Source organism: Cinclus cinclus, chromosome 20 (genome assembly GCF_963662255.1).
Source record: "Cinclus cinclus chromosome 20, bCinCin1.1, whole genome shotgun sequence".
Taxonomy (NCBI): domain Eukaryota; kingdom Metazoa; phylum Chordata; class Aves; order Passeriformes; family Cinclidae; genus Cinclus; species Cinclus cinclus.
In genome coordinates, this window is record NC_085065.1 from 8,317,831 (window position 1) to 8,439,726 (window position 121,896).

Sequence of the window (121,896 nt, forward strand, 5' to 3'; positions counted from 1 at the left end):
GCAGATTGTCTTACTAAGTTCAATACATTTATCTACTGGTACAGTTGAGGAAAATATTTTAGCGGTTTTTCTGGGGCAAAAATGGTGACTCAGTGGCAGCAGAATGTTTTATAGATTCCCATCAGCTGAAAAGTCTGGCCACTTTGAGCTCTTAAAACAATAAACTATTTTTTTTAATAAAATATTTTTGTTCTGATCTTTTCAGGGCAATACCTGTTGAATTTTTAACTTAGTGGGTGTTTTCATTTTAGAAATCCTCATTCAATTCGGTTACAAAAATCCATTCCTTTTTAGCCTGCATAAACTGAAATCCCATTTAAATCAAAACTATACTCAGTAAGATGGAACAGAGCATTTCATGGGCTTCTGAGCCAGTATTTCTTATTTTTCAGCTCACCAAAAATTTTGAAAATGTATTATTTTTTGTTAGCTCAGAGCATATATTTAAATTATTCACCAGAGCTGTGAGGAATGGGAAATTTAGATTGTCTCGGAGTTCAAATCAGATGCCAGATCCATGGCTGCAGTAAATTAGCGTAGCTGTGCTGATGTCAGGTGAGCTGGGTGGTTTTATGCCAGCAAGGAACCCATCTCCATTAAAACACTTGGCTCAGCAGGAATGTGTTGATGGACTGTTCAGGTGACTGTGGCTTGGAGCTGAGATCTTGAGAGGAAAGACTTGCAAGACAAAAGTATTATCTGACTTATCTTATGTGTGATGCCTGTGTTTGAGCACGAAGTGTTGGTATAAATTCTGTGTGCGTGGCCAGCGTTACATGAATTCCCTCCTGCACTCCTTCACTGAGAATATTAAAAGTTGCATAACTTCCAAGTCTTTCTATGTGCTGTTGATTAGCATTCCAGCAGGATCACTAACCTATTGGAGTGTCTGTCACTATTGGTGGAAAAGAGTCTTTTATTTTCTTCTCAAATGATTTTGCTTTTCTTCAATGGTGTCCATAGCAACCCATACTGGTAGTGATGAGTCCCTGATTCTGTTGCAGGCTTTCCACAGCAGTGTCTTGCCAGGAACAACAGCTGACCTGGCATTGTGAGGCTGCTGGGGGACACGAAGCCACACTGGTTCTCCTGAGCAATGGGAGCTGTCTTTCCACACGGAGCAGGTCAGTTCTGGTACACGGCGTGGCTGATTTCTGGTCACACTGACATCTTCCCTTATTCTGAGCACAGTGATGGGAATCTTACCCTGGTCTTTTGCCTGAAATGCCTTTTCTGAATGTGTCAGTGCACAGATGTTTCTCTGCACGTCTGTAAGTATTGCCATGAGTATGAGTTTGCTGCTCCAAGATGAAAGTTAATTCTGGTAGCAAATAGTCTGTGGAAGAGGTTGTCCAGAATATGGCCAGGGGACAAAGAAAACAGTTTGTCCCTTTGTCTTCTCAGTCATCTCTCCTTGTTTTAACCTTTTTGCCTAAGTAAAAGACGTCCCAAGAAATGTGTAATCTGCAATACAGACTATCTCTGCTGCAGACTTCAGATCAGAACCAACAATCTAACGTCATGCTTAAATAAGAATGACTTCATTACCTAGACTGAAGCTGGCAAGGAAGACAAAACGCTCTGTTGTGAGAATGCTCTTGTGCCTTAACCTAACAAGCCTTGGACTTAGTAAGAATTGGCTTTATGTCGTAACGTGCATAAAGCAGGGACCAGATCCAGTGACCTTTCTTCATGCGAGCAGTTCTTGCTCACATATGTAATTAATGGGATGATTTGCTTAGGTAAAGTTTCTCTGCATATGCAAAAGTGGAAAAGACCTGGACAAAATTCCACAGTTTTTTCTTTCTCTGACTCATACTTGTCTCTGGATTTGCTTTGTGTGTGTATTGGCACTGCCACTGCGTCCCAGCCCCAAGTACATCTCTGCAGCTCTCTAGGTTGGATTTTGAGTGCCAAACAGACATCCTGCATTTCTCATGCACCCATTGAAGGATCTGCCTTTTGGAACCAAGAAGTCAGACCAAATGTCTGTTGCATGAAAGGAAAACTATTTGTGCTGTCTGAAATGCCCCTGCCATCTTCATTTGTGCTGGTGGTGTGTCCGTTCTGGTGTTCAGTGTCATTTCTTCCAGGACAGTTTCACCCTGAAGCCCTGGAGCGAGGGTCCCAGCGGAGCTGGGGCCAAGCACAGTGAAGGTTGTATGAACAGATGGACAGGTCTGCAGTCAATAGAGCGTGCCTGAGTGTGAGAGCAGAACTCACAGGTGGGAACGCCAAATGTCTGTCTGTACTGTGGTTAGGGGGACATACCATTGCTAATTCTGCTCTGGGCTGACTTAACTGAAAAAAGGAATTCTTCCCTCACCACATAAGGAGAGGTTTTGGCCTGTTGAAATTGCCTGGGTGGTGCAAAGGAAGGTGGGGTGTAGAGAGACATTCTAATTAAGTCTCTATCCCCTTTTGTTCGTATCTTTTTAGGAAAGCCCCCATGGAATAGACCAAAATAAGCTCCTACCCCTAGCTGAATAAGTTGTCAGGGTGCAGAACTATATTCTGCAGACTTATGCATGTGTAAGGGGTGTGTAACATTTTTTGTCTGAATGGAGCCCTATGTTCTCATAATTTATAGTAAGTAATCTTATTTGCAAAGCATGCCCTTACAGTTTTGAAAAACAGGTTAATTGACTTGCATAAAAATCAAACATGTCAAAGTTTTCCATCTCAACACAAGCACCACATTGAGCAGCACATTGCTACAATAGCCATGATGCAGTCTGAGCTACCTATTGAGATATTTCATAAACCAAAATGGAATCTTAAAAAGTTTGTCAGTTTTGCATACCTCTGAGTTTCTGAATTTAGGAGTCCATTACTCAACTAATTATACAATGTTTTATTTTTTTCCTTGTGTAAATAAACAAACTTGTGTCTGAATTTTGGCAAGGGGCACTAGAAGCCAATTAGAAGGTGTTCCCAATGTATTACAGTATTACAAACAAGATGCCTTTTCTTAGAAAGGTGAACACACCATGTTTCTTTTAATGAGTGTGAAAATATACCAGTTGCTTAATCACTAGCAACTTGTAAGCATAAGTGAGTCCTTTCTCAGGAATGAAAAACATAGTTTAGTTTCTTTACTAACAGATGACATTTTAATTTAAGACTCCAGTTTTTGTCTGGAAGGGCTAAAACATCTGAATTATTTGAGAGAGAAACAGGGGGTAGAGAGGAGGTATGAGAGAGCAGGCAAGATTTTCTTTGAGTAGACTTCACCCCATGCTCCTTTGAGTGGTAAGAGCAGTGAGTGTCCCCTCAGGCTGAGTCTGCAACGCCACCTGAGGCACTGTGCCATATCTAGCATGAAAATGGATCCAAAACTGAAGCACTGTGACTTACTTAAGAGTAAAATATTTCTGCATGTTTTAGGTCTGGGTTGGAGCAGCTTCCTCATCAGAGCGAGCCCAAGAAAGGATGGTGGCTCAACTGTAGTTTCTTCCCATGGTCCTTTTCCATGGTCCTCTTCTGGATGAAAAACAGGAATACAGCCTGGAGTTACTTTGAAAGGATAAAGCATCCTCCTGTGCAGGCCAGGCAAATCACAGTGTGCTCGTTGTGAAGCAACAAAAATATTAAGCTGGATAAGAGGCTGGATAGAACAAATAGCTCCATATAGAGACCCTTTATCCTTGTTTTCCTTGAAATGTTTGTCTAGAAACATAAAGATCGCTTGATTTATGACTTGTTCAACACACTCCAAATCAGATGGTGTTGCATTCAGAGCATTGAATCTGTCAGCCTGGCACTGCTCCACTGCAGCCAGCAGAGTGCTGCAAATTCCACACAACACATCCCCAGGCTGCTGCTCACTGGGGTTATGACAGGAGTGTGGTGCTTGTCAGCAGATAGAAGTGTGGAAGGATCTGGACCATCACGATTTTTAATCCTTCTCATAAAAGTAAAATAAGCCTTGGGAAAGCTCTCTAGTGTTACTTAAAAATAGAAGAAAGAGTGTTAGTGGTTTTATATGGATTATATAAAATTACTAGTTTATTAGAAAAAGGGATAATTTTAAAAAGAGAAAATTTCCCTCGAAGGGAACGTTTAACTTCTTTGCATTACTTTATGGCTATTTTATTTTGCATTTAAAAATAATTAAATCTTTTAAAGCAGATTTTTTTTTTTTTTTTTTTTTTTTGGGTCAAATGATGCTGTCCCTGCTTCAGAGCTCCCCAGCTTCTTGTGAGCCATCCTCAGTGCTGCTCAGCCCTGAGGCATGAGCTGGAGGTCAGTGAATTACTGTGCCTGGCTTTGGCCAGGGTCTGTGCAGGTACTCTTAATTCAAGGCAGGACAATGCTGACTTAGCCAGAAAACCAAGCACAGGAGGTTTAATCCAAAGCCAGCTACAGTGCCCAGCTTTAGCTGTGCCAGGTACATGAGTTAGATTCCTAAGCTAGCAGTTTGTGTCCTGGGTTCCAGTGGAGCATTCAGAGAGGCTGAGCACAGTTCTCAGCCTATTCACTGCCTTATTTGCTCTAAAGCATCATCAGAATTTTCACACAGGCATTATGATAACATCAAAAGCAGCTCAGGAGTCCCTGAATGATAGGGAAGAAGAAGAGGAAGAAAATGCAGAAAAATGCCCCTCATACTGTGATTTTTAATGGAAAGCCTGTCTTGTCAAAAAATTGGGTAATTTTTTTCCTTTTGCTAATGCCTCTCAAGATGTTCAGATTCTGAAAAGAATATGAGGCTTTGATTGTGTAGAAAACCTTCTGTTAAAACCAGGAAAAAATCAAGTTTGCCTGTAAAAATTCTACGGATTTCAGTATCCAAAAGTGGAGGGGAAGAACTTTGTTCAAAACTAAAACATTTCAGCTTTCTGTCACTGAAAACCAAAAAGTTGTCATTGAATTTTTTGTGGTGAAAGTAATAGTTTCTAATCTAGTTCTGAGATTTTCCAGGACATTTAGGGAATAGCAAGCTATGCTCTGGATGGGGACATAGAAGGCCAGTTCTCAGCTTTGTCAGAAGTTTCTGACATTCTCTTTGGGTATTCCACATGCCCTGATAGAGGTGACCCAGGCTCTGCTGGAATCAGTTATGTCTACTTTGGTAGAAAATAGTCACTTAATGATTTTCTGCCTCAGTCCTTCATCTGTAAAGTGGGAATAATGTTCTTGACCTCTTTTCTCTCCTCAAGTGTGTTGGTGCTCTCTGATGGGGTCTGTGTCTCTTGGCAAATGAGGTCTCGTTTGTAGCTGCAGGCACATGGCTGTGTAAGGCTCCTGATAGTACTGCTAAGGAAAGAATATACATCTTAATACTCATTTTATTCAGATTTTTATAAGCATTTTGCTTTACTAGGAAAGATCTTCAACCATTTTAAATTTGGAAGGTGTCCACCAGAGTGAGACCAGCTCTACCAGCTTACACCAACAGAGGAGCTTGGGCCCAAAGTGTGCTTAGGAGGAAAAAAGTAAATTTTTGGTGTAGGAATCCTTTTGTTAATACAGTTAGCATATTTTGTGTTTACAGCATTTTAAAAAGTTCTGTTAAAAATAAATTCCTAAAGTCCTGGATAAATAAATACTGTACAGAAGAGTCCCCTGTAGCCACAAAGGTGCCAAAAATTATCAGCAATCCTCATTCAGATGGAATGTACAGTTGGCAAGGGCATGGCAGGAAAAAGTCCTCACCAGTTCTGCCTCATATTCCCATACAATGAGAGATGCCAAGTTTTTCTGTTAGTGTCTGTGATGCAGTTGAAGATGGGAATGTTTGTCATTACAGAGACCTTGTTTTGGTTAAATAACCAGTGAAAGGCTCAGTTCAGTTGCATATTTTTCCATCCTAGACATCAATTTCATATGAGCTGCTTTATTTTGTTAATGAAATTTGACCTTCATTTCTTCTCCCTCTGCATTTAACTCAGTTTAGGTCAAAACATATACTATGCAAATGAAGAACCACAAGTCCAGCCCACTAGTGATGTGGTTTTAAAGTAATGCATAAAAATTAAAATTATTTACAGGCTAGTCTGAGGCAATATATGCCTTGAAAACTGACATCCAGGATCCTGGTAGCTGACGTATGTATTTACTTAGGCTTTTACACAGTCAGGATTTATAAATGGGGGGGTTGAAGGTGATTTTTTGGAAAGTGACTGGTGATTTTAAAGGCCTTTATCCTGAGTGACGAAATTCAGACAAATGAAACTGGCACGTGCTCCCTGCTGTCTGAAATACAGCTTTGTTTGAGCCCTGTGTAGTAAAGCTTCAAGCTCTTGAGGAACCCCCAATCACTTGTCCTTGCTGTGTATCTTGGCCCCTGGGCACACTGCATCTAAGTGGATAATGGGCCAAGAGCTGTTTTTATTTAAAGCTGTGGAATTCCCGCTTGGTTCAACAGGAATCACACCTGTTCAGCCAAAGGCAAACTTCAGCCCAGGCACTGAAATTTAAAGATGTGGCACAGCCACCCCAACAATCACAGCCTCAACACTGTCTTGTCTCAGAAGTACTGCACCAACACCAGGCACACCACAAAGATGAAATCACAAAGTAGTAAGAAAATGGGAAATGTGCTCAATCAGAGCTTCTCCAGTCAGTTTGACTGGATCCAGCCCTAATAAATACCCTCCCTAAATGTTCCACCATGAGATCTCTGCGATGGCATCTCTCTGTGCCAACAGAGAAGTTAGAAACACTTTGCTGCTTAGAAAAAACATCTGCTGAAAAGTTTAGCAGCTTAATTGCAAAGTGTGTAGAAATGTTTAATAGCCAGAAGAGTAGAGCTGTAGGAGTGACTGTGCCTGCATAGCCCTTGAATCTTTTCAATTAGCCCTGAAGGTAGATGTCTGAGAGCAGAAAAATTAAGAGACTGAAAAGATTTGCCATCAATGCCGTGATTAAGCCCTATTCATACTCAATTTCCCAGTGTTTTCCAGACCCCAAAAGCATAAAGGTAAAGTCTGAACTATTTCAGGACTGATGCAGCTCCAGATTAAATTAATATCTACATTATAGCAGCTTCTACTGTGACTGTCAAAAATTAGTTTTACCCCAGAGAGAAGGTACAAAGGAAACAATGGAAGATCTTCTGCATGAAACCCTGAAATCAGATCCTAACAGGCACACAGAGCTGTGCAGATGTAACACAATCTAACCTTTTCATGTTTAGACTAAAGCACTTTCATTTAACATTACACTTAACGGAACAGCTTTAAACCAGCCACAAAGAAGTGACCTGGCATGTTTTGACTATAATAAGCATTGATTCCATGCCTATAAATTTTATAGTTGAATCAATTATGCTCTTTCTTTATAGGATTAAGGAAAATGTTCCATTTCAAATGGAATTTTTCTTTTTTTATTCTCAGGACAGGGAGGAATTGAAGAGAGAAAAAAGAAAAATGAGTGAGCAATGCTAAAATTATTAAGAAAATGCCTAGACTATTTTCTGCTAGAATAAAAGCTGTCTAGATAGACTATCTCAGCCTGTGGAAAGATCCACAAGCACTGAAAATATTTCTTATTTCCCATAAAATGAGAAAATCACCAGCTGTGGTCTAGCAGTTCCCACAGCAGTTAGGAGCTGACACTCAGATCCCAGTGCAGATGGGCTGTGCTCTCAAACCCAGCACTGATGAGAAGGGACATGCTTTTCCAGCAGAAATAGGATCCTGGGCTTTGGGGAGAACTCAGTAATATTTTCATGTCTGCCACAAGCTTCCTTGGGCAGTTCTTCTTTCATCTGAAGCAGTCAGGCCTGGTACTGTGTTTTCATAAAGTGCCCAGTCAAATGGGACTTTGAGTCTCTGGTGGGATGGAACACAGAGCCTATTGACCACTCACTAATACAATTAAATGATCCCTATGGAATGCAGGGTTCTCAAGACCCGTGGCATGTTGAGTGGTAAAGTTGCAAAGTCAAGTAATAGGGAAAAGCTCTGAAAATCATTGCTTGAAGTTGAATGGACGTTTTGAAGTACTTTTCAAATTCCTGATCGTGTTACAATTATAAAGCAGACATAATTCTAGACATTTGCAGATGATTCACTAAGATACCCAAGCTCTGTTGTTAGTCAGAGGTCACAGAGCAAGGAAAGGCCAGAATAGAAGCTCTTCCCATTGAGCCACATCCCAGTCTGGAGTGAAAATATCCACTTCACCACGCTGAAGAGAGATTATGAAGCAGCTTGTGACAGATATCAACAACATGAACCAGAACTCTTCAGAGTCTCCAAAACTCAGCCAAACTTGTGTCCTGCAACAGTCTTTATTTACAAGGGCTCTGAGTGACGTGCCAGTCCAGAAGTGCTAAGACTACATCACATGTAAGGATTGAAATCGTATCCTTCATTTATTAAAGAGCAACTAGGACACAATTTCTACCCAAAACTTTTGGGTACATGTTACAATATGTGTTCCTATGTATCCACACAAAACTTTGCTGCAAGCCAGTAAAATCTAATGCGTGACCCAAAAAAATCCAGCACAGTGTTGGAGACAGTATAGTGCAGGCATTATTGTAAAGAAGCAGATATTCTATTTAGTCAGTGATTTTTTGTAAATGTATAACCTTTAGGACATGTTGATGCAACCAGCATTTATTTGAAGATGCCCTTCAAAGATTTCCTATACTCAGGTAGGTAGTTCTGAGCAGGTAAGAATGGATTATTTTTGTGTAAGAGTATTATTTCTGAATGAATAGCCTGCCCTGCTTTGCCATCATTGGTAGCCTGATATGGGGAGTGATAATGTAATATTTCCCTGATTATTTGGGGGGTTATTTTTAGAATAGTAGCATTTATATAACAGTCTTGGTAGAGATTTAGGGTACAAAAACCCCCTAACCCAGGCCACAGCTATTAACCTCATGTGTTGTGTTTACAAAAAGCCACTTTAATACAGTGCTGTATAAAGCACGTATAAAAAGAAAAATCCATTACAACCAAGGGGATTTTCAATTAAGTATTAGGCTGGTAAGAGGGTTAACAAGGTTGGTGCTTTTCTTCCCTTCCTTTCGTTTGTTTTTTTTTTTTTAATCAAGGCACAACTTATTATAAGCAGTTAATGTGCAATTTTGGTGCCACAGATTAAATTGTGCAGGCAAAAGTACTGCAGGGTTTTGTAAAGACGTATATTCAGTACATTGATACACATAAATAAGATTATACCCTTTCCCCTGTATTTGCATTAGCCAAGACAAGTATTAAACATCATAATACAGAATGGTTATTCAAAGTCCACTAATTATGGCTTCATATCTTTAAATGAGATTATAATATGGCCAGCTCTGGATCCTGGTACAGCCTGACTGAGTTATGCTGTGACACTTGGAGGCAGCAGAAAAACAGCCTGGAAAAAAAAAAACAGCTTCACAAAATATTTCATATCAAGTTGGTGAAAGTGTGTGTGTGTCTGTGTGTGTGTGTGTGTGTGTGTGTGTGTGTGCAGGGCAGGAGAGAAACTGGACCTTCGCCTCCAGGTTACAAAGGACTGTTCCAGAGCTGGGATTCCTGGTGCTCCATCTGGCTCTGCAGGTGCTTGGGGGAAATCTCAGCAGGCTGCACTAAACCTGTGGTGACCATCAGGGGTGGCTGCCTCCCAAGCACTCCCACACTGCTCCCATAACAAGGAGCTTTCAAGGACTATTCCAGAGATTTCAGATCCAGCTGAAGATGGGGCTGTGCAGTTGTTGTATTGGCTCTGGAGTCAGTAGACCTTTCCCAGTTCTGGCCTTCAGATGTTTGGAAAAGAGGATGCAGGGTGGGTGAATTTATATTTTGTATGGGACTTTCATGATACTGGTATCTATGTTCCATCCTTTTGTTTAAGGATGCCGAGTCACTGCTGCTCTCCCCCTCTTTCCACCTCTTACAGTTTTTTAATCGTCACATCCCTGGCTCTCAGGATGGCAAAGGGAGCAGGTGGCTGAGCTTTCCTTCTGTTCCCTGTTGAGCTACAGCCTAGAATGCTTAGCATGATCTGTAAATCACAAATAACAGCGCAGAATTCCCAGGAACTGCAATAAGAGAGGGAAGAAGAGAATCAGGCTCTGCATGCTCCCAGCTGGAAGCTGCTCTGTGGTGTTGCTCTGGGCTGCTGCTGCTGCTGCTGAACACACTTCACCCCAGGGCTGGCTGCATTTCCATGATGAATGAAGCCACCCAATGTCCAGCGTGCCTGTTTTGTTTTAATTCTTCAGAACTCTTTGGAATCTTCTAGGAAGAAAGGCACTATATAAGTGTGAGATTGTTGTTTTTATTTGAATTGGGAAATAGCCTTTCTGAAAATAGTAAGTTGTAGATTAAATGCCAAACCAGGATGAGGCAATACCTCTTTGTACACAGAGAGGATTATTAGAAATATTTCTTTAGAATGATACCCAGAATTACTCAACTTGCCAGCTTACTTATGAAACAGAAAAAGTTACAGAAGTGCTTATGTAACATTGTTTTTCCAGAAAAAAATAGGTGGTGATTTTTCTCAGCAGTTCCATCTGCTGATGGACTAACATCTTGCAAAACCCCCTCACTGCTTTCTCTCACAGACCTCCTGCAAGGGGACACGCACAAGAGCAGTCTCAGATGGTTTAAGTAGGCAACTGGATACAAGAAAAGCTTGGACTATTTGATGGGTGAGAAAGGTCAGTTTGTTTTTAGCTTGTCTGCATATAAATCATCTAGGAAAAAGTTTGTTTGCAAACGTCTGGAGCAGTACTAACAAGCAATACAAAGTTCAGTGATTTGGGGGTGGGCAGCAAGTTGGCCAAAAAGGTCTCTTGACATGCTTCATCCTTGTCACATCAGCAATCAGTAACACCACTCTGGCACAATCCCAAAGCGTTCCCTTTCTGCCAGCAGTGATTTGCAGAGGGTTGGCATCAATGCAGAGTGACTCTTGCAGCGCTCACCTCTGCTAAGTGCAGCAGTATTTATAGATTAACAACTGCTCCCTGTGCTTTTGGAAAGACTGGCAGGAATGCTTAATATTTGGGGCTGAATTCTTCTAGAAATGTAATTATTGTTTAGCACAGAAGGAAAAAGACTTAGTCAACGGAGAGTATTCCCTTCTAGGCAAATATATGGGAGGTCTCCAGTGATACAAAGTTGTTGTGCTACTGTTCTATCTGCTAATAGCATGTGTAATTTTGAGTACTGAGCTGACAGAGATCCCTTTCAGAGGGTGTATAATGCACCCCTTCAGAACAATGCTTCTTGATGGTTATTTTTAATTGTATTTTGAAACTTACTACAGAACAACATCAACAACAAAGGAACCCTCCTCTGTAGCTCCCCAGTTGAGCACCAAGTGGGTGTTCATGTCACTCCTTTAATAGGCATTTCTATTTTATGCCATATTTTTAAAATGCATTTACAGATTTTTCTAATTAAATTTTATGGATTAATTTACTGCTTATGAAAATGCATGATTAATAATAGTGGCTTGGGTCAGACATAGTGGGGTAGGCATTGTGCAAACTTCCCTGCCAGGGCAGCTCAGTCTGGACCACTTTTACCCTGGAGAGTGGGGCTGGCCAGTTGTGTGATAGTTGGGACACATGGCGTGGCTTTTTCATCACGTGCCACCAAGTAAGAATTTCCCTCTGGAGTATCAGTGGTGGCATGTCCTGTAGTTTCTGCTGCTGCCATCCGTGGTGCTGGCACTGGTAACTACAGGAGAACCCGGCTGGGAGCTTTGTGCTTGGCTCCCATGGAAACACAGAGCAGACCAAAATCCCTGTCCCTTGGAAAGGGGCTGAAACTTCAGGACCTGAATAATTTCAAGGATGTAAATACTGTCGTTAAGAGGAGACTCATCTTTTTGAAGTAAAGCACATGCTGAAGTCATTCCTTGCCTGTGAAGGTCCAAAACCAGCAGAAACTGTTAAGACGGGGGAGTAAGAATGACAAAGGCTTAAGATCAAGTAGTTATAAACTAGAAGTCAGCATATCACTAACCTGCCTATATTAATCCATAACAGAGAAAGGCAGTTAATAAACAAGATTCCCTTGTTAGCCCTTACCTGCAATTCCTTGAGAATCCCATATTTTTGTGTGTGTTCAGGCAAGTACTAGGCATTTATGGCAACACGACCTGAAGTAACTGTAGGAATAGCTAAATTTCCAAAAGCTTGTAATACCCAGCGGGTTTCGCAGAGAATCCTTCCCAGTCCTGAAATGCACATTGATTTTCATGACTGTAATACAATTCTGAGCTCACACTTTGGTGTCTTCATCAGTCTTGTTGATGCTGAAAAAAATGAAGTTCTGAAAGGTACAGGTTTGAGCTTTACTCAGCAGGATTATTGAGAACATAGTCTTGAGTATCACTTGTTCTTTGACACTTGCTGTCTCACATAAATCCCTTTTATTCCTCTGGAAAAAGAATCTTATCTTTACAATGACTGTCACAATGGAGCACTTCTAGAAAGCAGAATTCCCTGTGACAGCTGTTCCAGGCTTTCTCTTCCTATTTTTAGACAGTGTGCACATCCCTCAACTGATGCAATCCCAAGCAGCACTGTGAGTTAAATGTAAATTTTCAGTAGCAAGAGTTTAGTCGCAGTGCTTTAAACATTTCTTTCAAATACACTTTAACTCTGAAAGTCTTTATCATATTCTCTTTACACTTTTATAGACTAGACCCTCCTTTCAGCACATACTTTCAATTAGCAGTATTCCCAGCCCACTTAAAACTCAGTGTTTATAGTGCCTTGGCTTTGGGATTTGCATGAAGACATTAGAATAACAGTTTTCAAGTTTTTTGCTTAAAATTATAACTTTCACTTCTATGTGTATGAAGTTTGGACACTTTTTTTTAGGACAAGAAAGCAAGCAGAGACCAATAAATATTTATAAACTGTCATAAGAGTTTATTTGTTTTCTAAAAAAAACCCCATTATAGTTCTGAGTCTGCTACATCATTTCTTCAAAAACTTTGTCATGTTGTAATAGATATGAATTACCATCTGGAAGCAAAAAGGGCTCTGGACAGAATGAAATGATGCTACAGTTATATGAAGAGCAATTAACTGCAGTGTGTAAATAATGTGTGTGCTGCTTGACCAGAATTATCCAAGCCTCACACAACTCATCTGATAATGCTATTTGTGGTTTTAATTTTTCTCCCAGAGAGAGTTCTGGCAGTCCAGAAGAGTCTAATGAGAAGTCTAATGTAAGACTAATGACAGTCAGTGGAGATTTAAAGTAATGCTGGTTAATGCTGTGTGGTGAGACCAAGGATGGCTGCTGAGAAGGTTTCAGAAAACAGCAGTTGATCCAATAACATTGGAATCATTGATAGGTATTCCCTGGACACCAGAATCAATGCTGATACAGCTGGAGGTTGCACATGGAATCAGCTCCTGCAGGATGATAATGGAATTTGAGGTATGGACTATACCTACACTCCTAAAACTGAGCAGAGGGTCTGGGATTGCAAGACTCCACTGGACCCTGGTACACTCTGGGATGTGCTTCCTGCATTATTTTCAGCACAGATTTTAGGCCATTTCATAAGGAGGTGGCTACTTAGATGTGGAAGATGCAACAATGTCTTCCTGACCGTAAACAGCTAATGTTAGGCCAAGTAAGTATCCACAGTAAGGAGCAAAGTGGCTACCATAAGTGCATATTTTATTAATAAACAAATATATGTACATTGCATGCTCATTTTCTTTCCCCTTTTAAAAATTCATCCTTATAAACCCAGGATACCAAACAGGATTTTTATTTCTAGGACCTTATATAAATGATTTTTATATACTGCTTGAAATAACCTATCTCATTATGATGAAACTTTATTTCAAATTGTCTTTAATTTATTCACACCATGTTCTCCAAGGCTGTCATTATGGAAATTGCTTATGAAGAATGTTCCACTAGCCAAATAAAATGCCAGTTGAATATATTATAGAAAAGTCTGATTAAATTTTTAAAATCTGAAAAAAAAAAAAAGAGAAAAAAGCTTGACTGATCATGGAATGGGGTTTTTCAAAATCATGCTGTTTGCACTGAATTGTAGGTACACTTGTTGCAGAGCTCCATAAAGAACTTTCCATTGCTCCTCCTCCTGCCTTTCACTGCTGTAAATCCAGTCTAAAACCTGGTAAACGAAGAAGGATCTTCACAAAAGAATTTAACACTTGTTCCTTGGGAAAGTATAAAGAGTGACCATCAGATAGGACTTCGCAGAGAAAATATTTACCTGAATTGATGTCTCAGTAACTGTGAAGAGCATTTTCCAATGAATAGTCAATGTTTGGCTTAAACTCAAGTGGCCCAACACCTAATTCAAGCCGTCAGGTTTTGTTGACCTGCAGACCTAATTATTTACACTCTCCAGGTATTGTGGCCTTTAAGAAGCACATTTCAGATTGAAGTGAATGGATTTATGCCAATTTACACCAGCTGTGGAACCAGTCCTTAGTTTTACACCCTGTTCTTAAACATTCTGAGTCAGAACCAAAGTACAAGGCTTCATTTAATTTAAGTAATTTAAGTAATTTTTGGATGTGTTTCTGGATCCATATCCAAGGTACCCTTGTTCTAGCCTTCCCTTCCATCAGTATGAGCTCCAGAAGATGTGTTCAGTACAGTAATTCATGCATCAGAAAGGATTCATTGCTCTTTCAGTAATTCTTGTCTACATACAGCATTTTTTCTCAAGGCCCAGTCTGCTTCTGGTTAACACCAGGAAAAATCAGAAGCAATGTCACCTTCAAAAAAATGAGAATCTTTGCTGAAGATCACACCTAAGGAAGAAAGAGGAGGGAGTAAGGAATGCAGCAGCACAGAGCAAGTAAACTCTAAAGACAGAAATAGCACTTACGTGTTCCAGTGCTCTCTTAGTACCCTGTCCACTGGACTACATGGGTGTGTAATTCAGAGGCTGAATTCAGTTGTAAACTAAATCCATGGAAACCCAGAATAGGAGAAATAGCCAGAACATCAAGAGCAGAACTTTGTTGTTGGAACTGGAAGGGCTCTTTTGCCAAGTTCACAGAGCACTTCTTTGCATGTAGAGCACTTGACTTTGAAGTGAACTGGCTCCAGCATCTAGATATCAACAGACAATTCCTTTTCATCTCTTGAGCAATTGTGCACCTACAGAGAAAAACTCTAGACAAATACATGGCTATTAGTGCAAAGAACTGCAGCTGTCCAGCACACAGCAACTGGAAGTATTAGAGAGTATTTGGTGACTTTGTTGCTGAATGCCACCAGATTCTGGTCAGGAGAATTTAATCCATCTTCTTGCCAGTAATTGTGGTGGGGCAGATGATAGCATTCCAAATCTGCTTATTTTAAAACTAAATTTTGAGAGCTCGGTTCTTAACTTTGCCCAAGCATTGCTGCGATAAGGATCTCTAACTACATTTAAGGTGTTTTAGCTGATAGAAAGGGGCACACCACAAAGTGAGCTACAGTCAGTGGGAAGATTTCAGAGGTTTCTGACTCAGTGTGTGACACTGGTGCTTTGAAAAATAGGCTATTATGAGTACTGCCTGCAACTGTTGTATTATTTTTCCACAGAAAAATACCAGTTTATCAAAAACAGATTTTGAATTTTAATTCAATATTCTGATATTTAGGAAGAAATTTGGATCAAAATCAGAGATAAACAAAGAGTGAAAGGAGCTGTTACTTCCACCCATTTCAAAATAGAGAGGAAGGTGGTAACTGGGACAGTTACTCAGAACATGAGTTGACTGGCTTCTAGTCCCTCTGATTCAGAGATTTAAAGCTTATATAGCATCTGTATTATTTATTTAAAGCTCATACAGCATTTAATTATTACTCTGGAATTGTAACCTTTTTGGCTTCTTCTCTGACTTTTGGACATGAGAATTCAGACGAGTTATTTTTGTTCTTTGTTTGGGAAAGGCTTGAGAGTAAGTGCTATAATTTAGCAATTCCTGCAAAAGTACAGTTCTTATTTCCTAACCTGGATTTATCTCTGAAGCTCTCATATATCTGTCAAGAAGGGTTTCTAAACTCTTCCATCCCAGTTTCAGCTTTGTGTCTGTGTTGAGCCAGGGAGCTCTATTTGCATGGACTGAGATTTCTTAGTAAATAAAGACTTTACACTGTACAGAAAGGACTAGACAATATATAAACGTTCCTATTCTTTCAAAGTCTTATTTTACCTGTTGGCTTTAAACTCACAACCATGTGTATGAGGAATTGGGTGTGCCAATCCCATTAACAATAATGGGAGCAGAGGGCTTAATTCTCCACAGACTATGTTGAAAATGTGCCCCCTAAAGAATACTATGTGTGTAATTGATTTGGGTTATTTGTTTGAACTTGCCAAATGGATTTCTTGAATATTTGTAGATAGTTTTGAAAGCACTCCCATCCTCAACCAGACACACAGGTTATTAAAGGATTTGATTTGACATTTAACAATTTTGTATATTAATATTCCCCACTTTTTCCTAGATCGACATAATCCTTCTAAATCCCAGCATCAACAGTCATTACACTAAAAGAACAAGATGTTGCTGCTGTCGCTGTGTTTCAGTATTGAATTTTGTAGGAGCTTGGTTAATTTGGACAGATTTATATTCTGCCATTGCCTGAACTGTGAGCAGGACCTTGCAGATTCAGCTCTTTGAAAACATTCACATAAACAATCTCACTTCATTTCTTTGAAGGAAATAGATTCAGTGGCATCTGCTAAAGTGGTGATATTCTGTGACATAGAAGATGTCTTTTTGCTCTCAGTCCTGGTTAAATAAGATTAAATCCAAGGTACCAAGAGACTGGTACCTGATGGGGATCTGATCTCAGATCCAGTGAGGATTCATGTAATTTTGAGCTACTCTGGATTTCAGCTGTTTCAGGAGAGAATGACAGCAAGAACCTTATTTTCAATTGATGTAATGATTGATAATTCTTTCTAGAGCCAATGTGAGCTGCAAACCAAAGGATTCAAGGGGGGTTTTACCCAACTTTTCCTAGGACTGTTTCTATGATAGGCCCTCATTCTATCTGTCAACACAAAGTCCTTTTCCTATCATCTTATTCCATGATCTCAAGCTATAAACTGTGTTTTGCCAACTTGCCTCAGACTGGGTATTGTATCACTTAACATAATTCCATTGCAATGAATTGGGCTACTCAGAAAATTTACCCTTCAGCATCAGATCTGGGTGTGATGGGATGAAGAGGATTCACTCATCAAGTGACTTCCTTATTCCAGTAGGTAGAGCAAGGAAGGAATGCTGGCTCTATTTTGAGTGTCAGTAGCCAAAACAGCAAGGTCAGCATAGCAGGAAGATGTAATTTGCAGCTGGTGTAAACCAACAGTAACTTTCTACCCCCAAGAGAAAGTAATAGGAGTAGTGACTCAGAGGTGTGTCTGTGAGTCACAAACAGCCTGGGGTTTATCTTTAAGACGGTGTGATTAACACTCAACCCCTTGTTGGAGGCTGTGTCTAAAGGTACAATATTCCCTACTTGATGAACATGGATCTAAACTGGGATTTGTGCTGGATTGAGTAACCAACATCAGTGCTGATCCCAGAGTCTGGATGGTGAATGTGAGTAGTACAAGGCAGCCTTTAGCAGAGGACACTTTTGAGAAATAAGGATACCTGAAACTTTCTGTGGAAGATGCTTCCTCTTTTATTTTTTTTTTTTTTTAAGCTTCTGTCACTCATACTTCAAACCCATGTTAAGGAGCAATTTAGGTACAGCTGAGTGTTAGTTATGGCAGAAACCCCCAATGAGTGAATGAAGAACTATGTTTAGTGCCATCCATTTATCAGCAGATGTTTGTTCCTATGTATCAGCCTAATGCTGACACTGTAGTGTTTTCCAGGCCTGACTGCATCTCTCCAGGCTGCATCTATGGCAAATGGGAGAGAACAGCTCTCAGTGCAGAGAAGGGCCTGTCTGACAACCCCTTCCCTTGGTCCTACTGCTCCATACACCACCCTGAGCACCTCAGGATATTATTCTGACCCCTTTTGCCTTTAGGTGTTAGTTCTGGATTGGGACATTGGGACCTTCTAAAGTTTATCCATCATATAAACCAACAGTAACTAAAAATACCTCTTCTTTTATATACCTCTTCTTTTTTGTTTTAATATGCTATCCCACTCTTCACATTTCTGTTGTGATTCATGGAAAGACCTTGAGTCTATGATTCATGTACTTTAAAAAGCACCATGTTATGACCTTTACTTCCTAATACTTCTGCTGACAGAAGTTGTGGTCTTGGTTGTATTTTGTAGTTTCCCCCTGGTAAAACATCTTGAGAGAAGTTGTGGTTGATGTTGTTATGCAAAAGAGGACTCTCACAAGGAGGATGATGAAGTGTAGTTTATTTGCTGGGCTCAGCAGGACTGAAGGGCTGCATTAGCAGCACAGGCATTGGCTTTTCTAAGCCTGCTTAGAACATGCAATCCAAGTCTCAGTAGCATCTCCTTAACCTTTTCTGCTTTCAAAGCAAATTAATTAAGTAGCAGAGAGAAATGGGGTGAGAGCTTAAAGTCTTCTCTAGCTATTCAACAACATGTTAGACTTTGGTCAGCAACACGTCCTTTTAACAAAACAGATTTTTTTTTTTTTTTAGTAGAAATACTGTGCCCTTGCTCATAGTGTTGGCTGTTTGCTGTTAGTTATGGAACCTCATGGATCCCTAAAAGAATGAGAGTGGCAATCTGGCCATTGACTGAGCTCTGTGGGCACTGCCTTGCCCATGGTGGAGGGGCTGAAATGGTGCAGTGCCTCCAGCCTTCATCTTCAAGGCACAGTTGCCTAATCCATTTTCTGCCTTCAGCAGCTATGGCTCAGCATAAAAGCCACATTACCAGCTTCAGGAGGAATCCAGAGAATGGCTTCAGTGTTGTGTTTAGGTAGGTCCTTGGCCCTGTTTCTGTCAGCTGTCTCTGGCTCAGTCACTGCTGTGGACAAAAAGGGTTTCTCCTGAAAGCTGCTTCTCCTGAGGAAAAAGCATTTTTTTGACACTGTGAAAGACACAGCAAATAGTATTTGTGCATTGCTGAGAAGACCATTTGGGGGTTCCTGTACTGTAAATGTTGAAGAGACAGAACTTCTGGGGAGGTGACATTCCATGATCTTGTCATATTCCACTCCACCCTCTCCAGGTTAAGATGCAGAATTGCAGTCTGGAAGGAAATTATTTCCCCTCCACAGTCTTAAACTTTTCATCTGGGCTTGCATGTTTGACTTGCAAAATCTTGAATTAGACAGGAAAAGAGAAAATTCTGTAACAAAGGGAGCCCATGCATGTTCCATAAATATGAATCATATAGTGAATTTAAAAAAAAAAGGGGGGTGTGCTGATTTATGCTTATTTACTCTATAAAACTACAAGCACTGTGTAGAAAACAAATATGGAAATATGGACACTGAAGGAAAAACAAACCCACCTCACCCATTTCCTTTCATGCCTTTATTTTGAAGCCCAACAAAGACAAGTCATGTGGTTAACATCTGGAATGTATGTGGGAATTATTCAAATGAGCTTTAATGGTCGTTGCCTTGTGCTAGGCTCCTGAAGTGGCAAGGAATGGCAGCCACCACACTGTGTACATGCCACGGTCTTGTGCACCACATCCACATTCCAGTCATCTTCTGGCTAGGTTTGCCAGTGGTGGCCAACAGGCCTGGTGGAACATGACTCCATCCATGTCATGTCAAGTATATTTTGCATGTGTGTGGCCATGTCTGTTCCAGGATTTGTGTTTCCCAGTGCTCTAGCTTGGGGAGGGAGAGAATGGATGTTGTTGCTGGCTTTAGTTTGGTGGGACAACGTTGATCCACCTGAGCAGGCAGAGGAAGGTCAGTCACATGCTCCGTGCTGGAGCACACAGATCAGTGCTGCTCATGAATTGAGTTTAGTGGATGAGCACCAGGAGAGAACACGGGCCACAGCTCATGGCACAGTGCAGTCACTGCTACAGCTCCCCAGGCAGTGCCCGGGAGACTCTGGCACTGGATGGCCACCAGGTAAAGTCTATGGCCCCTGTGCTTGGGCTCAGGCTCTGCTTGCCTGAAGTGCACAGTCCAGGCTCCAGTTTGCTCTTTACCTGCCCAGCCACGTTTGTAACCACCATGCTCTGATTTGCTTCTCTGAATTTGAATATGTATTTGCGAATACATGGATCTAAAATACCACATTCAGTATCAGGTAGTTTGGGGGTTATTTTTCTTTTCCCTTAACTATCAGCTAGAAGTCATTGCCTATCCTTAGGCAAGACTTTGGCAAAATCTTCTTTGCTGCTCTGTGAAGAATGGTAGAAAACACCCTGGAACTAAGCAGAACTTCCTCTCCTCAGCAGACAAATCTTGTGCCTTTTCTTCCCAAGTATCCAAGCATCTTATAATTCGACGCTGGATCGTGAATGCCTTATTCACATCAGCAGCTCATCACATCAGTCACCCCGGCGCTTACGCTGGTTCCGGGCTAATTCTCTCCATGTTAACTTCGATGGGGACAGGCGTGCGTGAGCAGCCGGGCGCCAGCGGGAGCGCAGCGATTCTTCCGTGAGATCAGCAGTGACCGAAGCACTGCGCTTTCATCAGCGGAGCTGGCGGGGTGGGAAAGAGGCGCTGGGCCCGCATCGCCACCGCGGGAGCAGCGGGAGCGGCTCCGGGAGCGCTCGGGTCTCGCTCCCGCCGCATCCCCGGCGCGGGCCGGACGGGAACGCGCGGTGTCCCCGCGGCGGCGGAACCGTCTGACGGCACCAGGGCTGCACCTGCCCGGGGTCCCGCCGGCCCGGCATCCCTCCGCGGCAGCCCGGGGCCGAGCCGTGCCGTGCCGGGCCGAGTAAACCAGAGCCGAGCCGAGCCGAGCGGATCCGGGCTGTGCCATCCCCTGCTGTGCCGTGCCGAGCCGGGGCAACCGGGTCCCACCCGAGCCGAGCCGGGCCGGGCCGAGCCGAGCCGAGCCGAACCGAGCCGGGCCGAGCCGGGCCGGGCCGGGCCGGGCCGAGCCGAGCCGAGCCGAGCCGAGCCGGGCCGGGCCGGGCCGAGCCGAGCCGAGCCGGGCCGAGCCGGGCCGGGCCGAGCCGGGCCGAGCCCCCGGCCGTGGCCGCTCCGCCGCTGCCCTCTAGCGGTGCCGGCCCCGCTCCGCCGCCCCCCGCCCGGGGTCCCGGAGCTCTCCCGGCCCCGCCGCACCGGCCCCGCGTGTGCGGGGCTTTGTCTCCAGGGCTGTCCGTGGGCATCGCTCGGCGTGGGCGAGCGCAGCACCTTGGAAAGGCGGTATGTCCCACCGCTCGTAGGGCTGGCCACCAATATTTTGACAAAACGGTATTTTAGTGGGAAATGGAACTAAAAAAAGAAAAAAAAAAAAAGGGAGGGGGGAAAAAAAGGAAAAACCCAAACAAACAGAAAAGCAAAATAATCCAAACCATCTTTTTCACAATAGAGATCTGCTTTTGCAGAAGAAATGTGTTTCCCTCGAGAACAATTCAGCCAAAAGTTTAAACTTCTGTCTGCTCTTAGTTTCTGTTGAAATTACTCATATTTAATTTTTTTTTAACACAAAGTTTGCATTTCTGCAGCAGAGGAGGAGTCATTTTCCATACAGGTCTGTGAATTAACTCTCATAAAACCCCAGCCAGCAGCATGAGCATAGTTTTCTTTTTATGGATGAGAAGCTGAGAAGCAAAGAGGTTAAGTGATTTGGCTCCAATTCCTACAGGCACCATTAAAAGCTCCTGGCTCCCAGTTCTGTGCTCAGAATGTTAGATCGCATGAAATATCTTTGTGAGGCTGTTAAATGCTTTCAGACTCCCTTGGATTTCAGCAGGAGGATCAGCCAATCTATAGAGAACAGCAAGAGGGATGGTGCAGCCTCGGCTCACGCAGCGCATCCTCCGCAGGGCTGGAGCGAGGGCTGGGGACTCTCAGTCCCTTGCATGCCACACCACACACCGTGCCTTATACAGAGAACTGGCACTTTCTTCTGGCCTGCCCAGGCAAATCTTGTGTCCTAAGATGGAACGGTGGTGGCTGTTCCATGGACAGTGGTTTTTGTCCCGGGTTTGAAATCTAGTTGAGACCCAGAATTGAAAACCAGAACCATTGAATATTCCTGAGCGGTGATAGCACAGCATTACAGCATCAGCCCCAAAAGGTGGTGGTCAGAAATAAAAGATTAAGTAGCTGAAAGGGGACTGAAGGGGTTATCTCAGCCTTTCTTTGGTTAGAGCCACAGCCTTTCTTTTGGTTGAGCAGATGTGCCTAAGCTTTATTTCCAGTTTGGGTATTTTCATAATGTCTAAAATTGGTTAAATCATAGCATTCCAACTCAAGACATTCTACAACTCCATGTTTTCCTCATACTTCAGTTTTCATGTATGCTTATAAAGCATTTCCAAGCCTTGTGAGGAACCAAGGTCTTACTAAAAGGAATGGTATTTAGCTGGGCAGAAGCTTTGGTCAGCCATGCTGGAGGTTTCATGTATTTTCCATAGTTGCAAGAGGCAAGATAACCTCCCACCTGTGTTCTGAGTGTGCACATGTAACTCCAGAGGCCACACCTAAAGTGAGGTTCCCACTGTGGTGAGGCATCAGAGTCTGGAGTGACCTGTTTTTAGTGATTTCCACTAACACATGTCTTCTCAGATGTTCGGGATACTGAATCACTTTGTATATTGACTGAGCATCTCCCTGAGAGAAGCCAAGATGGAAAATGTTACTTGCATTCTTTTGCACACTGGAAAACACATTTGTTCCAGGGTGGTTCAGATCTTCTCACTCTTCACACTCTGTGTGTGCTGATGTTTTTTATATTGAAACTTTATTATCTTCATTCACAAGTTCTCTCTTTTAGGACTTTTTATTCCTTCCCTTGATGTTCTTCTCTTATTCTGAACCAGTGTCTTGATGAACCAGCTTGAGGAACTGAACTGTAAGTTCAGGACAATTCCCAGTCTTGCAGGAGCTACACAAGAAGCCCCACACCAAGTTCAGAATTCACTGACCAAAGCATGCCTTTATCACAGGAGCCAGTATAACTCTTATCCTATCCCACTTTAGAAAGAGATTGTTTTAAAAATACAGTTTCAGGGATGTTAGCGAATTATTTTTAATTCAGAATACTTGGTTATGGAGTCCTTACAACTTTAATGCCTGGAGGTTTTTATGAGCACGTTGAGATATGTTTTGCTCTTCCTTAGCCACTGGTGGAACTGAAAAGCATCACTGAATATTCTAAATTTTAAGGGGGGAAAAAACCCTACACATTTTTTTTCCCAACACAAAACTTCTAATCTTGTTTTTCCTTGATCTCTAATTTCTGTTTCTATCATTTCAGCAAAAGAAATGATAGATGTTCCATGTTTTAGGGCCCTGTGGGCACTAATAGCCTTAACTGCCCTTCACCTGTGACCTCCCTGCACTGAGCCCTTTGGTCCTTGAGCTCTATTTAAGCTCAGCTCTGCCTCCCAGCTCGTGTTTGCTCAAAGCTGTTGAGGTGCTTCTCTGCAGCTCTGTTGTGGCTCTCTGGCTGTGGCTCCCACACCGTGCCCTTGCCTTGCAGACTGTTTTCTCTGCTTGGTCTTGGACTTACTGCCATGGACGGGGCCATAGCCTGGCCCTGGTTGCTGTCACCAGAGCTGATCTGATGTGACCTCTCAACTCGACCTTGTCACCAGGGTCTTCCCTGATGTGGGTGCTGCTGCCTGGGGCCTGCCCTGCTCTCCTTGCTCAGGCAGGACAAGGGCAATGCCTGCTGAGGTCACAGCCCACATTCCTTGTGGAGCAGCCAGCCCAGTTGTTTCAAACACATGGAAGCTGGACAAGCGTTCATCCGGCTCTTTTACTGCACAGTTCTTTTTTCTTCATAGTGGGGAGATAGAAAGAGTGATCAACTAATGCTAATCTTGTTCTTTTCCTCCTCTGTCTGAAACATAGGCAGTTGGAATGTTCAGAATTGAATTTGTATCAGTGGGAGATTTGGAGACATACAGACAGAATGCAGTAGCCTGACAGGAAGCCTAAAAATTAAATTCACTTATTGAAACAGTGATCAGCTACCCAGTGAACCAACTTTAAAACTTTTTATGCATATTCACTTCATGTGGAAAAGGGAGCTTTTAGTAATTCAGTTTTTATGTCCTTCCTCTACTCTGTTAAGGAGTAGCCAGATAAATGGACTCCTCCTAGTCCCTGGTGCTTATGCTGTTTTGAATCACAGCATTCATGGTGTATGAGTAGGTGCCACCTACTCTGCCCCTCATATGAGAAGTTTGTGAGATTTTATTGTACTGAAATCACTTTAATTATCAAGTGAGTTCAAATTCAGTAATTTCCAGTTCATTTTTTTTCTATTTTGCAACTCAGACAGCAGGTGAACCTCTTGGTCTAGATATACACCTGTAGATGAACCTGAAACTGGTATGTAACTATCCATTTCAGTGATGTTTAGTCAGGATAATATGTATCCTATACATTATGTAACAATTCCTGGAAAAGCCCATGCCCTTCCTTTTATTAATTGTTAAAAATTAACATCATCAGCCAAGAAGCATAGGGTTTCTGCCTGAAACTGAGGAAACACAGGCACCTGGAGTCACAGCAGTGTCAAGTGGTGAGTTGGTAGCTGTTAGTGAAAACTCACACATCATGTACTGGTGTCCATCACTGAAATACTCCACAAGCATTAGTCCTCATAATCCCTCTTTCAAAGGCACACCGAGACAGAGCTGGTTTAAAATAGCCTGTGCTGTGCCTTGTCCAAGAGCCTGTATTAAGTCACTGGCAGATGCAACACAAGGCCAGGCTCTTCAATCCTGTTGCTGTGCACTCAGTTCCCCCTCTGGCATGGTGACCCTGTCCTGTGCTCCTTGTCCTGGGTAGGTGCTACCAGCTTGAGCTGGAAACCTCCATACTGGGAAGAACTGGGGAAAAAACCTAAATTGGGAATTGGCAACCTGGATTTTTCCCATTCTTTGACATATGATTTCTTCAATCCCTGAAAAAATTAGTCTAGACATCTCCCACCAACACAAATGGAAGGAAAATTATGTTCAGTGTATTTGAGAGAGAGGGCAATAAGGAGCACTTCCCCAAAATACTCCAGGAGTTTTGTGGGGGTTTCAGCTCTGGAGTCAGGAAAAGGCAATTCATCTAGGCTTTCAATTTCCCTTTTTTTTTTTTCCAGCATGCTTTATCATAATTTATTATTTCTGAGGTCCAAAAAGAAGTTGTGTAAGTGGCCAAGACTTTCTGTGGTGAAAACTGCTAAAATTCCCTGTAATTTGAGCAGTGCCACATTGATTGGCATGGCCTGGGCATGGTCTCTCTGGAATTCGGTGGACTTACACTGGTATCCGAAGCAATTTTGGTTGGAGATGCACTCTGATTTGTGTATGAGGTGCCTGGCAACATGGTAATGAGCAGCTTTATAAATAACCCTGTATTATTATCTTTATGTCTTAGTACTAGTATTGTTATTCTTATGGTACTGTAATGTTTATTATGGCTATTTTATGGTGTAATTTGATTAGTGTGTTACTGTAATATCACATAGAAAAGGGGAGGGCATTCCTGTCATACTTCTGAACACTACCCCTTCTGTTTCCATCTGAGGAACCCAGAGCCCTTTGGTGATCATTAATTGTCCCACACCATATAAGTGAACTCAAGCACAGAGAACTTAAATAATTCCCCCAAGCCCACACAACAAGTCCGTGGCAAAGCTGGGAGTTAGAACTCAGGAATCCTGACTCCCCGATGTCTGTGTTAACCACTGGAAAACAATCCCATCACAGGAACAGCAGGTATAATAGAATGAAGATTGCCATGATGCAGGGGTTTTTTAGGTCAGTTGTAATTAGAACACTCAAGGTTTTACAAACCCTTTAGGTTTCCTGTTTAGGACTTGATCAAACCATAAACTGCTCGTTTAAATAAGCTCCAAAAACAAAACGTACTAGGAAGCTGAGGAGCAAGGAGACAACATTTAACAGCAAACTTATGTTTATTGCTCATTTGCTTTCCTTGCTGGGATGATGCCGTGTACTCAGATTAAATATGCAGAGCCAAATTTATCCCTAGGGTGTAATTTTTTTGGACTCTGAATGACACCAGGGTGAATTTGGCACATTTACACTTAAAATTATTATGGGTTTTACGAATATTTGGAATGGTGTCAAAATGTTGCGGGTTAAATTCTGTTCTCAGTTCCACCAGTGCTAACACAGGTTAACACCGTTCTGATCTGGCGCTGGATTTACAGCAATGTAATTCCACTGGCCCAGCCTTCAGCTGGTGTGAATTAGTTTATCTGCACTGGAATGCAGGCAGCTCAGCTGCTTTACACCAGCTAAGAATCTGACCCACATTTAAATAGAATTACTCCTAAAATACACAATAGCAAATGCAATGTGAATTAGGTCCCCTGTGCCCCTGATTTGCTGTGGGGAAGCGCAGCTGAAGCTGGTTCTGCTGCTCTGGTGTGCCACAAGCCAAGCTGGTGTCACAAACCTGAACCTGACCCCCACTTGCTCTTGTGATGCTTTGTAAGTTTTAAAATAACACTGCAGTGTTACACATGCTGTGTGTGTGTAAATCATCCCAAACTGCTGCAAATCATCATCCGTTCTCCTGTTTCAAAGCAGAGATTGGGAAGTGCTTGGTGATATTTGGGCTCAGTTCAGATATTCCAAAGCTTGGATGGATGGATTGTTTTGATTCTTTCTTTGAACTCCTTTTCCACCCCTGCTAAAAGAAACAGATCCACTCAGTTCAGCGACAGACAAGTTGGAGACAACGTGCCACTGCCCTCCCCAGTACCACCCCCCACATGCCAAATTTGCAGACATCTGTGAGCTGGAGCACAGCACAGAGGCAGGAAAGAAGTGCTGGTATTCCTGGGATGTACTGCCTTTAGCAGTCACAAATGACTAAAATTAACCTCTCTTCTATGGGCCTTGACTCGCTTTATGGCTGGGAGTCTTTGGTTTTATACCACTCTACAGAGGTGCCTTTGCCATGCTAAAGATTTAACTAAATTATAATGAATGATCCTCACCAGCACTGTGCCCCTAATTAGAACAAGTCGCACAGACATATTGTCTCCTTGATTTCCTCTGTTACATTTCTCTCACTCTCTTTCTCTGCCTGAGACACATGGGTCCCATTAAACATTTAGCATTTAATGTGGTTCCCTTAAATGACTTCTCAAGTTTTCAAGTTCCATTTAGAATTGTATGTTACTCTCCTGACTGTGGTTTTGATTTTGTTATGTTTCGTGCATTTAGCCAAAGCAACTGCTCTTCTCTCCCCTCTAGTGGGGAGCAGCTTGGGTCAGTGGAAGCTTGTGTTTTAGTACATTTTGTAGTCATCCATGCAAATCTTTGTGTTTATATATAAAATAAGGAGACTGGGGAAAGTAGCTGCTCGTGATTGGTAAACACAGGTGTGGTGACTGTGTGTTCTTTCAGTGCAGTGCAGTTGATTTGTCAATGAAAACAAAGCATCTTTTAGTTTACTGTCATATTTCTATCAAGCTCTCTTTGTAAGTGGTTCTGTAATACACAGAGTTGCTTACTAATCTTTATATATTTCCTATCTCATTAGAAATTATTGATTAAAAGCTTTTATAACACATGGCGAGATGTACAATATGTATTATCCCCACTGAGCATCCCTGTTGTACGTCTGGAGTGCTGAAGGACAGAGATTTTGTTGCTGACTGCATCGTCTCTAATATACTTTCTCAGTAGCTGCTACAATTTGAATTCCAAATTGTCCTTTCCAAGAATATTGAGCCAAGGTCTGGACCCTAATCCTCAAGGTATTTTGTGGCCTGTGCCCAAGGTGTTTCATAAATCTTGTCTGTGCTTGTCTTAATGCTTGTCTGTACCACTGTAGTTATCCCGTTTCAGATCTATGCCTGGATAATAATTTTGGAATAAGAATTCCTTATTTTCCCCACTCTTTCCCCATTTAGCTTATGCTCCTCTGAAAATGGGACACACTTATTTGAAGGAAAGGGGCATTCTTAATCCAAGATAAGCATCTCTTTCCAAATAGTGTCATTAACAGTAAAGAATACTGTAATAGCATAACTTTGCAATGGATTCCTGTGCTTCTGGTTACATAAGTGGCACTGTATGAAGGACCCATGTCTGTGAAGCTGTTGACTATTTTCTCCCTGGTTGCTGTGTTAGGATTTTGAATCCAGAAGCATATTCCTTCTTGCTAAAGGCACTGATACCCTAGTCCTGATCACATTGCAGCATTTTAATGGTGGATTGTGACAAGCAGCAACAAAAACATAAGATGTAATTTCAATGACAGTGTCTTGCTGCTTAGAGCCCTCAGATGTGAAATCAGCTAAGATTTAATTATGGTGACTTACCAACACTGCTTGTTCTTTAGGTAATTCTTAAAAGTTTCTGTGATGTATTGGCTTCCAGGGTTAAGCCACAAGAAGCTTGAAATTTATATCTGGTGCTGAGATTTAGCTTTCATTAACAATGAAGCCTCCGTCTGGAGTGCTGATGTGTTCTGCAATGGGGGACTTGGCTTGTTAGTAACATTAGCAGATTTGTGACTCCTCCAACATGTCCATGGATAATTGTGTTTCAGCTTTGTGTTCTTTACTATAATCTGCTGTCTGATAATGGGTGACAGGGGAGATAAGAGGAGGAAACGTGCCAGGAAAATTTCATTCACTCTTGTACACTCTACCTGCAGCTGCTGTTTCCTCTGAAGTGGTGGCTGGCTCAGCATCTTCTGCTTTAAAGCAGAGAAAGCCAGGACTGATGACAGGCTCTTCAAGGACTTTCTTACCAGCCCCTCGTGAAGACTTTGCTGCAAAGAGATATCACAGGTCTAGGAACTGTTTCTGTTTCATTTTCCTTGCCATAATGCAAATAGGCAGCTTTTGTTTCTATCACAACAATGATCACTGTTTATATTAAATAGAGCTCTTTGAAATTCTTTTTCACAGAGCACTTTTCTATTGATAAATGCAGTTTTGCTAAAATTGAAATGTTTTTTTAAGGGAGGGCATCAGTTTTGGAAAAATTTTCCACAGGAAAGTTTAAAAAGAAGCATCTTGGCCTATTTCAGAGGAATCTTATGAAGTTGAAGTATTTTAGTTTGACTCCATAATTTTAATTGATGTCTAGATTTTCATTTTTTTACTAAGGTTACAAAGATAGGTATTCAATACCATAAAGATGAATTTGTAGATTTCATCGTTTCTACATTATTGTAATAAAAAGTTTTAGCTAATTTTGAAAATTGGAAAGTCTTAGAAATGCTGGGTTGTGGGGGAAAACTGAAATTTCAGTTGAGAATGAAAACATATTCTAAATACTGAAATTTCCTTTTATAAAAAAATGCTGGTTTCTGAATAATTTGTTTAGTAAATGCAGACATCAGTTTCTCTAGCTGATTTTTTAATTCCTCATAGCTCTGCAGCCTCTGAAAAAAACTTGTATGAGAGCAGTTCCTCAGAAAATATTATGATAATATAAAACTATATAAAACTACAGAGTCACATTTCTTCATCTTCCCTGGAAGGGATCCCTCTTTCCTATAGGCCTTTTCTCACAATACTGATCCTTTAATTTATATAAATACCTCATGACTGCTGCTACTGCCTTTGCAATATATTGTAATCACAGCTGTGATTATAAGCACTGATGTTGGAGTAGAGATCAATTTTCTTCTATGAATTAAAAAGGTGATAATTTATGAATTAAAAAATATGAGAAGCCAATATCCAGGCTCTCAAAGACTCTTACACTGTTTTGGCTCTGACTTGCTCTATCATGGTCCTCCTGTATGACCTCTGGTGAGGAATTAACAGTCTGAATTTTCCTGAGGTCTTTGTGGTGACCTTCTAGCAGAAGTTCTGTGCCTCTTTCCAACAACAGCCAGTGCTGAAAAATCTTGACACATGTCATTTAAAGGGTTAAAAACCAAGGAGGCAAAGCACAACCAACAAAATGCCATGCCTTTGATTTAATAAAGAGATAATCCTCTTTCTATTAGCTACGATAATAATGACTCACCAGTAGTAAATGAAGGAATACACACAGAATGACATCATGTGAACAGCACAGTGTCTGTGGGACTTAAAATGAAGAGGATTATTCCAATATATCAGTTCTGAGCCTAAAACTGGCAAGGATGGATCTGGAGTAAAATTTAACATAAGAAATGTTTATTGAAGCACTAACATGAGAAAGGAATTATATAACTGAAGTTATTAAAAACAATAAGCTCCTATTTCAAAAGCTTTCATTTTGGTAGAATAATATACACCCAGCTCGACATAAGGCTGTAATTCTATTGAGTCATTCCAATGACATCAGGAACCACAAGAGGGGATGTGCTGTGGCTTATTGATGTCTGCAAACCACACCCCATCCCCTGGATGGAATTACAGCTCCATCTTTCCATCTTATGCTGGAGACCGGAATCTCATCTGGCTCTCTGTGCAGAAGAAAATGCCCTGAAGGCCGTGGAATTGTTCTGGACTGACACTGCTGGAAGGAAGAGGAGCTACAGCACTGGTGGCTCACAGTTCTCAATTTCCAGGCCTCCTGCCTCTAGGCAGCCCATCCATGTGCTTTATCACACAAGAGTTTCCGAGTCCTCCACACAGATCACAGATTATTCAAAACTAATTACAAACTGCAGCAAATTAATGTTTTGTTTATAAGGCCTTCATCTGATTTTTACAGACAAATGTCTTGCTTAACTTGATTTTGTTGGTCTGGATTGTCCTTGATCACCCCAAAGATTGCCTTGCTTGCATGGAGAGGGAGCTGGAGGGTGGCTGAAGTAGCCACTTTGTCTGATTTAGGACTAAAATGGTTGTTTTACTGTTCTCTGAGCAGAGAGAGGTTCCTAAGGAGAACAATATAGACCAAAAGCTGAGTAAAATGCAGATGAGATGTTCTAGCTATGAGGTGCGTAGCAGAAACATATTGAATATAGAAATATTTTGTTACCATTCAAAGAAGTAATTTCTTGGTTTGGATGTTGGCCTTTGGTAATGAGTTTCTAAATGCCTGCTTAAATTTACTCTGCTGCAGATTGCAGGAGAAAGGCAGTTACTAGATGAAGCCACATCAGTAAAAAGGTGGATAAATAAATGGACAGAGAAGACGATGTTTTGGAGCAGAGCTGTAAAACTTCTAAGTAGGGTCATTTTTCTAATTATAGGATGGTGAGACTGAAGACTGCAGTGCCCAGGCAAAGGATGAAAAAAACTATCCAACTGAATAAATAAATCTCTTAAAGAAAAAGATAGCTGTCTGCCAAGAAACCTAATATGAAATGTTGAGAGCGCAGTTCTGAAAAAGATTTAATTGGAGATATACTCCTAAGAATATGTAAATAGTCTTTCCATTTCTTTACTAAAAGGAGAAACAGATGCCAGTTCTAAGATCTGAGATCAAATATGAAAAGTACTGAGGCCTCTAAATGTCACTTTAAAAGTATATAATTAGATTCTTATCTTCCTGAGAGGTTGGCCAGTAGTTTTTCAGTGAAAGGTATAAACTCTTTGGGTATACTTTACAGCAAATGGTTCAGTCGTCTACTCTAAGTGCAGTAAAGTTCAAACATCTAGATTTTAAAATGTAATTTAAAAATTTGAGTGGCCTGACGACAAAACAGTGATGTGTCAGTTTTGACTAGCCAGTGTTCTGGTGCTCTTTAGTTGGGACTTGCTGATTGGGGATCCAGTGTCTTTTTAGTGTTTGGGTGCCTCAACAGTAAAAATTTCAGTGATGGTCTGTGGACTTGATTATGATGTTAGTTGCAGATATATCAGTGAATTTGGGCAAAACAAGTAAATCCATTTTTATTCATTCAAGGGCCCACTACTCAAGAGAATGTTGGCCTTACAAACAATGGACAACAGTTCCATAGGACTGGGGGTCAGTCATTCAATTCCATCTGGTTTTCTCCTCCCTGACTTTGGTAGGGACCACCCAGGAAAACAATGAACTGTAGAGTAGGAATTAATGTAGACAAAGGGGATGGCTCAGTCACTGCCTGACATTGCAATTTTTCATTTGCATGGGGATATTATATATTCCTTTAAAAACTAGTATAGTCCACTATGCCTTCATCAGCCAGCAACAGACTAAGATACAGGGGTTTGTTTTGTTTGTATGGGGCAACCACTCTGACTGCAAGTCTACTGAAAGCCAAGACATAAAATGATTGTGACATTTCTGATCCAGCCGGAATTTGTAAGTACCAGAAAATTCAAGCAACTTTCATTCCACAAGTCACAGGTTCACGTAGGAGGCTTGGTCCTGGGCTGATTTTGTTCAGTTTTGATTACTGCAATAAATCTGAAATTAAACTGAGCTTTCCAACACTGAGTTTCCAGTGATGCCAGGCTAGATTTATGGTTCTGGGAACAAACCATACAGTTTTGCAGAGATTGTGGTGTTGCCATAGAATCATAGACCTAAAGAGTCTGGTTCAGTCCCTCTGCTTGCCCTAAACAAAATGAACTCCACCTAAATCCCTTCTAATCAGTTGCTTGTCTGGCCTGTTTTAGAGACCAGTAATGGTGATTTTCCCTCAATGTTCATAGAAAAACACCTAGAAAATGGAAACTACTCAGACCTGCTGCTTTGGTACACCCAGATGTACCTCATGTTAAGTGTCTGTGGCCCATGCACAATGAAACCAGATCTTTCTTGGATTGAATGTTTCCATTTTGCTGTTCAAAAAAAAACTTAAATGGAACAGTTTATACAAAATGATGGGGGTAAAAAATTGTTTCAATAAGTTCGTTTCCCTTATCTTGGGGAAAATCTTGGTTTAAAGCTTAGAAAAGTCAGTACTTTCTAGTTTTTCCAAAGAAATGTCCTTGTGTTATGAAATTGTGACAAAACGCAGAATTCCTCAAAACTGAAGTTTTCCAAGCATTCCTAGCAGGAGGTCAGCATGGTGCTAGAAGGGGAATTTTATAGTTTCCTGTGCCCATCCCTGTTCTACTGGATGTGCTTTTCTTTCATTCTTCAAAGCTGCTTCAGAAGGACACGGAAAGAAATGGTGAGCGAATGTCGCTGTCGATAAAGCCAACAGGAAACCTTCCCATTGCCTTCTGTTCACTCTGTAGCAGACATGGACAGAAAAATCTAAGAGGATTAGTGGTGCCTCATTCTCCTGGGTTCTCCTCTGTGGTCTTGTTACTCCCAAAGCCAGACTGAAGCCTTGCCCAGAACCATTCCTGCCTCCACTCACCTTCCTCTGTGCTAAACTTCTGTAAATCCTCACCATCATCCCAGCACGGTGCTCCACCGCTGACTGTCCTCTTTGGAATTAGCAACAAATGTTTAGCCTGGCCAGGAGAATATCTGGGATAGGTTTTTATTTCTGTGGGGACGATAGCACTGGCCCTGGTTCCGGCCAGCACAGACACGTTGGCATCCCTGCAAAAGCATCACCTTTGCCTTTGCTGCCTGCCTCCAGACTCAGATCTCCCACACAGTCCTGGAATGTGCCTCTTGTCTGCTACCCGGCTGGCTCGGGAGGTTCTGAAAAGCTTTAATTTAGCTCTCATTTGAGTCCCTTTGCGCTGCCAAAAAATCTGAACTTTGGTTCCAACAGAATTTAGGAATCCTGATTCCCAGGAGAAAAGAGGGGGGAGGACGAGGGGAAGCTGAGCATTTTAAAGGGGAGAGAAAGAGACGGTACCAGATAATTTTATTTTTTCCCCTCCTGTTTAAAGGGACAGGTTTTCTGTGTTCTCATGACTCTGTGACGGGAGGCGAGCGCCCAGCTCCAAAGTTTGGGTAACAGCGACACTTGGTGGGCAGCGGGAGCTCCTGGCTGCCCTGGCCTCGGGGGCTTTTGTCCCTTGTAGGTGACAATTCTCCGGCTTGTCCCTTGTAGGTGACAGTTCTCCGGCTTGTCCCTCTGCCGAGCCGGGATGCGCCGGGCTGCGCTCTGAGCAGCACCGCCTGTGCCAGGCTCACAGCAGCCTCTGCTTGGTGCATCCCCGACAGCTCTGCTGTGGCCAGGGACGCAGGATTTATCCCCAGGTTACTCCCAGGCGCTGGAGTGTCTCTGTTCCACCGCAGACTTGCTCCTGGGAGCACAGGGTGTGACGTGTGGGGGGAGAGCTGGCACAGGTGGGATGCCCAAGGGTCTGAGGACATCAGGAGCATGAGTCTCACTCCAGCGTGCCACAGCAGCTGTGAGCACATTTATACAGAGCAGCTGTGAGCAGTGTCTGTTCTACACAACTGCAGAGCAGAACCCAATTTACAGCTTCACCAACGAAGCAGGGACCACTGTTTGGCCTGGTGTAAATCATCATCACTCAGCTGAAATCCATACAGTGCTGGGATGTCTTGTGGTGTTATTGGAATTCTGGTAATATTTGCTGCATTGCTTAGAGGCCCAAGTCCTGTCTCATGTGGATGCATCAAAATCTCAGCTTTCCTCTCCAAAAGGCTTTGTACTTGTAGGGAAGAGATTGATAATGTGAACCAAGCACTCTGTGAGGACTTAAATATCTGGAGGCAGATGGAACCACAACAACAGCAAAAAAATAGAATATAAAAAGGGGAAGAAATCCGCATGAGTTGTCTGCTACACTTTCAAACTTTCAAAATAGTCTCATTATCCTGGAGGCCCTGGTGGCTTCTCTATTAGCTGGGTTGCAATGAAATTTAACCATCTTCCAGTGTCTTAGGATTTGACTTAAATTTCCTTAATACAATAGCATGGGTATGGCAATAAATTCTTCCCCTTTCCTATTAATCATCCCTTTTTAGACCCCTTTTCAGTGATTTTTGTGTATTTCCAACTAAAACACAGCAGCTGTGATCTCACTAGCTCAGAAAGAGTCAAGGTTTGTAGGTTTGTAGCTATTGATAGTTTTCCATGGCATCCCAATAATTAGAAAAACAAGACAGTTCACGTGCATGTGTAAGGAACACTTACACAAAGTAGCAGTCACAGGAACCACATTTTTGGGAAGATATTTCTTCCCTGTTTATGGCATCTGCAGCAGGTACTTTAGAGAGAACTCCGAGGATCCTCAGAAGATCAACAGTGGGACATTTCCAGTGATCTTATTGACCTTACATGTCAAACATAATCAGGCTAACACACCAAGCAGTGAGCTGCATGGAGCTGGCAGCTTGTTCCAAACTAACAGCCACAGGGTGAGTTCTGCAGCCTGTTCAGCAGCCAGTGGGGCTACTGAGACAGGAGTGGCAGCTGGGGAGGATGCACAGGAGGATTTCTCCTCACCGAGTTCTGTATTGCTGCTCACGAGTCTACTCATGGCTGCAGGCCAAGTTATGGTGGAAAGAGCAAGAATAAAGGCATTTGTGTTCTAGGGAGAAGTAGTTTCACTGTGAAAGTTATTCATGCACTGTGGCAAGGGACACTATTGGCCATGGACTATCAGGTTTTCAGCTGACTGCAGTGAAGGATGTGAAGGTGCCACTCATGCTTACACTGGAGATATCAAGAGGTCTTGGGCAGCTGAGGACCTAAATGTCAGGCACATCTGAATGGTGGTTGAGTGGAAAATACAAAAATCTCAACTTGCCCCAGAGAGGTGTTAATCATCATGAAGATCTCTCCACCATGGAATGTAGATTGCAAGGATCCAATTTACAGATGGATATTGGAACTGTACTTCAAACTTTTAGACTGTCTGATATAAACCATGCTATGCAAAAATTAGGTTTATACTTTGCTGAGAATTGTGTCCCTGTTACTCACCACTTCCAGATGTGAGAAATGTTACTGATTTTTGCAAGTGGTATAAACCCAGACTATGTGACATAGACTGTAGGAAGGTGAAGTGCTGCAACAATCTGCATGAAAAAGGGAGCAGAACAAATATCTGGGGAGGAAGGGAAAAGAGGTGGGTGTGTGGAATAACCAGCTGAGGAAACACCCTGTAGGTTTAAGCTAAAATTGAGCTATCCTCAAAGATCTTTACTTGGTTTGGAAATGAGGATACCTCAGCCTGAATCTGTTCCATTACAACAATGTAAATAATTACTTTGGAGACTCGTAGTGACATAAGGTGGAAGTAATTAAAGGGAGAATTGGACCTGCTTGATGGATAATGAAGAGAGTTTCAAAGGAGCAGGCAATAATTCTTTGTGTTTCCATGTCACTCTTCATTTGAAATTCTTGTGTGCTCATAAATAGTAATTAAGCTTCAGAATAGCTACTTTACAGATTACCAGAATAAGGTGTAAAGAGATTAAATAATTTGTCTACATTGACAGAGTGGGTGAAAGCAGAAATGCAGGAAGGCATCCTGCTTTCCTTTGCAGGAATGCAGTGACCAAAGTGCTGCCCAACAGTGAAAATCCATTACTTGTTGAAGCAGCATCCCCATGGGTTTGACAGACTGGTGCTATTTCTGCGTCTGTCTTATGCATTAAATTAGTTATAGATTTCATCTTCCAGGACTATATTAAGATTGGCAAATAGGTCATCAGAGACTTGAAATGCTGGTATTGGTACACTCAGCTATTGCACATCCCCAGCAGTTCTCAACAGCACTCAGTGCCTCCAGCTGGGTGACCTCAACTCATGTTTTTTGAAGAAAAGAGTAGGAAAAGAGTACTCTAAGAAGGGGGCAAAGCTATCACAGTTTTAGCTCCATAGCCCAGATGCTGAGTAAATACCACTCGCAGCTCATGCTTCATTATCTTCTTTTGTAGATTAATCCAGGTTTGTGTGGAATGCTTTAAACCTGTCTGCACTGATGCCAGGATTCCCCACACACCGTGCAGCTGAGGGCTGGATGATCCCACCCCATCAGCAGTTCTGGGAGCCATAGGATGGGAACTGGCCAGCAGCTACATGCACATGGATGTGGAAAAGGCAGAGACATGTGACTTCCCTGTTGCCTTATTCATGAGAGATCCATTTCTGCAAAGTCATTGTAAATAACCATCATTCTGCTCTGGTTTGATATCCCACTTCATTCCCACTGCCCTGAACACCCTGAATTTGAGTGCTGTCACACCTAATTAAAGCTAGGTGGGTAAAAGAAGGTTGGACTTCAAGAGTAGCTAAACATCTTAAATTCATGCTGGTGCCAGAACTTGAGCTGCTGTATTTCAGCAAGGATGTTATTCTATATCTGCTGAAGACATAGCTTCTGGTTTTTGATTAGCCGGAAAATAGCTTCCAAAAAAAGCCTGGGAATATAATATGCTGGGAATTCTTCACAGACTGTTTTTCCATTAGAACTGGCTGCCAGCCTGCTTAGAAGGCTGTCTGACATCAGGTATATCTTTCCTAGGAAGTCTCTATTATCTGATACTGGTATTATTTTTGTGCCAATGATTGAATTAAACTTTTCTGTTCTTATTTCAGAATGAAACCATTCTAATGTAAAAGCCCTGGGTGGATAATACCCTTTAATTCAGCTGGCCAAAGACACTTCTTTTGTTTTAAACAAATTAACCTAAATCAAATTGAAAGTTTTGAGAGTCAAGAAAGTGTAGTCCAAAACAGCTCACAGGTTACAGAGAGCTAATCAGGCAGATGTCTGAGACAGTGGAAGTAAATATTGATCTCATTCACACTGCTCTGAGCTGAGAGCTACATGATGAAAGTCCTAGGAACCCCTTCGATCAGCTCCAGGCTGAGCTCACAATCACCAGCTATGGAACAGCAGCAATTGGCTGCAAATTAAATCTCACATCTTCCCTGTAAGAAAGCACCCTGTCCAACTGCAGCAGGGACTTCAGCAGCAAGGAGTATTTAGGGACTGTTTTTTGTCACTGACCAAAGCTGAGGAGAGACTGATGAGGTGTTAGGTTGAGACACCTCAAAGGAACTGATTTTTGGAAATCCTCAAACTATCAGGCTGTTCTCAGGCTCAAGTTAGGCACCCCAGAACAGGCATGCAAAATCACTAGTCCCTTTTGAAAAACATCAGTCTTCATCTGCCTAGCAGGCATATTGGAAAATCAGGCTAATGTAGAAATATTAACTGTGAAAAGCCTTGAAAGTTCTACAAATCTAAAAAAGGTCCTTATTAGCCCCTGTAAAATCTTCATGTATAGTGCAGGATTTCTTCCTCCACCAAGCAGTAGAACATGCTGTCCTTAGCTCCCATGCCCATTAAACTGTTAATTTGCTGTATTTATGAATAGCCATTAGAAAAAGAGAACTGTCTTTGCAGTTTTGGTGCTCAGCCAACCTGTCTACTTGCCCTTATTCTCCTAAAACTGCTACTGACTGTGCTGTATTGCTCTTGAGGATGAATTAAGGCAGAGAAGGAAATATTTCTGATAATGATGCAAACTGAAAAGGTCTTGGTTTGCTTTAGAACTCTGGTCTAGGTTGTTTGGGAACCAGCCCAAATGGGCTTGAGCCACTCACACAGATCAGTTTACACACATTGCTCTCAGTGGCACCTCCTAACAGGCCTAATTAACATCAGAGAGATAATTTATTAGATATTTGACTTCACTTTGCAGTTACAGACCATGTAAATAAGAGTTACCCTGGAAACATGTTAAGAATGACTGTGGCACGTTAATACAACCCCACTGTACTTTCAGATGAATTCTAGGAACACGTAAAAAGGTGTTGGAAAATCCACTGCTAGAACTGAATACACTGTGATACATTTATTCAGGAGTTGGATTTTGTTCATTTCAGGCTCTTTTACCTCCTCCCACTCATTCTACCTGAGACTCTCATCCTGGCATTCTGATGAGCACTGTAAAAATTGTGTTGGCTTTGAAAAGCAAAAGGATTCTACCCGTCTGTGATGATATTAACATCTACTAAAAACTAATGAAACGGGTGGCATTATGATGTCAGGAGGAGCAGAGCCAAAGGTGGTTTTCTGAATGGAGACTCTGCATGAATCTCCCCAGACTGCCCAGCAGTCAAGGAGATTATATTCTCAACTGTTAATGCTGTTTACACATACCAACCGGCACTGACTGCCTCTTTGTGGCAAGTTGTTTACATGAATTTATTTTGGGAAAATTCCATTAGACGGGACCAAGATTTCTTCATAAATCATTGAATTTAGCTTGTGTACTGATAAAATCTGGTTAGTCATTTATTCTTCTGAGCAGCATTTAGTTATGAGTATTCATTATTTGTAAGGAGCAGCTTACATGGGTAATATAGAAATAATGGATTGCCTATGGCTGCTTTCACTGGTGGATATTTTACTCTGCTGGGAAAGATGTATTAGAAAATCACCCTCCTTACCAATTCAGCTAGTAAAACAAAGGACTCATTAACTGGAGACACAGACCTAATGTATGCTCTGCATTTTGCTAATTTAGCCAGCAAAAATCTCCCAGTGAGACACTGAAACTGCTTTGAAAGTGGTCCTGCAGATCTGTTTGCTGTAGTCTGTGGCTGTGTCCTCTGGAGCAGTGGGGATCTGGCTGGGATATTGCTGCTGCTGCAGTGCTTTGAGTCAAAGGAATCAGTGATGCTGGATGGGGCTGCAGCACTCTGATTTCATGCACCAGCACAGAGCTTTCACAAAGTACCATTTACCACATTGCAGGCATATACAAAGTTTGGGAGGACACAAAATTCATTCCTTAGTTTTGAGCAGAAACTTACTCTTGCTCTGCAATTTCAGGTGAATCCACAAAATGTCTGAAAAAAAAACCTCTCAAAATTCTGTAATTTATAAAGCATCTTTTTTGCTGATTTAAAACTTCTTTACTAGCATTTGCTGCTTATATAGCAATAGATCATCATTATGCATTTTTAAAAGCCCCCCAAAAAAGCAAAGCTAGGATCTAGACATCAGTTTTCATACAAACTTCTGTCAGGACCAGGATTCTGATTTCTTCATTTCAAGCAAATGGACCAAGGTCAGATTCTTTGTCAGTACAACTGGAATAACTTCTTTATAACTGTCTGCATAAAGTTTACACTAACATGGAATTTGACACATTGCCATCAAATGGAAGGTGACTTTTCATCCTCTAAATTCACACAGACATATTAATCCAACACTGAGGTTTGGCATCATCTTTAATTTCATATAGCACATTTCTTCTCCAAGTGCCTCACAAATATCACCCAAACACAGCCATGTCTGGTAGGGAAGTTAGAAACATTCCTCACTGCTCACCAAAGAAGGCAACTTAACGCCTCCTTTTATTAAAAATAACATTAATCCAGAGAACCACACTTTCAATTGTGTTGGAAATATTCAGTCACTCAGACTGAATGGCATGAAGCTCAGTTAATGAGGTGTTCAGCTGCTCCTTCCAGAGCAGCTCCTTCTGTACCGCTGCTTCAGGCAGTCTCTGTGTCTCTTGGATGATTCTAGATCTTTACCTTGAGTTAATAATTTGCATGTCATCTTCAGAAGTTTGCTTATTGTAATGTCCAGTTTCCATAAGGACAAAGGGATTACACGTCCTGAAGACAAGGCTGTTGCCACTAAATGACAGTAAACTGTTGGCAGTAATGCTCAAGGGCAAGCAATGTTTTGTTATGGAAGAAATACTTCTGGTGAATGTTAGATATTTTCTACCTCATCTAGTGAATTTCTTCTTCCACAAGTTTGTATCTTTACCTTCACCAGGAAACTCAATAGGCAAGTTATTGTGTCTGCTTGCATGTCTGAGTCCTAAAGCGGAACCTCTGAGATCTTTCTGTATGCAAGTAACTCAGATGGAGATTCAAATAATTCTCCTGAGACAGAGGGATACACACAAAATCCTGTTTTCTAGACAAAAGGAAAAGGTTAGGACAACACAGATGGATTATAAATTAGTCTCTGGATTAATTCAGTCAAAGAAGAGGATTTAAGACACACTAGAAGAATTGGAGTCTGGGTGTTTGTTGCCTGTGCAGGTGAGGGGGAAATGCATGAACAACCCTTGAGTTCCCATAAGCTCCTTCCTCACACATTAGGCTGTGGATGCTGATTTAAGGGCTGCTCTTTACCTTTGCAGAGGCAGTGGCATCAGTGGGTATTAGGAAATGGAAAATGAGTTCCACTTGTGCAGGTCCAAGTGGAGACATTCCCCTTGCTGGACTGCAAGCTGCCACATGCTGCTGATGTTCAGAAGGGCTTCCCTTTGCAAGCAACAGCTTTATTTCCTAACCTGAGGTCCTGGAGGGCTCTCTTAGCGACCTTTCCCTGAACAATACACTGGATCAGTGTATCTCCCAGCCAGCTCAGCCCTAAACTCTGCTTGTTTGGCCCAGCCAACTTTTGGAGCTCACCAGCCACACATAAACATTGGAGCATCTCTGGAAAAGCAGATGTGGCTGAGGATGAGCTTGGGTGTGAATTGGACTCCAAAAGAGAAACTTCTCACTTAGCACAGTGTGGGAAGTCCTTGAGCAGCAACAAGTTTCAGGCCAAGCAGTTACTTATTTTTTAAAAAAATCCCCATATAAATTCTTTGCTTTTAAAAAAAGATTCTCAGACCCAGTCCTCCTGAAAGCACTGGAGGGATCCAGGGCAGTGTGGGCAGGATTTACATGAGTGCCTCCACAGAGCTTTGCCAATGCACTTTTGTCCTGGCCAATGCCTTCTCTTCCAACCCTGGACCTCTCCAAGGCAGACACTACCAAGTCAGGAGGAACTGAAAGGTATTATTAAGTGGTTTGGAGCTGTGGATCCTTGCCTGCAGGAAATGCCGTGCTTGCCTTCTCCCTGACCTGAGGCAGTGCTTCCTGCTGGGCTTCCAGAGGCAGAAAGTGCAGTGAGGTTAAGTGTGACTAATAGGGAAAGGAAATGGTGAAGAAGGGCCACGTTCACACCACTCACCAAAATACACCCTGTGGCAAGGATCCTGCCTGGCACTTCCAAGGGATGTTCTGCTTTCTACAGAGTTAAGAAATTATGTGGCTCCAGCCTGTCCTGGGGATAAGGATTCCCCTTGCTTGCTGAATGTGGAGAGCTGTGTCTTTATTTCAGTTGCTGTGCTGTGGTCCACAGTGTCCAAACCCATCCCAAAGAGCACTGTGGCCTTCCTTAGGGCTGGGAGGTCAAGGAGATCCTGGCTGTTCTTCCCCTGACAACACACATGTTCAGGGACCTGCTCTCTCCAGTGCTGGGCAGGGGCTCCGAGGTGGCCAGTGACCCCAAGTACAGAGAACCTTGGGTTCTGCCTGGTTTTCTGTACAACTTTGGGAAAACTCCATGGCATGTCCACTTCTCTTCACTGTTTTTGCCTTTTACACAATCCTTAGGAATATAATTCTTTGTACTAGAGAGGGGCTACAGTGTTAGGAATGCTGAAGCATTAAAGGTCATGTTCTTCAAGCTGGAAAATCTCACACTGAAATGAGTAAATCCGGAAACTGGGACAGTTTGATGTTTCACCCAATAGATAATTTTAAACTGCTTAAAATTACAAGATTAGGAGAAACTTTAGCTTCCTATAAAAAAACCAGAGTAAAGATAAGTAGAGAAAGGCTATCTATCCAAAAAACACCCAAAAAATAGAACTCAGAAAACTGTTTCCCCTATTACTAAAGGCACAAGCTATAAAATAGATTTTTTTCCCCCCTTCACAAATCATTTAAACACAAGTAAGAAATCAGTAGCTCCCTCTTCAGAGGCACCCTAAGGAATAAAAATGCAGTGAATCATGGGTATTTTATTACTACTCTGTGTGTCTATCTGATGGCAAGCATCAATGGCTTCCCTTACACAGGGTGCCCAGGGGGATAGAAGAATGCAGGGAATAGCTTACTAGTTTCTGTGTCTGTCTGGTGGCAGAAATCCATGTTTTCTTATAGAAGACACTGTGGTAATGCACGGGCAGCCTTCAGTGTGTGTGTGTGTGCCTGGCTTTCTGGTGGGCAGGCACAAAGTGGGATTGAAACGTTGCCACTCAGTCATGGCTGCTGTGCCAGCAAGGCACAATTTTGGTCTCAGCCCCTTGCAGCAGAGGCAGAAATGTTTGCCAGGCAGGTCTGTAAGGGGAGCCAAGAGCAAGCATTACAAGACTGAGAATGCTGGGGGGAATATCCAGAGCTTAATAATAGACACAGATATTGATACAGGAGTTTGCTCTCATGCATGGGATGGGAATATGGTAAAAGAATCTTCTCAGGCACTGGCTGATGCTCTGGTTTTGAGTGGCAGTGCAATAAAGCACCCAACACTGGTGTTAGTGCAGCTTACTGGTTTCTAAGCTGCTTCTGGGTGAATGCTGACAGCATTGCAAACCAGCAGGTCCCAATATTCGACTCCCCATGTAGCCTGAACCTCACAGACAAGGATAGGGGGTCAGAGAGGGCCAGAGCCAGCCAATCCCAGAGGAAGAAATTTTTTATCTATAATGCTGAGTGGTCTCTTAAAGGGCTTACCTCTGGAAATTGTTTTTTTTTACCTGCACACATCAAGAGGGGCTGTCTGGCAGGCCATGAGCATCATTCAGGGATCTCTCCATAAATTCCATCTGAGCTTTAATACTTTGTACAGAAAGTTAACCATGTTATATCTACACTGAGATGTAGATATACACACCTGAGTATCTACCCAGGGAAGAGTAAAGATGTACAGGGTAATTTTAAGTAGCTGGTGGGGACAGAAATCAGTCCAGCTGCACTCAGCACGGGATCATTTGCCCTACCAGCACTACTCTGCCTTTTTTCCTGCTGGACTCCTGTTGCTCTGTGAGCGCAGAGATTTCCCAAAGGGACTCCTGTCTCTGCGTTGTGTCTCAGTGTGACATGCACCAAGCCTTGATTTAAAGACTATAAAGAACAGGAATCTTGTTCATCCCTAGATAAGATACCACAGTGATGAACTGCCCTCATTGTTAAATTTGTGCATGTTATTTCTTGGTACAGACACTGTCCCTAATGTTGATATTCTGATCTTAAAGGGAAGAGGTTTCTAAAGACCATGGCTGGTGCTCTTAAACTTCTTGGCTGCTCTTCCGAAGATTTTTTCTGATAATAGCAGTGCTCCAAGGTCTAGGCAAGAATAGGTTTTTTCTCCTTACTTTGGTGCATGCTTCTATTCATCATTTCCTCAGAACAAAACATAATTTAAGAAGCAAGCCATATAAAATTTTGTTCCTCTTGTGATTTATTTTATTCTCATGGTGTCTGGAGACATGATGTATTCCCATCCTCTCAGAGTGGTTATTAACATCTGGCCTGGCTATTTCTTGTGGAAAACCATAAAAATGTTTGGTGAGCAGAAGAGAGATGATAAGTGCTTTGGTGGTCTGATCAGGGAGAGTATTTAGGAAAACTGCATATATGGTTTTGAATGAAATTACTAAGCTGAAGCCTTTTCTGGTGGCAGACACACATAAACTGCTACAGAGTTTTGTATTTTTCTTTTCAATCATTCTTTTCACTTATAATGTCTGAATGTTTTGCATGAAACTCCTCACTGGAATGTTTTCAGTTTTAAACAACTCGTGGTGTTTTGGTGAAGGGTAAATAAGCATCCTGACAAGGCAACCATTGGAGCAGCTAAGGGCAGCTGAAATTTGTAAGAGTTGCAGGGTGAATAATTCCCAGTATCACAGAAGATCAGGAGACATGGATAGTGGGTCTGAGTCAAAGGACTGGAAATCAACCCCAGCAGGCTGTGGATCAGGCAAGTAGGAGAAGAACTGACAGCTTTCCAGAGAACATTGTAATGCTTTACATGTAATTTCTTAGGCAAAAAAAAATCTGTAATCAAATCCTATTAGTACCAGAAATGTCCTTTTTATCCCAGTGTAATAATAAACATGGAATAGGGAATTAGAGGTACCACTTCAGTGAAAACATGCTTCATTAATTCAGTTTTAACAAGAAAATCAAATTTTTCTTGGTTTTTTTTCCAGTGGTTATGCAGTTTTTGAAAGAAAAGCAGCTCAGAATTTTCATGAATGCATCAAAAGTTGGTAAATGTGAAAAAACAAACCCAAGAAGTTACCACTGAAATTATACTAATGTAAGACAACTGAAGCCCAAAGTATTCAGTTTCTCAATATCTAATTAACACCTACAAAATTAAACCCAGGAATTATAACTGATTATTAGAAAAGCTAAATAATTTTGTTGAACCTGCAGATAAACTATACAAATTCTAATAAAATATTTACGAAAAGGACAAAAATAATGTTCACTATGAACAGTCTGGGACGTGGTTACTTTCATAGTTGTGTGTGGAGTTCTATAAATTGCCATAAATCACTTGTGGACCAGACATAGAATTACTATCACCAGCACTGAAATTGGTGTTGTTATTGCAGTGACCTAAAATAACATTATGCTGCTCTTGGAAACCCTGTAGGAGACCTTGGATCTCAATATATCCTGATTTATTCTACTTCTATGATTTCTGCAATGATATTGGCTGAAGAGCTCAATTCTTCCCTTGGGTCTTGAACTGCAGGCTTGCAGCTGATTTAGGTTAGCACTGACCCACAATTTGGTGATTCTTCCCATAGCTCTATGCAGGGAGCTGCTAAGGGAAGATGAAATTCCATGTTGGAGGCTCAGACCTTCCTGTATCTGCCAGCTAGTAACCCAGAGAGAAAATACCTTAGGGAGAGTACAAAAATTGCAACACACAGTCAATATTTTGTGCATATTCTGTATTTGTCCATATTCTGTATCAGTCAGTATTCCACATCGGTCCCTTTCCACTGCAGTCCCCATTTTCTATCTGTAACTAATGTATATGCATACACATGCATGTTTTGATTTGCCACTTCATTTAACTCCTCTGTGCTAAGAGAAACACTAATATTTATTTCAGAGCACTGTAAAGCTTTTTTTCCCTGCAGTGTCTGCCCTCTGATTCCAGGAGAACACTGTCATGTGAAAGAACCTATTCAAAATCCATTGCATTCCCGTCCATTTAATTTATGCAGTCAGATTTATACTCTGACTTCACATATCAGTTCTTGTCTGCTCTTGAGTTCATTTGCTTTCACAGCAGACAGAGCTGCTAAAGTAGCTGCACACATACCAGCCTTCTTACACTGGAATGATATTGTCCCTAGGTGGGTTTCCCTATAATTGCCACAGATCCTCCCAGAAATTCTGGCAGGGCACATCACAAGTTCAGCAAATGTGAGACCATTGGATGATAAAAGCCTGTTTGTGCTGCTCTTAACTCACTAGGAGTAAAAGCTGATTCTTTGCATGCCCAAAATGAAATTAAGGGGGCTACTCAAAGAGATCGTGGTTGCACGGTCACTTTAATCTGGCATAAATCTGGCTGCTGCTGAAAGGGGCTGTTCCACTCCTCTCCCTCTTCCTCTGCACCCAGTCACTTCTTTCACCCACTCTTGTCTGGCACCAGTTTCTGCCTGGCTGTGAAACATGTTGGACCACAGAATCCAACTGAGTATCAACTCGACTAATTGAATACGGTTTTTTTAATCAGTTTACTGGGGTAGTAGAGGCACATGAATGTTTGTGCTGGGGTGGGTATCTGGGGGAAGAGGGAATGGAAGAACTGCTTCTCCAGCAGAAGCCCAAAGGACCACTGAATGATGGCCTGATTAGACCAGCAGCATCCAACCCACAAGAATAAAACTATCCCGGCAAGGCTGTGAACTTCTCACATTTCTTGGCAACTCCTCTTCTCCTTTCTCATAAGCACCTACCCATTTCTCAGTAGCCACTGGGCACTGAGGTTTGCAAGCACTTTTTTGTCCTGGGAATCTCTTTAGCAGTAAACATAGTCATCTGTGTTGCCTTCTTTTTTCCACTTGTAATGTCTACTGTCCCCCAGCAGCACTACTCCCAGCATGTCAAATTAATTCAAATTTCTTGTTATTCTCTATTTTTTCCCTTTTACCACAATGTGCATACCATCCTAAAATTTTCCAGAGACAAGCCAACCAAATAAAAACAAGGTGGTTTTCCAAATTATCCAAACAATCAGCATTTAATTTCTGAGACACATCCCAAAGACCATTTCCCAGTTCAGTGAAATACTGTCCCAGTTCTGTTGGGCTCAGGGGCAGCACACATGTGAGTTGTCCCAAGAGCAAAGCACTGCTGTCCTTGTGGCTCCTGGGTTTCCTCCTTTCCAAAAGCAGCAATCCGTGCTCACATTGTGCTTGGCTCTGGCCACGTTCCCCTCCTGGCTGCCTTGCTGTGCAAGGGGTGCCAAACCAAAATTCCTCAGCTCCCCTTCCCATCCCACCCCATCCCCACCCATCTGTGTGGGAACGGAGAGGCCACTGCTGGGACCTGCCACAGCAGCAGCCAAGGTAAGAGAAGAAAGGGGAAATTCCCACTGCCAAACTCTGCCACAAGAGAGAAATTCCCGTAGCCACTGCTGGGGCTGGGCAGGTTCAAACCAACAGCAATGGGAATTTTGTAGCATCTGTGGCTTTTTCTTTGCTGTAATGGAAAAAGCCCTTGTGTGTGGCATGTTTGCACCAGACTTGACACCAGAATGTGCTGGAAAAGGGAAGCTTAAAACCCAGAAACAGAACAAGAAAAAATGTTGGACCATCCTGGAAAGACAGAAATCTTCCGGGTCAGTGTTTTGCATTTTTCCATCCTCATTTTAGTTTTATCACAAAGCTGGTGGTAATTAGAGCTGGTTGCACCTTTTGAATCCAGTTGTCTGGTGCAAAACACCCTACACTCCACAAGCTTCATCCTGTGCCACTGTTTCCATTGTACTGGAGAGAGTCTGGGACTTTTATCCCCCAAAACCTGCCCATCCCGAAGAATAACAGCATTTTTTTGGGTGTGAATTGTTACACTGGTGTGTCACAGTTTTGCCCCTGCCACAGTGGAGAGTGCTATATGGTGATGTCCATGGAGTCAGTGATCTATCCAGCTTACAACAAATAAGGGTCTGGCCATTAAAATCCCTTGTTGGAGGAAAAACACTATGCTGAAACAAGGTTTTCTTTTTAGGTGGAACCTCCAAAGTCAGCTTATCATGAGGAGTTCTGCCATTCTGTTACTGGTTTGAAATACTTGCACTGTAAGGATAAAACTGAAAATGACAGTAAGGCTTAAAGCTTTATGTAACTATGCTCTGAGATAAATTATACACAATTTAACAAGAGGTTCTATGAAACAAACTGGAGTTTTCTGCAGAGAATTGTTCTTGTGGTTTTAGTCAAAACACAAGGGTAACGTTCTTAGCTTCTTTTTTATTTTACAAATTTTTCGAGGTAATGTGCTCTTTCTTGCCTTTTTTTTTTTTTTTGGTAGTTTGCTTGAAATTATTTCCTATTTATTGAACTGCTCTTGTCTGCTGTTTTCCCTCCCTGCTCTTGGAGCTAATTTCTCTTTCTCTGTCTCAAAAACTGATTGCATTTGTATCATCTCCAGACAGGTCACAGGAGGTACAGTGAATGCACACTGGATATGTTGCACATCTGGTTTATATCCTTCTCCCCTGAGCCACTTCCCATCCCACAATGCAGTATTTCTGTATCTTTGCCATATATCAAAGCACAAAGGGCACACAGACAGTGGAGCTAAGTGGACACAGTACATGAAACACAACTAAAATCTCAATTAGTTTAAAATAGCCACTAGTTCCCAGTTTGTGCAGTAGAGCAGTACCAAACTGAAGAACTGCAACGCAATGTGAAGTTTTCCACAAAGCCAACAAACTCAGTGTTCTGGGTTTTCTTTGCAACAGCCTTCTAGCATTTGTATGTAATCCTGAGAAATTCATTTTAGGGACAGAAAAAAAAAAAATTTCTATTAGACAGAACTTGCTTTGGTCACTCATTTTTCATGATATAGACTAAAACAGGGGTTGCTGTACTACCTGTTATTTGTAGGTCATTTCACAGGGACCCTTGAAAACCTGGGACTTCAGCAGAGGGGCAGCATGTCCTGTAGGTGACAAAGGCAGTGGAGGTGCCTTCAGATCAGCATCCACTGCCCCTTCTCTGTCCCTTCATCTGCTCTTCCCTTAGGAGATGGGAGAATCTTCCTTGGCCAGCATAGGACAATAGCTCTGGATCAGTGTGAAAGGACTGAGCCAGCAGTAATCCCTGAGGCAGCACCACTACAGGCCAGGAGATCCTCAGAGCAAGGGAGAAAGAAGCACTTTATGCTGCCCTGGGCTCCTCTGGGTCTGGCAGAGTCTCACTGTGGAAAGTGTTACTCCCGTAGGCAGGTTTGGTTTGGCTGTTAGCAGCAGCAGCAGCTTTCTAGGGGTTCATCTGTAAGTCTGAACAGATCTTTGCTCAGACCTGCTCGGTGTTTCAGACTTCTGCAGTGGCACCAGCCAGGCAGGGCTGCAGCCATCGCAGGGTGAGATGAGCTGACACATTCCTGGGGCAAGCAGGCAATGCTGGGGGTCTGACAGCCTGACAGCCTGACAGCCTGACAGACTGACAGCCTGACAGCCTGACAGCCTGAGGGATGGGCTGCCTGGCTGACAGCCCAGCAGACAGGGTGCTGGGCAGCCCCAGAGCGAGCAGCTTCGTGAGGCACTGGAGTGTGCAGCCCCTTGTAAACACCTTGTGAGCCTGACACGCCACAAGGCAATCTGGCAGCCCAAAGATCAGCTGTCGTAGCTGAAATCTCTGCTTCTATAAACTCTTAGTTTAGGAAGAAAAAAAAAAGCGCCCTCTGAGTGTCAGATCTGGGCCCTGGGAAGGGGTGACAGGAATGGGAGCTCATCTAGGTACTGCAGGGATGGTACGTGCTGGGAAGGGCAGCACCAATTGCCCATTGTCTCCATCTTCAATCCCTCCATCCCCCCAAACCTACGTGCACACCTGCACCTCCACACGCCCAGTTCTGCTCTGATTTACCCCTGGATTGAATTAAGATGAAGGATCAAAGAGCAAAGCTAGGAAAGTTTCCACATAGAACATGGACCATGGACGGGGCTCTCTGCTCTCGTCTTGTGTTTGTCCCTGCTGGCCTCGCCTGATTCAATCAAAACACAGCCCAAGGTCTGCTGTCCCAGCCCCAGCACCCTCCCATCACACTCCATCAGCTCTCTTCCCACTCAGACTTCTTCCAACTTTGCCCAGTATGCTCCAAAATGCCAGGAAGTTCAATTACTTTTTATTCCCCCCTCTGGAGCTGGCATTAAAGCTGGAAGGAAAGACATTTCTGTCTGATCAGAGAGGGGGAATATCTGTTCCAAATGCTTTTAAAATAGGCACATCAAACTTTATGATACTCCCTCTAAAACAGTGGAATCTATTTTCCTTACATAAAATTTGGAGCAGTTTTCCATGCCCACATCCATCCTGTCTTATTCCTGGGTTTGGGGAGGCCAGGTCTCCATTAACTGAGCAATGCAGAATTTCTTAAGGTAAACCTGTGTTTTTGTAAGCATTAAGTCTTCAATTTTAGAATGAGCTTCTATTGAAAGTGTGGCTCTTAGTAAATAATAATACACAGCTACAGAGTTAACTGAGCAGAGTTCTTAAGCAGAATTAAGCTACTTTATTTACATATTTCCTCAGAGCATGCAGTCCATTATTCCACCCTAAAAAATTTAGGACGGTCAAGGTGATGTATTTATTGTTCCTCGTACCCCACCCTAATACCAATCAATTTGGGCAATGGCTGCATTGTCCATGTGATAGAAAGCAGGAGGTGAGGTTTGTAGGCAGTAAACTCTGCTCATGAGGCAAATGAAGTGAACAATGTCTGAGTGATAACATTATGCTAAATGCTGATCTCCCTGATTTTCTGTAACCACTACAGCTCCTTTCAACATCCAATCAGCTCTGTCACCACGAGGTGGACACAGCCATTACAGCCCAACTTCAGTGAGTTTTTCTAGATAATATACAGAAACATTGTATGGGGAGCTGTTTACAGTCTGTGTGCCATAGGAGTTGCGTTTTGAGAGGGAGCACTAGGCACTTCTGTAACTAAATTCCAAAAATAAAGGGAAGCTACCAAAAGGTGCGTAGGCAAATCAAAACTTGGCATCTTTTGTAGTCTTTTCTACGCTGATAATGCCCTGTATCCATCTCCTGCAGGATAGAGATAGCAGATGAGCACAGCTGAAAACAAATGAGACACGCCTGTGGGAATAAATTGGAGCAACAGTTAAGGAAAAAGTGACCTTGCTGTCATTTAATCTATTTTCTTGTCTTGTTTAAATTAAGGAATTATGTTTTTAAAAAGCACGTTTTGATGTTTCTGTTGTCCCTGAGCTTTTCTCTCTGTGCTGGTGATTTACTGTGTGCAGCCCAGAGCTGGAATCCACTTCTCCCCCTGCTCAGGCAAATCCTTCTGGGCACACTTGTCTCCATCAGACCTGCTTGCGTGGGAGCGTGGCTTGTGGATTCAGCAGCAAAGATGTTGGTGCACATGGAGCAGAATTAAAAGTCTGGGAATAAATTAGCTAGGTGGCTTGAACATTTGTCATCCCTGGTAAACAGGAAATAGAAGGGCTAGTGAATTGATGGAAGTAGCATCCTCCTAGCCTTTGACAGCCATGAATTTCAGACTGTGCAGGATGATTCCTTTCCTAAGCAGAACTGAAGATGTTTCAGCAGTCTCAGGGTGTAAATAATGCTGCAGCCCTTAGTTAGCCCAGTCAGTTCATCATCCATGCTCCTTGGGATGGATCCCAGCCAGAGTTACAGCAATGCCCTCTGTTCAGGGCATTCTGAAGTCCACTGTCAGAGCAGCTGGTTTAAGGGAAATTCCTCTTTGTTTCCTGGGTGGATGAGCTGCCATGAGTTCCTCTGGGGTGAGTCAGCCCGAGGTGCTGCTGGAATGATGAACTCAGGGGCTGGTCAGGGGCAGAGCTAAATGAGACAACCACAACATCCACCCTCAGACACAGCAGTAGCAGTGGGTAAGAAAGCTTTAGGCTCCCAGGGCAGTTTGGGCACAGCTGCTGAGGAGGCTGATAAAAGCAGCCTAAACTGCACAGAATTATCCTCGGTTCACCAAAGCTGGTGTGGAGAAGACCTGAGCAGGCCCAATTCACACAGAAAGCTTGGGGTGAGAAAACGAAGACTTGTCTGACTTCAAAGGTGATGGTCTGTCACATCCCTGAGCAATTCTTTCCTGAGTCTGGGCTGGAAAGCTGTAACTGGTGCAATCACGCAGAATGAGTTCTGTAGGCACACACCAAAAATAAATAAATTGGCTTCTTATCAGCTGGAGGGATTTTGGTCTTTGACTCTATTTTTGTGGTTGTTCACTTGGCTGAAACTCATTGCATCAAAGTGTCTCTTAAGAAATGCTTTTAGCCCCAAAGCCATATTAATATTTAAACTGTTGTTCTCGAGCAGTGCAACAGCTGTGTGATGTGAAATAAAGACATTATTCTCTCTTTCCCTGAGCAGCTCTAAAGCATCAAATGGTAAATGGAGAAGAAGGAGATATTTTTTTCCTGCTATGACTCTTACATAAAATACCAAATACTAACAACTCACTCCCAACCCTCCTCTGGTGATACAGATTTATATTACAGATAGCAAAACTTTGTGTATCACTGAAATGCACTCAGATATTGAGGACTGAAAATAAATTACTCTGGGCAGAAAACGTTCCTGAAAACCTTAATTTCTGCAGTTGGACTGCTGAAATATAGTTCAGCTCCATCCACTGTAGAAACCTAAGCTACATTTCTATAATTTAGAGTACATTAAAATATTCATAAAAACACACCCATGTAAAATAAATATAGGCACAGATCCACTTCATTTATTTGCTCTGCTTTTGTGTATAAATGAGCCTAAAGTCATGGTTTTCACAACTGGCAAATGAATAAATGTATTTGCATAGTTGGCAGGGCTGAATGAAGGTAGAGCTATGGCCCTACCATGAGGCCCCTGCTCAGACTTGAGCCTGGCCCAGCTCAGAATGGCCAGCAAATGTCAGAATTGGGAAGAACAAGATATGTCACATGCCTTAGAACTGCCCCCTCCATACAGGCATGGAATCTGCTGTACACAATTCATATTTTAAGCTTTTCTTTGTATCCAGTGGAGCTGGAACTACATCTTCTAAGTGAAAAATGAAATTCTGGTTCTTTCATGGGACTCTAGGAGGTGAACAGCAGCAGTTCAGCCTTGATCCATCCCTGTCAGTTGCTTCCAGCAAGAATTTGCTTAGTGAACATAACATTTGAAAAATATGTATTTTATCTCTTTTTAAGTCACTGTAGTTTCATTTTTAACAAGATGAGGAACCAACACAACCTAGTCTGAGTAGGACTGTGGCAGGTTGGGATGGTCCATGAATGGTAACTTCAGCCTCAGAGCAGATGTTCTGCAGCAGGCAACTAAAAAATGAAGGAGTAAATTTTATACAGGTTGGCCTCAGATGCCTTGTCATTTCCCAGTAAATTAAAGAGTCTTCCACTGGACCTTTAAATTTATTGCCCCAGTATTATTCCATGATTGCAGAAACAGCCTGACCCTGTTTTGCTGGAGTGTTTCATTCCCTACAGAGGAGAGCCCAGTGTTGCTCCTGTGTGGACCATGGCACCAGTAAATTGAGCACAAAACCCTTTTTGTGGCTTTTCCTGGAGCTGCCACTCAGTGTTGCTCTTTCTTTTTCACTGTTTTTTAAGGTTTTTTCCCAGAACCTTAATCAAAGTATTTGCTGGGGGGAAGGGGGGTGAAGTGCTCTGCTAATTGTGTGCTTATAAACCATATTTTGGTAATAGAAGCACAGGAGTTTATTTCTGATGCTGGAACTAGTCCTATAGAGAGTATGGGAAGTAGATAGAAGTATACCTGGTGGAATACTGAACTTTGTTGATATCTGGATAGGAGAAGTGCTGTGGATCAGATATTCCAATCCATTTTGAGGACTGGAATCAGTTTTACGGACACTACAGGCACATATTCAGAGTCACACCAAAGGTTCTTAGCAAATCTCTAAGACAGGTACATTCTGAACATCTGAAGCATTTTGCTGAATTTGTTCCTTGAAATCATTCAATAATTGCTGTTCATTCTGACAAATACAAAATACAAAATGAAGCAATGTTCTGCCTCACTTTGGTCTAAGATCTCCTGTATTCAAGGTTGGCTCACTCAATTTAATAAATGTATGTGCATGATGCTTGTGTTATATAGAGAGATACCCAAATGGATCTTTAGATCTAAATCTCCCCAAATGCAGAAAAAATAAATGCACTTCAACTGATCATCTCTTTCCGAAAACAACAAATTATGAAGATGAGCTTGAGATTTGGAATACCAAGTTCTCCAAACTTTTGGGTTCATATTGGGCTGGCCCTGCTGCTTTGATAGAATAAGGAGAGTTTTATTAACTCAGGGTTCATTGAACCTTTTCTGCTTTTTACTGTTTTTCATTTTAGTGCACATCTCTACCCCCAGACCCGAAAAAGGATTAACATGCCAGATCGGAGACAGATCACTCAGCATTTCTAATCACACACCAGAAGTCTCAAGATACATGGTTCTCAAGATTTTCTACTCTTTGTAGACCATGAAAGGCTTAGATAACTTTCTAAAATCCACTCTGATCTCTTTTGATGACTATATAGTCATTAAAAAATAAGTTCTCACTGAGAATCTAAAGTAGGCTCCTACTGCAGTGATCACATTCAATAAATTCAATTTCACTCCACTGCTTCAGAAATTATTTATGCATTCATTTACTGGGAGTAACAGAAGTCTTCATTCAAAACAATATTCTAAAAATTGAAATGGGGCTTGAACTACTGCAGAAAGGGAAAAAAAAAGTTTACTGCACATAAATATTTCCATATACATTATATCATAATTTCAGATGGTTATAGGCATTTTCTTTCTAACTTTTTTTTCATAATTATGTTTCAGAAATGCTCCAGAGCAGCTGTCCTGTCACTGGGAGTGGAAGAATGTGCTCACCTGCTCAGCCTCCCTGAGAAGCAGACAAATACTGAATCATCTAAACTGCAAACTGAACTGGTAAGTTTAGCATTGCATTTTCCATTACCTTCATCACTGTGGAAGTGAATTTCAAATAAAGCAAGTGACTAACTTGCTTTCAGGGAGCTTTCTGGAAATTCCAGTCTTGGTAAATAAGAACTTTTGGTGCATGTTTTCCTACAAGTTAAGTATGGTAGAAAGAGCCAATCAGTTCAAGTGCCAAATTGCTGAGTGGCACTGGTGTACCTACTTCATGTCCTATTTATCTGTCTGTGATTAAATCTTTTGGCCTTGCTGCAGTCGATGCTTTCAAAAATTCCAGCTTTTGCCTTTTTGTTGTGTATTGAAATTAGACAACTATTATATTTATCTGCTTTTTATAGAGAAAATTATTTACCTGCTCTTTATAGAGAGATACTACATTTCTGGCCCTGAGCACAATCTGCCTTTTCAATACACTTTGTGCAGCACCTAACACATAGTTCCTTATGCTGCTAAAGATAATAAATGTAGGAAGATAATGTCATGCCTTGAAGAGTGATGCTTTTACCAACTGATCAGTCTGCAGCTTGATTTGGGGTAACTGAACATGGGTCAGTTTATCTACTCTGAGAGGGAACAGCTTCTGCAAACATACAAAATCTTCTGTTAGCATCTGTGTGTGGATAGCAGGCAGTAAAAAGCCACAAACCACTACAATGTTCTTGTAGGAACTTTCAACCATTTCTTTCTGTGGCATAATGAAGAACAACCACACCTACACTCACACTCAGAGCAGTCTGCAACCTTCCCAGAAGGGGGAAAAAATCAGCCGTTTGCTGAAGGTCTTTATTTTATGGGTTAGAGGTGTCCTTTGATTTCGATCAATTGAGCTGAACGTTTTTTTTAAAAAAAAAGAGTAAAAAAATCAAGCAGGAGGAAGAGGGATGTGGAGCTTTCAGTCCTTGTGGGCTGTGATCCTGGTTGTGTGCAGAAACAGTGGCATCTAGTGGGCAGCTCCTCAGCTCGGGAAAGGCACTGGATGGAAAACAGGTCAATGACTGGAGCTTATGATTATGCTTAGCATGGAGGAAAGGTTTTCCCATGTCTATTTTAATCCTTCTCTTTAAAAGCTTTTGGAAAACAACTATTTTTCCAACTTTCCCACCTTCAGTATACAACTTTCAGAATGCTTGTTCTTCTGGTTTGCAGACATGTAGGAAGGTCCAGCATTTTTTTCCCAAGATTTTAGACATGGACAAAAACAAACCTGCAACTAATCCTTGAACGCACTTGATCTAGTTCAACTATAGAGGAATTCAAGCACAGCAGAGCTTTGAAGGAAAGTTCTGTGTAGAGGAAGAGAATAAAAACAAACAGAAGGACTCTGAAAAAAAAGCTTAATTACTTCATTCTGTAGCGATAACTAAGTACATTTATGCAGTGTTTACTTTTTATGCTAATTATCTGTGATTTTTTTTCACTGCTGAATAACAATAAACACTTGAGCTAATTTATTTATACCTGATCCTATGACCCTGTTCTCTTGTTGGTTCCCTGGATTCTGTGTAAAACACTGTTTATATTTTATGGACGTACAGAAATACACAATAAGCAGGATGAGGAGTTGCTGCACCCATGGCAATAGTCTAAAGCAGTCACAGGCCTTCATTCTCTCTTTAGCTTTCAGTGTTTGCCAGTGATGAGCGAACTTCTGAAAGTCTGCTATACTGTGCTGGCCTCCTCTTCTTTGGCTGCCTCTCCCATAGGCTGGAGACTGTTTCTGTGTTTACTTGCAAAATTAATTTGTATGAAGGGATGACTTGGCTTCTTAAATCTGGCAGAAGAGCTGGATGTCTTAAAAAGCAATAACTTTACTATGTTCTTCATGATCACAGGATTCTAGAGGCACTCATAGGCTTTAGTCTAGGATTCTTTCATTATTTTCAATTTCAACATCTTTAGTTCATTCTCCTTTCCTTCACACCTTTTTTTTCCCCTTTATTCCCTATATTTCAAACTTTCCTATACGGTGTCTGCTGCTTTTCTTGCCTTGAGGGATCAGGAGGTTCTTCAGTGGTCAGTTCTAGACCAGAACAGAAGTGTAGATACTTGTAAGAGAGATGGGTTTGCTTTGAATGTGAGTGCACATATGAGTTGGCTCCTTTGCCCATCAGCCTCACACCAACATGGGCTAAAGGCTCTTAATACTACACCCTAATTCCACCCCTTAGGAGGTGGAGAGAATGTGGATCAGTGATTAGGAAGTACTTCACTTTTCTATGTTTCTAGTTTCCTCCTTGTTAATTAGACTTAATAATAATTAACTTTTCGTTGGAGATACCTACAAGAGATCCTTCAGCCCCCATGTGGAAAAGCAAACTTTAAAGCAATGAACAATCTCTATTCCACATTTGCCTTAGGATTATCTTGGTGTTACTGAGAAGAGCTGAGTAGAACCTTCTACTTAACCTTCCTAGGTACCTTAAAAATGACTGAGAATAATTATATGGTAGTTCTTTTATCTCAAAGAAGCACTTGAAAATCGACTTTCATTGGGTGAATTTTGACATAAATGTCATCAGATTAATTTTTCACTGTGCAAATAAACACAGAGCCAGGATTTCATCTAATGACTTTAACTCAAAGATATATGCAAATTTAGATCTCTGTATTGAGTTATGAATGAAGCACACTATATTAGCCTGATTATATTTTCTCACACTCCCAGATTTAACCTATGATTTTTCTTGGCAGTAGGGGAAATCAAGCCTTTGATGCTTTGAGATTTAAATTATTTCCTTGGAGTCATCTAGGAGAGCTGTTTTACTGGAATGAGAGTATACCAGAAAAACTGTTGATCTATTCCAGCCTATCAAAAGTTCTCTAGCACTAATTACCTTATAGATATTCATAAAATTGTGTTTTATTTTGCTCCCAGTCCTCAAGCTTCAAGTGTGACTGCAGTGAGGAGCTCTGAAAGTTACTTTGCTCCGTTCATAACTAATTCTGTTGCCATTACAGATCACAGCAGTCATTCAAGAGTCATCAAGCAATTTTTAATGTTGTTTTGCAGGTATCACGTGTTTCCCATCTGACTGTACAAGATATTCTTTTCCAAGGTCCAAGTTACAAAGGCACGCAGGCAGGAATAGGTTGGCTGGATTCATTTGCCCCTCCTGGCAGAATTACAAGGGAAAGGGATGATTGTGCAGAGAAACTACAGAAGTATTAATCTGCACCATAGTGCTTCCCAGCTGCTGGTCCTAGAAAGTCCTCCAGTGTTTCCTTAGTACTTCACAAAACTGAGTCTCACTTCCAGTGAGTTTCATCAGAATATAGTATGGGAGACTAAGGGAACAAAATCATCTGCAAATGGAATTGAGTCAAGCTTTTATTATGAAACAATACATGAAATACTCATCAGGCATTATAAATGTTGTGTCTTCATGCAATATTGTAATGTAACCTAGAAAACTGTAATTAAGGTTTCCTCCAAAACCCAGAAAGCTGCCCTTCTCTTCATGTTGGTATTCTGCAATTTTCTACTGACCTTTCCCTCCAGGTTCCTTTTGCTTCAGACAGTCTTACTTGTGCCCTTAAAAGGATACTCCAGGACTGATCAGTTGCCCATGCCTCAGAAACTGTGGAAACCCTCAATTCAGTTATGCATGCATGCAATCACTGCTAGTAGAAAATACATGGTGGTCTAAAACTCATCAAGCCACTTAGAGCTGGAAGTTCTGCTGTACCATGAGGATTGCACTGTACTGCAGAGAGGTTCTGCTTACAGTGAGCATGTAGCCAATGCAGGAATAATCTTGTCCTCCTTAACACAATCATGTATAAATCCATGTGGAGATCTGCAGAAAAAAAAAAAACAAAATATCAAAATCCATGCTGACATTAGCCATACTAATAACATTGTAAGGGCTTCAAATCCTTTAAACACTTTTCTAACATTAATGGCCTGGGAGCAGCTGTTGGGAAGAATTCCTGTAGCTGAGACAGCTTTCAACCGTGTCTCAGCTGGAAGATTTTTCTGAAGATTGCCAACTTACCTCCTAAGGCTGAAGTTTGGGAATGTTATGTTTTTGTTTTTAAATGAGTTTCAGACCTTTGGCTTTTTGTGGATTAATAGAGCCCCACTGAAGTTTACCACAGCGTCCCAGTTTTCAAAGTTTTTCAGAGATGTACAAATTGATAAACAAATTTTAAACAGGTGAGCTTTCTATCTTTTAAAATAAATCAGCCATTACAGATACCATCACTGTATTCTGTTGCTTAAAAGCTTTTAAAAATATGAAGCTAAATCTGCAACTTTTAATATAAAAAGTTGACTAGAAGTGATACAGCTTCACTATTATGGTGATGCATCAAACTTACCTCAGCTGACAAATCTCATGTCTGTTTGAAAAAACTTTCTTGCAGGTCAGACTGCATCCTGTATATCTCCAGGATGACAACTGAGTTTAATCCTGCCCCAGTCCCACTGGGAGCTAAGTGAGCAAGTATAAGACTTACACAGAAGAGTTGGAAAAAAGCAGACAGGAGGGAAACAGAAGCAATCTGAAGCCACATTAATAAGAATGTTCTGCAGTCACCAGCTTACACTCACATGAGCAGAGAAATGCATAACCAGAGTTTTATTAACATGAACAGAACAGAGTAGCAGAGTTGATGCCTGGGACACTTTTGTTCTCTGTCCCTGCTCAGCTGCCCAACACCTTTCAGCACAAGGTGCTGCCCCAGCCTCTGGTTATTCCCTTCTCTCCCAGTGTGTGGCTCTGTCTTTCATTATGGACAAAAAAAAAAAAAAAAAAAACCACACCGTAGCAGAAATATATATATATCTTTATATATGTATATATACCAGTTGCAGGATAGGCAAATCCATTAGATTGGATGCACCAGGTCCCTGTTGCAGTGTGGGAGGCAATGAGGATTCAACCAGTGTTCAAGGAATTGTTCTTCTGATCTCTGCTCCAAGCGCTGGAGGTAAAGCATATACTCCTATTTAAAGAAAAGAAAAAGTAATATAATTGTGTAATCACTCGATTCTAATGTCAGGAGCCAGGATCATTTTACAGCTGATGTAAGAGCCATTAATTTATCCCTTAAAATAATCAAATATAGTGAAATGGTAATGCTAGTCAGCTTGCCCCAGCCTAGCAATATTAATGAACAACATCATCTCCAGATCAGTAAAAATGTTGAGCAAGAATTATACAACAATATTCATAAATTAGGAATTCAGTGTACACATTTCCTATTTGCATATTGACACAGAAGCCTTTGTTGGGCCTGAGGGTACAAAGGATTCTCACAAATAGGTCTGTTATAGCCCCTTTTGAAAACTGGTTCCTGCTGCTTAAAGAACATTAACCCCTTGCAGGATCATGTGGCAGGACTGAAGGGTTCTAGTAGGTAGCACACATCAGTGCTGACTGGTAATAAATAAAATAATTTTAATTTCCCGTACCAATTTATAGAGAGAGGCTTTGGTCTCAGAAACAAATTTATTGAGGTGAAGTGGGCTGTGTACCAAAAACTTGACCTCCATCAGGAACAAAATTTATTTTTAAAAAGTCCCAGTCCTAGTGAGCTCATAAGCTTTGTCAACACCAGACACATTTATTCAAAATAATCCCCTATTGCTTTGCACAATGGGCACTGTTTGAATGGAAGCTGTAGCCTAAACTCTTTGCACTGGCCAAGTATTCCAGCATCAGGATCCTGCCTTTCACTGGGCTTTCTCTCCCCACAGCACAGGGAGACTTGATCAGATCTCTGGGGAGAGACTGCTTTAGGAACTGTCAGGGAACAGAACTATGTGACTGAGAAGATGCCATAATATCAAAAGCAGGATGTCAGTCAAAGTAAGTTTAAAATGTGCTGATAACATAAATTACATTTTTTTAATAATCAAAGGGGGCTGATCCTTCTGTCTGTAACTGAACAGGTTTTTGACTCAAGCAGCACTGTGGAAGTCAAAGAATGTCACAAAGAATTGCAAAATACATTCCCCAGCTCAGCATGATCTGGCCCAGTACAAACATCTTTTGCTTAAAACAGATGAACAGCGGTGGGTTTATCCGTGCCTTCATTTCATTCTGCTACAAAGTATCCATACAAAATTAGTTTTTCTCCTTGAGCCCACATGCCCAAGCTGTGCACAGGGATGCAGCGGCCATGCACCTTCATTCACATGGAAAATCTCCACGTTCCACGGCAATGAGGGTTGTTTTTTTTCTTCATGTTTCCTTTTCGACTGAAAACCTTGACATTTAGGGAGCAAAATAAGAATAAAAAACACTCATGGTTGGATTTTCTTACAGAGGGTCAGCTTTGCTTTCTAGATAAAAAAAAAATAAAAGGAAATAAATAAAAGAAGGCTGGAATTTCTCAAAAAGTGTTTGTTCCTAATCATGGTAGGACAGAAAGTGGCAAGAGTCAGAAATCCAACATTTCTTTAGCCCTGTATCCCTCCTCTTCCTACACAGATTCATAGAATTAATAAGGATCACCAGGTCCAACTTCCTGCTCCTCACAGGACCACCTAAAACTAAACCACAGACTAAACATTGCATGCATGCATCTAGCTTCTTGCCATACAGGAATTCCCTCAATCCAACTGTTCTGCTGCTTCATTTATTCTGTATTCAATATTCACTGTATTCACCACATAACCTTAATAGTGGTGGTACATTAAGCAAAAGCACAGGTGGGAGCCATGGTCCTGCTAATTTGCAAAAACTACAAGGCTCATTTAACAACTTAGAAACCAACCCAGTTCTGAGTGTTGTGGGCAGCAGTGCAGCCTTCTGGTTTTTTGGCTATGTTGTGCAATTTTCAGTGTACAAGGTTGTCAGCAAGCACAGAGCAATATCCCTGTGACAGCTTTGGTTTGTCGTGGTGTCCCCTTTGACAAACAGTGTGTTCACCCAGCGTTGGGCAGGTGGATTCTTTTAGGCTGGTGTACATTACCCACTGGAAAGGGAACACCAGGAGCTGTTTCTGCAATCCTGCAAGGCACAAAGTGCTCCTCATGTCCAAGTGCAGAAGTGTTCAGCACCTTGCTAAACTGAGCCCCCTGTGCTCATCACATGCACAATCCCTTGTGTGCTCCTGGCTTCTGTGGGCTTTGCCTCTTCAGAACCATGTAATTTTAGCTCAGTTTATTTATTTTGGAAAGAAATAGGCAGTAGTTTTAAAATACCTTAAATACCCTTAAGAAGTGCAGGATTTTGCATTAGGTCTTGTCCAAGCAAGGAAAATAGAAGGCTCTTTAATTATTTTACTTTTTCCTTTGTTGTAATAGGGTTTAAAAATAAATGTAGATAATGCAAGCCAACACAGTTATTGCATTAAGACAGCAACTAAAAACTCTTAAAATATAATAAAAAACTGTTCTATCTGTAGCATCCATAAATAAGTCAATGAAAATAAGTGATTTTTAAAGCTGGTTGAGAACTATCTCAGTCTCCACACTGACCACTGGCACCTACATCTCCTCCCACAAAATGTCCTGTAAGCAGAAGACATTTCCTGTTACTTAGTTTTTCAGGAACAAGCTGATGAAATCCACATCCCTATAAATGAAAAGCCACTTTCTTCTCAATAATTTGATCAGTACTTTTGAACCATGATAAATAATCTCCTCATTCTGCAAGTGAACATTTCCTGAGCAATACTCAGCACTTATAGAATGCTTTCAACTGTAATTGAAAGAACTTAAAGGGTTTTTTTTAACATTTCATGGAAGAACTCAGCTGCTTTAAATGGTGATATTCATAACATATTGCCTGGAAGCAACAGAAATTTAATACTAAGCACAAATGTTTTGGGGGATTTGGTGTTGTGGGTTTTTTGTTTTTTTTTTAGTTAATGTAATTTAATAGTAAATGTCATAAATCACCCTCATTGGTTCATCAGGGAAACCAGCTTTTCTTGGTCTGTCTTCACGACGAGTCCTCAGCATCTGTTTGGCATCTTTTTCAGACAAAATGGGTGAAGTGTCTAAAGAGAGAACGGCAGAAATTAGTTCTGAAATTATCAAAAAGTTAGTATTTTATCTATCAGTTGTGAAATTAAATGTCTCCAAACATTTTTTTTTTCTATATACAAAGTGGTCTTTCATTACAGCCCCTTCCCAGGGGATATTGCATTCCAAGAGATAGGAGTGGAATTTTAAACCATTTTTATACTTGTGTTTTCTCTTGTTCTACTAGTATGAAGCAAAGCCCACATATTTGTGTTAGTACAAAATGAACAACTATAACAGCACCTTCAACCCACTGGCATAAGTTACTCTTCCAACTCTTCGTTCTTTTCTCTGTTGTTTTATAGGATTTTTTTCAAAGTAATGAGTTAGATACATTGCAAAGAAGAAATTGCATTGAACATTCCACTTGCAGGACTTTGGTAGAACAATATTAAAATAGTAAGCAAGTATAACTAGAATTCTGGGGTTTACAACAAATTACTACAGTGTGGCAATGCAGAGAGTTAAATATCAAATAAAACATCATGATTGCTAAAAAATCAAGTCATGGAAAGCCTGCAATATAAAAATAGTCGAGTGTTAAAAATTATGAAAATATATGAATAATGAATACTAAAATAGAAGACTGACAAACTAATACTACTTATATGCTCTGCAGCTCTACACACATGCAGGTTTGTTGATATAAACTCCTACCTGTAACAGTGATCAGCAGGACCAAAAAGCAGACAAACACAAGAAATGTCTTCATTTTGATTCTTCTTTCTCTCAGTCTGTTCCAAAATGAGCTACCCTGACCAAGGCATTCGCCTATTTGAAGGAGCTACGTCAGTCACAAATGTTTGTTTATACTTCAATTTTAGTGATAGTATGATTCCAAAGACATCTGGTCTGAAGGTTTGAATTAGTCTATTATCTGCTCACACATTCTATGCATAACTCTTTTCCTGAGGGAAAGAAAATAGAAGGCCTTTTCTTCCACCTCAGGCCTCAGAGCTACACTGGGTATTTTAAACCTCTGAAAATAAAGCCTATCCCTTTATATTTAGCATGGCAAGCAAAGGTTTTTGTTGCCCAAGGAAGACTATTGTTTTTTAAAAGAAACAACTGCCCAGTATAGTTAATCTCAGAGGCAGCTGCAAAGAGGCCCCTTTTTCAAAGGTTGTCTCTAACCTTGCTCCAGCAGAGAAGCACTTACTAATGAGGTTTAACTCTAGCAAAGCCAAATTATGACTGCTGAGAAACACAGGAGAGTTTTCTATCAAATTAATAGGATCATACAGAAAACCCACATAAATCTTCTCCTTCCAGGACAAGTTATTAGAAAACACGATTATGAGGCATATTAAGCCTAGTGTTAAGTAAGGATGTAGGTTAGCAAATGTCACTGCAAACAGGTATTTTGGGACTTGAGAAATGTCCAGAGGTCTTCTGGGCAGTGCCATGCTGAACACATGGTACCAGCATCACCAATTTTACAAATGGCATGAAATGCATCCCTTCAACTATAACATATCAAATAGGTAGTCAGAGTTCATCACTGGTTCTTACATGAGGGGAGTGAGGAATTCCCTTGGAAACCTGAGTGTTGCCCAGCTATGCAGTTATGTGCATTTTTCAGTGGTTTTGGGTTTTTTTTCTCAAAGGTACCAAGACCCTAGAATCCAATAATTTTTGTATCTGCTGTATGGATTTATGTCATTGCTCACTATACTGTTTTTAAAGTGCACGAGCCTGTAGGTCCTAATGGCAGCCACTATTAGAACTGCTCCAGAGGAAACAGTTCAACATGCAGTGACAGAACAAAGTTACGAGGGAAAGACATTGATGGCTGGGCAATAAAGCACAAATACAGGCACACAAGCACGACTCGGGGGAAACTCACTGCTCTCTACAACCGCCTGAAATGTTGCCGTGAGGTGGGTATGGGGCTCTTCTGCTGGGCCTACAGAGGACCGGGGGAAATGGCCTAAAGCTGAGACAGGGGAGATTCAGATTAAAGGTTTTCACTGGTGTGGTCAGGCGTTGGGAAGGGCTGTCCAGGGAGGTGATGGAGTCACCGTCCCCGGAGCTGCTCCAGAGCCGCCGGAGCTGGCGCTGGGAGCGGTGCTTTAGTGGTTACAGTGCATGGTCGGACTAGGTGACCGTAAACGCCTCTTCCAACTTTGATTTCTTCATGATTCTAGGGCAGAACGAAATCACAGGGGAAAACATTTACGGTTGGGCAGTAAAGGCACAAACAGGGCGGTCACTCTTCCCCAAGCCAGCGCGGCCTTCGCCTCGGGTCTGGGCCCAGCGGGGCCGGGGCCGGGGCAGGGCCAGGGCCGGGGCCGGGGCCGGGGCCGGGGCCGGGGCCGGGGCCGGAGTGGAGCCGCTCCGCCAGGCGCTGTCGCGGCTCAGCGCGCCGCTGGCGACATCCCCGCTGTCGCGACAGACGGGGGCGGGCGGCGCTCGTCTCCTGGCAACGGCCCAGGGCCGCTTCCGCTTCCGCCGCCCCGCGCATCCCGCGGCGCCGCTCCGAGCCCGTCGTGCGCCCCGGCCCCGGCTCCGCCGGCAGCTCCCGGGCGGGCCGAGGGCCGGAGCTCGCTGTCCGTGCGCCCGGCGGAGGGGCCCGGCGCAGCGGGCGGGAGGAGCCCGGGGGCGGCCGACGCTGCGCAAGGCCCGGGCGGGCGGCGGAGGAGCCCCCGCCGGAACCCTGCGGTCGGCCCCGATGTGGCGCAGGTCGGTGCCGAGCCCTGAGGAGGGATTAGAAGATGGTGCGTGAGGCCGCGCCTTGGCTCCCTGAGCGAAGGGGCCGTTCCGGGGCTCGCCCCGCCGCCTGCCGGAGAGGTGCGAGGGGTTAGGCCGGGGAGGAGCAGGGATGGAGGGCTCGGGCGATGCCTCCCGGGCCGTGGCCGACTGGCGCCTGGCCGTGTGGACCCTGTGCTCCGTGCTACTGCCCGTGCTGATCACGGCGTGGTGCAGCTTCCAGCGGTCCAGGCGGCAGCTGCTGATCCGGGACATCTTCCGCAAGAGCAAACACGACTGGCACTACACGGATCTCTTCGGGCAGCCCTCGTACTGCTGCGTGTGCGCCCAGCACATCCTGCGCGGCGCCTTCTGCGGCTGCTGCGGGCTGCGCGTCAGCGAGCGCTGCCTGAAGAAGGCGGACCAGCGCTTCCTCTGCAAGGAGATCATGATGAGGGGCACCGCGGGAGCCCCCAGGTCCATGCCACACCACTGGATCAGGGGCAATGTCCCTCTCTGCAGCTGCTGCATCGTCTGCAAACAACAGTGCGGCACGCAGCCCAAGCTGTGCGACTACAGGTATACTGCAGGGCGCTCTGACTGTGGGAGCACGTACGGGGCCATGTCCGCGTTGTGTTTCCGCACAGGGTTGTTGGGAGACCACACCCCAAAGGAGATCCTGCAGTAGTCAGATAAGATAGTTAAAAAAAAAACCAACTTCAAATAACCTAAAATTAAAATGGATGCTTGTGAGTCATAGATTAAGACTGTGGCGTTGCGTCTCATGTCCACTCGTTCTCATAATTGCGTTACTCCAGAGTGATGTGCAGGCTGCTGTGTAATTACATACAAGAAACTCTTAGTGTCCAAGGGAGTTTGTATTTTAGGGGATGACATTAAGAAGTTTCTAATAGATTTGTCGGTTAGCCTGAGCAATTTGACTGGCACAGCTCATAGTTCAGAGAGTCAAAGTGTACATCTCAAAATTGGCATCTGCTCAGTGTAAATAGAACAATGTCCTATACAGGTTTCAAGTTCTTTTTTAAGGATGTGCAAAAATCCTAAAGAGAGGTTTCATAAGCTACTGCAATATATTGTTAAAGATTGTGATAAAAGTGTTTTAAAAATACAATGAACCATTAAATGGACTTGCACTGTCATTAGTAAGGTTGGTTGCAAAGTTGTCAGTGCCAAAATGCAGTGATAGGTGCCTTGGTGTGTTACTTTAGCCTACTCAAAAGATCCTTTCAGCCTAGATTCTGCCAGCTTTTGCTTTGCTTCTATGTGATACTGTCAAACTGCTTGGTAAGTAAGCAGAATTACAGATTAAAAAAGCACATTATCAGAAACAAAACCTTGAGAGTCTGTGTAGGAGAGGAGGGAAGGGGAGGAATTTGGAGGCAGAGGAAAGGAAGGAAGAAGAGGAAAAGAGAGTCACACTATAGGGCAAGTGTCATTGCTACTCTAGTTTTGTGTTAGATTAGTCAGGAGGACTCCAAAAATAGCTTTCCTAACTGCTTAAATCAAGGCTTTGGATGTAGCAAATGAGGATTAACATTCTGCAGAGGCTGGAAGTGGATATTGCAGTATTTCCTCTTGTTCTAGTCTTGTTTTCCAGGACAGCTTTTAGAATAGGTCATAAAGCAAAGCAGTTTTGCATAACTAAATCCCATCAGCTTGTACAGTTCAGTGTAACCTTTTAAGTTGCAGGCTTAAAGGGGTATTATCTGTCTTAAGGAATACATTAATTCATTACTAGTAACACTGTATTGAATTGAGCTCCAGCATTTTATCTGTGCTCTTTATGGATGGACAGGAGTTCAGGTTCTATTACAGGCTTTCAGTGTAACTGTTAATATTACAAACAGGAGCATATTTATAGCACTTATTTTTTTTTTTAATTAAAAAGTACCGAATTAATTTAAAACTGTTGGATTTTTTTCCCATCAGAATTCAAATGCTTTTGTAGACCTGCAAGCACATGTGCAATTTATGTAATTTTCTATAGCAAATACACAGACTTCCAGGGAAAGAAATTATTACTTAAAATGGTGCATGTAATCATAAATATTTTGGCAAAAATCTGAAATAAATGAGCAAAATCAGTGTGCCTGTTTGAAGATTGTTTTCATGGTTTTTGGTCTTTTTTCCAGGTGTGTGTGGTGTCAGTACACTGTGCATGATGAATGCATGGTGGATTGTTTGAGGACTGAGGATTGTACATTTGGAGAATTCAGAGACTTAATTATTCCACCCTACTATTTGTCTGCAATCAACCAGATGCGTAAAGAGAAAAGAACCAGTTATGAAAAGGTAATGGCCTGCTGCTTCTTGGGTTTAGAATATACCAAAAAAAAAAACAAATAAACCCACAGACAGACCTTGACATTTGAACCCAATACCTGGTCACATTAGCAGCTCTCAGGTAAACGTTTCAAGACGTATTAAGTACTTTTTGTGTTAATTCAGATGTGTTTGTTGTTTTACTAATGTGGCTGTTGAAGTATAAGCAGATGTGATGTTTTTAATTCCAAAATACTGAGATTTATCTACCTTACTTCCTTGATTTTTTTAACGTGTTTTTTTACTACTGTGTTCATAACATTGTGGTATTTGTTGTCCTGAGCACTGCGGAATCTTCAGCCTTGATGTGTCAGAAGTATTTGTTTGTGTTTTGGCTAGTTCAGACTAACTGGTAACTTGCTCATTTCAGCACTTGCAGGGGATGGGGCTCGAAGTAAGTCTGTAAACATTTTCAAACGTGCAGTATTTGTGTGACTGACTGGTTCTTACCTTCCTCAGGTGGTCCCTTATGACAGGAAACACTGGATGCCAGTCATGGTGCTGGCTAATACTCGCAGTGGAAACAACATGGGTGAAACTTTACTAGGAGAATTTAAAATGCTGCTGAACCCTGTTCAGGTATGTAGAGTGCAAAGCCACCATAATAAAACCAAGGTTTAGGTTAGAATAGATACCATTTTGCTTACACAATGGCAGTAGGATCTTGTGAAAGATCAGTAAAGGAAACAAATTCTTGTAGACTCTTCTTTTAGAAAGGAACAGCTTCACAGAGAGCAACAAAAAGTGCAGAGGCTTCTCCCAGCCCTGTTTGTTAGGATTCTAATACCAGTCCAGTTTTTTTTTGCATATAGTAATACCTGCAGTAATTCAGTTAATGAGAAGCGTCTGACTTTTGAAACAGTGTACACTTTTTATAAAGTGAACCATTTCAATCTTCTTTATTGAAAACCTTTGTTTAAATCCTCACTTTATTTGTGGAAATGTCAGCCTTGACAGTTTTGCTTTGTGTAGTTGCTTTCCCCTTAAAATCCATTGGGATGACTCAGGATGTTGATGTAAGGCAGGCAGTGGTTCCTTGGATTTCCTGGCTGCACCTTAATACTCTTCCTTTGAAGTTCAAAACCCAGCTGTAAAACACAGCTAAGAGAAATCACTGTGTGCTTGTTTTAAATGCATCACAATAAGGCTTTAAAGAATAAACCTCTTTGTGTGCTGAGTATTTTAAAATTACTTTATCTGAAGTCTTTCATCTTTTCAGAATTCATCATCATGCTTCTAGATAGAGACTTTTCCAAGGGCTCTGTCAGCTCATTTTATCAATGCCATTTAATCCTAGGGAGGCAGCTGAAGCTCTGTTGTGAATTTGGGAAACAAATCCTACTCATGAAAGTCAAGACATCTCATTTGCTAATGGAATACTGCAAATGGAGAATCTTTGTTATTCATTAGAGTTAACTTCTTGAAGTTGTTTATCTGTGAGGCAGATCCTTTGTCATGTTCTGTGAACTTACAGAATTCCTTATTTCCTTTTTTCCTAGGTTTTTGATCTCAGCAAAATTGGACCTGCTAAAGCTCTCCAGCTCTGCACTTGGCTGCCTTGCAACACTGTCAGGGTTCTGGTCTGTGGTGGGGATGGCACAGTGGGCTGGGTCCTGGATGCAATTGATGAAATGAAGATAAAGGTATTATGTTTTAAATTAAAAGGTGAAATGAGTTTGAAAGCTACCAGAGTTCTACCTCTCATCTCTTAGCTGCATTTATTGCCTTCATCTTCCTTGAATAGGCTTACAGAGGAGTATTTGCATAATTTCTTATTCATATTGAGGTGGGGTGTGAGAAATGCATCTTATGACTCCTTGTATGAGCACTTTAGATTTTAAGTTATATTGATAGTAGTTCTTTTCTGTAAAACAAGAAGAGAGCAGGCTGCAGTATAATTTCTGCATTGTTATTTCCTCTTTGTCTGAACAGATTTATTTTGTCATAAATGGCATTGCTGATGTTGGCTAGTGTGCTCTGACTGCTCTCTCCTCCCAGCACGCTCAGTCTTTTATAATAACCTCATAATTTTGTCAGTTATACTGGTTGTGTTGCCAGGGCATGAATGAGTGCAGTCATTTGCTTCTGCTCCTTGTTACATGTTTTCAAGAGTCTGTCTGTCTGCAGCCTTGCCTATCAATTGCAAATAGAGGAGAAAAGAAATAAGCTGTGTTTAACGTGGATTTGAAATGGAAGATATTCTCTTTAATGCAGTGCTCCTAAGAACTCCTGAGAACATTAAGAATGTGTAATAATTACAAGGCTTTAGTGCTTTACCTAGTAAATATTTTCTCTAGTGCTGAAAGGAAGAAAGTTTTTATATCAAAGTTTTTTGGGTTTTTTACTGCAGCTTTCTTGTTAATACATAAAATGTTGTAGCTGAAGGCCATTATTACAACTGCACGCATAGTCAAACCCCCTCTTTGAGAATTATTGTGTGCTGATAAAGTAGAAATAAAGTAACTATAAAGGTTAATGAATGCGAGTATGTGGTTTTGTGGTCCTGGGCACTTGATATATTGTCCCTCAGAGCCAATATAGTTGATGAAATCTGGTTTTGTCTTTGTTCTGTTCAAATTGAATAATTGATAGTAGGTAAAATACCATAGAGATTATCAGCAAAACCTTATTTTTATCAGCAGTGGGTTATTTGCTCCCTTCATTTATCTTGACTCTCAAATACAGGTTACCTGGTTGATAACCTTTCTGGAAAAAACAGTAACCAAAGTGCCAGTTTACTGCAAGTGCTTTTCACAGCTGAATTGCAAAGGCCATAGTACAGCTGAAATAATCGTTCACCCTTCTGTGGTGGGGAAAGCCAAGGCCTTTGCTAAGGTGGCTGTTCTGAACAGCTGCTGTCACTGTGCCCTGCAGAGCTGATCATTACCTGCTCCATCTGTGGGAGACAGTTAACTGAGACACTGACTTTGCTCCTTTGAGTATCTGTATTGATACATTTCTGTATGTGTTTGAGCACTCTGGGACTCTGTACATCTGTTGTTTGCACCTAACCTCACCTCAGTCTTTTAGGAGCATTTTGGTTGCAGTTGCAGTTCACAGCCTTGTGTGTTACATCTCTCAGCGTTCATGTCACTTCCCAGATCCAAAGCATCATTCCTGGGAAGGAATACTTTGTTCAATATACATGATGCATTATTCCCATATTGTGTTTGTATTCTCTTCCCTTGTCACAATGGTTTAACATTTCCTTCCTCTACATTATGCCTGTGTAAGTAGCTAGCTCAATGTGCCTCGTGCTCTGCCAGCCCCAGAGCTCTGCTCTGTATAGCAGGCTGCTGGGAAGGTCAGTTTGTCTAATCTGGACATTTGGGGATGGAAGGGAGACAATGAGTGCTGGAGCAGGAGCTAATACGCAGTGGTTTTGTGTCCTAGGGGCAAGAACGATATATTCCACAAGTTGCAATTTTACCTCTGGGAACAGGGAATGACCTGTCTAATACTCTGGGCTGGGGTGCAGGTTATGCTGGAGAAGTCCCTGTAGAGCAGATCTTACGAAATGTCATGGAGGCAGATGGAATCAAACTAGACAGGTAAGGAACAGTGAAAAGATTAAATGTATAGAACCAAACACTGCCGTAGCTCTGCTGGTAGTTCATTGCAGCAGTTTCTTTACATAAACACAAGTATTGCTAGAAGGAACTACGACATAACTGAGGTCTGAATTTAGTCTTTTAGTTGTTCTACAGGGCTTAGCTCTTTCATAATTTAACTGAATTTGAATATTTTGCCTTAATCCCAGTATAGATATGAGATTCCTAGCTACAGCTTTGATACTGAGGACTGTCTGTCACATGTCTGAGTACCAACTGTTGTTTTTCAGATGGAAGGTTCAAGTAACAAACAAAGGATACTACAACTTAAGAAAACCAAAGGTATGGTGTGCAAGTATAAATATGAATTCTATGGAATACCTGTATGTTTGTAAATTTTCTGTTGTTGTTATCATCTTTCTGTTAAACACTCTGAATTTTAAACCCTAATGGTATTTTAATAAGGCATAATTGGAAGTTCTGTTTTGCAGGTATTCACAATGAACAACTACTTCTCTATAGGACCTGATGCTCTTATGGCTTTAAATTTCCATGCCCACCGTGAGAAAACTCCCTCTCTGTTTTCCAGCAGAATCATCAATAAGGTGTGTTTGGTAAAGTGACATTTCCTCCTTGGAGTTATTGATTTGACTTCAGTTTTTTTTTTTTAGGTTCACATTCCTTTGCCACTATGTAGTTCCTGCCATTTTAAGAGTTTGAATTCATTTTTCTTAGGGAAGGGATTCCATGGGTAAAACTTGTTTGCAGCCCACTCACAAGTGTTCTGCCTTGCCTCTGCTCACTTACAGAATTTGCTGTTTGCTCAGTTTTTGCTCAAAATTTCTCATTTGCTTTGAAACTTCATGAGTTAAATGCTTATTTCATTTTTAAGTGGAAATCTAGTTTCTTATGCAAGTTGTAGCTCATCTCATGAGGAAGGTTTAGTTTAAGGATGTGCAAATAAATTTACGTATAAGTTTTAGGTAAGGTTTGCAAAGCCATAACTATACATAAATACTTCAGATAGTCTTCCTATGCATTGTCTTTTTCTAACAAAGTTTTCTTTTCTCCCTGTTTTGTTTGGGTTTTTTTTTTGTTTTGTTTTTTTGTTTTGTTTTGTTTTTATATTTTTAGGCTGTTTATTTTTTTTATGGAACCAAAGACTGCTTAATACAAGAATGCAAAGATCTTAACAAAAAGGTTGAGGTAAGTTTTTTAACTTGCTCATTCTTTGGACAGTCAGTAGAAGGTTAAAATTTTACCTTGTGAAAGACAAGGAGAGAAGCTTTGCTCTTTACAATATTTCCACTTGATGATATTTGTGTAAGGGTGGCTATGGCCTTGGAGTATTTTTGTGTTCTTTTTGCTGTCTGCAGCTTACTTCTTTGGGCTTACTGAACATTCCTAATTTTTTCTGTCCTTGACTCAGTTCTACGAGTGCAAGCACTGATATTCATCTATAGTTTATCATAGCACCAGAGGCTTGCATAAGTGAGAGTTCCTTTTTTCTTTTCTCTACTAATAGACATTTACTACAGCTCAGGATATCTTGTGAAATCACAAGGATTTTTGTTTAAATATGGAAAGAAAACACATTCTCTTGGTGCAGAGCCAATTTTTCTTTAAGTGGAAGCCTATTAAATACATAAAGTGAATAAGTTCTATTGAAGTACTGAAATTGATCCACAGTAATTAACTTCTGCTTGTCTTTTAAAGCTAGAGTTGGATGGTGAGAGGATTGAGTTGCCCAATTTGGAAGGCATCATTGTGCTGAACATTGGATACTGGGGAGGTGGCTGCAGGCTCTGGGAAGGAATGGGGGATGAACCTTATCCCTTGGCGAGGTACAGAGGGCATTTTGTGCTTTGTTTTTACCTTTAACAGTTCTGGGAGTGTAAGGAATTCCCTCAGTAGACTTTGCTTATGTAGCCAGGCTGGTCTGCAGATTGAAATGGTTCCTTGGGACAGACTATCTGACATTTATTTATTCTCCTTGAATTGGAGACTTGGAGTAAAGGCATCCTACACATCACAGGGGTTTTAAGACTTTCTCAAATGTCTGGCATGGCAGACAGCAGTAGCATTGGAGAGGCTGTTAACAGTAAGGTGAGCCTTCAAAAAGTAGAAGATAGATCCATTTCAGAATCTACATCTTATTAGAGGTTAAAATGGAAAGTAAAAACAAAACATCTCAAAAATTTTTACTCTTGTGTTTGAAGTAATACCAAAGAGAAAGTAATTTCAAACATTAATTATTCCCTGCTGTGACTTCAGAAGCTGTCTATATAAATATACCCATAGTTCTGTTACAAGGCTTACAATTCTGAATTTCTAAAAAATACTTGGGCAAGGTCCTTTACCCAAATCTAAAAAAATAGGCCATTAAAAACTTTTCCTTTGAATTTAATATCTGAGTGAAAAGGCAAAAATTGTACAAGTTTATGGAAGAGAAATGTCCTGTGGGCATTAAACGTGCTCAACCAGCCTTGCAAAGTCATACATCCATGACTTCCAGAAGCCAGCTGAGGTGTGCTGGCTGGTGAAGTGCTCCATGGCTTTGGGGTTTGATGGCTTTCTTTGCTGTTCAGTGTGATTTTTTTCTCCAGCACAAACACATAAACATACTGGTAGCACAACATTTGTCTTCTCTCTGGGAACAGCAGTAAAAAAACTGTCATATTTGGGCAGATATGCTGGAGCTCATCAGCATCACTGAAAGGAGTCTTATTTTTTGATTTCATAGACATGATGATGGACTTCTGGAAGTTGTTGGTGTTCATGGTTCTTTCCACTGTGCCCAGATCCAGGTGAAACTGGCAAATCCTGTTCGCCTGGGGCAGGCACACACAGTGAGGGTAAGTGCTGCTTTGGGACCTGTTCTCCTAAATTTTTTTAATATACAATACAGAATCTCAAGCACTCAACTGCTTGAATGAGATCTGAAGTTGCAGTTTGCAGAAATTTGGATATTTCTCTTGCTTAGTAATAATTACATCATAATACACAGACCTGTGTTGCTGTGGTTGGTGGCCTGTGAGTGCCATTCAATTTGTCCCTGGCCAGGCTGTGAATGTGTGCTGCAGATGTAAAAGGTGATTTCAGACTGTCATTGCTGTGACTGTGTTGTTGTGTTTGGTACCAGCTGATCCTGAAGAGCTCCAAGATGCCGATGCAGGTGGATGGGGAGCCCTGGGCACAGGGGCCCTGCACTGTCACCATCACTCACAAGACCCATGCTCTGATGCTGTACCACTCTGGGGAGCAGACAGATGATGATGATGCCTCCAGCCTGTCAGAGTGACACCACGGGAGGGAGCAGGTGGATAAAGACCTGGAGATTTTGTGGAATTTCACATGTGGCAGTGAGGAACTTCAGCTCGTTAAAACACTGATGTCTGAACTAGATTGAGGTTTATGCACTAAGGTTCACACTTGTGAACGAACTAGAGCTGAGGAAAAAGCCATCTTTTGCACTCATGGAAATTGTCACAGCTGAATTACCACAACTGGTTTGCTTTTAAGTTGGTGGGGATGCCCTCCAGCCTTTCCAGCTGGGGTGTGTTCCTCTAATGGCTGAAAAGGGACAGATGCTGCAACCCTTCCTTGCTGTGGAATCAGGTCTTCTGCACATACACAGTACAGTGTTTCAGAGAGATGTTTCATACCTTTGGAAAGAGAAACAGTAGGGATTTGACCTGCTTTCACCTGCCCCAGAACAGTTCCAGAGCAGAAAACCAGACCAAGCAGAATGTGGGTTGACATTCTGACAGCAGCCTGCTCCTGGCTGCCATCTCTGCTTGGGAGCAAGAGCAGAGTAACTCTGTCACCTGCTTGTGCAATGCATTTGTAATAAGCTTCACTGGGAGAGCAGAGGATTTGGGAGCTCTGAGGAAGGTACTCAGCAAGAAAATTGCTTTTGGACCAAAGGTTTCTGGAAATGTTATTTAGGAAATGACCTTTTTCAGTGGCTTTGTAAGCCAAAGAGTACCCTGAGTCCCAACATACCACTCAAAATTATTGTACCATGACTTGCACTGAATGATCCTGTGACTTGACTTCGCTTCAGTTCAGTAAGAGACTAATTCTAGTTACTGTAAATAGCAACATCATAGTTCTTGGGGAGGCTTTTCTGAGGAAAACTTGGACAAAGGAGCATCTTTTTTAGCTGTTTAGAGGAAAGGGTTTTAAAGAAAAAATTATGATTGGCAAATGGGTGGTATGTTTTTAAAGACTTGTCAAAGAACTTGGCTCATGATTATCTGAGAATGATCAGTAGTAAGTCTGTTAACTCAATTTTAAGTGTGGAGGTTGGGAGCTAAGTGTGCAGAGGTGGCATTTGTGTGTGTAATTTGATTGTGGAAAAAAAAGCACAGAAAAAAGCATTTGTTTTCTGGCTGGCTCCTAGGGGGTCAAAGATACCTTGTTGGTTCCCCTCATTTCCCTTATGAATATAAAGTGGGGAAAAAGATTAGTGGTTGATGCTGATAGTGGAGGTTCTGAACACCTGCAGCAGCACACAGGGACTGTCAGCTTGGCGTATCTGAAGCTTCTCAGGTTAAAAGCTTCTCAGGTGAAAACATCTTCATGGTCAACAAAAGTAAAAGATCTTATTCCTGTTCTTTTTGTTGTAAGAATTTTAAGCCTGCAGCAGGTGAGAACTGAGTCAAGGTTTAAAATATCTCACTGAGTAAATTCAGTTTAGTTACTGAAGGTGCTCTTCCAAGTAGGAATAGAATTTATCCTGTGTAAGCCAAGATCATAAGAAGGTGAGAGCTTTGGTCTGAACTTTGAATGTTGCTGCTTTTGTCATCCCCCAATTTTTATTTTTTTCTTCTTTACACTGACTGAAAATGAGACCACTGGGTAAAGTAGGCTGTGTTTCTAGTTTTTTTTTTAAATGGAACCATTTTCCAAAAATCTGTAAAATTACGTTTGTGTTAACAGTGAACAATCTATTTATATTTTAAAATAATTTATTGAAACTTGGCAAAGTCAGTATTTTTAAAACTTTCAACTGTAATCCTCTTTGGAAAGTATTTTTAATTTGATGGTATTCCTTGTAGAAAATGTATGTGCTAGAACTTCAATACTACTGGTTCTCAGTGAATCTATAGCAGTCTGAAAATGTGATTAGAGTGAAATGAACTGTAAAGCAGAAGCCATTTGTAAATTCCGTATTCATTAGCCTTATACACCTCACTTTAATTATTTTATTGTATGTAAATATAGATGAAAAATACTAGTAACACATATGTAAAAAGTGTTTAAAGTACCCAAGTATATTATGTTAGATGAATCCATTACCTTTTTTTTTAGTTTTGAACTTCAATTTGTATTAGCTTCAGAAATCTACCAGTTATTATTTTTTTTAATAACTTGTAACCATCAGCATCCTAAAAGTATTTATGTTCTATGCTGTAGTTCTTATGTAACTATTGTTTACAAACAAATGAGTAATCTCTGGAAAAGCAAGGTATGTGCTTTGAAAGGCAGTATTTGAAATCACACCACTGGCTACTTTAAACCATTCATAAAGCAGTTTAGACTTCCCTGAAGTTGATCAGATGATTATTCAAATTGCTTTATAGCCCAAGAACCTTTAACTCTTGAAAAACTTCACTCTTTTGACTCCTGACATCTAGAAAAGAAATAATTGATGCCAAGGTTGGAAGTCTCCCTGTGTTAGCACGTGTGACTCAGTGGAGGGTGTTTGTGCTCCCTCTCACTGCACCTTACCAGGAATCCAGTCCAGCTTGTGTGAAATCCTCTGGCAAAGGTAAATCCATCATTCCTGCTGGAGAAATAAAGTGAAAGTAGCATCTAACTGGGTGCTTGTTTGGGAAAACCACTGCTAGATGGCCTTGTTTTTGGAGGTGAAGAAGTTTGTGTCTCACCAATGAGCTATAAGTGATGGCAGCAAATGTGGCCATGGTGACTGTGGGGAAGCCTCTTGTGAAATTGTATTTATGGTTTAGAGAGCATTTGGAGGTTGAAGTGTCCATTGTTACTCTGTAACTCTCATATATGTGGCAAAGAAAAAGGTCTTGTAAAGCATAGCTCTGGAATCTGTGGAAAGCCTTGCTATTTCCAGCTGTTCTTTGATTTCAATGTATCCTTCTCTCTGATGCAAATTGGGTTAAAGCTTGTTTTGAATGATTTTGATGGAGCTGTTTCCAGTCTTAGCCCAGGTTTGGTGTCAGCAATGGGCTCCCAGATTGTGTGGTAGCAGGAAGGGACTTGGCTAATTTGTAACAGAGGCAGAGCTCTGCACTGTGCCCAGTGCTGCCCTGTGCATTGTGAATGTAAACTGCTCCATGCTTTTTAAGTGTTGTTGGTACATAGAGCACCCTTTCAAACAGCTACTCCATCCAAGGAGTGAGTTACTCCTTGTAGGCTGGGACCCTAGAAATCCCCACAATGTATTCTCTGTCTGGGACAGGGGATTCTGCATCTGGAGCTCCTGTCCTGCACTGAAGAGTTTTCCATTTTCCTTTCCATAACCACTGGAAAAAAGGAGAAAACAATATTTCAAAAAGTCAAATAGCAAGTTGTTTCTTCTGTCTTCATATAGCTTTGTGTAAAATGTACAGGGTAAACAATAGCATTGGTTGTCAAGCACTTAGAAGTGAGTTCATAAAGTGTAAGTTGTATTGGTGCATCCAGTAATTTAACTGAAGTTTGGTCAGATTCTGATAATTTTCTTTACTGTAGGTTCTCAGTCCTGTGACAGGCAATACAAAAAGCATAAATCTGCATGGAGAGCCTTTCTGTGGATCAGCTCCTTGCCTGCTCACACTGTACATGGTTACTCACATTGAGAGGATGTGCTGGGTATTTTTATGTGCACAGAACCTCCTGTCAAAGGCTTTGTCAGACAAGAAAATTGGAATGGCTTCAAGCTGTTCTTGGCCCAGTGACCCACCTGTTTGGCTTTTCCAGTCACCATCACCACCAGGACTCCAAAGGTTCCCCAACACCCCTCCCTGTATTGAAAGTGCAATCTTTGTTCTTGTTGCTGCTGGAGAGGAACGTCCCTGTTCTCGCAGGTTCTGAGAACAGATCCTTAAAGGGTTTGGTTTCAGTCTGGCCAGTTCCTTGTTCTGTGCTGCATTGCACTGAAGCTTTTACAGTGTGTGTTACTGTATCCCACTGGTTAAATAAAAAAGCACTGCACCTTTAGCTGTGGTCAGCACAATGGCATTAGAGTAGTTACTGGTTTTTATTTGGCAACAAATGCTTTTGGTAGAGCAGCACTGTAACCCAGTCTGTGGGGAAGAGCAGGGCACTTAAAAATCTGCATGTATTCTAACTGAAAATCCTTTTTAGGTCTGTATTTCATACTGACTACTAACAGTTTTCTTCCTTTTGGAAAATAAAAAAGTCTTCAGTTGGAATTAAATTAGGCAGTCTTCAGATTGAAAAATACTAACTGATTTGTTGAATGTCAACCACTTAATTAAAAATGCTGGTTTCTTCTGAGAAATGAGAGGTGCTTCTTGAACACAGAGATGAGGCAACAGAGACCACTTCTTCCTGCACTAATTAGGTAAATGGAGAGAATTTACACATTCTTTATTTCAGCAATGTTGAGGCCACAGTTCTAAAGCATGACATGATCACAGTGTGTTACCTAAGAGTGCTGAATACCCAATTCAGGCTTTGGGCATCTCAGGGAGATACTTCAAGCTGGAATAAAAACCACATGCCTTGACTAAACCTAATTATGTTGTGCAGACTGACCTTAGCTGAAGATCTGGCCCTTAACTGTTCAAAAGTGTTAATGTATTCAAAATTGTACTTTTTAATACTGCCCTGTGTCCTGTGCTGTGTCCCCCGACTGCTGTATGTAATTAATTCTTTGCATTGTGTAATTTGCAACTTGTTTGTGGATTTCAGCATAAAAATAGTTTTCTTTTTAAGATTATGTAGGAACTTATATTGTGTGTGAGTTTATTGCATTCTGTACTTTCAAGGTTTACATCCCTCAAAAGCCATTTTGTCTGCTACAAACTGCTGTAATCCTTTGAGTACCTCCAGCCATCTTCTCTTTCTAGGATTTTTGTAGTTAAACAGAACGGATTTTTATTTTTGTAGCTTGTAACTTCAGAATGTATAGTAATTGTTTAGTAAGTAGTGATCAGAGTACTGTAAAAATACTGCTTTTAAGAGCTGTAACTTTAAATTAGTAGTAACTACTTAAAGAAAATGTCAGCATGTTAACAGTTTTAAAAAAAATATTCTTTAGTTTCACGTGGTGTTATTCTGCCACATGGGATTTATATTGAATGTGTTTGTCTATATGTTCTAAAGTGGCACTAAACAAGGAAAATATGAGCCTGAAGTGCAAGAAATAGGTCAAAAATAAAATTTATAACATTTTAGGCAGTTTTCAGCTGACAAAGGTGGCATTTGGGACTCAGTATTTTTTTATTTCCCACTGAGCAGTAAGAAAGGAGTGATCAGTGGACTCCTGGCAGATCAGTTGTTTCCTTATGGTGTAGTTTGAGATTTCTGTTTAGTGCCCAAATGTAAGCAGACACTGTCTGTGCCATTCCTGCCCCTCCGAGAGCAAAACCCCAGAGCAAATCCCACAGCTCGCAGCTGTACACTATGTGAGATCTTACTTGCCATGAAAGAACCAGTTAGCATGAATCTCCAAAATAAATATTTAAATCAAAATTGGCAAATTTTTCCTTGGCATCAAGCTGTGTTTTCAAACCCAAACTGCTTTTCCTTCGGTTTTGGAGAGAAGGCAGGCTGAAATGGGAGGGTAAGGAGGTAATCCTGTAAAAGTCTTTGTTAGAAAAGCTGAGATGTCTGGTTTTATTTGCTGCAGAGGTATCCAGTGAGTGTGCTTTTGTCTCATAAAAATTTGTGATGGTTGGTGCAGTCGTTACATGGGCACAATGTGTGATTTGGGTCAGGTTCTGCCTGAGAAGCTGCAGCTTCAGTGGAGCCACAGAACTGCCCCATTCTGTGGTTACTTCACATTAACACAGGGAAACTGAAAACTTCAGTTGGTTGTACCATGGCCTCTCTGTGACTTACACTCCCAGAAGGGCTCTGTTGAGAAACATCTGCTCTATATTCTTCATAAAAATTTGTAAATACAGATTTTTTTCACAGCACTGGCTCTGTTACTGAATTTCCTAATGCATCTGTTTGTCTTGTTATTTGTACTGTATTTCTCTGTATGTAGATTTAAGGGTGTGGATTAAAGTGTTTAAACTCAGTTTTTTCCTTTTTCTCGCTATGCATAAAAACAAGTGTGAGTCTTCAACTCTACCATAAAAACAAGTGTGAGTCTTCAACTCTGCCACAGCCCCGGGATGAGGATGACTGCCTGGGTCTGGGAGGACTGCAGCCAGCTGAGCTTAGGCATTTTGAGAACAAAGTTGTATTTTATTGAACTCTGATCGTGCCTCTGCCCGAGATTCCTGCTGCAAAATTTGAGCATCTCAAACCTCTTTGCATGGGAAAAATTCTAGACAGCATGGTAATGTCATTTTGAGGTAAAACTAACACTGGTAACCTGCAAAGATCTCTCAGCAACTGCTTCAACTCCTGGTTCATTCTACACCCCGTGGAGGAGCCGAGTTTGTGTGGCTTTTCAGTAGGTGTGGTTAAAATGGTTTGAATTCCCAGGCTTCAACATTAATGTGGAATGTCCATTATTGTTCCTTCTCACCTCTGGTGCCACTGATTTGGGATCTTAAAATAGCTTCTGATGCTGCACATTATTTACCCGTAGAGGGGAAGGAGCCCTGCAAATGCCTTACCTGTGATGAGCAGTTTGAGTAAGAGTTTTAACCGGAGATGTTTTGGTATCAGCTGAAACTGGAGATGAGGCGGGAGGTGCTGCTGAGAACAAGTGAGCAAAACCCACACGGGGCTTTCCGCAGCGAGGGGAAACGCTCTGTTGGGAGACGTGCAGGGATCAAGTGGCTCAATGCTTTCTCCTGATGGCAGCAGATGGGTTCGTTTGGGCCTTTGGAAGTGAATAAATCCTCCTGTGGGGCCACTTTATCATTGTGTCAGTTCCCTCCCCAAGTCCTCTCCTCTGTTCCCTGGTCTCATTTGCACAAAAGAGAGAAGGGCTCTGGCCTCTTGGCGCCTGTATTATGGCACAATCAAAGCTTTTAAAGACTATTTGTGTGTTGTTTTCCATTCAGGATGGGGTCAGAGCATAGATATTCAGCAGGTTTTTTCTTAGATGGGTAAGACAATAGTTTCACAGAGATTTCAGGATCACTGGCACTAATGCTGATAACCATCAAGGTTTATGTTTAAATGTTTAGTGAGCTGTGCAGAGCTCCAGACTTTAGCCAAAAGTTGTGCAAGGAGTCATAGCGCAGGTGTGTGCAAGAAAGAACACAGGACATTAGCGAAGTGCAAGTCGAGGCTGAAATTCTGTGGGGTTTTTTCTTTTTTTTTTTTTTTTTTAATAATAACAGTAAAAATACAAAGTTTTTGTGAACGAACAGTAAAGTGGGTCGAAATAGGATTCAAGAAGTTCGGTATCAGACACTTGAGGACTAAAGCTCTGGTTTCAGGCTATCTCTTCTTAACAAATTTATTCTCCTCTTCAGGAAAATCCCTCCTTGCAGAAGGGCTGCAAGCAGCCTCTGCCTGTGCATCTGTGGGCAATGGGAGAACACGCTGGTAGCCACAAGGTAACAGATGGCCGCAGGGTCCTTGGTGACCGCGGGCGCTGCGGCGCCGAGCGGAACAAAGCCCTGCGGATCCCGGGATGTGCCACCCAGCCGTGCCGAGAGCCATTGTCCCTGCCCGGCCGCGAAATCCCCATTCCACGCTAAAGAGCTGCAGAAAAGAGACTCGCTCTCCCAGACCTGCAAAAGAGCATCTCCCCATGTCGTTCATTGAAAATATGGAAAGGGCAATGCATATAGAAATCTAATTATCGGCAGGCACAGCCCGGCTTTTAGCATGATAATCGTGGGCCCTGGAGCTTTCTTGTGCACGGACCCCTGAAAGATAATCATGAAAGCAGAAGTTAAAACTATTGAATTTCCATCATTCATTCAAAATCCGCTTTGATTATGTTGACACGATTTTTGTTTGTTCTTACACGGCGATGAGAAACTGTTATTAATCACTTCTAAATATTTCAGAGACAAAAGGAGCCGCCTGGCCCGGGCGATGGGGACAGCGGTGCGAAGAGGGAAGGGTGACGGCGGGGTGTCCCTGCTGTCCCCGGTGCTGGGGGCCGGGGCGGAGGAAGGGGGAAGGGGAAAGGGGGGAGGGGGAAGGGGTAAGGGGTCTGTGACAGGCGCGGCCGCCACCCCCCGGGACCCCCAGCCCATCCCTTTCCCCCCCGCCGCCCTTAAAGCCCGGCCCGCGCCCGGCCGATCCGCCGGCTCATGGCCACGGTGCGGGGCTCGCCCGGGCTGCTGGCCCCGCTGCTGCTGGCCCCGCTGCTGCTGGCCCCGGCGGGCATTGCCGACCGCTGCAGCTGGAGGGGCAGGTGGGTGCGCACGGCCGGGGCTGGGCGGCTGCGGCACCGGGACCGGGACCGGGACCGGCACCGGGACCGGGGATCGCGGCTCCGGAGAGAGGGTTCACTTCAGGCACTGCCGGGAAACAGGCCACGAATGTTCTCAGTACTCTCAAATATTACGTCCTTTCCCACTATGCTTTGTTGCCTTTTTACTGTTTTTTTTAACTAATTATGCTGGCGCGGGTTTGATTTTCATGAGTGACCTCAGCAAAAGTAACTGTTCTGAAAGCAGTGGAGATGCACAGGCTTCAGCGAGAGCTCGGGAGCACGGCCAGCATCACCCTTTATATCAAAAACATTTTCTTGATGAGTTTATTATCTAAAAATCATTTTCTTGATGAGTTTATTATATAAAAAACATTTTCTTGATGAGTTTATTCTGGAAATACTAAAAATAATTTTAGAAAGTAAATCTTTAAACCAAAATTTTCGGGTATAACATCGCTGTGCAGCTCCTGCTGCAAGTCAGTGGCTCTCACTTCCCTCCACCCACTCGCTGGTGGGATTTTCTGGACAGTATTTTCCTGTACCACAAGGAAAAGTTTTGAGCTATTTAGCAGTGAGGAGTTGCCCCCTGACATTGGGTGCTGCAGGCATCCGAGCATGGATGGGATGGAAAGGGGCTGAGGCTGCTTCCCGTGAGCATTCCCTGTCCCTCTGTGGCTCCTGAGTGGTGCTACTGCTCAGATCCGAGGGAAGGGAGTGAAGGAACCCAGTCCAGCTGAAAAAAAACAATTTAAGGGTCTTTAGGAAAGTTAAAATAAGATCTGTATGTCCAGGTGGTGTGTGCTGCAGTGTCTCCTTTTGTCCTCTCTCCTCTCCCACCATTTCTGACAGACCCACGGTGTTTTTTGGCAGTGGTTTGAGCTGGGAGCCCCTCTCCCGTGCCGTGGAGCAGGTGCACCTGCGCTGCACCGAGGGCTCCCTGGAGTGGATGTACCCAGCACGAGCCCTGCGAGTGCTCCTGGAGCCCAACGTGGCCGGTGCCCAGCACAGCGCGGTGTGCATCAAACCCGCCAGCGACTTCCAGGGCGCCAGCATCTACGTGGAACGTGCTGGGCAGCTGCACCTGGTGGTGAGCGAGGCAGAGGGGGCTCGGCCCCGGCACGTGTCCTGCTTCAGCTCGCACACCCCGCAAGGAGTGGCCCTGTTCCTGCAGGCCAGCCCGCAGAGGGACATCAGCCGCCGCACCGCCAGCTTCCAGTACAAGCTGCTGAGCAACCAGAGCGCGGCTGGCTCCGACTTCACAAAGATGGCCCTGGTTGAAGGTAAGAGCAGGGACTCTGCTTTTGGGGCAGATCTAAGGTGGCAGCTGACCCCCGTTGAGCTGGTGCGTCCCTGGTGGCAGAGGCTGTTTTGGCATTGTGAAGGAGGCTCTTCTGCCTGGCAGTGCCCTCACTGAGAGCGTCCTCTGTGTTTGTTTCTTTGCTGGGGCGGTATTTACATAACAAGAATTTTGGTTTGCACCTGATCACAATGCCCCATTTCCCCTCTGAATTCGTCTGTCCTTTTGCAATGGGATGTACCGTAGTGTTGTAAGTAACTGTTCTGGTTTTTCTAGCTATGTGCCGTCCTTGTGACAACATGGAACTCCTTATGGCCATTTGCAGCAGTGATTTTGGTAAGCTGACAAAAGGGGAATCATTCTGCCTTTAATTTATATTGATTATTTGGATTTATTTGCTGACTTTGTTCTTTGAAAAATAGCATGACTGTGCTCTCTGATCTGGGAAAGAAACTGTAGAAAAGAATCTGAATGGGAGGGCAAAGTGAAACCTAGAATGGAGAGGCTTTGCTGCCAAGGTCCTCATTTCCTGCAGGCAGAAAGGTGATGAACTAAAGCTGAACTGTGAATAATGCTCACAGGTGTGCTGCTGGCTCAGCAGGTGTAGCTGAGGCACGTGTGAGTAGATGTACACTCAGGTTGAACATGCTTGGTGTGGTCATTTATATTCCCTTTATCTGTATTTCTTTTTATCCCAATTATGCCTTCTCTCTCCCCTCACAGTTTGCATACTCCCCAGTTTTTTTTTCTGTAGAGGCAGGGAGTTGTTTGCAACTTAGCTAAAGATTTTATGTGATTTTAAACTTTCCTTCAGTGATATCCTGGTTAGGTTTCATCCCTTATGAGGGAATAGCATTTATTAGTCCATAACAAAAGAAATAATAAGAAATAGGTCTCTGATAATACATTAAAATACTTTACAATTTTTCTTAATAATGCAATATAATTTTTTCTTTTAATTATGATTTGTTAATTTTATTCCCACATTTTTCCACATGCACATTTATACCTCTTTGATTAGCTCAAATAGCTAAAGCTGTAGAACTGCGCCTCCACATAGCCACAATTCCATTGCTGTAAATATAGCTACATAAAGAAATAAAATTACAAACTCCATATTCAACATTTAAAAACCCCACCAAATCACTGCTTTCCTACCAGAGCTTGCCATACTTGGAGGCTGATAAAATCAGACACCAGCATCACGGTGCAAATACAAAACCAGTGCAGAGCATGCTTCCTTAAGAGTGCTCCACAGCTGGTAATTTTTATTCTTCTTCTAAATTAATTGGCGCTCTCCAGCCTGTTGTTTGTCCTGGAGGAAGGTGCTGGTCCCCAAGTGGGCACTGTTCCCATCAGGGACTGACAGATGTGGGGGTCCAGGCACACAAAGGGGGCACTCACACTCACAGCAGCAACAGAGCAGAAGAAACAGCCCTTTGAACTGACTATTTATGCCCTGTGCTCACAAATCGCTATCATCAGCTTTTTTGATTAGAGAAAATAGCTGCTAATGAAAGTGTAAATGACACTGGGAATGAGTGGGGGCTTTCTGATTATCCTTAGCACGGGTTCTGCAGTCACTGCACCCCGAGCAGTGCAGGAGCAACTTGGAGCACCAGGAACAAGTGCAGTATAGCTTGTCAATAGACTTGACTGAATCTGATTAAAAATGATCACACAAAGAGGGAGACAGAGAGCAGAGACATCTGTTACACAAAATTCTGTGTTCCCTTGGAAATCTAAATAAATGAGGAAGTTGTTGAAAACTTCTGAGATAAGGTTTTTCTGCATCTTGGGTTGTTGAGTTTTCCGTACAAGAGTGAAGGAGTTTTGTGGCAGAAGGGTGGTTGTGTAACCTCTCACTTGCTGAAGAGCTCTTTCTCTAATGGTGAATGTTTCTGAGCCTTCTATGGATGTGGGATTGAAATTAATTTAGTTAGTAGAAGAATAACTGATTGCTGTGAAAAATGGGGGCAGTGACAATGATAAAGGTGGCTTCAGGACAGCAAACACCTGTCAGATGAGATACTTCATTCTCTATATGATGGATGCAAAGAATGCTTTCAGAGACAATGGCTTCTTATGCTTTCCTTCCAGCTAGGATTCTTCTAGAAGAAGAAGCTACATGTATGCAAAGTGACTTTTAAATAGGGCTTCAAATAAAGTCACTTTAGGAGTTCTAAGTGTTGTTCATCATCTCCCAAAGTTTCTTTTGGTGAATGGATGGCATTGTCTTTTGAGAGGGTTAAAAACCACTCAACCTTTAAATGAAAAACATTTAACAAGCTCTCAGTTTTTTCTGACCAAATTATATTCTGATTCTTCTTGGATCAACCTCTGTTAGTGTTGTGAAAGGAAAATCTCCAGAGTCCCCTGGAGTCAGGAAGGAGGCGTCTGTGATGGTCATTGCCTTGGAACACAGACTGAAAAAATTAATCCCTGAGCTGACCTCTTGTCATGTGCTTTTTTGTCTTCCACTACATTGCGTTATCGAGCTTTTTCCTCTGGTGTAGCTGGTTTGAGTAGTCATAAAGCACAATTGCAAGGACACAGCTTGTGTGTGGATCCCCTGTGCAAAGGATGCAATGTAAGCTCAGAAATGTGTCCATGTGCAGGTGGTAGGTGTAAAAACTGCACAGCAAATCTGCTCTCCAGTTATTTCATTCAGTGAGCTCATTGTAGCTGAGCTGGTCTCCTGCTGCTCCATAATCACCTCCTGTCTTCTCACATCCAGTGGTGAAAGGATCCATCCGAAATGTCTCCCACGACTCGGAGAACCACATGTCCCAGGTCGATGTCAGTGTCCAGAGAGTCTACAGGCAGAAAAACCGAATTTTCCAGCAGGAGGAAGGGAGTGGGGAGTGGCGAGGCCCCATCCGGACCCTTCTGCAGTGCAAGGTGAAGAAGGGAGGGGGAGATTTCCTCTTCACTGGGAATGAACACTTTGGGGAAGCCTGGCTGGGCTGTGCCCCTCGGTTTAAGGATTTCATGTTGGTTTACCAGGCTGCCAGAGAAAGGGGAGCCAACCCTTGTGAGTTTGAGCTCAACTGACATGAGTTCAGCTGACTCTCACTGTTGCTGAGAGTTGAAAAACTTCAGCCCAGTCTTTGGATACTGAATGTGGAGCAGAGTTAAAACCAAGGACTAAAGTTAACAATTGGCCCAAAGTGGGACCTGGAGGATTTCCTGATGATAATGGCTCTGTGAGCCCCGTGAACTGGGACTTTGAACTCACATTAATTTCTCTTTCTTCATGTTTTCTTTGCCTCACAAAATAACTCTGGATTTTGGAAAGACAGTCTTTTGGGGAAGGTTAGAAAGCAGCCTGTGCTCAGTACTAAAAAAGTCTCTCTAACATCTCTTGCTCTGTGTAAATGTTATGTGCTTTTCCTCTAGATATATTTCTCCCCTCCCCAATCTCTGCTTGATTTCTCTTCCTTTACAGGCAAATGTGAAAACTTTCTCTAACCTGGGAGGAAAAACTATCTCTATAGCCAAAAAAAATCGTTTTCTTCACCACAGACTACTCGATTGTTAAAACGGAACGTAGATGCTGTGAAAAGCACATGCTCTTTTCTGACATTGAAAGACATTAAAGAGTTTAATATAAGCACAAACAAAATGCAATTATGTTGCCTCCTCAAAGTTCTGTTGAATGAATTTAGGGTCGAGAATTGCTTATGATGGTATTTTCACCTAAATTATCTGCCTTTTTTCAATTAGCATTTATTATTTGATTGGTGGCTTCTCCCACCCTCCCTTAGTGCTTTAGCCAGGCTCACATAATTGCCTGTGTTTTATGTAAATGGAATTGCTATACCATAAAATGATATACAAATGTGTCTACCACACAGAGCCAAATAAATGGTGTGAATAAACCCATTATTTCCCATGTAATGGCATCTGATTGCAGCCTGGGCAACACAGGGCTGACAGATGTGAGCCCCTGACAGAGCCTGGAGAAAACTGAATGAGGAGAACTCTGACAGGCCACAGTTAATTGACTTTTAGAATGACTCCTCTTTTCCACAGTTCTACTTGGCTGAGCAAGATTCACAAATTGCTGTCTTGAACCTTTTTATGGGACAAAATACCTTCCAATGAAAGCCTAAATGAAATGAGCTTTGAATAGGAGTCCTAAAATGACCATTAACTGACACTGATTATTTGAGAAGTAGCAGCCATTTAATTGGGAGGGAATTATGAATGGGGGAAGAAATGGGAGGGAATCAGAGGACTGGGTATAGAAATACAGTCAGTTAAACACCAACCAAATACAATTTTACTAAAATAGGGGATGTCTTGATAAAGATTTTTTACGTATATTCACAGAGAGTATACTTTGGAGTCTAAGTCAGTTGTTCTTTTTGCTGTGAAAAAGTATTCACAAAGCTAAATCAAGAGGAAATGTCATTAGTAAGGAAGAAAACAAACCTTGTATAAATATGATCACGCTGATTTCCCTGAGGCCTCAGTACCTGCTCAGGCCTCTGGCTGTAGTCACAGTCCAGTTTACACAGGCTTAAAATACTTCTTTGTCTGTCTTTGGAAACTGAGGCAAAGGTCTGGCAGACCTAATTGACCTCCTAATCCCAGGGACATCATGGGACAAGTAGTGAAGATGAGGATTTCCACCTCTTAGTTTTCGTAGTACCTATCCCACTGCTCAAGCAACACTGTGTGACTCTGCAAACTTTTCTGAGTTTCTTCCCCAAAACCTTCCTCAGTTCAACTCACTTTGGAGAACTTTAGATGGAAATGTTTAACTTGTTTCATGGATGGCTTGTTTGGGCTGATTTTTAAATTTGTTGAGGCACCAGAGCAGCTCCCTGCTGTTTTCCACTGGTCACAGGGGGAGGCAGCAGCTTGCAATTTATCTGGGTGGTATCAGGACCCATCACCTATTGCTGCTTCCAGGTGTAACTTAGACTGGCAGATGCTGGATCTCACCTAAGGCTTTTTAAAGCAATCCCACACTGTGTCTTTATCCATCTTCCTGCAGATGATGACCATGGTTTTGCTTACCCAAAAAGGTCTCTGGTTTTGTTTACTGGGAAGGATGTTCTCCTCATCCTCAGTGAGGATGCAGCATTACTGATGATGGGTGTGTGGCTCAGGGGAAGGATGCAGTTTAGGAGCAGCCCAGAGAACACCACAGCTCTGCCTGCCCCTTCCCCAGCTCTCCCACACCCAGTGAGTGATGCTCTAAAGAGTCCTTTGTTGTGTCTTCACTTCTGCCTCCCTCCCTGCTTCGACCCTGAGCAGAGAACAGAACATTGAGAGTTAGGGTTTACTGCAAGTATTTATTGAATTCAAGCCATCACCACTCACCAGCCAGCTCCTGGAGTGGTCACAGGCACAGGGACCAGGTGGCACAAATTCCATGGTGGTGGCCCTGCTGTGTGTGGCTGGCACACAGAGAGTAACACACCTTACACAGACTGAAGGACACGGTTGATAGATCAGTATAATCAACAGGTTTATAAACATTTATAAGCATTTCTTTTTCTAAATATACTGTTTTACTGATGTCTTTAATCAAAGAAAAGATTAAACATTTGTTTATTTTCATTCAGCAACTGTTTTTTTTCATTTACTCTCACCTGTATGTTAAAATGCAAATCACTGCGCATCCTCATAGCATTAACACCAGAATTAGTTCTTTCTCTAGACTAAGTTGCTTTCTTTTTAATACTAAAAAGAGAATTACAATTAAAATATATGCTCCTATACATGTCTTGTTTAAAACCAATGCAGCTCTGACAGGTACTGCCCAAAACCACTTCAGTTATGTTGAAAAAGTTTTAAAATGATCATTTATCATGCAGTAACTAGTATTTTCCCTAAACACACTAACATTTATTACTAGTTATAATAGTTATATCACACTAGTGCTTCAATATAGGCAAGATACCTGAAGCTAAGCAAAACAATGTTTCTCAGAAGCCCAGAGATTGGTCCTACTAATGCCAAGGTCACCATTTCCATCCCCATACAGGTCATTCACTTAAAAGCTGGACTCAGTGATCCTTGTGAGTCCCTTCCAACTCAGAATACTCTGTGATTCTGTGAATTCCAAATTAACAGAGTTTCACTCTGTGACTTCCAGCCATTCATAGCACAAAAGAAAGCAGAACAGAGGCACAGGAGCCCAGCAGAAGGCTTGTTTCACTGCCTGGTAATGCAGGGCACCTCGTGTGCCACATACTTTGTCCAACACCAGTGTCCAATGTCAAGAATCCCACTTTGTCCAACGAGGCAGAATAAAAACTGCTCTTTACTTTGTTTGGGTGTCCATCTAGACTATGGCTACAGAAGCCCATAGACTCAGGGCAGTACTGACACCTCTTTAAAGTCAAGAAGCAAGGAACAGAGGATGGGGACTTTCTCCACTGCACAGACTGCCGGAGCACGCTTTTGCCCACAGCCAAGGGGACAGAGTACTCCTTCTGCACCCTGCTGAGTGGATCTGCAGCCCTGTGGGACAGCCAAGCAGCAAAAGGATTTCTCAGAGGGAACTGCTCTTAGCAGTTTTCACTGCTGAAAAAGTGGAAGAGCAGAAAACCCAGTTTGTTATCCACTGTTGGCTCCCAGCAGGACACATCCTCCTTCTGCACCTTTTGCAGCATTCTGCTCAGGCTGGGAGTTTTAGTGCTGACTGTGCTTTGAGAAGTAGAGACCCTTGAGAGAGTAGAACTGCTCCAAAGACAGCCATGGCACTTTTAGATCCACCATCAATTCCATATCCCATTCTGACCAAAAAATTGGAAGAAGTGAGACTTGTGCTATCCTTGACAAAGTATTAAGAGTTTACAAACCAAGTAAAAATAGAAACACCAAGCCTGAATTCCTGAAATCTCTCTCCAAAGCACTTTGGCTAATGCGGAATGTAGTCACAGAGGTTCTTTTAAGCCTTCTAACAATTTCCTGCCAAACTGCCAGCAGTGTCTTTGTGTTCTATTTCACCAAGTCCTGTAAGGGGAGTTTTACAAATCCAAGTCCAGGAAGGCTCTTGTGTGAGCTTCCCATGGGCTACAAAAAATAAGAGCTGGCACAGGAAGTCCAGAGGCACCAACAAGGTACAGGCCCAATAACTATGAAATCCAAATACCTTGATTGCCTACAGATTGTTTTAAAGTTGTAAGTATGAAGTACAGATTTCTCAGCACCTGGTGAGAACTTCTGAAGACATACCACAACCCAAAGAACACCAAGAGAATTAAAAATCCATCCCAGGAGGAATGGATGTATATCCTCTTTTGTGCTAATTCTCTGTATGTCAAAAGACTCACCCTGTCTTCCCACAGCCTTCATGCAGAGAGGAACCAGCATTTTCCAGGTACTTGCACTGCCTTGAGACTCTTCAAACTGGAGTCCCAAAAACATGCAAGAAATCCAGTTTCTACCACTTGAACAACAAAAGATACACCAGCAGAGAATATCCCACTTCATAAAGAAGAAAAGCTTTATGACATGAGACCCTGCTTTAAGCTAAAGATACACCACCAGAGAATATCCCACCTCATAAAGAGGAAAAGCTTTATGACAGGAGACCCCGAGACCAGGAATGCCTCCCCTGAGCTCCTCAGCACACACAAAAAAACCCAGCACTGAAGAGCCTTCAGTATGAAGATGTGAAGCATGTTCCAGGTCAGAAGATGACACAGAATGCTTCATCCCACAATCTGCATCACAGGATGCACACCACTGCTCTGCAGGATGTCTTCCTGACAACTCTCTGGTGCATTCCCAGTGTCTGGGCTGATGTCATTTGTTTCCTGGTGAATCTAATACCATTTCTTTCCCATCAGTTCTAGAAGTCTCTGCAGTTCCATTCTGATGAGATTTGTCATATTGGCTTTTATAACTCAGAGCCATAAGACCTGAACTTAGGGATTTCAATAGCTCTTTCTGTAGCATCTGGTGGAGTCATACACTGAGAACACCTGTAAGGACAACAGTCTGTGCACGGGCAAAAAGGCAACAGTGAGACATCCCTCAGAGCCTGAATTTGTCAAGGAATTCTTCCTGTTTCTTTCTCAAAGGGGTTATTGTTACCCGTGGAACGCACGAATTCTGTTGCTCCTTTACAGGATGCCACAGAAGCCACAGAAGCCACAGGGGCCACTGAAGACATTTAACAAGGATTTGCATAACTTTGATTTTAGGACAACCAAGACCTTTGAAAACCATTGTAGTTTTTACTATCACCAACGTTTTGCTGACTCACTACCTAATGGCTTTAGCAATTCAGACCAAAGAATTGGCAGATTTCCTAAACTGCCTAAAAGAGATGATAATTTTTGTATCAAACAATCAATCTTCGTGACAGATTATCTGCGCTGTAAATGAACTAAACAGAGATACAAGACCTTACTCTTTCATGTGACAGAGAGAGAGAACAGCATCACTGGAAAACAGCCAGAAGGCCGGGTACAAGGCTTCAGTGAACTGGGCTTTGAACTTGTAGATCAAGTAATTCTTCTCCCCCACTGCTGTGAAAATCACAAAGCCCCCCTCGCAGTTGAGCAGCACCCCAATCTTGGTAGCCTTGGTGTTGGGCAGGCACTTTTCCACGTCGTTGTGCCAGGATGATATTTTGGAGTTGAGCCACTCGATGCACCAGGACTTGCTGTTCCTGCCCAGGCGGCTCTCGGGGCCCTGGCGCTCCATGCTGCCGTAGCACACCCCGACCCCGCAGAAGCTGCTCTGCTGCAGCTGCACCTCCCAGTAGTGGATGCCTCTCTTGAAGCACTGGAAGCCCAGCACCTGGCGGTAATCGGTGAAGCGCTGGGGGTGGTGCTTGTGACCCGTGAAGGTGTCTGAGATGGACATCCTGGTGTAGTTCTCTGACAGAACCACGGTGTTGTGAGCTGTGTTGTAATCCAGTGTGATGTTGGCAGCATCTGCAATGACATGAATCACTTGAAGGTACTGAAGAACAAAGCATGTTTATTTATCCTGTTTATTTATCCTCGGTACTTGTTGCCATGTTTATTTGCCAGCTCTGCTCTCCTCAGTGCAGGCAGTTCTTAGGGCCACAGTAAAAGCTGCTGGGTTCGACTGCAGCTCTAGATTACACAGCAAGCAAATGGAAGGTGAGTTTTCTTCCTTTCTGCAGCCCCACAGCATCCCCTTATCACCTAAATGCACCCTGGCAAAAGGCAATTGCTGATCTGGCAGCAAAAGGTATGCCATGTTGTACAGCATCTTAACAAGCCATCGTGGGCTCACATAAAAACCTGCATTACATTTAAAACAATCCAGTGCATTACACTGTTTCTAGGCTACCCTAATGCTGTCTTTTTTGAGGAAACCAAAGTCATTACTTGAAAACTTCATTTATCTTCATAAAGATACATGCATGCAGAAGATTAATTTGATTAATCTGGCAAAAGAACCACCTAGAAACCTCCTGCCCCCTTTTTCTCCAGAAATTTCCTTCATTTGTAACAACCTATTAAGCTAACGAAACTCTCTCAGAAGTATTTTTGTCAGGCAACTACAGAGGCCACATAACACCAGTACAACAAGAGCAAAGTTCATCTTCAAGGAGTGCAATGTTGGGTGTCTTACACTGCAAGAGCTCCTCTCTGGGCTTCTTCAGGAAGCTGTCCATGAGATCTTTAGCAGAAGCAGCAGCAGCAGGTGTGGTGGCTGGTGCTGTGTCAACAGAAGAAAAGAGAGTTTGGCCAGTTGGGAAGAGACCTCACTTGTTTAACACCCTGTCACAGACACACTCAGGCTGGAGCTGATCTGGTTTAGCCTTCTGCTCCATGCAGGGTTAAGTTCAGTATTAGCTCAGGCTGTTCACTGTCATGTCAAGTTTTGAAAATCCCACTCTCTGCACAACTTCTCTCAGTGTTTGATTGCTCTCACAGTGACCAGCTAGAGCTGAACTTTTGCTCAATACACTAACACTAATGACCATCTTATCATTTGAGGAGTAGTCAATGAAAATTGGAATAGGCATGATGAAAGTTTGGACTCACCAACTTTAGCAGCTTTCTTTTTCTCTTCTGGAGGGGGAGAAATAAAAAAGTAAACTGTGAGTTCTACTGGGAGGCAAAAGCCACTGATAAGACTATGTCAGCTGTAACATTATCACCATGGCTCTTCTGAAACTGCAGTAGTAAAGAGCTGACAGTCCAGCAGGCTGAAGCCAGGTACAAATACCCTCACACTGGAAAGCTGCACATCAAGCACAACCTTCCATTTGCTTCCTATTCCACAGGTTCATAAGCCTGGAAGGAGCTTGATCTACCCTCCAGGGGCATTGTGTTCAGGCATGTGAAATACTCATGTTCCCATGAGGAACACTATTCCCTTCCATTTTACCACAGAGCTTTCAGTGCAGCAACAGGAGCTGCAGCTCCATTCCAGTCCTGCTTCCCCAGCACACCCAGAACTTTGACAATGTGTCAAGAGCTCCCTGGAAATAACTAGAGGTTGCTTCTTAACACTTGCATTTACTTCAAGAAGAAAACATGGGAGATCATCCAAACAGGCTACAGTGCCCATTAATTCTGGTATCTGGACAGAAGAGTACTGAAAGGTCAGTATAACCTGCCACAAAGACCATCACCCCAGCCCTAGACTGGAGGCAGCAAAATGTTTGAGTAAGGCTCCTTTAATCACCACTTACTGGTATCTGTCTCCCCATGTGAACTGGTCTGAGATGGGGGAATGCTTTTCTCTTTGTGGATCTGGTCTGCAAAGGGGGAAGAAAAAAAACCAACATGAACAGGTCCTAAGCAGAACTCAATGCATACAAATCTATAAAACAACCAAAAAAAAGGTATTTGGCACAAATTTTAAAAACCTGAAACAACCAGAGGGTGGGAAAGCTCTGCTTTGCTTTCCAGCCCACAGTGACACCACTACAGGCTCATGCACCCGTGTACCTGTGCAGTTCACCTGTCCAGCTCACAAGACATCCATCCCCAAATATCCCAAAGCACCCTCCCTTCCCTGTGCCAGGGTGCTCACTGCAAGTCATCACTGCATCACCAGCACAGCAAACAGCTCTTGGGTAACTGCTTCAACTCTTATTTAACAGTAAAGCCATAGTTAGGACAGGATGATGTTTTGTAGTACTTACGTGGTCCATGGGGCTTTTTTCCAACAGGGAGTTTGTTTGGATGAGCTGCTGGAGGGCCCTTAATTTTCACAAGTTTGGCTGCAACTGTGATAATTTACATTATGGTTTGTATGGCCAGGAACAGTCATGCATTAGTGAGGACATTTTTCCATCTTATTTTAGTTATTTAGTTATGCATACAGAACTGAAGTGATATTTGGCAGAGATGGGAACTGCACACCCATGCCCCGGTCCAAAAGACAATTTGGCTTAACCTGGTAAGCAGAGCTTTGTTCCACCACACTTACACAACCAGCACCTTTACAGCTGGGTGAGGGGAGTCCTGCCACTCTAAAGCCTTTCAAATCCCCCCTCAAATCCACACCCAACCCTGCTACATAATAGCACCATAAACTACTCTAAGGAAGAAAGGCTGGGCTGTGCCAGAAGTGTGTGATATCATGACACTAATCAGTTTATCCAAGTATAGATAACAGTGAATAAACACTGGCACATTTTGTCTCCCAGTTTAGCCCAGACTATAATGTTTTTGTGTGGAAATGGAACACTACAGAGATTGGAAGATACAATTTATATTAATCAACTGCATTTGTTGCACTTAAAAAAAATATATATATATTTGGATTGGAAAGATCCCTCATTTCAGCTCAAAGCAAAAATAGAAAATGCCAATTTCCCCAGTGATACAGTACCTTCCTCTTTTTTCTCCCTACTCTGAATTACTGAAGTTTTCACTATGTCTTTGAGGACAATGGCAGCCTGGTAAGTGGAATGCATCACATTTTGGTCCATTTCAACTACAGGAACGAAAGCCTCTTTTGTTGATGTTTTTTGCAGTGCTGCTGCTCTCTGAAATGACAATAGAGAGACCACCTTGTGTAGCACACAGAGAAAAATACAAGCAACTTACTTTAAATGGGGTGGAGTTTTGTGCATTCATCTCAAATTCAAGGGAACAAAGGCTACAGTCAGACACAGCTCATGGCAAAATTCCAGCAGCAGCTCAGATGCCGTAATTCCCACTGGTACCTGAACCAATGAGCAGACAGGTCACAGCACAGAGCTGCCACACCTCACACAGCTGACTCCTGCCCAGTGACCCCTCTGCTTGTGGCAGAGGCTGAACTGGGGGACAGCCCTCTGGGGGACACCAGACTCCCCTCCAGCATTCTTTCACTGGTATTTGTGCACTTCTCAGTACATCCTTTGATAGCAGGTTCTTGCACACCACTGCATTTCCATTTGACTGGAAGTCTCTGGAGAGCAGGACGACCACAGCAGGTTTTTGTCATTCTGCATTCTAGCACAAAGAATTTGATTCACATTTAAGTGACACATTACCTTCAAAAACAGAACGTCATCACTTTCAGTCAGTGCCATCTCAATCTGATCTTTGAGAGACTGAATTTCATTCTTCTTATTTCCCAGAACACTGTAAATATAATCAAACTTATTCCAAACTCTCTTTTCTTCCTCTGTAATTGCTTTCATGATCTCATTTTCTCTTTCTTCAATTATAGCTTTTATTTCTGAAAACTCATTTCTGATCAATTCCTTCTTTCTCGAAGCTGTTTCCTGGAGCAGACAAGAGCAGATAGGCACTGGTTTCAAAAGAACAGTTTGTAAACAAAACAGTCTAGATGCTACTGCACGAAAGCCTCTGAGGAACATGCAGGCTTCTCTTCCTTGAAACAAGCTAGAGAAGAGCTGTGGATTTTTATGTGGTTTGGAAAGAAAACTTCACTCACAGAGAACAGAACCCATTCTCTGTGTCACCCTCACGTGAGGCTGTAAAACCTTGCATAATGCCTTGTTCACTCCCATCTCCCACAGAGCCGCCTGGCCCTGCCAAAATTCCTCTTTTCTGTTCCTTCCTAGTAACACCTTCTGCTGCCAATACCACAGCCGTGTCACCAGGGTTCAGTCACCACCACCGCGCAGCGGCCAGCGGGGGCCGAGGCAACCTGAGAGCGCCCCGAGGAGTCCCCACTTACAGCAGATTGGTTCTGGTTTGTTTTCACCGTGCTCATGGCCCGGGCAGTTTTTTCACTCTGGTTATGCAGCTCCCCGAGTTTTTTCTTCAGCACCGACTGCAACAGGACAAAGTATTTCAGAGAGGCAGTTGTCATGTCTGGTCCGAGTTTTAATACTCTTTTAAGCATTTAGTACTCCCATCTTAAAACCTACTTTCCCTCGAACCTTAGAGGGTGTAAAAGTCCTGCACGTGTGTGGCTTGTGGCACCCACACCCTCCCCACCTCTCCCAAGAGCAAGATGTCACTGTTGACACTCTCTTCACAAAGGACCCGGTGCTTTCTGCACAGTTCTCATGCTAGCAATAAATGTTATATTAGCTCTCAGGTTGGACTTCGGGCACAAAGTTGAATCTACTGTTCACCGCTCTCCTTTTGAGAATTTCCTCGTTCAGATGTGATGTACCTGTTCCTTTCATCCAAGATTCTGCTAAGCTCAATCGGGGCTAAGTTCTGCAGCTAAGCTGTGTACATACCCACTGAACCAGCAGGAGTGTGGCCACCTAAACTTTTTCAGCACACTTCATTCATCCACACTGATTTTCAGCTGTACTGGAAAATATAAAGACCAGGTAGAACCCTTGTGAACCTCCTCCTGGCTTTCATCTACATACTTGAGACCCTAAGGTATCTTTTATAATTCTTCTTCTTAAGAACATCTGCAGAGGAATGTTAGCCCCACGGGCTGTGACAAGCCCCGGCAGGGAGCAGAGCAGCCGAGGAGGCTCAGAGCTCTGGGTGATGCCACAGAGTAAGGGAAGCCTCACTGGTAAGTCCAGTCCAGGAACTGGCAACCAGCTGCCTGACAGCGCCTTCCCAGACCCCTGCCCTTGAGCAACATCCTGGAGAGGAGAACGCAAGGAATGACTCTGAGGACATGCCTCAGCACATTTTTGAGAGCAGATAACAGTTTATAAACTTATACATGAGATATGCAGTCCATGTCCTGCTCTGGCCTCCACCCCGCACTCCAGGGCTGCTCCCCAGGCACAGAGGGAGGGAGGCATGGGGCACTCCGGGATGCCCTTGGGAGGGTGTTCCAGTCCCGGGGGCCACCGGCCAGCCCCGCTCAGCCCCGGCTTCTCACCTGGGCAGCAGCTTTTGCCTGCTCCAAGGGGGTGGTGGGGCACAGTTTGTGCCCGAGCAGGCAGAGGGAGCAGATGCAGGCACCGTGCTTGCCGCAGAAGAACTCGAAGAGCCTGTTGTGCTGGGGGCACTTGCGCTGCTGCAGGTCGCGCAGGGGCGGGCAGAGCTGGTGGTCGCGGAAGGCGGGGCTGTCGCGGTGCGGCCGCAGGTGCTCGGTGCAGAAGGACGCGGTGCAGGTCAGGCAGGTCTGTACGGCCGGAGCCTCCTGGCAGCTGTCGCAGGACACGGGGGGCTCCTGCGCCCAGCACCCCCCCGCCTCCCCAACCCCGTTCTCCTCCTCCTGTTCCTCGCCCTTGGCCCCAGGGCGGCCCTGGAGCTGCTCCACCACCCGGCACAGCACCGTGTTCTTCTGCAGCTGCGGGCGGCCCGCGAAGGTGGCCCGGCACTGCGGGCAGCTGAAGCCCCCCGAGAGGCCGGCCCAGCTGAGATCCAGGCAGGAGGCGCAGAAGTTGTGCCCGCAGGGCACCGTCACGGGGCTGCTGAAGAGGCAGAGGCAGATGGAGCAGGTGAGCTCCTCTTCCAGCCCCGACAGCCCCGGCTCCGACTCCAGCGCCGCCATCGCCCCGTCCGCAGCTGCCCCGACAGCCAGAAACAAACTCGGACTAGGAGAAACGAAACTGTGGCCGCGGTTTTCCGGGAAACTACGTGTCTCATCCCCGCCCCGACGGGAGGGGCGGCAACCGAGGGACGAACCCCGCGGCGCCTGCCCATGTCGAGGGCCGGGCAGCGCCGGGATGCTGGGGGCTCTGCCCTGCTGAACGGGAGCCCCGGGATGGGAATGGGACCCCCGGGGTGGGACGGGACCCCCGGGATGGGAATGGGACCCCCGGGGTGGGAATGGGACCCCCAGGGGCTGCGGGCGGGCCGGGGGCTCCGAGCCGGGGTCGGGGCAGCGTCACCCGGAGGTTCCCGGAGCCCTCGGGCTGGGATCGGAACCGCAGCGGGGAGTTTGGGGTGCGGTGCCCGCCTCGCTGCCGGCCGGACCCCGGCTCAAGGGAACTGGGGACAGCCCAGCGCTGTCCGACCGCGATCACCACCGGCTCCGCCCGGCTTCAGGGATGGTGTGAACCCCAAATCCTCCCGAGCACCGCCCCAGCTGCCCCGAGATGTGGGTAACCTGGCTGCAGGAGAACCTACGGACTCATAGGATGGTTTGGGCTGGAAAGGACCTTAAAAATCATCTGTTTGCAACAGCAGATGCCAGTGCAATGTTTTTAAAGCACGCAGGTTACTGCATTGTGATTGAGGAAACCATCTCAACAGAAGATGCTTCCCCAAATTTATTTTTCTCCGTTTAACTGTTCAATAATCACTGTTTCTAACAGGAACATTGATGCTGAATAGCAACAATGCAAGTACTCCTGTCTTAACTAACTTGACCTCAAATTCTTCCAGTGGTCTCTTCCTTCTTCCTCTTCTGCCCTGTCTGCTGGTGTCCCAGGGACTTCCTTGGGACCCTCTGTATTTTTCCACCCATGCTGGCAGCAGGGATGAAATGGAACAGCCTGGCACAAAGTTTGTGACCCTGATGGGCTGCAGCAGAATGTGCTCTCAACTCTTGTCCAGTGGGCAAACACCTTGTGTGGAGAACCGCTGAGGTTCCCTTTAATGTAATTTAAAAGTATCAGCAGGCAATCTTGTTGGTGTTAGTCCTCAGAGACTTCCTAGAATGTTGAGGAGTTACACAGAATCACAGAATGAACTGGGTTAGAAAAGATCTTCAAGATCATCTAGTCCAACCTATGACCTAACCTAACACTTCCTCATCAACTAAACCACGGCACTGGGTACCACCTCCAGTCTTTTTTTAAACACCTCCAGAGATGGTGACTCCACTACCACCCTGGGCAGACGATTCCACTGCCCAACCACTCTTTCAGTGAAGAATTTCTTTCCAACATCTGACCTAAACTTGCCTTGGCACAGCTTAGGATTGTGTCTTCTCATTCTGTCAATTGTTGCCCGAGAAGAGACCAACCCTCATCTGACCACAGGCACCTTTCAGGGAGCTGTAGAGAGTGATAAGGTCACCTCTGAGTCTCCTTTTCTCCAGGACAAACAACCCCAGCCCCCTCAGCCGTTCCTCACAGTTTGTGTTCCAGACCCCTCACCAGCCTCGTTCCCTCCTCTGGATGTGCTCAGGTGTCTCAATGTCCTTCCTAAAATGAGGGGCCAGAACTGGACACAGCACTCCAGGTGTGGCCTCAGCAGTGCTGAGCACAGGGGAAGAATACAGAATACAGTTCCTGATACAGGCCAGGGGCCATTGATCTTTTTGGCCACCTGGGCACACTGCTGGCTCATGATCATGCTCATTGTATAAAACATTCAAAAGAAGCAACGGTGGGTAGTCTGTTACAATTGAAATCAGCTCCTAGACAGCTCTTTTGGATGATTAAATCAAACCTGGAGAATCACTGTAAAGCTATGTTTCACAGCTGACATGGACTTGTAGCTACATCAGTTACCCCTCCAGCCTTGTATCACTCCTTCAGGAAAAGCTGCAGAGGGGTTGTGTGTCACAGGGCTCTGAGTCACTGCTCAGTAACACATACAGGTGCAGAAAGGACAAGGGAGGCATTTGGAGCTGCAGGGCTGTGACAGGAGCAAAAGTTCAGGGATCAGCTCTGTCATATGCTAGAGGGTGGAGGAGTTTCTAGGAGATGGGCACGGTGCCATAGGTTTACAGCATGGCTGGCATGTGCAGATCAGGACTTTGTAACTGCTGTCAGAGGAAATGCAAACACCTGACAGGGGATAGCTGACAGTGACTGCAAAGGAATGTTCTTAGAGACCTGTGCTGTGCATGAGATGGGACCAAAGAGCAGCTCCTAATGTTTGCATTTTTTATTTTTTCAGAGGTGAACAAACACAGTGGGCTCATCTCGACTAAGCCTCTGTCATCTTTCAGAGACTCAGCACCTTCACTGCATTTTCTGTGGCACACATGTAGTATCGACTGATACAGACAAAGGTATGCAAATAAAAAGGGTAAATACACACCCTCACAATTATAGCTTTTGCTTCTGGAGCATAGCACAGGATGTTTAGAGCTCAGATGAGCAGTTTAAGTTCCTCATTGTCAAAAAGGGCTTGAAATTCTGGTTTGGAGGAAGCCAGACTACTCCTGTTGTCTAAGAGACAATAAAGTTTTAACATAAAAAAATACTGCTACCATTTAAATAGCTACTGAAGTTATTACTCTCTTTTTCTTGCAAATACTTGAGAACTTCCTGTGATTCTGAACTAAATCTAATCCTTTGCCCAGACACTGCACATTCAAAGTGCCCTGCAGAGCCCAAACAAGGCTTTGGAAGCACAGTGGGATAAACTGCAGCTCACATTTCTGCCTCCAGCAAAAGTGAGAGACAGGAAAGCCCCAGGGACAGTAAGGCAGCAGTGAAGGTTTGTTCAGTGTTTCACCACCTCCTTGTGGGATTCATGTGCACATTGTCCCATCCCAGATTCCTCAGAGCCAGAGGGATGAGACAAGGGAGGGCTCTTGGCAGCTCCCTCGGGCTGCCTGCCCTTGGTCTGATTTGAATTGAGTAGTGAAGCAGTAGCTTCACGCAAACTTGGTAACAATGGGTAAATAAAACTCAAGATGTTACCTTCAAAACACCTTCTCTCAGGAGTGTATTTGTTTTCTAGCATCACCTGTTTGGCACAGCCAGAGACACTCTGCATCCATTCAATTCATGCCCAAAATGCACAGTAGGCAGTGGAACAAGAGGTGCTATGGAACACTAGCATTTAGCTTTTGCAACTTCCTAAGAATTAACAAGTAACGATTTTCCTTAGAAAAACAATATTTCCATTAATCCCCACAGTCGGAGCATGACTGTGCTCCTGTCTGACATCTTCTTTTCATCCAGTTTGCAAGAACAGCCACATGAATCTAACTGAACTTTTCTCTAAGAAAACAAATCCTAGCTTGAAATAATGGCATCTGAAGAGAACCACAATGCACAAATTCATTTTACTTGTATAAAAACGATTCCTTCACAAACAAGACATTTTAATAGGGCTGATGCAAAAATGCACAGTACTTTAATGGATTCATGCACTAGGTCAGAGTACATGACAGCTAAACCATAATGTACAAATTTTCCGGTGTTTGTTTGTATCTAGGACTTGTTTTTTTCCATGTCTTCTCTGTAGAGTCAACTAGCTAGACAGGAGTTATCTGAAAGTGTAAGACTTGCCAAAGCTCCAGAGGTACAAGGTGCCCCCTCAATGCTAATAATTATTGGAGCTGTGAGTGCAGTGCCTTGCCAGCACCTGAATGACCAGGTGACCCATTCTGCTGCTGGAAAGGGAAGAAGAAAGGCAGCACTTACAGGGCAACAGGGTTTGCTCTAAAACAAACTATAAATGCTTCCACACAGATTAACACAGTGGGACAAAATCGTGCCGGGGTTAATGTTAAATTCTGCTGGTTCTAAGCAAAGTTGACAGTTACCAGTGCTATTTATCTGCCTCAAAATCACAGAAGCTCAAAATCCACAGGCTTTTCTGGACATATTCAGATGAATTCTTTAAGTAACTGCAGTATGATGCTTGGCAGCAGCAGAGGGCAAGTTATGCACAACAATACTTACAATTAATTTTTGAATGGAAGTGACCTCTGGCAGTTATACAGCTCTAGCCTAACCCAGACATTTAAATAGTTACTCACAGTACAGGGTTGTATTTTATATTTTAATAAAACCATTCAAAATCTGCAGCTTGCTACAGTAAGATATAAATATTCAAACCAAACAGATCTATATTAGACTGCCTATAATAAAGTTTTCATGTATTACATAAAAACATAGCCTAAGGGAAAAAAGTGTTTTTCTGTTGGCCTACTTCTTTTTAAGACAGTAACATTTACCAGTGCACCTGCCAGAAGGCAGCATTTCACAGAACAAATCTGTACAACTGTTCACATTTTTTCACATCCTAGATGTTCAATTTTCAACGCTGGATCCATTAACTGGAGGCTCCACAATCAGTCTTGGCTCTATCAGTGCATCCCAGCTTTCAGTTATCTGAAAACAAACCACAGGCAGCACTTAGCAGGTGCCAGCAGCACCAGCAGATGCAGTTTTTGTGTTGTTATGCTTTTGCCTGGACCTGAACAATGGCACCACTGAACCAAGACCACAGCTCCTCCTGTGAGTCACTGATCCTATTGATGAACCTCAATCTGCCTGATGTCCTGGGTAAGGAAAGGTGCAGGTAAGAACAGCAGTGATGAAATGAAAAGCTGGTAAGGAAGCATCTCTATGAGCCATGATGTTGTTTATTAGCCAAAACAAGAAGTTTGATGAATGGCTGTGATCCTAGTTAATTGAGTAACATCCAAGAACGGATTATTATGATGTAAACATGCACATTCTTGCCAGAAAGGAACAATTATTTTTGCTTCCATTGATTCAAATCAGATGTGTGGTTACCAAGGGAATGTCCCTGAGGTGAAGAGAGGCAGGAAGCAGGGCAGGAGCCAGCTCTGCAGAGCAGCCCCACGTACCTTGGTGTCCTGAGGCACTGCGTACTCGATCAGCTCCACTCCATCAGCAGACTGGTACACCAGGTCGAACTTCCCTGGCTCCTTAGCAACTGAAAAACCAAACAAACAGCTCAACAAGCTACAAACCAAAGAAACTTTAAATGTTTACCACAAACGCAGCTCAAAACCAGTTTGGTTTTGGTGTTTTGTTTTTTTTTTTTTTTGAGCTCGGTGTCTGGGGGTTTGTAATTGTAACAAAAAATCTTGAGGTAAAACTGAATACTACACACAAAATTAAGGTAGTTATCTGACTACTCACATGAGAAAATCAACAGTACGTTGCTGAGATTTGATAAAAATGCTCATACGACAATTCCTTAATTCTGGCTTAAATGGCAACTGGAGGATACACAGTTTGAGAAACATTCATCATTTCAGGTCTCAGGAACTGCACCTTGTCATTGCAGGGACTCACTTCCACACCCACTGAAGACATACCATTATGACCTCACACTTTCCCTGTAGTTCCATAAAATAATTTCCTTCAGAAATTGAAACCACAGTAGAGATGAATAACTGACCACTCAAACTGACTGAAAAAAAATGATTTTGTAAGTACCCATGAACATCTTTCAGTTCAACTAGCAGTGGTTAGAACTTCTCAATTTAAATAGACGTTCTGGGAGGGAATGAGGAGGGGTGTGTTGAGAATGAACCCAAGGCAATTGGGAATACTCCTCAAAGATTATGTGTTCCTTGGACTTCTGGTTTTCCAGGTGGCAGCACATGACAACAAACCCTTGGTGTCCCCAGGTACGTACATTGTCCTGCTGATGTTGAAAGGATCTCAAGTTCAATCTGCTTTTTTTCAGCATTCCAGCTGATTATTTTTGCCTCCTTCACAAAGCAACAAGAAAAGAATCAGGTAAGACACACTTCAGCACTGGATAACTATTCCATATTTACAATCAGTGTGCTACTTGATTGCTGCCAGAGGAAATAAGTATATTTGACTATCAAATTTGCCAGCTTCCACGTATAAAATCTGCAAAGAATTAATGCTCAGCAACCTGTAACTATTGGCATTAATAAACCAAAGTTAATAACTGTCACCACCTTTTCAGTTTAAATCCATACTTACCCAGAAACCAAGTTATTTGAACTAGCAACAGAATTTTACTTGCACCAGTTTTAAGAACTTGCCCTGAGTTCAAATAGCAGTAGACTCAAATACAGCCACATTTTTCCACTTCAGGGTCTGGATTTTGTGTCATCTCTAAAATATTAATGATTATTAATAATCCTTGTAGTCGGTGCTCTGTTACTTTTTTTCTTCATAACACCTACACCTTTCAAATTTTCAATTCGTTTCGGCTTCTAGAGTTTTGATTTTTACTGTTGCATCAGGAATAGCTTGTGGAGTCAACTGGATGCAAAGAAAAACACTGCACAACATCAAAATATTTAAGGCATACCTCACCTATCATGGTTTTGTGAGTGAAGGAAGGGAGGAAAGAAAACCAGTACCTTATAGTCTGAAACTTCAGGACTGTAATTTTCAGTTAGTTCCAGGCGCTGTTGAAAGAAATACAAGTAACAAACTGTAACTTTTCCCAATCTTTGATGATTCCACCTACATCCAGACAGTTTCTTCAGCAAGAGAAAAGTGTGAGAACCAAGTCTCCTCCTCCTGGAACCCAGTGCCAGTCATGGTCCTAGGTAGACTTCCAGGACTCACTGCTCCAAAGGATTTATGTTCAGGTCAGGCTGTGAGATCAGGGAGATGGATCCCAGTCTCCTCAACTGCAAGGATTTAATTTTCATTCACTTTTTTATTTTGCAGTGCAGTGTAATTATTTGTATGGTAAGATTTGCAATAACATTTACATGGAAAATTACATTGAAATGACAGCAGAGGCAGACTTTCTTGTGTTATACAAATACAGAAAGTCTAAAAAATGCACTTCAGTATACGCTTCAAACATTTATAAAAATCAAAGCCAAGATTTAAAACAAGTGAATTTTTTAGAGAAACTGTTAAATGAAAAACTTAAGAGTGGCCCAAATGAAGCAATTTTAACCTACTAACATTCAGTTTTTCCAGAGTTCTTTACCTTAAAAGCAATTCTTTCTCCCACTTGGGGTGGAGCAGCTAGAAGAGGTAATGCACTATAGTCTCTCTTGGAAATCTCCTGGGGATTCTGTGAAACAAAGAGTAACCCACTGATTTAATTACTGTATCAATGAAAATAGAAGACAATGTTAATGCCCTAAGGATTGCAACAAGCTCTGAGAACAGTAAGGTACATGCTCTGTTTTTAGATAAATAGTACAATCACTTTATTGTTGTTTCACAAACACGTCCTCAGGCTGACAAATGGAATTACAGTAAACAGAAGATCAACCTTTATCCCAGTAATCGATTTCTGCTGTTATGAATTACTCTCATCCTACAGGTTCTTTGTACAGTTCAAGCTGCCAGAGAAAGGTGACCTCTGCCTGTGTCAGTCACTCACCTGGACTAGGATAGAAGTGTTTGTCACAGCTTCATTTAACTGCCTCTGTTTCTGGCCTTCACTGCTGTAGTTATAGAAGAAGCCAGGGTTTGCTCCTCTCCCATGGCCCCTCATCATCCCACGAAACCCATGGCCCCTAGGTCCTCTCCAGAAGTTATCCTCTCTCGTTCCACGCCCCCTTCCACGGCCTGGGCTGGCAAACGATCCTTGGGCACTGGCTGGCAACTGTTTAGTGCAGTTCCTTACTATGGAATTACCCAGTTCAGCACCTGCTGAGGATTTTTTAATGACAAGCGTGTCTGAATCTGAACTATCAGAGTCTGAAGAAGAGCTCTTTGCTTTGGGAGCCTTGGTGCTGGCTTTTACAGCCACCACGTTGTTTGGCACCGATTTTTCCTTTGCAGTGCTGTCTTGTGCTGGTGTCACCTTCTCATCCTCTGTACTTGAGTCAGAATCTGAACTAGAAGACTGGGGCTTTTTAGCATTTTTACTAATTACAGTCTTAGTCTTTATAGTATTAGACTTTACAGCCACTTTATTAGTTTTCACATGAGAATCAGAAGCAGCTTGGGATTTGTCTTTGGCAAGTGTCACCACTACAGTCTTATGGGAAGATTTATTTTCCTTTACATTTAATTCACTGCTGTCACTGTCAGACGATGTGCTGGAGGAATCTGAAGCTCCCACCCTCTTTTTCCTGGACTGTGTTGTGATCTCTTTGGTGCTATTTTTACCAGAATTTAGAGAAAAGCTCTCATTTGCCCGTTCTAAAGCAATCTTTGCTGCAGCAACTTTTGTCTGCTTTTCATCCTTCTTTTTTGTTGCCAACTGCGTCTCCCTCTCTGTTTTTTTCATCTTTTTAGAATGGGAAGTGGAGCTCTCTTCCTTACCTTCTCCGAGACTATTTCTTCCCCTAACTTCTTCTTTTCTTTTTCTTTTTGTGTACCTTTTCTGAGAGTCCCAAGTATCTACAGAGGTCTCTTCCCTACAAGAGGAATACTCAAGGTTATGCTTCTCCTTTTTCTTTTTCCTTTTATGCTTGCCTTCATTCCTAGAGAATTCTTCCTCATCCTGCTTGTGTCTGTGCCTTTTTTTGTCTTCTTTTGTTGTGTAAATAAAGCCATCATCTATCTCTTCATAATCATCTGCAACTATCTCTTCCAATTTTACTCTGTTAAAAAAACAAAAAAAACCAAAATCCACCATTCAGCATAATAAGAACACTTTTCCCAACATACGAGAAGCTCAGGCAAGTTCCCCTAAAGTGAGGATGCTCCAGCTCTTCCCTGGACAGTCTGGAACCCTCCCCTGCAGGCACAGTCGCCCATCTTTGGGAACATTTCCCAGCCTTGGCTCCCTCCATCCCTTTTGGACATGCTGGGGTGTCTCAGGTGTTCAGTGCTCCTGCTCCACTGCCCAGGGAAGGAACAGCTCAGTCCCCCAGGGAAGCTCCATCCCTGTCCCACCAAGCCCACGTAGGGATTCACAGAATCCCAGAATGGCTCAGGCTGGAAGGGACCACAGTGGGGTCATCTGGTCCCACCTCCCTGCCTAAGCAGGGTCACCCCAGAGAAAAGGGTACAGGGTTGTGTCCAGAGGGCTCTGGAACACCCCCAGACAGGGAGACTCCACATCCTCTCTGGACAATCTGTCCCAGAGTGCGGTCCCTGCACAGGGCAGCTCTTCCTTATGGTCAGGTGGAAATTCCCAGGCATCAGTTCCTGCCTCGTGTCCCGTGGCTCGGCACCACCGGGCAGAGCCCGGTCTGGCCTCTTGGCATCACCTTTAGACACGGGACGACACTGATGAGGTGCGTGTGTGCGACTGCCCCCGACCCTGCTGTCCCTATCCCGATCCCGCTGTCCTTTATCCCTGTCCCTATCCCAGTCCCAGTCCCTGTCCCTATTCCTGTCCCCCTGTCCTGGTCCCTATCCCCCTGTCCCAGTCCCTATCCCCCTGTCCCTCTGTCCCTGTCCCCCTGTCCCTCTGTCCCTGTCCCCCCGTCCCTATCTCTATCCCTGTCCCCCTGTCCCTTTGTCTCTGTCCCTATCCCGGTCCCTATCCCTATCCCTATCCCTATCCCTATCCCTATCCCTATCCCTGTCCCCCTATCCCTGTTCCTCTGTCCCTATCCCTCTCTCCTTATCCCTGTCCCCCAATCCCTGTCCCCATCCCTCTCCCCTTATCCCTGTCCCTATGCCTATCCCTGTCCCAGTCCCAGTCCCTGTTCCTATCCCTGTCCCCCTGTCCTGGTCCCTATCCCCCTGTCCCGGTCCCTATCCCCCTGTCCCTCTGTCCCTATCCCTATCCCCGTCCCTATCTCTATCCCTGTCCCCCTGTCCCCATCCCTCTCCCCTTATCCCTGTCTCCCTGTCCCCCCCATCCCTGTCCCCCCATCCCTGTCCCCCCCGTACCGCAGCGAGTCGTTGTCCCGCACGAGGCGCGCGCTCTCGGCGGGCGGCAGCAGCGCCCCCTCGAGGAAGAGGCTGAGGCGGGCGCGGCGGCTGAAGCCGAAGCGGTGACGGATGAGGCTGAGCAGGTCGGTGACGAGCCGCGCCTGGCCCGGCTCCAGCAGCAGCCAGCACAGCGCGCAGCCCGGGCTGGCCGGCGGAGGGTGGTCGAACACCAGCCGCAGCCGCAGCGGGCCGCCGCCGGCCGCCATCATGGAGGAGGAGGAGGAGAAGGAGGAGGAGGAGGAGGAAGAGGCGGAGGAGGCGGGCGCGGAGGGCGGTGCCTCAGGGCTGGGCGGGCTCGGGCCGGTCCCGTGACGGCGGGAGCTGAGGGAGCGATGGGGCCGCTCCGCGCTGGGGCCGCGCTGTCCGTGCTGCTGCTGGCGGCAGGTATGGGACGGGACGGGACGGGACGGGACGGGCCGGACGGGAGCGGGGCCCCCGGGCACTCCGGGCACGGCGCTCCGTGTCCTGCAGCCGGGCAGGGCCCGGGCTGAGCCGCGGGAAATGGAAATCCCGCTTGCCGGGAGGGACGGAGAGGGCGGCGGGAGCAGCAAAGCCGTCTCTTGGAAAAGCCTTATTGCTCCTTCTCCGGTGCGCTGCTGCCTTCTGCCCTGATCCCTGAGATTAAGGGATGGAGTGTCAAAGGTCTGTCCCGTGTCCGAGATGGACAACAGACTGACCGCATAAGGTGACCGGACGGTACGGACTTAACTGAGTTTAAGTTATGATTTGGATTCCTTTAGAAGTGACCCGCTGTCCGTCTGCATGTGCTCTCCCTGGGGGCTGTGGAGTGCTGCAGTCTCCGCAGACACCCGGCCCAAAGTACTGGGATGAGCTCCGCGGGTCGGACCGTGGAGCCCGTAACGCCAGGGCTGCGGTTCGATCCTCGACGGCTCCAACTGAACGGTTTTCCTCGATCTTTTTAGGTCCCTTGCGACTCAGAATTGTCGGGATTGGTGGTTTAATTCTTCAGAAGAGCTGAGCGCTGTTAGTTGCTATAAAGTTGTTAATTGTAAAGGCGCGTCAGTCTCAAAAGGCAAAAAGTTCCAAGCGTTAAAGTCCGTGCTAAAAGCTTTCAGCATAGAGTCCCAAATTTTAAAAGTCCCGATTAGAAGTAGAAGCAGGTCCTGGTGCAAGGCCTCGGGAGGGCAGAAGTTGCAGCCTAGTACAGAGTCCTGAGCAGAGCAGAGGCTGCGGGCTGGTGCAGAGTCTCGAGAGGAAGATGCTCCCTGGTCTTTTCTTCTTCTTGTGGTGGTCGTGATGATGATGATGGAGGAAGAGAGAGCAAGAGAGAGCTCTCACTCCAATACACGGATTCTTATTTACAAATTACCCAATAGGCTAAAAATGTAATAGATTTTCTTCTAAACCTATCAGAATTCTAGTCTTTTAATACAAAAGTTTATGTATAATCTGTGCATATAGCCTATCTATTCTATCTGAAGAATGTAAGCAATATTCTTACTATATTTTTATTATGTTTTTGAGCTCTCACTAAAACTTGTTTTTCACACTAAATTCTAAGGCTTTTACTTCTTAAGGCACTTAAAACATATTCTTACTTACTTAAGCTTACACCTTTATTTCATGTCTGTGAGGCTTAATGTATTTTAATTTCTCTAAAAACTTTAATTCAATTCCTGCATATTGTTCTCTCTCTGAGAGACTCAGAGAGGCCTCTGTTTTTCTCACTTCAACACAGAATATTCTGTGATCCTTGTTAAAATTGCAGCTGCTTATGGGTGTTATTCCATTGGGGTTAGTGGGATTGTGCCTTCAGCCCAGGCCTTGAAAACACCTCTAGAACAAATTTTTCCAGCGATTGGGCAGCTCTAACGCCAGGCTCTGATAAGGAAGCACTTAATTACCCACTTCATTCATTGATGATAACTCAGCTGTGGGTGGGGGTATAAGTATAGACAGGTTTCTTATAGCAATTTTTTTAATAGTAGTAGCACTTCTAATTATCACTCTCAAGATTGAAATGCAATGTTTTGGAACAATTCTGGTGGAAAGCCCAAAGCTGAGCCTTTTTACCTAGCTGATTGTTATTTTTGTTTCCCCTCAAGGTGTAGTTCTGAGGCAGCCCCAGGAGCCAAAAGAGGTGTGGGGATATGTGGAGGTTCGGAGCAAGGCCCACATGTTCTGGTGGCTCTACTATGCAAACAACCCAACCAAAGACTTCACAGAGTTACCTCTCGTCTTGTGGCTTCAGGTAAGGTCTGGTGAGTGACACCTAAGCAATAATTCTTTCCATCTGTGCCTGGTTCAGTCTGAAATCTGATATTGTGCAGCTCTACAGCAACAGGATTCATAACTGCCTGGTTCTAAATGCCTTGCCATGTGAATGAGGTGTTGGGAAAAGCAATGATGATTTCATTCTGCAGTTGTGGAGTGTCCTCAACTGCTCACCTTCCATCAAGCTCAATTGCAATAATAGAGGTTGTTCTTATCCTTCATACATCTACATACAGTAGTGATTTTTGTGCATTATAGTTTCACAGCTCCTTTCCTGGAGAGTTTGAAGTCTAAACAGTGTTCGGAGAGAGAGAGAGTAGATAAAATAATCAGAAATTTAGGATGATCTCTGAATGGAACCAGTCCCAGTTTGATAAAAGTGGTGGCATGTTCTCCACAGAACATTTCAGAAGTTAATATTGAATAGAACCACTTGAGGACTTTTTCTTAGTCTTTATGGGTTATTTCATCAGAGTGAAACCCACAAGGTGTACTTGCTGATTAAGCTAATGATTTGCAAATCCCCAGTTAGCAGATGGTTAACTTTTGCACTCCATATTCAGGGAATAAGGTTTTGAAACTGTGCTCACAGAGCAAGTAGCTCACCAGAGGCTCTCACAAGTGGGTGACTGCTTCTCTGTTGAATTCTTGCTTTCAGAAGTGGCATGTGTGCACATAATCCAAGACCATGAGGAACAGAGCCTGCTCTGCAAATTAACATGTAGTGCAAAAGCCATTTTAAAAAATTTACAATCTGTCGTTCTACTTACTGGCTGGCTTATATTTTTCTTCCATCTGTCGTATTTATGTCATGCTGCCTTTTAATGTGTCATTTGGTATTTCCCTGCAGGGAGGTCCAGGAGCTTCAGGCTGTGGATATGGGAACTTTGAAGAGATTGGTCCATTAGACAAAGAAATGAAACCAAGAAATACAACCTGGGTATAGTGGAGAGTTTTGCTTCTAACTACTAATTTCAAATGTTTGTTTGCTTGTGTAAGCAGATGATCACTATGCAAAAAAAAAAAAAAAAAAAAAAGAACAGTTTTTCATTTAAAGTTCAGTAGAACTATAGTATTTCAAGTTAAAGTATTGTGGTTAATAGATTAGCTTATAGGAATAGCCTTGTTTTGAACTGAGGGGTGGACATATTAATTTGATTTGATTGAGTATGTGTGGTCTTCCATGAAATTGTGAAATGCAGGTGTCTGGGAAACAGAGAGCTGAGAAATTATAGAAAGTGTTATTTCAGATCACAGCTTCATTGTGTGCAGTCACAGCACTTTTTCTGTGTGGCTGGCAGTGTAAAACCTATGGCTTGTAATTACGGGTCCAGTATGGCCTTCAAGGGAAAACAAATTACAGATTCCTTTGAAGGTAGAAGTTTAATTAGTGCAATATATTTGTGCTCTGAGCTACCTGAAGTAGTACTTCAGAATAGTCTAAGTACTCCAGAGTTCCCTAGGTGACCTGCCTCTGGATCACTGGGAGGTTTTGGGTGTTTTTCTGGTTACAAATTGGGCAAATTGGAAGACTCCATGTTGCACCTAATTTTTCTGCAAGTTTTTTGAGGTCAGACATTTGCTGGCTCACTTAATAATTTGTACCATCAAAACTAAGTTTTTTTTGCTGGTGCTGAACTGAGGTTCTATACAAACCTTCTTTCTGCTTCTACAGTTGCAGGCAGCCAGTATCTTGTTTGTGGATAATCCTGTGGGCACTGGGTTCAGTTATGTGGATGATTGTAGCTTGTTTGCCCAAAACCTTACCACCGTAGTTTCTGATATGATGGTTTTTCTTGGAGAATTCTTCAAGTGTAGAACAGAATTCCAGGTAAGCGAATTGAATTCTTGTTTATAGTTGTATTTTTCTCTGCTTTTAAATAGAATTTAAGAAGAATTAGGGAATAGACTTCTAGATGAGCAGTGTTTTGCTGCTAGGTAGTGTTTGGTGGAGGTATAACCACTGTCTTTTAATTTACACATTTCAGAAGTTGTATCTTGATTTTGGAGTAAGTTAGATAAGCATTGGGGTGCATTATTGTCTGTTGAGTGATCTGAGCAGCATATACACAGGATCATAGCTGCTTATAGTTCCAAAATACTTGAGAACCAACCCCAGCAAATCACCAGGATATTATGGAGCTTAATGTGCAGCTTAGAATAAGAAAAACATTAAATGTTTGATGGTGAGAGGTGAACAGCCAGTGCCTGGGTCCTGTGGGATGTGGGAGATGGTTGGAGGTATCTTCTGCCCTCTGCCTAACAAGTTCCTCATGTGGCTTTTCTCTCCCCAGACCATCCCATTCTACATATTTTCTGAATCTTATGGAGGTAAAATGGCTGCTGGGGTTGCTTTAGAGCTGCACAAGGTGAGTACTCAGAGGATACAGTTCACTTTTCACTTTAAAACATGGATTTCTACAAGTACTTTTATTTTCTGGAATACACTGTCCCTGTTGCCTAATTCACAATGCTACTTACTTTTTTTTACTTAAAGAAAACTGATTCTAGAATCATGAATAGCTAACTAAAATTGGATTTTTTTTTTGTTTGTTTGTTTTGTTTTGTTTTGTTTTTCTTCTTATTCATGAAGGCTGTTCAAAAAGGGACCATAAAGTGCAATTTTATGGGAACTGCTCTTGGAGACTCGTGGATTTCTCCTTTGGGTATGTTTAAACTCCTCAGACTGTGGATGATTTCTTGTTGTTTTGTTTTGTTGGTTGTTGTAATCATTCCATGAGTGCCTAAAGTCAAAAATGCCATCCCTGCCTTAAGTGAATCAACTCTCTAGTGAGTCTGGTAAATCAAAAAGAAATACTCAGCCTTGCAAGCTGTGACTGAAGAATCTCCCTTTAGAATGTATCTGGATTAGCAAAGGTCAGTGGGGAGCACACTTGCATCTGAAATGGAGGGATGGTGAAATGTCCCTACACATCTCTACAGCCTCTGGGGTGTTTTGTAAGAATCTTGTGCTTAAATGTGGCCACCAAATGCTTCACAAGGCTGCCAGTGAGATTTGTGTCTCCTGGAGGACAAAAAGCAAATTAAAGGGCTCTTGGTCTGTCAGTGGGATTGGCAAGGGCAGGCTTCACAGCTTTCCTGCAGCACAGGACAATACCAGGCAAACTCTTATCTGTCTGCCACCAGCTGATCCCTGAGAATTTACAAACAAAGTTGTTATAAAGCAGATTTATTTTATAACTCAATTTTTCCCTTGTGACTTTTCAAACAGATCAGTTTAGATAATTCCCATCCTCTTGTTAGACCTCTGGCCATGTTCTGGAAATGTGCTCTGCAGTGCTGGGGGGAGAACCTTTTGGTAAAAACATGTTGGTTGCTTTAAATAAATTTCACTGATTAACTCATAGGGGGTTAATGATGTTGCAGGATTTATAAAGAGCCTGCTCTGTGGTACATAACCTTAGGGTTAAAAGAGAGCTGACTGTACGTTTGTACTGATTAATTCATCTCCATTTGTTTTTCTCATATTGTTGCCCCAGTATAAAGGAAAAGTTAAATCGTATGTCAATGATTGTCAGTTTTATGTTTGAAATCTGTTCCATTTGTTTAGACTCTGTGCTGTCCTGGGGGCCCTACCTTTACAGCACTGTAAGTACCTTCTTAAACTCCTGGCCCTCACCTGATCCCTTGTGTTGCTATACAGTACAGATGGGTGTTGAATTTTAAGATTACCTCGTGGTCTGAATAAAACCTTGAAAGCATGGAGGCTGTTAGCAATAAATGGATGTGGAGTTGTAATCAAAGCTGTCCTTCTTTGTGTTTGTTTTCCAGTCTCTCCTTGATGATAATGGTCTAGCAGAGGTGACTGCTGTTGCCAAAGAAATAATGGATGCAATAAATAAAAATCAGTATGGGCTGGCCACTGAACTCTGGGGCAAGGCTGAAGGTGTCATTGAAGAGGTGAGATCTTTGACTGACATGAAGAACTAACTGCTGCCTGGGAAGGCACATGATTTCAAGTTTTCCTTTCTCTTTGAGTACTGAGCTGGCATGAATTCTCCACCCCTCTGCCCAGTCATTTTTGCCAGGATTTGTTTTATCCAAGTGCTGATATAAAGGAGTGTTTGCTATGCCCTGCTGGGTGAGTGACAGAGAAAGTGGGCAGGACAGCCCTTGTGGTCTTCCAGTATTACACTGTTTCAGCATACAGCTAGTCCTCTTGATTTCCACAGTTTCAAATTAAATAAGCTCTGTCTCCTGGAAAGCTTTGATTATTGAAAATTGCATCTCCCAAGACACAAATTTGAAGTTAGGCACACATGTCTATTTGAAGAATACAGTAGATGCACAGGATGGAAAGGAGCATCAAGTTACGGTCTGTTACTGTGGGCCACTGCATCTCATTACTTAGAAAGTTCCAGCATAAAAGACTGGTAAAGTTTTGCTTTTGTTTCTCCTCTTAAAAGGTTGCTCCAAAATCTCATTGCTTGTTACATCTCATTCTTTAGTACATGTAAAGCTCTGGCTTCCTTGGACAGAAAGGCTACTCTGGAGCCACATCCTTTTTTTGCTCTTTTTTTGGAGTTTTTTGTTTTAGTTTTTTTCTGCTTTATTTTGTTTTCTGTGTTTCATAAATGACAGTGCCTTGCATTTAGTTAGTTTCACTTCTTGCTGTTTGGAAGGAACTTTTGGTTCCTGTTATTCTTTTCAAATCTACTTGGCTTCCACGCTCAGTTGTGATGATGCTGGCAGGTGAAGGCACTGCAGTTCTTCTGGAGTTGCTGTTGAGATCTGATTTCTGACCTAAGCATCAGAACTTTAAAAACTCAAAAATGAAATAAACAGGGCTTCAAGAATCTGGAGTAACTTTTCTAATGGCAGCACTGTTCACATTTGTCCTTGGATGCAGGCAGCCTCTGTCAGCTGCATCAGAGCTGCCAATCTGCAGTGCTTGGGCACATCCAGCTGTCAGCAGCTCCAGAAGAAGGGTGGCTCATACTCGTCACCACATTTTTGAGGAGGCATTTTAGATTTTGGAGGATTGTAGGTTGGAAGGATGTTGAGCGAGAGCAGCACCAGACCAGACGTGGCAGTAGGGGCTGTCTGAAAGCATCAGCTGGCACTGCAGCTCTCTGTCATGAGTAATGCAGGGTGAGACTTCCTGTGGCTTCACATCTGCTTCAGAGGAGTAAATAACATCTCTGGCACAACCCATGTGTGAACAATATAGACTTGAGGAATCTCTTTCCCACTTCTCAAAGCAAATGTAGAACTGAAGTTTTTGCACAAGTATCTTCTTGGGGTGCAGGTAAAGTGACAGCATCACAGGGTCCTTTATTTAGGATTTACTTACTTTTTTTTTTTCTTCTTTTCAGGAAAGACTGTTCTTCATATCTGAGAAATATTTTTATTAGTGATACTGAAATTATCTTGTGTTTTCAGAACACAGACAATGTGAACTTTTATAACATCTTGACTAAGGAGGTTCCAGAAGTGAAATCAGATGAAAAAGAAAATCTTCATCTCAGTAAGTTGTATTTAAGTACTTGAACATTAAATATTAAATAAGTGTTTAAATACTTAAATACTTGAATTTCTGAGGCCCTGTGTTTCCATTCATGTACTCTGACAGTGCAAAGAGCCTCACTGTATCACATCCTTAAAATGGATGTTGATATTCTTCTGAGCAGAACTTGTTTGCTGTTGCATAGAGACAGATAGGAATGTGGAACAACACTATAGGTGACACCTCCACCTATACATACTGCACAAATTGCAGCAAGGAAGCAGTCAGTATAATTGCAACATCCTTTTATGACCTTTTAACTTACTTCCTCTTACTGTCTTTCATTTCTGTCTTTAAAAAAGTGTCTCATCAGTGTAAACAGTCTGATTAAATTCTTGCTCTATAATTTTTGTGCATCAGTGTGAAAAGCACACGTGTAGTTTCTTTCAAGCTCTTTTTCTGTTGGCTTCATACGGGAAGGTGAAATTAACTCCTGAAAGTAAAATATCGCAGCTCAGAAATAACTGGTCTGTGGAGAAGAGCCAAGTGGTTAAAGCAGCAGAAGTGCCCAGTGTTAGCCAAAAGTAGGAATGGATGTATTATCCTGCCCAAAATAAGTGTTGACTTCAGTGGTTTCTAGTAAAAGTAAGCAAATGTCTCTCTGTGGTGTTGCATTTTCATTAGAAAAGGGTTGTTTGGCCATGATTGACACTGAAGATTGTTACCTGTGCAGGATGATGTCTTGAACGTGCCACTGATCAAAGCATGTTCTCTTTTTTCAGTTCGGCTTTACCAGCGCCATGTCAGAAAAATGCATCAGAACAGCCTCGATGAGCTGATGAATGGGCCCATCAGAAAAAAACTGATGATCATTCCTGACTGTGTGAAGTGGGGAGGTACTTTCCTGTCTGTTAGCATGCACCTGATGATTACCTGATTACCACTGCTTACAGTATTGCATCCTGTAGGAAAATACTCTGACAGCTGGTCACACTCAGTTGTCTTTATCCATGGGGCTCAGGAGGGGATTTGTTCTCAGGAGGGAAGATGTGTGGGGCAGGCCTGTGGGAGCAGGTGTGGTTCTGATTCTGCTGCTCATATCTATCTTCAGCCGAGTAACTAAGAGTGGGAGGGAGGATGATCCTCTGTATTTCAGGAACTGGTTTATGTCTCTCCTGCAGTCTTGCTGAAATTCCTGTCAGCTTTTTCCTGCCAGAAGTCTGGTGTCATGTAATGATGCATCTTATGGAGGAGGGGGTGTAAAACAGGCTTAAAGCCCGTTTTACAGTGCTGATGTGTGCACTGTGTGTGTAAACAGGAGCCAGAAACTACAGCCCTGTCTATGAGCTCCAGTGGGAGCACAGTTGCTGTGTGGTCCTCCTGTTCCTCAAACTGATAAATCACTGCCACTTTGGGCTAGGACTGCTTTTTGTGCAGCTCTGAACTCCATTTTAGAACCTTTAGCCCATGCTTCTGTCCCAGTTTGGGAATAACATCCTTCATCACTTAAAATTTGTCTTTCTGGTTCCAACCAGGTCAGTCCAGACAGGTCTTTGAGAACATGGCTGAGGACTTCATGAAACCTGTCATCGATATTGTTGATCAGCTTTTGGCAGCCAATGTCAGTGTTACAGTCTATAATGGGCAGCTGGACCTCATTGTTGATACCATGGGTGAGGAACTTCTTGGCTGGGGGTGGAAACAGAATATATGATGAGTAGAGTGTGGAGCTGTCAGTATATTGGCACCCAGATTTCTCCAATCTGTGCAAACCTCTTATCTAACTAGCAGTACTTAAATACTACAGTCATAAATGAGCAGTACTTAGGATGTTTTGCTTATGTTCCTCTGAGAGAGGCAAATCCTTTACTTCCATTATACTGTTGAGAAATGGATCTGCAACATCAGTAATTGCTTGTTTCAGGTAAGCTAATAATTCACTTAATCCTCCTGGATAGGCACATAGATGTGTATGTGTGTATGCTCGTTCATAGGCAAAGAATGCTGGTAATTAATGAGGGAGGGTGCAGTGGAAGAGTGATCACACCTGCTCTCAGTGTAGGCTCCTGCACATCTTGGGCTTTGTTTGCTGCTTACATGGTGCTGGTTTGGTCCAGAAGCAGTTTGGGAGCCAGGCCAAGTGCTGCTGAAATGCCTCATAAGGCTGTTGTGGTCCCTTGCACTGGTCTTTTCTCATTGAGTTAAAGAATCTGCAGTCAACAGACTCCATGAACCTTCCTGTGTTGTGAGAGGCTTTGTTCCTTGTGTGTCTCTGTCCACTTAGATATTCAGATGCCCTTCATGAGCAACACAGTAATCAGTAAATCCAGGAAACACAGTATTTAGGCTGTCAAAACAGATTAGCAGTTAGTGGTGCTCCAGTTTATCACATTTTGGTCTAAAATTGAGCTGTAGTTAACATGTAAATTCTTCCAGCAGTTCACAAGTAGGCTAAAGCTTTGTCCCCCTTGGAGTCCTGGAACTGATCTTATTGCTGTCTTGGCCTCTACCTTGTCTAGCAGCCCCTGGAAACAGAAAGCCTTTCCAGCCTCCCCTCAATGAATGTCTAACAAACAGAGAAATCCAGGAGGGGGACTTGGTATGGATGATCCTTCCCCATGGCAGGACATTCAAGGTGTTTGAGGTGCAAAGTGAAATATGCTGGAATTTTTAGGGCTGTAGAGCTTCCAAGGAGCACGTGTTCAACTTTTACAATCCTAAATCCATTTCATACACACCTTCACTGTTTACTTATTCCCTTTTCCCCTCCATTGGTTTGTTGCAGTTTGTCCTGAATTTTCCTAGGCATAACAAAACTGTTTTTAGACTCTGAGCACACAGACTCTGTGCTAAATCTGCTGTACTAGTATCCAGTACAGGGGGCATCCAGCTGAACTGGAGTCCCACGCTGCTGTGGAACCAAGTATAGGTAATTTCCAAGTATTGGTAATTAGTGCTGTCCCTTATCTCCCAACAGGCCAGGAGGCGTGGATCCGGAAACTGAAGTGGCCTGATTTGGACCAGTTCAGCCAGAAAAGGTGGAAGGCACTGTATGTGTCTCCAGAATCCACTGAGACAGCTGCTTTCCACAAGGCTTATGAGAACTTTGCTTTCTTCTGGATTCTCAAGGCTGGGCACATGGTAAATAGTAATGTCCTTGGGGTGGAATCAGCAAGAAGACTGAAGATGTGTGTGTAGCTGCTGTCCACTTCCTTACAGCAGCTGCTTATCCTGTGCTTTTCTCTGTGCTAGGTACCAGCTGACCAAGGAGAGATGGCACTCAAAATGCTCAGGATGGTGACCCAGCAGCAGGAATAAGGGAGGGGAGGTCAGCTGGTCTGGCTTCCTGCCCAGCACCAGGGTTCTGAAGGAGTGTGAATCTGGGATCCTAAACCAAAGAATGCACAGTGGCTGTTAGGACACACAGCCACCCTCATCATTGCTGATACTGTGCTCAACTGCTTGTGGAAAGGCATTTTTTCCCTTGAATGTGTTACTGCTTTTGAATTTTTAAGCTGTGATTTGCTGCCTTAGCACTCTTCATAAACAACTCTTCCAGAGGGAAGTCCCCTGTCATAAATAAACCCTGAACCTTTGCCTTGGAAGGATTTTGTGCTCTTGCCCTTCCCTGAATGCTCTCTTGTCTGTTTGCACACCAAGAGTAAAACTGATTTGATTTGATTAGCTTTGTGATCTTCTGGAGACATGACCTGCTTCATGAGGCTATGGAATGTTCCTTCCTTTGTCCTTCCTTTGGCTTCTGCTTGAGTCACCTGGCTGGATTACAAGCTGAAGACTTGGAAATGCCAGGACAGAGGACCTGCCCTAGAGGAATCCCAGTCCATCTCATCTTGCTGAGGTGCCTGAATTAGGATCCAGGATTCTTCAGATTTCCTGTGCTACCGAGAGAGAAAAAGATCCCACAGAGGAGGATTTGACCCTTTTCATCTGACCATTTGTTTCTTGTTTCCATTCTTCTTAATGCCTGCTACTCAAACTTTGCCTTTATCCTCAACACCTAAGGTACATCCAGCAGGAATTCCTGCTTTTCTGCATCCTGAAGCAGAAGGCCTGTTAATACCCTCTTGTACCAAAGAGTCCCAACAGACAGAAGCCTCTTAAAACCTTCTAGGTTTAGCTAGAAGGAAAGGAGCATTATTTGAGCAATAACAGCACAATTCTGAAAGATGATAGGGATGTTTAAAAGAAGGGTATACAAAATCCATGTCTTTTAGAGATTTTTTCAAAGTCTTGCAGAGACCTATTACTTTGAAACTTTTTTTTTTCCATAATACATAGTCAAGAAGAGCCTTGGTCAGACATCATTTGACTTTTGCTATGGAGTGTGAAGTAGTTGTTTTTTATTGTTCTCTGATAGGAGGCACAATAGCTCCTTCCAGCTGTCAGAATCCTAAATAAACAGCAACCTCTCAATTACTCCAGCCACTGAAACTGTCATGAAATACCTGATAGCATTCTTAGCAAGAACTGAGGCACAATGCTGTGTGAGCACACATGCAATCACCCAGCAGCTGCACTATTGGCACCTAATAATTGCTTACCTTTTTCATGTTCCCTTCTTGTATTCTTGTGAGAACTTCAGCAATGCAAATCCAGATTCGTTTTTTTAAACACTTTTTTCAATAAATAGGTCTAATTCATCTCTCTTTAGCATCACATTGATTTCACTGCTTGAAAATTACATCTTTTCTGTTTTGGCTTTTATATGAATAAGAGGAGGTTGCTACCAGTGTGTAAATTTGCATATGTGCATTCTTGGAATATTTTTAAATAATTTGCCTAGCAAATCAGTATGTTTTTACCTGGGTAATGTGCTGGCTAGGCTAGGCTAGAGTTAATTTTCTTCCTAGTAGATAGTATGGGCTATGTTTTGGATTTGTGCTGGAGATGTTGATAACACAGGGTTGTTCCAGTTGTGGCTGAGCAGTTCTTTTCTGCTCTCACCAGATCCCACCAGTAAGGGGCTTTTTTGGGAGGACAAAGAGATGGAGGGGACACATCCAGAACAACTGACCATAACTGACTCAAGGGATGTCCCAGGCCAGGTGGTATCATGCTCACCTGGGGGAGAAGGAGGAAGGGGAGACAATGGGGGTGATGATGTTTGTCTTCCCAAGTAACTACTGCATGTGATGGAGCCCTGCTTCCTTGGAGACAGCTGCACACCTGCCCGTGGCAAGTGATGAATGAATTCCTTGTTTTGATTTGCTTGTTGCCTATTAAACTGTCTTTATTTCAACACATGAGTATTCTCACTTTACCCTTCAGTCTCTCCCCCATCTGTCTCAGGGGAATAGCA

At 42.9% G+C, this 121,896-nt stretch overlaps 6 protein-coding genes across 7 annotated transcripts; 3 read left to right on the top strand and 3 right to left on the bottom strand.

The window, feature by feature from the left end:
* Positions 1–58,181: 58,181 nt before the first annotated feature.
* Positions 58,182–63,453, bottom strand: C20H17orf67 (chromosome 20 C17orf67 homolog). Its single transcript, XM_062506326.1, has 4 exons — positions 63,399–63,453; positions 62,616–62,716; positions 59,571–59,710; positions 58,182–58,560 (listed from the first exon to the last, which is right to left on the bottom strand). The coding sequence occupies exons 1-3, from the start codon at positions 63,451–63,453 to the stop codon at positions 59,594–59,596; spliced, it is 273 nt and encodes a 90-aa protein (XP_062362310.1). The 3' UTR covers positions 58,182–58,560; positions 59,571–59,593.
* A 1,797-nt stretch (positions 63,454–65,250) lies between these two features.
* DGKE (diacylglycerol kinase epsilon) lies at positions 65,251–80,555 on the top strand. The gene is made up of 11 exons (XM_062506579.1): positions 65,251–66,008; positions 67,583–67,742; positions 68,232–68,351; positions 69,272–69,415; positions 71,166–71,323; positions 71,614–71,665; positions 71,815–71,928; positions 72,458–72,529; positions 73,040–73,167; positions 74,067–74,178; positions 74,466–80,555. Exons 1-11 carry the CDS (start codon positions 65,563–65,565, stop codon positions 74,622–74,624), a joined length of 1,665 nt encoding a protein of 554 aa, XP_062362563.1. The 5' UTR covers positions 65,251–65,562; the 3' UTR covers positions 74,625–80,555.
* A 2,149-nt stretch (positions 80,556–82,704) lies between these two features.
* Positions 82,705–87,737, top strand: LOC134052030 (meteorin-like protein). The gene is made up of 4 exons (XM_062506216.1): positions 82,705–82,808; positions 83,700–84,109; positions 84,403–84,462; positions 86,864–87,737. Exons 1-4 carry the CDS (start codon positions 82,705–82,707, stop codon positions 87,178–87,180), a joined length of 891 nt encoding a protein of 296 aa, XP_062362200.1. The 3' UTR covers positions 87,181–87,737.
* A 1,275-nt stretch (positions 87,738–89,012) lies between these two features.
* On the bottom strand, positions 89,013–98,967 carry TRIM25 (tripartite motif containing 25). 2 transcript variants are annotated; one of them, XM_062506190.1, is made up of 9 exons: positions 98,350–98,967; positions 97,225–97,320; positions 96,572–96,805; positions 95,923–96,079; positions 95,231–95,314; positions 94,775–94,840; positions 94,122–94,148; positions 93,706–93,792; positions 89,013–93,035 (listed from the first exon to the last, which is right to left on the bottom strand). In XM_062506190.1, the coding sequence occupies exons 1-9, from the start codon at positions 98,965–98,967 to the stop codon at positions 92,503–92,505; spliced, it is 1,902 nt and encodes a 633-aa protein (XP_062362174.1). In that variant the 3' UTR covers positions 89,013–92,502. The 2 variants fall into 2 exon arrangements, with proteins under 2 accessions (XP_062362174.1, XP_062362175.1); XM_062506191.1 differs by lacking the exon at positions 94,122–94,148.
* Positions 98,968–102,476: 3,509 nt separating this feature from the next.
* On the bottom strand, positions 102,477–109,083 carry COIL (coilin). Its single transcript, XM_062506400.1, has 7 exons — positions 108,833–109,083; positions 106,419–107,589; positions 106,017–106,103; positions 105,430–105,477; positions 104,724–104,799; positions 103,924–104,012; positions 102,477–103,441 (listed from the first exon to the last, which is right to left on the bottom strand). Exons 1-7 carry the CDS (start codon positions 109,081–109,083, stop codon positions 103,361–103,363), a joined length of 1,803 nt encoding a protein of 600 aa, XP_062362384.1. The 3' UTR covers positions 102,477–103,360.
* A 108-nt stretch (positions 109,084–109,191) lies between these two features.
* Positions 109,192–121,146, top strand: SCPEP1 (serine carboxypeptidase 1). The gene is made up of 13 exons (XM_062506141.1): positions 109,192–109,258; positions 110,941–111,086; positions 111,960–112,049; positions 112,785–112,940; positions 113,404–113,478; positions 113,703–113,775; positions 114,681–114,718; positions 114,902–115,030; positions 116,513–116,597; positions 117,359–117,472; positions 118,112–118,249; positions 119,554–119,717; positions 119,829–121,146. Exons 1-13 carry the CDS (start codon positions 109,207–109,209, stop codon positions 119,892–119,894), a joined length of 1,326 nt encoding a protein of 441 aa, XP_062362125.1. The 5' UTR covers positions 109,192–109,206; the 3' UTR covers positions 119,895–121,146.
* Positions 121,147–121,896: the final 750 nt, after the last annotated feature.

Bases quoted from the DNA above. Each gene is read 5' to 3' on its own strand.
- C20H17orf67 (XM_062506326.1), bottom strand. From the start codon at position 63,453: ATGAAGACATTTCTTGTGTTTGTCTGCTTTTTGGTCCTGCTGATCACT. The intron at 62,717-63,398 runs GTAGGAGTTTAT...TTCTCTCTTTAG, and splicing joins CCTGCTGATCACTGTTACAG to ACACTTCACCCATTTTGTCT. The intron at 59,711-62,615 runs GTGATTTATGAC...TTCTTTAAATAG, and splicing joins TCCCTGATGAACCAATGAGG to GAGTATATGCTTTACCTCCA.
- DGKE (XM_062506579.1), top strand. From the start codon at position 65,563: ATGGAGGGCTCGGGCGATGCCTCCCGGGCCGTGGCCGACTGGCGCCTG. The intron at 66,009-67,582 runs GTATACTGCAGG...TCTTTTTTCCAG, and splicing joins CCCAAGCTGTGCGACTACAG to GTGTGTGTGGTGTCAGTACA. The intron at 67,743-68,231 runs GTAATGGCCTGC...TACCTTCCTCAG, and splicing joins AAAGAACCAGTTATGAAAAG to GTGGTCCCTTATGACAGGAA.
- LOC134052030 (XM_062506216.1), top strand. From the start codon at position 82,705: ATGGCCACGGTGCGGGGCTCGCCCGGGCTGCTGGCCCCGCTGCTGCTG. The intron at 82,809-83,699 runs GTGGGTGCGCAC...GTTTTTTGGCAG, and splicing joins CGCTGCAGCTGGAGGGGCAG to TGGTTTGAGCTGGGAGCCCC. The intron at 84,110-84,402 runs GTAAGAGCAGGG...TGGTTTTTCTAG, and splicing joins AAAGATGGCCCTGGTTGAAG to CTATGTGCCGTCCTTGTGAC.
- TRIM25 (XM_062506190.1), bottom strand. From the start codon at position 98,967: ATGGCGGCGCTGGAGTCGGAGCCGGGGCTGTCGGGGCTGGAAGAGGAG. The intron at 96,806-97,224 runs GTAAGTGGGGAC...TGTCTGCTCCAG, and splicing joins CAAACCAGAACCAATCTGCT to GAAACAGCTTCGAGAAAGAA. The intron at 94,841-95,230 runs GTAAGTACTACA...CCCCCTTTGCAG, and splicing joins AAAAAAGCCCCATGGACCAC to ACCAGATCCACAAAGAGAAA.
- COIL (XM_062506400.1), bottom strand. From the start codon at position 109,083: ATGATGGCGGCCGGCGGCGGCCCGCTGCGGCTGCGGCTGGTGTTCGAC. The intron at 106,104-106,418 runs GTGAGTGACTGA...TTTGTTTCACAG, and splicing joins ACACTTCTATCCTAGTCCAG to AATCCCCAGGAGATTTCCAA. The intron at 104,013-104,723 runs GTACGTACCTGG...TTGGTTTTTCAG, and splicing joins TTCAACATCAGCAGGACAAT to TTGCTAAGGAGCCAGGGAAG.
- SCPEP1 (XM_062506141.1), top strand. From the start codon at position 109,207: ATGGGGCCGCTCCGCGCTGGGGCCGCGCTGTCCGTGCTGCTGCTGGCG. The intron at 112,050-112,784 runs GTATAGTGGAGA...CTGCTTCTACAG, and splicing joins AACCAAGAAATACAACCTGG to TTGCAGGCAGCCAGTATCTT. The intron at 117,473-118,111 runs GTACTTTCCTGT...GGTTCCAACCAG, and splicing joins TGACTGTGTGAAGTGGGGAG to GTCAGTCCAGACAGGTCTTT.